The 144179-nt window shown below is 37.9% G+C and overlaps 2 protein-coding genes across 6 annotated transcripts; both read right to left on the bottom strand.

The window, feature by feature from the left end:
• Positions 1-45249: 45249 nt before the first annotated feature.
• Positions 45250-80469, bottom strand: KIAA0408 (KIAA0408 ortholog). Of its 4 annotated transcripts, none has more exons than XM_057528111.1 (6): positions 80343-80469; positions 61190-61444; positions 51326-51685; positions 51158-51237; positions 48017-49349; positions 45250-45874 (listed from the first exon to the last, which is right to left on the bottom strand). In XM_057528111.1, exons 2-6 carry the CDS (start codon positions 61322-61324, stop codon positions 45701-45703), a joined length of 2082 nt encoding a protein of 693 aa, XP_057384094.1. In that variant the 5' UTR covers positions 61325-61444; positions 80343-80469; the 3' UTR covers positions 45250-45700. The 4 variants fall into 4 exon arrangements, with proteins under 4 accessions (XP_057384094.1, XP_057384093.1, XP_057384092.1 ...); XM_057528110.1 differs by lacking the exon at positions 80343-80469 and adding an exon at positions 78604-78728; XM_057528109.1 differs by lacking the exon at positions 80343-80469 and adding an exon at positions 66552-78578.
• SOGA3 (SOGA family member 3) lies at positions 78773-121876 on the bottom strand. 2 transcript variants are annotated; one of them, XM_057528108.1, is made up of 7 exons: positions 121129-121876; positions 117999-119209; positions 117298-117522; positions 115327-115485; positions 86781-86852; positions 80352-81518; positions 78773-78909 (listed from the first exon to the last, which is right to left on the bottom strand). In XM_057528108.1, exons 2-7 carry the CDS (start codon positions 119112-119114, stop codon positions 78799-78801), a joined length of 2850 nt encoding a protein of 949 aa, XP_057384091.1. In that variant the 5' UTR covers positions 119115-119209; positions 121129-121876; the 3' UTR covers positions 78773-78798. The 2 variants fall into 2 exon arrangements, with proteins under 2 accessions (XP_057384091.1, XP_007190880.2); XM_007190818.3 differs by having other exon boundaries at positions 78799-78909; positions 80343-81518.
• Between the last annotated feature and the right edge of the window lie 22303 nt (positions 121877-144179).

Here is a 144179-nt window from a genome sequence, read left to right as displayed (position 1 = left end):
CTGCATTTGCTAATGTATCTTCAATAAGTTATTTAGAAAAGTAAATAAGTGATCCAGAGTGTTTACTACTATTCCACACTGTACAAAGATATACTATGCAAACTTACCCTGGGCAAAGAGAGCTGTGATATGTGGTCAAATTATCTCATTAGATCAAAAGTGAGTATTCATGAGACTGGCATGACTGGATAAACCTCATTCATTTATATCTTCAAGCAAATGTAAACCAACTCCTTATATTGCACAGAGTATCTTCACTTAAAAGTCCTCTTTTTAGAGAGAATGAAAAGACATCAGAAGTCAGTCTATAGACAGGGGAGTTGTTTTGAGTGACAGGTACCTTTTCTGTTAACCCTGAAGGAACATTGCCTAGGCAGCCACTGACTCTTCAGACAAGTAAGGGTGGCTTTGACATCATGGCCTCTTGACCTCATGGCTAGAACACATTTGGACACACAAGCCATATCCCACTGGAACTCATTTGCTCTTACAGTTGAGTTCAGTAATCAGTATGCTTTTTTTTTCTCTACTGCAGTCATCATTTATATTTTAGAAATGCTTCCTTTGAGATCTTTAAAAATTGAATTTCAGGAAAGAAAATATCACAACTGTAAAAAAGCCATACTTGTAGGGAAAAATATCTGTGCCATCTGTCTTTAAATTGATCACCAACTGTTTTTGTTTAGGTGAATGTAGCAATTTATATTTTAAAAGATGGCAAGACAAACAGAAAATACAACTACCACCCACTTTGAAATTTAATTAATTGAAATATTATCCTTTATGATCTTGCAGAAGTGCCAGCCTAAAGTTTAAGTCCTCTATTCATCAGCCTCCGAGACTCTATCTCAAGTTACATGGCTGTAGAACTGAGGCTATTACCCACTGTGCTGTGCCCCTGTCCACTCTGCCTCCCCCTTGCCTGGCTTATAATGGCCTGTGATTCCTTGTTCCCTGATATACTTCTCAGAAAGACTACTCTCCTTCTTCTCTCTCCCCTTTATATTCTCTGTTCATCCTGTTCTCCCAACCAGAGAAGTCTCCCATCTTTTTACTATCAATTAAAATGCTACACTGTCTGACTAATGCCAAGTTACCTATTAACATTTTACTTGATGTGTCCAGAAACATATCTCTCTATCTTGCTTATGTCATATAACTTCACCTTTAGAATTATATTCAGGTTGTTTATTTTTGTATACTTTTCATGTTTATTGTTTTGAACTTATCTATTTATTGCTTTATTAAATTTCATAATATCTAGTACAAATATGGATACAATAGGCCTTTAACAAATACTAGTGATCTAGAAATAAATAATTTTAGTTCATTCTAAAATATGTACATTTTGCAATGATCAAAGAGTTGAAATGTTATCAAGATAAAAGATTACAAATGGGATAATAATGACAACAACAAAAATCATAATTTTCTTTCTTGGCTTTTGGCAACATTTGAGAATATTTTTTCAACAAAGATTAAATAAAAGATGGTAATGCACACAATTTGGGTCTAATTTTTCAAGGATGGATACATATAAGTGTGGAAGTATAGGTGGGGATGGTAGGTGGTGAAAAGAAGGTTCCTTGCTACCTGTAGTGTTTAATGTATGAGCCTAAGAGAAACACAACAAGCCACACTTCTGTTGGGAAGTAAGTTGACCACATAAGTTGTCTGCAAACTCCTCAAAGACTGAGCTGCTGTTACAGTCAACTAAGGCTGACGATGGCTTCTGAAACAAAAAATAATAATTTTGACTGAACTAAACTGAACTTGCCATTAATGTTGAGGCAATGAATATTTCTCATACCTAGCACATTAATTTGAGTTTTTAAAGATATCTTGCCTGCATTATAAAAAATATTTGAAACTTTTTAAAAGTTAAAGGAAATATAAAAGTAAAAGAATTAAAACAGTGCCAAAAAAAAACAAAAGCAAATTGATATTTACTACCAGGCATCTGACTATAGATTATTATGGCAGGTAGATATTCTGTTTTACTTTGAGATTTCTGACAGATAAGATACAGAGAAAATCAGATGAGGTGTTATAATTCTAGTGATCTTATAGCAGAAAGCGTGTCCTTTGGGTTATAGTGGCAATCTTTTTCTTATGCTGCATTTAAAGAGAAATTTTCAAGTCAGTTCTTATGTAAGGGAAATTAGGTACTATTTTGATAAATAATTTCATGCTTTGTTCGAATGCTTTTGGAATTTGGAGTTGAGCAATCCTGAATTTGAATCCTGGGTCCTGCTAGTTGTGTAACTGTTACACACATTCTTTAAGTTTGAGTTTTTGCATATGTAAAATAAGAATAATACCAGCACCTATCTTGTAAAATAGTTTTGAATCAATACATAGGATGTAGAAAGTGATAAATAAATGATAGAAATATAACACTGTTATTGTTTCACTGAGGGCTAATTTATAATATAGATGCAGACTAGAGATATTAGAGGATTTGGAAAATGAGCAGGTCCACTACAATTCCTTTGTAGTTTCAGATATCCCAAATAATCTTGTGATAAGTGTCGAATCACAGTCAACTTGGGGTCATTTTTATGCTATACTTCAAGTGTTGGTATTTCACATTCCTCATCACAAATACAGCTATGAGAAATCACATTGATATCCTATTGTAAAATTTTAAGAACATAGCTTATTCTTACACAAGATAAGCAAGCAATAAAAATCTATCAAGAATAAATAATACTTGGAAAACAGAGGTAAGTGAAGCTTTCAGAAGTAAAAAAAGTATTTGTTAAAATAAAACCAAAATGGATAGTTAAACAGTAAATTAGAAGAGAATTACTTAAATGGAATTTATATCTGAAAAAATATTACAGACTATAGGATAAAGGGAAAACAAATATATTAAAGAGTACTTAAAAGAAATGCATGAAAATGTCTAACTTTCATCTAATTGAAGAGCTAGAAAAGATAGATTTGAGAGACTAGAGGAATAACAATGTTCAATGAGGTAATGACTGAAAACATTCCAGAACTATTGAAAAATATGAATCTACAGATCCTGGAAGCAAAAAACAATTAAAGATATACTGTAATTTATAAAAAATCAATGCATACATAGCAAACCATTGTGAAACTGCATAACACCAAAGTGGGGGGGGGAGTTCTTAAATTAGTTGAAGAGGAAGAACAGATACCTGTGTAAAATCACAGACTCAAACTGTTCAACAGACTCACACAAAACACTGAAGTGTATTCAACATCAATATCCAGGAGACCCCAAACTGTCAGACACCATTTTCAGAATCCCTTTCCCTCACCAGTATGTGGTTGCTTTTAGAGTGTTGAGAACTGAGTATGGGCCAAGTTAGCACAGGAAAGCCACTGTACACACCTTCCATTCTTCAGTGCAATGGCAGTATATAAATTGCAGGTTATTTACAATGACCAATCTGCATGGAACAGATCCACCATGCTAAAAGCATTCCTAGCTCTGTAATCAGCACATCGAAACCCCTGCATAGCCCTCATGTACTTCTTAGTCAGTAAATTCCACCAGTTAACATTTGCAAGGAGTTCTGCCCAGGGTCAAGCTTGCCTCTGGTATCCTTGTGGAGCAAGGAATGGCTTCCAGACCCATTGTTATTCTTTCCATTCCAAACTACAGAGGAGTAATAACAATAATAGGATTACAGCAAACTTTTCAACAGCAACAATGAAATCTAGAAGAGAGCGGAATAACATCTTCAAATTATTGAGAGAAAATAACTCTCAACTTAGAATTGCATGTTTAGCAAAACCTTTTAGAATGAAAGGAAAATAAAAATATTTACAAGTAAAAAACTGAGTTTACTACCTTCCCAGAGTCCACCATAAAGCAGTATTTAAAGACACATTTCAGAAGAAGTAAGATCATCTTAGATGGTCTGGAATGCAAAAGGCTTGCTGAACTAATAAAATGGTAAGTTTTATTATGTGAAAATTATGTAAATTAATATGACATTTTTCAAAAAGCAAAGCAAAGAAGAATGTCTGACAGAAAGATAGACAAAAGACTGTTCTAGTATGTTTCCTTTCAAAAAAGTTATATGGAAATATTCACTTGAATCCAGAAGAGGAAAGCCCAAGTTTCAGTGGCAGGAAACGGGCATTTTAAAGGAGTTTCAAGACGCTCAGTGAGAGCAGAGCATGGATTACACGGTATGTCGGAAATGAGTATAGAGAGACACCAAGGGGCCCTGTGACTGAGGTCTTGTGGGTTATACCAAGCTGTGTGGATCTTATGCTTTTTATATGCCATCACTGCTTCTAATATCCACTTCCATAATTGTACTTATACCAGATTATGATCATTTACTTACTTATCTTTCCTGCTATAATGTGAAGCCCTCTCTAGAAGTATCTAATTTGCCTTTGTATGATCAAATGCTTAGCGTTCTTGGTAATAATCATTGCTAAAAGCATGCTCACTAAATGACTAAATAGTTAATATTATGTTCCTTTGCCTCCTCACGTAGATTTAAGTACTTTCTTGTTTGTGGCCCCATATAGCCTGTACATACCTCTAATATTACCTGTTATTGTTAAAAAATTTGTCTCTGTTAGACTATTAACCCTTAGAGGGTAGAGTTAGTCTTTTTATCTCCCATTTCTGTCACAAGACACTTCATAAGTGTTAGTTTAGTAAATGAATATAAGTATGCATGTGTCAGTTAATGAAACCAAACACCATGATGGACTGAGGTGTGTGATAAACACCCTCCAAGGAAGAGGATCAGTGGTGTGTTGGAGTTTACCTATACCAGCTCATGAGAATCAACTGATAAATATTCAGGAATTTTGTGAGCTACTTGATATCACACTGGTACCTGGAAATTGGCCATGTTAGAAACAATGTACACCATGGAAATCAGCAAATGCTACAATCACCACATTTTTTGTTTATTATTCCCCCCCAGAAAACCAGTTGTAAAACATTTACCAGCACCCATATTCGGAACCCTAACTCTTAGGTCAGATGTTTATACATGTTATATCCTGGAAGAAAGGAAAATTTTGTAAATAGGCAAGTCAGGATCTAGTTGCTCCGCAGCTGTTTTAATCCAGACTCAGATTGCTCACCAGACAATAACCTCCCTCACTCCTTTCAGCTAAGCCCAGGATGTGAGGTTTCTGCTTCTAATGCTTTGCAAACTGCATTAGCTTCACTAGATACCCATCGGCCCACCAAGAGATGACTGACTTTCCACTGAACAGAGGATCAGATGGAGAGGTATCTCTCTTCTTTCTCACATGAATGAATGGATCAGAAAGAATAATCTGTTGGGTCAGCTGTTTGTAGTTCCTTGCAAGTACATTTTTGTTATTTTTTTGTTAGTTAACACTTCATTTTCATCAGTTTTCATGTTTGAAACTCAGTTTCTGAGTAAAGTCATGATCTTACGCTCATGAGTTCAGGATGAACATAGCTCTATAAAACAAAGGAATTGACCTAGGTTTAAGATTTAGTAGAAGAAGAAAACTGTATGCCAGTATAAACGGAAGCCCTGCAATAAATCAAAAGAACATAGTATTAACAATTATATGGTGATAATACAAAATGAACTTAGCCAATTTTGCCAAATGGACCACGGTAAGGATGATAAGGTGTCTAGCTCATTAACTGTTTCACTCAATAATATTGGCACAACTATGAAATGTCAGGCCCTGTGCTAAGTGCATGGGATTCATTAATGTGCAGATTACTAATGTTCCCTTCCTTTGTGAAGCTTACAGTCTAGTGGGGAATCTGACAGTGAAACAGACAATCCAAGTATAGTGTGTGGTTAGGTGCTCTGATGGGGCAGCACACAATCACTGGCACAAGATTCCACTGAAAACCAGAGAATGCCAATTCTTCCATGCAATCTCCTAGGAATGTGCCTTTCTTTAACTTCAAGTCATCTCTATTTTAAGAGCATTCATTACATTCTTTTGGTTGGGAGCAGTAGGAACGAATTCTGACTAGCATAAGCAAAAACAGGGAATTTGTTGGAAGATGGACATATCTCACAAAATCAAAAGAAAAATGAAGATGCAAGAAAGGAAGGAAGAAGGCAGATCCAGAAACCCAGTATCAGGAGACTGTAAACATTGTGGTCCAGATTCTCCCTGCCATTTAAAGAACTCAGCTCAACTAACTCCCAGGCTCTCTATTCTTTCTTCTGATTGACCAGTTGTTTTGTGCCAATCCCAGCCTGTCAATAACCAATGTTGTGGCTGGATCAGCCCTGTGGTTCTTATTATGATTGCAAGATGCCTTTCAGCAATAACCATCAGGAAACTTTGAAAAAAAAAAAAAACGGTTTATTACCCACAGGTCCTGGAAAGCACATGGCATACCTGGGGCCTAATGGTGAGGTTGTTTGGGGGCGGGGGGAGAGAGAGAGAGAGAACAGGCCTGGAGTTCTGCTTTTACTGGAGTCAAGGATGGGGGCCTAGAGTTTCAGGGGTGCACTCTACTCTTTCTTAGTGAATTTAAAGTATAGGAGCTGGAATTTAAAGTTTGGGAAGAGAAAAAACAAGTGGTCCAACTGGTCAGTTATTGAAATCAACAAAGGTCTCTAAAACAAAGGGGTCTCAGTGGGGGAAGGTGACCTGGCTCTTTATCTAGTCCTATGGCTGGCAATGTGTTTATTCTAGAAAGCCATCTTTGAAGTGGATGCCTCTTTGAAGTGGATGCCTCAGCAATCCAAACTTAACTCAGGCAGTTGTATTAAAAAAAAGGAAAAAAATTAAAAGTCAGGTTTTACAAGGCATTCCAGATGGCTCTGAAATCCATCCTTGGATCAAATAGCTATGGCTATGTTGACAATGATACTTTCCACAGATAAGGGTCCTTAGGAACCCTTACTTCCTGGTGTTAGGGTTGGTTCCCAGAGAAAGGTGGGTTTTATTTAACCACAGAAGGTGCCAAAAGTACCAGCGCTACTAGAAATGCATGTAGCAAAGAGGCAGATAAACCGATAAGCTAGTAGGGGTTGAAGCAGCAGAGTAAAAGTAAAGGGCTCCATGACCAGCACTCTCACTCCTAACTCCCCCAGAAGGATCTATTAATTAGCCACATTCAAGGACTTTGTTACTGAGGCTTTACTTTCTGATGCCATTTTTTTTGGAATCAGGAAGCAGCACAAGCTTGCAGAGTTTACTGTGTCTTCTCCTTAATAGCAGTTGTGTTCTTTAGAACAACTCAGTTCATTCAGTCAATTCTTTTTTTTTTTTTTTTTACAGGCTAGTGTAATTCACATCAAAAAAGAATACTTGAAGAGAAGAAAATAATAAAGACAACAACTTTGTGTAAAACACAGGACTCATGTCTGTTAATAGCATTAAACCCAAGTGGACCCTGGGGTGTGAATTCTTTGAATCTGCTGTAAAGACCTTTGCCTGTGCTGTCATTCTAGATAGTGCAGTGGGCCAGCTAGTGACCACTCAGCTAATACCCAGGTCCTTTCCTCTGCATCGTGTTGAGGGTCAGAAAAATTCCTCAGACAATCAGTGGTAGTGTGAAATTTTATCTCTTCTTCCTTTCAGAACTCCTTACTACCTAATATTCCCTATACTCTTCCAATGGAAGTTGGGTTCTATTCTCCCCATTGTGAAACTGTCCTTACTAATTGCTAAATTTCTTTTGGGTGCAAATCTTCCACAAGGGTCCATTACTAGTTCCCGCCACCTTCACCCTGCTCCCTTTTTTTTAAATACCATCTCTTTCTAGGCAGTTTTACCTGCAACATTTTATCTTCAACATTTGTAGATTATTTATAAATATTCTCACCTCTGTACTTGTAGTTCAGACATCTCACCTTAGCTCCAAAGAGCCTATTAAATATGTCTTCCTGTTTTTAAGAGCTGCCTTTTGAAGTCATCAGTGGCATAAATTAATAAAAATAAAGAAGAAAACTTCAACCAGTTATTTAAAGATGTTGAAGAAAGAGATATATGGCATCCTAATTTATTTAATATTTCCATTACATAAAAATGTCCTAATAACACTTCCCTTAGAATTTAATTCAGCATATCAGACAGATTTTGATATTCTATTCTCTACTAGAACTAATAAAATAAATGAACTCAAAGTACCTTTTGTGAGAAGAGGACAGAGGCAAGCCAGAAATTGTGTCTGGATGAGAACACACAGTTTATAAGGCCAAGAAATCTCTGGGCACTTTAACGTGACTGAATAAGATCAGACGGCACTAACTATAGTGTGGGGTAGAGAGTATCACGCATTTTTGCAATGCTGTAGCTATTTCCATGACTAAGAATACAATGTCTTGGAGTCATCGTGCACTTGGCAGGACAAGTGTGCACTGCATTGCAGTGACTGCCTGATGTAAGCTAAGTGAAAACTTCATAGCAATAGGGTATGTATAAACAATGCAACCAGCTCAGACAACCCATTCACCACCCTGTCTCCCAAAGCTCATAATTTTCTGAGTGGTTCACCTCTGACAAAGCCTGAGGCCACATCTGTGTAATGTCAAGAATGATCTGTGTGGATTTGTAACATTCCATCAAATTATAAGCTATTTTGCCTGTATAACATCACGCTGAGAGGCATTCATTCATTTTCCCATTCATTTATCACACAAAGATTGCTTTTCTTATTTGGATGCTTGATATCATTTAAATATGATCCAGGACTTATTCAGGAATTAAAAACATTCTTTTCTTATACAGCTAAAATGACCAACATGATATTACTGCCCGGCTATAAATAATGGGCATATCAATTATCCTGTTGCCTCCCTCAGGCCAGGTGGATGATAAACTCCTACCCCTTCTCTCCAGTGGAAGCATATGTTTTAGTATTTACAGTTTATTGTTTATAAAAGACCTAATACACAATGTTCTTCTATTTTTACATCTACAAAAACAGAGCCTAGGAGACCCAGGAGCTATTTAGGATTTTTAGCTCTGCTCGCCACGTGGACTCAAGGACATCTGAGAGGCTAGTCTTCTGTAGGTAAAGCTCAGCACACTGTTGGTGACGCGGCTGCCTACCTAGGCCAGGTGGCTCACTAGGAGGGTGGCTTCTCTCAGCTCAACCACTGCAAAAGTCTCCTTGAGTTATTATGTCACTCTCAACCTCAAAGCCTTCATCCATGGGATGGACTAGTGATTTTCAGCTGGCAACCTACCAGATAAGCTGTGTTACTAGTATAACCTGATATTATCATTAGAATCACACAATTTTAGACCTAGAAGGAAGCTTCTGGACTATTAGAGTTCCTCTCCCTTATTTGGATAGGAGGAAGCTGAGGCCAGGCCAGGTGTTGGTGAGTTACAAGGCTATCCCACGAAACAAGGTGAAGTCGTAGGGTTGTATACAGAACAAGGCCATGTAGTTCTTAGGTACATGACTCAGAGTAGTAGACAAAGAATGATAAAGACAAAGAGATGACTTGCACCGTAAAAATGCATGAAGACTAAGAATCGTCACAGGCCGAAAGACAGCTCACAGCGATTTGCTATGCAAGAGGGGTGTCATCTTTGAGCGGAAGGCCTTTCCTGCTCCTGCCCGGACATGATTGGCAGATTTCACCTTGTCGTGAACCAAGACTCTCAGCCCCTTTTTCTGCCATTGCTTTGAGTCATTTCCAAGTTTGATCTAAGGACTCTTCTTTTGGATCCCAGAGAACTTCCATTCAAAAAACTGCAATATACATATGACCAGACACATATGTATATTGATATTCTGTAAATTTCAAATGGCTGAACATTCCTAACTCTTTATTTCCTAAAAAGTCTTACCTCTTCCCTGCTTCCCCCAGAGATGTTAGCTTTTTAATTTCATTCTATTGTTATTCATCCATTTGTTTTTTATTTATTCTTACATTCATTCATTCTACATTTATTGAATACTTGCTTTTTATGATGCACATTCCACATCCTGAATGAGATATAAAGATGTATAAGAGATGTTCCTTATTCTGAAGGATTTCATAGTCTCTGGTGTCAGGCAGGCCTGTAAACAGATAAATTAAAATACCAGAATACCACAGAAATGATAGAATTGCTACTGGAGCACAGGGGAGGGTGTTGCTTAGTATGTTTGGGGACATTTGAGACAGACACGAAGGATGAGAAAAGTTGGCCAGACAGAAAGAACAATACTTCCTTGTAAGTAACAGCATGTACAAAAGCACAAAGTTCTAACAGGAACTTGTGATGTTTGGGAAATGATGAACAGTTTCATGTGGGCAGAATAAAGAGATACATCTGCTGTAACCAAGAGGTTTGACTGGATGGATGTTGGAAAAAGAAGCTCAAAGTTTTCTAGCTCAGGAAATAGAATAAATACTGCATATAGTAGAAATGCGTTAAACAAGTCTAAGAATATAGCATAGAGTTCAGTTTCGGACATCTGAGACTGTATAAAACCCTGAGGTCACTTGTAGAACAATTATTATTCTGCTTTTCCAGTAGTTAAAAAAAGTTTTCACTAGTATAGATGGTCTTGCTTTGTTCTCAATAATCAGGAAATAAAAGAATAGGTAAATATAGTGACAGCTACTAGCTTAAAAAAAAAGACTTTATTTCCTGCTATTGATAATAATACTGGAAAACTGGACCATATTTCTATGGCACTTATTTAATTAACCCAGGGGGCTTAAATAGAAGTGTGGTCCAGCTTTCTGGTATTATCCATTTTTTAATTAATTGAAACAGTAACACAGATAACTTGCAATGCTAGTTACTAAAATAATTGAAATTAGAATGGATACAGATGGATAGGGCCAGAACAAAGTTGTAACGCACATATTGAAAATGAATTAGACCCTCTTGCACTGTTGGTGGGAATGTAAATTGATACAGCCACTATGGAGAACAGTATGGAGGTTCCTTAAAAAACTAAAAATAGAACTACCATATGGCCCAGCAATCCCACTGCTGGGCATATACCCTGAGAAAACCATAATTCAAAGAGTCATGTACCACAATGTTCATCGCAGCTCTGTTTACAATAGCCAGGACATGGAAGCAACCTAAGTGTCCATCGACAGATGAATGGATAAAGAAGATGTGGCACATTATACAATGGAATATTAGCCATAAAAAGAAATGGAATCGAGTTATTTGTAATGAGGTGGATGGACCTAGAGTCTGTCATACAGAGTGAAGTAAGTCATAAAGAGAAAAACAAATACCGTATGCTAACACATATATATGGAATCTAAAAAAAAAAAAAAAAGGTTCTGAAGAATCTAGGGTCAGGACAGAAATAAAGACAGAGGTAGAGAATGGACTTGAGGACACGGGCAGTGGGAAGGGTAAGCTGGGACAAAGTGAGAGAGTGGCACGGACATATATACACTACCAAATGTAAAATAGATAGCTAATGGGAAGCAGCTGCATGGCACAGGGAGATCAGCTCGGTGCTTTGTGACCACCTAGAGGGGTGGGATAGGGAGGGTGGGAGGGAGATGCAAGAGGGAGGGGATATGGGTATATATGTATACATAGAGCTGATTCACTTTGTTATACAGCAGAAACTAACACACCATTGTAAAGCAATTATACTCCAATAAAGATGTTAAAAAAAATACATTAGATCATGATGGGGGAGATAAATCTATTATATATATTAAAAAGTTAACTGATTTACATCACCAATTTGGTTTTCTGCTAATTTGGTGTAAATATGTTTGTTTTATGTATGTATCTACATGAAGTAATCTATTATAAAGTACTATGAACTATTGGAATAGAATAATATAACACATTTCTTCTATGTTTTCTTTTTTTCCAAACTTTTTATTTTAAAGTAGTTTCAAATTATAGGAAAGTTACAAGAAAAATTTGAATAACTTATACTACCACAATATCGCACTCAGTAAGTTTAGCATTGATACAATAGCTTTAACAAATCAACAATTTATATTACCATTTGGACAATTTTCTCATAATGTTTATGTAGTCTTTTTTTTCAGTATAAGACTAGTCTAGGCTCACACATTGCAGGAAGTTGTCACGTTTCTGTATTCTATCATCTGAAATAGTTCACCAGCCTATGAGGTTGGTATTTTGGAGACTATGGTCAAGTTATTTCATAGCATATTCCTGAATGTTTATTTGTCTGATGTTTTTTTCATAGTTAGATACAGATAGTGCCTTCCTGGCCAGAATGCTACAAAAGTGATGTTGTGTTCTTTTTAGGGTGTCATATCTGGAGTCACATGATATCCACCAACCCCTTCTTGGTGATGTTAATTTTGATCACTGGTCAGTATGTTGCCTGGTTTCTCCACTGTATCCTTACTAACTTCCTCCTTGAAACTGATAAACAGTCTATGGGGTTGAAACAATTCTGCTATTCAACAAACTCATCGAACTTATCTCTAGCCCCTGCCTTCATATCCATCTATTGATTATTCTTGCCCAAATCAATATTTACTATAATGGAGGCAAAATAATTTCACAACTCCAGTGCTCGTTCCACGTGTATTAGTTGTCATTCTACTCTAAGGAAGGGCTTTTCCTCTCCTCTATTTATCTATCTCTAATGTGGACTCATGGATTCCTATTTTATTTGATGACATTACCATCTTTATGTATTTGAATAATTAAAATGTCTCAGATTGCCGAAGTGGAGACACTTCAGGCTGTCTTCTGTATTACTTATTTGTGCCTGCATTGTGGGTTTTTGTTGTTGTTTTTTTGTTTTGTTTTGTTTCCTTTCTCATGAGTACTTCCTTAATTTCTGGCACAACAATGGCTTCCAGGCTCATCTTGTACCTTCCTTGCCCCAACTCTGGAATCAGTCATCTTATTTTATCAGCTTTATGGAGCCATTTAAAACATTTTACTTTTTAACATTCAAAACATAAACCAAAGATTTACTCTGGCATTCTGGATCTATTCCTCATTATTGCTTGCTAGGAAAAATATTTAAAATGTTCTCTTTTTAATAAATGTACGGCTCATTTTTAAATATAATCACATTTCTGTGGATTAAAAATATCAACACTAAGAAATCTCTGATAGAACTTGTAAATCAGAGAATATCATGCTGGATTAGAATATTTTCCTTGGCCTCTAGGGCATGTTAACAAGGACTGAGGTACTAACCACACAATTAAGTATTGCTCAAATGATGGGAGCAACTGTGGAATCTATGTTTGTCTGCCCGACATCTGTTGCTTGTTTGCTCGGTACATCTATAAGTTCTGGTGATGCAGCTCTTTGCATTCTGCCAAAACTGTCAGCAGTAAAAATTTGCTTTCATGACTAATTTCTAAACAATTTGAAGCACCACCTGTTATTTTTCTTAATATGATCTTTTTATCACATGATCCAATAATGACTTTCTGCTTCTCAAAATGAAATACTGTATATTCATTGATCAAAAATATCTCAGTTAAGTAACATCAGAATACAAAGATGGGGTAAGTTTGGGAATAGAGTAATAGACCCTGATTCTAAGACAAGTTATTGCACAATGAAATGAAATTGCAATCTGACCCATTTCATTTCTTTAGTGCATTATGCAAGTTATAGAAATCATGCTGCAGTACTTTAAGTAATGCAACTTATATAATGTGGGATGCACATCTGAATAAAACCTTACAGCAGACAAAGGAAGAATTTTGAAATTAGTGTTCTTGGGCTTTTCTGTGAGTACTATTTTTCCTTCTAGAAGCTTTTTTATATTTCTGGACCTATGTGAGAGACAGCAAAGACAAAGAATTATCCTATTATTTTGGTTTGTTTGTTTTTAGTATTTTAGCCAATATTTCTAAAGGGAAGAATATGGTATGGTATGATATTGTATGATACGAGAAATATTTGATAACCTCTGAAGACTTTTTCTAAGATTTTGATGTGGCATCAGCAACTTTGGGGATAGAAGACCCAAAGCTTCTGTTTCATCAATTGAATTAAAAGTTGAGCAAGGCTTGACTGACTGCACATACAGTGGTTTTCAGCGTTGCCTTCCTGAAGATTACTCCCAACATGTGAGACACCTGTTCTGTGATAGCAGAGGGTATGCCAGCATGCAGTTGTCAGAAAGCATGAGACTGGGAGCCAAATGGGTCTCTATTTGAGTGGTGACCACTTCAAAGTTGTGTGAATTTACAAAGGACACTTATACTGACAGATTTCACTCTACAAATCTATTAAGTGGGTGATGATAATAACCATTTCATAGGATTATGTGAAGTTTAGGCGAGATAAACTAATAAAAGTGTTTTGAATATTTTGAATTGTTCCTTCTTCTTCATATTAACATTATAGGCTTGTCTTCATCTTCTCTGGATTGTCAATAAATAACTTTGGAAACAATGCACTTGGACAAATACTAAACATATGAAAACCGTAATAAAACACCTCTACTGAGAATTTTTATTACATCAAGCACTATCAAAATACTTTTATAAATACTCATTTATTCTGAACAATCCTATAAATTATAACTTACTCCCATTTTGCAAATGAGAAAAATGAAGAATGGAAATGTAAATAATGTGCCATAGGTCTTTAAGTGACAAAGGTGGTGTTTGAACTTAGATCTGCTGGACTTCTGTCTTCAATTTCTGTATTCAGTGTTAACTTTGTTATGTGTCTTGCTAATTTTCATTCACAATCAGAAGAAAGATGAGATGTTATAAGAGGAAAGAAATTTCCATGGGCTATAACGAACTGGGAGTGGAACTGGGAGTGCTCATCTGTGAAATTCATTGAAAACAACCAAGAATATCAGCAGAGAACATCACTATTAAAAGTGAAAGGCAAAGGAGAGCCAGAAAGAGAAAATTTGCTTTCTGTTTTTTCAGATGGTAGACTTCATCCAAGAAGGAACTGTGAGAAGAAGCTCTGGAAAATGTTGTTTCTTAAAGATCAACGAGGAAGAGAAGCTTCTTTTTTTTTTATTAATTTTGTAAATTAAAACAAAAGAGACACATCAACCAACAACAAAACCTAGAATCAAACAGGTACGAGTTACTCTGAGAACAAAAGAATCAGAGTACCTGAAATCTAAGGTATGGCTCCTACTAAGGGAATGAATCAAAAAAAGGAGATTAAGAGGTTAATTCAGAATTGGCTTACTTTCACATACTATCTTGTCTTAAAGAACACTTATCGGATCAGACGAGGAAGAGAGACAACATACATGGTTATGGTTGAATTTGCTCGACTTGCTTCTTTCATTTTTATTTCTTATGCTTATAATGTTAATTTACCGATTATATATGTTGGATTTCGCTTCACACCACACCAAAACTTAACTCCATGAAGCAAGAAACATTGATTTGGCTCATGAAATTTTGTTTGGGCTCCACTGGTCTGAGTCTGCAGGTCTTACTATGTGTCTGCAGTCAGCCCAGGTTGGCTGGCGGTTGGTCTGGGAGGCCTCAGCTGGTATGGCTTGTGTCTTCTCTATGCGATCTGTCATCCTTGTCTTGACTAGCCATGTGTGCTTGTTCATATGGTCAAGCTCCAGTGTGCAACTGCTTGTCAAGCTTCTGCTGCTCGTGTCTCCCTTGCTAATGTCCAAATTAAAGGTGAAAAGATTCCACCTATTAATGGGAGGACCTGTAAAGTCAAATTGTAAGGACATGGGTTCAGGGAAAGAAAGAGTTTGTGACCATTTTTAGAATTCATCACATTGGTCTACATTTTAATATGAATCATATAAAATTATAAATAAATTATTAATTATAAGTAATTATTCTTTTACATAAATACAGATAATAGTTCCATACTGTTCTAAGTTTTCAGGAACTGAAGCCTCTTTGTACCTATACCTTCTTGTCTATTATAGCATTTAATTAAAGGAAGAGACACTGCATCATGGTAAAGTGAACACAGTTGTTCTGCACTTTCTGTGGGGGATTGGTTCCAGGACCTACCACCCTCCTTCTCCACCCCACCCCTGGTCCACAGATACCAAAATTTGAGGATGCTCAAGTCCCCTATATAAAATGACATAGTATTTGCATATATCTCATGTACATTCTCCTGTACACGTTAAATCATCTCTAGATTACTTATAATACAATGCAAATGCTATTTAAATAGTTGCCAGCATGTGGGCAATTTCAAGTTTTGCTTTTGGAAATTTTCTGGAATTTTTTTCTGAATATTTTTGATCTGTGTTTGGTTGAATCAAAGGATGTGGAACCTGTGGATATGGAGGGTCAACTGTGTGTTGGACATCTGTTATTTATTGCAGATGTTCCCTTGTCAGCTGTTCTGGTGCCTGTTAATAGAACTTCACTTTTCCTTTTGGAAGTTGTCCCTCCCTCATCCCAGATTCAAAGGGGTAGAGGGCAAGCAATGCATGGATTCCAAACTGTGCTAATTGTCATCTCCTAAAAATCTCAATCTGAAGTGAAGTCACACAAACACAGAAGGCAAGGCCCTAAAAAGACCATCTGAGAGTTTCCATGGCTGAGATCCCCAGAGCTACCCTGATTCCTATATTTCTTGGAATCTGATTGTTCAGCATTTCCTTCAAATCTGTGAGTTTGTATCTTTAAAAATGTTTTGCTTTGCATAAATATATATTTAATACATATGTATAATTTACTATATTATATATAAACTATATGTGAAGCAGGACATTTATGAAGATATCAACATATATATCTTAAACAAATATGTATATTTGCTGCATTTTGACAGAATTTTTTTTTTCAGACAAAGTAGGCTTAATAATAAATTAATATAACAATTCCAAAACGACTATTACAAACCCTGAATCCCAAAACCTTACTGAGGGCAGTACATTCTTTCATTTAACAAATATTTACTGAGCACCAGCTATGGCCAGGTCCTATTTGATGTGATAGGGATAGATCAGTGAAGACAGCAGATAGTAACACCTGTCCTCCTGAAGCTAATGTTCTGACAGGGGATGACAAGGCTGCAATGGCTCTAAGAATTCACAAAATTGTAAATCACTGAGCCCTGAAATGCTCAAAGAAGGCTTCATGGAAGTAAAGGTGAGCTGTGCATTCAATGGTGTGGGATTTAGATAACCAGAAAGAAAAACCCAATAGTAATGTATTCTTGGAATTTAATATGCATTTTATGGGTTAAAGTAGTAGTGTTTTAGTTGGTGCTGGTAACAAAAAATCTGAAATCTACATTTAAAAACAATGCAAATAAGGCCAATCGATTTAAATCCTTCACTGGCTTTCCATTGCTCCCGCAGGATAAGATCATAGGATAAGACCAGGCTCCTCCAAGATCTGGTCCCAGCATACCTATGAAGCTCCTTCTCTACCCTTTCTTCTCCTTGGTCAATAAACTCTAGCCACACTGACCTACTTTCAATTTTCATAGCTTTCAAGTTTCATGCCAGGCTTTATGATCACTTTGCCTAAAAGGCCCTTTCCCCATCAGTTCGTTTAACTAACTCCTACTTATCCTCCATTTCTCAATTAACTGACATTTTCTCAGGAAAGGCTTTTCTAATGCCATAGTTTAGGTCCCCTGTTATATACTCTCAACATCCTGTATCTTTCCTTCAGAGCATTTAATAGAATATAATTAATTAATGATCGGTGTAATTACTGGCTTCATATGTTTCCTCCCTCTTGACTGTAAACATTTTTGAGGACATTCGATATTTGTTAAATAAATTAAGGAATAACATGAAGGTATTGTACCTATTGAGACCCTTTCCTGATCCAGTGACTGTTTACTGCAGGTACTACTCATGTCTGGGAACAGATGACCCTAGATTTCCTCACAGTTGGATTTGCTAACAGTGAACTTTCCAGCCGAGAGTATAACCTCTACCGTCTCCCTTGTCAAGAACAGGTTAGACACTGAAAGAGAGATTGTTTTTAGGGCACCAGGAGAAAGAGCCAACCTTTGAGAAGAGGAGGGAGTGATGGTGTGATGTAGAGAAAGGTAACACTGTTCTTGCAGAATGATTCCTATTTTTCTTTCTTTTTTTTTTTAAAGAAATATTTCTATGTTTACTAACTTTATTTTTTTATTTTTTTTATTTTTGGCTGTGTTGGGTCTTCGTTTCTGTGTGAAGGCTTTCTCTAGTTGTGGCAAGCGGGGGCCACTCTTCATCGCGGTGTGCAGGCCTCTCACTATCGCGGCCTCTCTTGTTGCGGAGCACAGGCTCCAGACGTGCAGGTTCAGTAGTTGTGGCTCACGGGCCTAGTTGCTCCGCGGCATGTGGGATCTTCCCAGACCAGGGCTCTAACCCGTGTCCCCTGCACTGGCAGGCAGATTCTCAACCACTGCGCCACCAGAGAAGCCCCTATTTTTCTTTTCTTTCAGTTAAAAATAAGATAAACTGTTGAAAACAAGGAGGGAATATGAAATAGAGGGTTTTGGGAAAATGTAGGACTGAAATACCCATAAGGCAGTAGGAGAGAGATGGCTTGGGAAAAATAAAAGAGTGGCAGACACTGAGGCCCTGATAAGCTTGACGGTTGCCCCTTGTGGCGACATATTAACTCTCAGAGGTGTAGGATTTCCTCTAGGTTGCTCAGTAGATGAGAGAAAAAAACCAACAGGTTGATATAAATCGGAGATTTTCCTACGTGAATGTCATGGCTAGGTGCAAGAACCTTCCCGTCCTCCTAATATGTGTTATTTAAATCATAGAAGAAAGTCTAAAATTTAGAAAGCAGAGGAATGAGGGAAGAACACACCTCATCACATGAACACACATACAGTAGCACTTTAGTATAATTATTTGCGCCCTTCGAATACATGGTTTTATTGTTTATATAACGAAAATCAATGAATCTATAAAAAGGTATATTTTTTTCACATGTAAGATAACCTTTACAATAATAAAACTATGTCTCAGGCATGTGGAAAATTTAGATTTACAATACTTTAGTGAAAATGATTGGTAGTGCCCCTGATCCCTTGCCTCCTTTTGATAATATGCAGAATGGCCTGTCTTCTTAATCTCATTCCTCTCTTGCAGCCAGTTTGATAATTATCAAGTATTTTGGCCCAGATATGATCTTGTAAGTAAATGCTTTTAGCACAGTTTTCAAAATTGCTCTGTTGGACTGGGAGAAAAAGCAGAGTAAATATTCTCCATGTTCAAAGCTTACAACGTGCTCATTCAAATATCACCTCTTTGAGAAATGTTTAATTAGAAGAATTATTTTTAAATTATACCGTAAAAAGATAGGAGTCAAAAAATTAGAAAGTTTCCTGTTTTCGTTTTTCACTGTGATCTAACCAGAAGAAAAAAACCAGTGAGTATTTGTCAAATAAATAATGAAAAAAGGTAAATATCAACATATATCTACGTATCTGCCGTCCAGAAAGAAGAGTCACAAACAGGCTACCTTTGGTGGTTACAGGCAGTAAAACATACATTTAAAAACATACACAATTTCAGGGAGGAAGTTTGCCATGCCTTTCTCTAAGTTAACATCCATCTGAGCTCTGATATCAATATTAATGTTTTTGTTACATTTAACCCCAGTTTGGATGAGATTCTTCTGTCCTTCCTGATCTAATCCTTTTCCTCTCACTTGTCTTTCTACCTACCTAAAGCCAGCTACACATCAAATTTAACAGCTCAGGAAGGGGAGACCTGTACCCCACTTGTTTCTTTGTCCGTACTGTTTCTTTGTCTCGCACCGGGACAAACAACGTTCTCTTATAACAGTTGGTTAGTCACTGATTGTCAACAGGCTCTTTTTTTCTCTCTCTGCCTATCTGCCACATCTTTGGCTGCTTGGCCTCCTGGCCTGTTGCTCTGCTCCGAGTCACGCCGAGTAGTGGACGCTGACCCTTACTCTCCCTTCCTCCCAGGCTGCCGCGTGGGAAGTGCCAACTTCGCGTGGATACCGTAACACCTTTCCCCGCAACTCTCCTCTTCTAGTGGGAAGGAATTTAATTCCCTGCCCCTGTGATCAAACTCCAAGCCCTATCCTATGCCCACACATCCTGAATGTGCCAAATCCCTGGGTTACTTCCACACCCAAAACTCCAGATTAAAAGGGAATGATATAAAAATTTTAAGCTAGATTTATCTGAATCTGCTTTTCTTTAAATTAGCTGGGTACTAATTCATACCAGTGACATGCTTAAAGATGCAAAACCCGTCTGACAGACTATAAGTCACTTACAACTACTTTTCAATTTCAAGGTTATTTCTGGGAACTCCTAAGTCCTTGATTTCACAGATACTCTTTGACTTACATAGAACATGAAATACAGTTTTATGGGAGGTAGTTTGGATGCTATCCCTTTCCTCCTGTGACTTTATAAAGAAATTCTTTCCAGGATGTCAAGTTTCGGTGAGGAAGGAGGTTTTTCTGGGTACAGTTTTCTGGGAGCTGCGAGATCATGCCGTCCTCCAGGCGCTGCAGATTCTTCCTGTTTACAGAGCCAATATTATTCAGTCCTCTCCACCTTCCCTCTGCACTAATAATCAGGCTCATAGTTACTCTCTTGTAACAGGGCATAGCATGGCCAAAGGTGGACTTGGGCTAAGTCAGGTTCTTGAGCTCCAGCCCTTGTTCCTGCCATGTTCTTCTTATGTCTGTTCAAGGAAAGGATTGAAGGAGCAATGATCACTATCATCTTCCCTGCCTCAGAAATAAAATGAAAGGGGACTTATCCCAAATTAACGTTAGACTGCTCAGTGCCTAGTTTTATCTAAAACATGTGAAAGTCAATACGTACTATATATATATATATTTTTAAATTTCAATAGTGTTTTACTTAATCCAATATTTACAAAATATTATATCAATATTTAATCAATACAAAAATTAATGAGATACTTTACATTCTTTTTCTGGGGTAGCAAGTCTTCAAATTCTGTGTGTATTTTATACTTCTAGCACAGCATTACTGGTCTTCTCAAAATGAAGACAAGAAAAATAAATTTAATAGAATGCATTAAATTATTCATTAATTATGCTTGCCTTTATTTTATTACTCATCACACCACCAGTCTATAAATAGAATCCTGGACATGTGTAACAGTAATTGAATTCAGCCAACTTTGGTGTTTCTCAGATTTTCAAGTTATATGAAAACCGTAGTTTTACAGGTATTTTGCAATTTTGTTGTTATGAAGGTACGTGACACGTAGAATATGGGTCTCCATTTTGTACAATTGGCCCAGGCCCCATGAGGGTTAGGGGTGGGACTGACTATTTTCTCTCCACCATATGACTAGGTGCAGTGGAGGAGAGCATCCTTAGGCAGCCATAGACCCCCTCTGTGACAGCACTCATCACTGAGCTTTCTTATTCCTGAATTCTTCCTACATTCCCTCTATTCTCTTCAATCTGTCCCCTTCAATGAAATAAATATTTATTGACTAAATAAATTCATGTGATGTTTTTATTTTGTAATCTATAAGGACTTTCACATATATCATCTAGTTGGCATATAACACACTATGTGAGGCAAATAAGGAAATGGGCTGAGGAAGTTTAAGAGACGGGGGTCAAAGTTTAATAGTCACCCAGGCTCCTCATTTTAAGTTTTTGCTCTTTCAACTTCATTTTGTAGCTTCATTTTGGATCAGGAGAAGTGGGAGTTAGGGAAGCTTTTCAGGCAGAGCAAATAACATGAGCAAAGGAGCAGAAAATGGCTGTTTGGTTTGGCTAACGCTCACTGTCTGTGTTCAGAAAAAATAGAAGATGGGAGGAAGAGCAGGGCTGTGGTGATGAGGCCTTGGATGTCAGGTTTGGGATTTTGCATTTTACCCTGAGGATTGCGTGCTGTATATATATTTTCCGAGAAAGTAATTGAAGTAAAGAAACCTTATTTTTATCAGTAAAAATGCTGTTTATTTGCTCTTGAGATTAAGCTGATTTTCATCTTAGTAGGAACAGGAGGAGAGAGAGAAGTCGTTCACTTTGCACTTGCCAATGATAAGCTCCCCAGGCCCACGCCTTCCTTCATTCCCTGTGTGGGAGGAAGCACCTAATCCTGGCCAGCTGGCTCCTCTGTGTGCGCTGGGCAGGAGCGTGACAGGGTTAGACAGGGTGGAGGCATCAGCTCCAACTTTACCACCATTTTTCTGCCAAATGCCCAAACGAAAGAGCCACATCTTTGTACAAAGGACAAGGCATTTCTTTTTTCGATTGATAGATACTACTTCTATGGACTCCTTGTTTTCAAGGCAAAGGAGAATTGTTTGTTTAGATTTTTCTTTTAAATTCTCAACACAACATCAGAGCCATGCCTTTAAAACATGTGTAAGATCATGTCGTTCCTTTGCTTAAAGCCCTGCCAGGACTTTCTGTTTTGCTTGGAGTGGAAGTGTAAGCCTTTAAAACATCTCAGCCGGCCTTACACAACCTGGCTTCCCATGACCCTTCCAGTCTCTTCTATTTTTCTCTCTCTTGCTCCCTCTTCTCCAGCCACACTGGCCTCTTTACTGGGTCTCTCACTCACCAGACACTCCACTGCCTCAGGACATTTGGTCTTGTTATTCCTTCTACCTAGAACACATTTCCCCCAGATACCTACAGAGTTCACTCCCTCATGTTCTTATGAGCCTGGCTCAAATATCCTCTTCCCAATGAGCCCTCATTAATCACTCTGTTTAAATTGAATCCCCATTCCAGCACATTCTGTCTTCTTTCTAGTTCATTTTCCAACATCCTACTTCCCACCTGGCGTCCAAAATCTTTTCTCTGTATGTTTTTTCTTGGTTTTTCTTCCTTCACTAAACTGTAAGAGCCAAGGGAAGGGATTTTATCAGCTTGTATTCACCCAGACCCACAACAATGCCTAATATGTAAAGGTGCTTGATAAATATTTGTTGAACGAAATAAATGAGATCTTTTATTCTCTGAATATCGTGCATAGCATTTCTTTGGGTCTTTTGGCTTATTAAATGACCGCTAATCTTCTTATGGATTTCTATGAATCTAGAGGAATTTCTTCATCCCCCTGCGTATTTTGGGTTACAGTGTTAGAAGCTTCATTTTTGTTTTATATTCAGGACTGGCAATGTCATCAGGTTTTTAATCAGATGGAACAAAGATGACCTATTTTGTGTAGGTCATAGAATGGGGCTTGGCAAATCCTGGGAACTTGAAAAAAAATCTCCATCTGCTGAGTGGGACAGAGGCACCATATGTGGTCAGAAATATTATTACTCAATCTGTCTAGTCTGTCAGAAATATTATTACTCAATCTGTCTAGTCTGTCATTTCCACATGTATGCATTTAATTTGTGCTATTACAGTATTGTTTTATGCTTACTGACTGCTAACTTTGGAAATGCTTCAAAGCATGTATGTTTTTCTCTATAACCATGTTTTAATACTTGAGGGCAAAGGCCCAGGTTACTATGATGTCTAAAATGGTGGTGTGTGCAGAGGCTCAATAAAATATAGGTTAACTCATATTTGTGGTTCAGTGATGACTGTCTTTTAATTCTGAGAGTCAAATAATGCCATAAAAATTATAATCATATTCCACGGGTATCAATTATACCAAGCTCTTCAAGATATACATAAGAACAAATAAATCTTGCATGTTTTTAAAATATCAAGATATGTGGAATCAGAGAATAGAAGAAAAGGAATAAGTGAAAGAATAACTTTCCATTATGTTGCTTCTACGTTTATCTCCAGTTATTTAAACGTTGAGAACATTTTCAGAATGCTAATTAATCTTATCCATCCTGGTGTGTCTTGTTTCCATATAGTGTTATAAAATTAACTGGCATAGTATTCATAAGAACAATTTTAGTGAATCCTTCAGACTCATAGATTCTCCCTATGCTTCACTGACAAAGAGTTTTAGAAGAGGGACAAAGTTGTGTTTGAGAAAGAACCAGTGCTATACACCTTTATTCTATCGCAAGATGGAAGCTAGTCAGCTCTGACCTGGAAAAGAAAGACAAAGAAGCAATGTCCCCTAACCCCAGACTGGAATCTATTGGCTGTCTTAAAGCCCCACCCAGTAGACTCCAAACCCATGTCCCTGTTGTGCCACTCACTTCCTCTCTGCCTTGTCTCTTCCCAGTTTCCTGGAATCTCAAGGATTGAGAAACAACACTGCCTCAGAATATGTTCAAAGTCCCTGAAAACAAAGTCTATTTATTAAGATAACAATGACCTAAGTTTCTTAACCAGAAAAATGGTCCTCAGAATTTTGGGGCATTTCTACAAAGAAACAGTTGACATGAATGGATATCCTTTAGCTACTATCAAATACAATAGGAGCATCTGGGAAGGGATTTTGACAGTTGGTACCTATAACATTTTTGCCAAGTTTAGTGGTCTGAAAATATATTCTGGCATAGTATGGCAGTCCTGAGTTCCTAGAAGTAATTTCTTAAAAATATAATGAACGTTTTTGACTCATTTACTTTATTGAAGCCTACTGTCATTTTCTTCAAAGATAAAATGTCACTTGCTTGTTTCAAAATTTTCATTAGTACCCATTGGTTTACGTAATCAAGTATAAACATTTTAGCCTTATCATTCCAGTCTCTCCTGAAGCCTCCCCTCCAGGCAACCTGGTCCACTCACTGTTCTCCAAATTCCAATGGAGGCCTCAGGAATTCCTATTTGTCATGCCTTTGCCAACAAAGTTGTCTTTCACTTAACATGACCTATGTGCCTAGGTCCAGTCAAATCCAGCATCTGTCATAAACACTTCCCTCCAATTTTGATTTTCTAGACATTTAATTGCCTACAATACTCAGAATCATGAATTTGATGTCAGACTTTATCTCTTACTAGAAGTGAAATCTTGGGCAAGTTCCTGTCTCCCTAAATCCCAATTTCTTCATCCATTGTATGGTGGTAATAATACCAAATTCAGAGTTTTAGTGAAGGCCAAACTTTGTACACTTTAATAAATTATAGAAATATTGAGTATATCATAATTATTGTTTAATACCATGTATTGTTTTAGTTACAATTTTATGTATTGTATTTTATTGTATTTTTTCTCCATCTACATCCCGAATTCTTGAGAATGCTGTATAGTTCTTATACTTTGTCTCCTCAATACGCCTGGCCAAGTACTTTTCTATTCTATATAAACAAAGATATTTGTCAACTAATGGGGTGGATTTGATACAGTGATAAAATGCTTCCAGAGTATCTCACGTTAAATATCTTATTAGTTGGTTAGCAATATGTGAAGATAGCGCTTAATTCTTTGTTGTTGTTAATTACAGGGGACGTGGGGTAATTTAAAACAGAATTGTGACAAAGAGGAGCTAAGTTCTGTATATTAATAAAAAAATTATATACCCCTCCATTTTATCTCTCTGCCTGAAAACGGATGCTGAACTTGATCAAATGTAACCTATTACTCACTGTTTTAGCTTTAAAAGCTAGAACACTGACTTGAATCTCTGACTACAGAATGACTTGTAATTCAACCTATTGGGCGCTGCCTGTGTATCAAAACACAGTGGCTTTAATTAGATCTTTCAAACAGCTGACAAAAGTGGATGGGGTAGGGAGAGAGAAAAGATGCTTTGTTTTAGGGACCTATTTTTTTTTTTAATTCATTGATCAAAGGACCTCAGTGGCTGCTTCAGTGACTCAAGTCAGTGGAGTCTCCAGGGTTTACTTTAGTCGGTCTCTAGGGTAAACAGGACAGCCTGCAGCAGAGCAAGAAAAATATGTACTGCAGCCAAATAGATTATTTCAAAGTCACCTTTCAGTTATTAATTTGAAGTTGAGCAATCTGTTTTTTCTATATGAGGATACAATTATCACAAGTGTTCATTAAGGCTTCAAAGCATGGTCAAAGGCAACGTGAGATTCATCCAGTATTCCTTCTCCTCTTATCTTTGGTAGCTGCTATTGACTTGTCAGTGATGGCTCACTGTCAAGTGATGGCTTCCAATGAGGGCAAAATGTGTGGGCTCTCCCTAAAAAGAGGGGAAAAAATAACAGAACTATTTTTTTCATGATTCCCAATAGTTCTAAATGCTTTAGAGGATTTAATTGGATTAAGGAGAAGGAATTGTTCAAGTCACTTTAAAAATCAAAGGAACTGTGCAGTTGCTTGAAGAATGAGGGAGAGAAAAACTACTGGATAAAACATACTGTGTTATTTAGAAAAGTAACTTTTAGCAGCTCAGCAACATCTATCAAAAGCTTTAAAAGGTTCATTCTTATTTACTTAGAAATCTTATTCCTGATAATCTTTCTTTTTAAAAAATATTTATTTACTTCTTTATTTATTTAGGCTGTACTGGGTGTTAGTTGTGGCACGCAGGATCTTCGTTGCAGCATGTGGGATCTTTTAGTTGCAGCATACAGACTTAGTTGGGGCATGCAGACTCTTAGTTGCGGCATGCATGCTGGATCTAGTTCTCCGACCAGGGATCGAACCCGGGCCCCCTGCATTGGGAGTGCAGAGTCTTACCCACTGGACCACCAGGGAAGTTCCTCTGATAATCTTTCAAAAGAAAATAATGTTAAATATGCAGGAATAAAAGCTTTATCCACCAAAATATTAGCTGCTGTATAAAATGAACCGTAATACAACAATTAAAATATTACCATTAAAAGCAATATTTGTAATAACATAGGATAACGTTAAGAGAAAAAAGTCAGACACAAAATTATGTCCATATTGTACAATTAAAGCTATAGAAACAAAGTGACATATAAAATATTATAAAAGAAAATATACCAGAACGCTAAAGGGATTATATCTACGTATAGGTAGTATCAAGATACCTCCTTAACTTTTCTTATAATATTTAAGGGAAAATACAATTTAAAAATAAGAGGCTTATTTCTTTTTGTTGAAAATAAGGGAAGAAATCTTCCTCTCTTCCTTTATTCTCAGAGCATTTACTTTAGAAAACTTGTAACTGTAATTTCTCCTCTTTTTGAAATATATGTAAATCCTTTTGGAGACTAGATAGTCCTTTGTCAGCTTTATGAACCAGGAACATTTTCTCTCAAAGATCTGGGGACCATCTCTTTGAAATGTAAACATCAAAATTTCTGCCCTTTGAGGACACAGTGAGCACAATGAACCTGGAAGTCTATGAACCAGGAAGGGTCCTCACGAGACACCAAATCTGTCCAATCTGTCGGCCGCCTTGATTTTGGACTTCCTAGCCTCCAGAGCTATGAGAAGTAAATGTTTAAGTCTTCCTGCCCCCTCCACCGCCCCCATCACACACAACAGGAAATGTAAACACTGAGGAAGACGGCATCCCTATCTCCCAGTCTCTGTGGATGGGCAGGAGCCTAACTTCAGTGGGCACCTGGCTCCAAGTTGCAAAACTACCTTCTGCCATAAGAACGTGAGAAGTTTGTTTTCCCTCTGGATAGGTCAGTTAGCTAACACAGATGGCCACCCCAATTACCAGGTGAATTTAGGATGAACTCTACGTGCCAGACGGTGCTGCCTGGTCCTCCCTTTGAGGATTAGTTATTATTACCTTGAAAATAGATGTTCTAGAGTCTGTCATACAGAGTGAAGTAAGTCAGAAAGAGAAAAACAAATACCGTATGCTAACACATACATATGGAATCTAAAAAAAAAATTGGTTCTGAAGAACCTAGGGGCAGGACAGGAATAAAGACGCAGACGTAGAGAATGGACTTGAGGACATGGGGAGGGGGAAGGGGAAGTTGGGACGATGTGAGAGAGTGGCATGGACATATATACACTACCAAATGTAAAATAGATAGCTAGTGGGAAGCAGCCGCATAGCACAGGGAGATCAGCTCGGTGCTTTGTGACGACCTAGAGGGGTGGGATAGGGAGGGTGGTAGGGAGACGCAAGAGGGAGGAGATATGGGGATATATGTACATGTATGGTTGATTCACTTTGTTATAAAGCAGAAACTAATACACCATTGTAAAGCAATTATACTCCAATAAAGATGTTAAAAAAAAAAAAAGAAAATAGGTGTGCAATGGAGTGTATCAGCTTGGCTATATAACAGGGTAAGACTCCTTTCTGTCTTCGCAATCTCTTAGCCGGTTACCTGTGATGTGCATTATAGTCTGGTTTAACACCTATTCAAAAATAAAAGTGCTGTCTTTCTCTATTACTTTTTTGGGTTGGGAAAACATAGTGTTTTTAATTATATTTCTCTAAAAATTTCAAATTTTATATAATAAGCATTATTATGAATACAATGGAAAAAATAGCTTATTTTGTAATTAGCTTCTATTTTGTAATTGATTTCTTAATCTTTTTGTTAACAGTTTATAACTACTTTATTAGTTTCTCCTACTCTAAGCTATAAACTCCTTTTAGCTCCAGACTGACTTTTCGAAGTCAAAAGAATTCTTTGATTGTTCCATTTTCTTCTGAGCTGCATGTTGTAGGGTTTTAAGCTTGAGAAATACATATCTTGCAGCAACTAGGAGCTCCACCGGTCTCCCACGGAGATCAACTTAAAACCTCCTCTGCTTTTCAAAGCAACCAGTTTATTGTTAGTCTGGTTAGCCCTTCCCTTGGTCTCTGCTTTCTGGTTTAAAAAACCAGAACGCTAATTCTTTTTTCTTTCTTTCTTTTTTCTTTCTTTTCCTCTATTTCTTTTTTCTTTCTTTCCTCTATTGAGAGGAAAACAACAAGAAATGCTTAGCATGTGTGTCCCAAATATTGTGTTCTATCTACCTACCTATCTATCTATCTATCTATCTACCTATCTATCTATCTACCTACCATCATCATCCATCATCTATTTATCTATCTTTGTGTTAACAATCGGTTCAGAGTAGAATAAACCAATAAGGTGACTATGAACCGATTGTTGTTTATCTGAAGTTCAAATTTAATTGGGCATTCTGTATTTATAATTGTTAAGTATAGCAACCCCACATGTATGGTCATCATAAATATGCTTATTGGAACAGTTTTCCTCAGGATGGTAATTTCTTAACCCAGGTCAGGGTCATTAGCTCAGTATTTTATAGTCTATTATTTAAAATAAGTTAATAGATTAAACACAATTAAGCTAACAGATAATGCTTATATAATTTAAATGAATAGAAAGTGATTTATTTATAAGATAAAAAGATTTTTTCTTATTCTTTAGAGGAAAATTAAGTTAATTTTCTAATTAGGACACTAGAAGATCAAAATCATTTGAAAGACTAAATAAAATAAATCATATTTTGTTTACATCTTTTAAAATTTGTTTTCTCTTTACACATATCTGTTTCTATAAAATTTTGAGTAGAAAATACAAAGGTATTTGCTATATATAAGTGAAATCCCATTACATTTTTCCATTCTACAGTATAACAACATTTTTTCCTACAGTCAAAAGATTAAGTGCCTATTTGCTACTAAGTCCTCTAAACTTCTCTAAATTCTTCTTTCTCTTTCCCTGGCTGCTACCGTTCACAAATATAAGGAGAGACACCTTGAGATGGCTGGTGTCAGTAGCTCATTTCCTCCCCCTTTTGGTAGCTAGCTAGACTCTGGTCTGAGTCAGCCTGATGAAAGAACAAGCTGACAGCAGTGCCTGAGCTCTGGGGCTCTCCCTTTCCAACAAGGCTGTTTTTAATGTCCCATGACATTATTAAAAGAAGCTCCCCTTGTTACACTGTCAAAATCAAGTGGCCATTTCCTGCCCCTCTTTCTCTATTAGTATGTAGAATAGTAGTATCTGGTGAGGTCTTTCTCCTAGAGCCCTTTCTATGATGAGAGAGTTCTGCTCTCCCCTCCTCAGCTTGCCTCTGTGACCTATGCCGGGCATGCAGGTCAGTGGGATGGAGTGTGCCTTGCTGTTGTTGAGTGTGCCTGACTGTATGTTTCCCCAGCACAACCACTTTACTTTTATACCTCTGGCCGCTAATGTTGTGTGTGTCTGTGCCCCCATTGCATGACATGCACTGCCTGAATTTGGAAACAGTAACAGTCATGTGATTTAGAACCAGATCTGTCTTTTCATTTAACTAATTATGGAAGTTTTGTTTAATAAGCCATGAACATTTTAGAGTGTAAATTACAGAGTTGGAGAAGAGATACCAAGTGAATGAATATATTTTCAGGTTTTGTAAATTAAATTAGGATGACCTGGGTAAGAGGTGCTTACTTAGGGCACACAGGTGAAGTGCAGTTTAAAGGATGATCCTCACTGATTTATTAATCTTCTCTTTTTTTGAATGGATTGAATACTTTTATGGTATTCAATACCATAAAAGAAGAGCAGACTTATTCCTTGCTCTTCTCCTTCACACAAACAAGTTAATATCCTGAGTACAATTTGGGAAAAAAAACCCCACAAACTTCTTTGTCCTCTTACTAGCAGTTTGAAATTTCTATGTAGTACTCTGTGCCAATTTAAGCCTATAAACCCTCTTTGTCACTTTTACTGAGATCTATAAGTAAATGATCCTGCTACATACTGGTGCTAATTTCATCTTGCTGTAAAATATTGGGGTAAAAAATAAAGTTTCCCAACAGGTGCCACGTACTATCATTTTTCCTGTTAAGGCATTTTAAATCAAATGTTTAATTTTATAATAAGTTCTGCAGAAGCATTTTGGATTTTCCCACTTGCCTTTGTAGACTCTGCTGTGTATGGTCAGGGCTGGGAGACTACACATCTTAAGCTCCTTTGATACTGGCAGGAGATCAGGATGATAAAGGAAAAGAGAAGCTTCTGGCTTCTAGCTCCCACCCAGTGGTAACTGCTGGTGTCGTCGTAATGGTAGTGGAGGTGAGGTGATTTCAGACTCGACAGTCCAAATGGAAGCTGCACTTTTCTATATGAAATGGTCCTTATTTCACATCCTAGAATCAGCCCTGTCAGAGCTTCCAACAGCGCAGCATAAAGTGTGTGCTCCAGGCCAGGAACATTAGCTGCTCCTAATCTCTAGGTATTACATCTTCTTCTTTCTTGCTCCTCTAGTCCCCAACATCAGTTTGTTCTTCCAGAAATGCCAGTACCTTTGTTATCAATTTCCTGTTCTTTTGTGTTTAGATTCCTACCATTGTTTCTGTTTTCCTGACTGGCCCCTGACTGATAAAGTACTGATACGAAGCCACTAGAAATCGTACACTACAAACAGGACATCTGTCTTTGACACCAGAATGAAGAGGCACCTTAAGAATTATGCTCTTTTTATAGCAAGGTATATGGTTTTACAAAAGAGTGATAAAGTACCTTCATGCTTTGGAAATGTAAATAGAAGTGGTTTTAATATTATAAACTCAACGCAGCTTACTGGAATGTATATTTACTTTGAGATTTGTGTTTAAAAAGACAATATTTTCTTCACGCTTAAAAGTTTTGGGCAGAAAATTTTATTACTGAATTCTACCAAACACTTGAAGAAAAATTAATACCAATCCTTCACAAACTCTCCAAAAAATAAAAGGAGGAGGAACACTTCACATCACATTCTATGAGGCCAGTATTACCAATATTACCCTCATACCAAAACAATGTATAAAGATATCACAAAAATTCTACAGACCAATATCCACTATGAATATAGATACAAAAACCCTCAATGACAAAATACTAGCAAACTGAAGCCAGTAACATATAAAAGGGATTATACACCATGACCAACTAGGACTTATTACAGGACTTCAAGTCTGGTTTAGCATATCAACTCAATCAATGTAGTCCACCATATCAAATGAATAAAAGACAAAAATCACATGATTATTTCAACAGATGCAGAAAAAACATTCAGCAAAAGCCAACCCCATTTCATGGTAAAAAAAAAAAAACACTCACCTAACAACAACAAAAAACCCCACTCAACTAAGAAATAAAAGGAAATTTTTTCAAACTGATCATGAAGAACTGTGAAAACCTATAGCTAACATCATACTTAATAATGAAAGACTGATGCTTTCCCCCTAAGATTAGAATAAGACAAGGCTGTCCACTCTTGCTGCTTCTATTTAACATTGTTCTGGATATTCTATCCCGGTCAATTGGTGAAGAAAAAGAAATGAAAGACTTCCTGATTAGAATGAAGGAAGTAGAACTATGTCTATTTGCAGATGCTATGATCTTGTATGTAGAAAATCCTAAGGAAACACCCCACCATATACACACAAATATTAGCACTAACAAATGAATTCAGCAAGATTGCCAGACACGGGATCAATATATAAAAATAAATTGTATTTCTATACACTCTTAATGAGCAATCTGAAAATAAAAAGAAACAATTCCATGTACAATAGCATCAGAAAGAATAAAATGATTAAAACTGTAACAAAAAAAGTGCAAAACTCATACACTGGAAACTACAAAACATTATGGAAAGAAATTAAAGAAGATAGAAATAAATGAAAAGATATCACATGTTTGTGGATCAGAAGACCTATAAAGATGGCAGTAGTCTCCATATTGATCTACAGATTGAATATAATCCCTACCCAAAACCCGGCTGCATTCTTCTTTTGCAGAAAGTGATAAGCTGATCCTAAAATTTATATGGGAATGTAAGGAGCCCAGAAACTTACTCTAAAGCTACAGTAATCAAGACAATGTTGTATTTGCATCAAGATAGACACACAGATTAGTGGAATAGAACTGAGAGTCCAGAAATAAATCATTTATTTTTATCAGTTATGCTGGGGAAATTGGGTATCCACATCCATAATAATATAGTTAGAGCCTTGCTTCATATCATATACAAAAATTGACTAAAAATGGATCATAAAACTAAAAGTAAGCTAAAAAGCAACATACTTATAGAAATATAGGAATGAATCTTTATAACCTTGCATTAGGCAATGGTTTTTTAGATATTACACGGAACATGCAAGTGACAAAAGAAAAAACAGATAAATTGGACTTCATCAAAATTAAGAATTTTGTGCTTCAAAGGATGCCATTAAGAAAATTAAAAAAAAAACAGATAATAGAAAATATTTGCAAATCATGTATCTGATAAGGAACTTGTGTCCAGAATATGTAAAAAATTCCTAAAAGTCAACAAGACAACAAAGTTAAACATTGGGAAAGAATTTGAATAGATAGTTCTCCAATGAAGACAAACACATAGCCAATAAGCACACATAAAGATGCTTAACATCATTCATCATTAGGGAGATGCAAATCAAACACACGGAGATACCACTTCACATTCAGCAGGACAGCTAAAATAAAAAATCCTGACAATATAAAGTGTTACCAAGGGTGTGAAGATACTGGAACCCTCATACATTGCTAGTGAGGTTGTAAAATGGAGAAGCCACTTTGGAAAAATATTTGGTAGCTCCTCAAAATGTTAAACGTAGACTTACCATGTGAGTCAGAAATTCCATACGTAGCTATCTGGTCAAGAGAAATGAAGCATATATTCTCACAAAAACCTGTACCTGAATGTTCTGAGCAGCATTATTTATAATAGCCCACAAACTGAAACAACCCAAAAAGTCTATCAACTAATGAATGGGAAAAAATGTGTTCTAACCATACAGTGGAATATTACTGGGAAACAAAAGAAGTGAAGTACTTACACATGCTACAATGTGAAGGAACCTTGAGCAAATTATGCTAGGTAAAAGAAACCAGTTATAAAAAGCCATATATCATATGATTCCATTTATATGAAATTTCCAGAAAGCCAAATCCATGAAGAAAGTAGATTAGTAGTTGCCATGGGCTTGTGTGGGGTGGGGGAGGGGAAAGGGGAGTGTAGGGGGTGAAATGGAGAGTAACTATTATTAGTGCAGGATTTCTTTTGGGGGTGATGAAAATGTCCTACAATCAGATGGTGGTGATGGTTGTATAATTCTGATAATAAACTAAAACCCACTGTATTATGCACATTAAAATCATGAACTTTATGGTTTATGAATTACATCTCAATAAAGGTTTTACAAAAAGATATTGCTTGGGGAAGACTTCTTGTTCTAGCCAATGTGAAGTAGCCCAATTTTTCCCAGGTTGTTTTTCTTTAAACACACTGGACATAACACAATAAACAAACATCAGAAGTCTCTGAAAGCTGGGATAAAGATGGAAGAGGGACCAGTTACCCCAGGATGTGAGGCACGGTGCGGGATTCAGTTCCTTGGTTTTTCTTTTGGCCTTTCATATAACTCAGACAGGGCACGGGGGAAGCCTGCAACCTGGACCAACAGGCACAGGCAAAACGAACTCCAAGCAAAGCCTATTTGTTCTGGTCAAAGGACCAGAAAAAGGCAGCCTAACAGAACATAAAAGCTTCTTGACAATACCCACTGTACTCCAGCAAAATACCACTACAATACAATACGCTGTCCACCTCACGGACCGCACACCCTCCGTGGTTTTGGCAAAGATAAGTGGGGAGCCAAATCTACCTCTTACTCAGTCGAGGAAGGTGGCAATGCTCTGGTATTTCTTCCTGGGTAGTAGTGGTAGTGGAGTCCAGCTGGAAGCTGAGCCTCCACCCCACCACGGCATCAATGAAGTAGAATGAGGAGGCGCAAGCTGCGCTAGTCTTTAGTCTGCATACCTGTTGTCTCCAGGGCCAAGTGGAGAGCCAAGTCTCCATCCTTGTCTGGCATCAAGGTGGACAGGTGGTATGCAGTGGGCTGGATGGCACTCTGGTTTCCTCCACTCTGGTGGAGGAAAATGCAAACAAAAACCACAGGGACATGCAAACAAAAACCACAATGAGATATTACTGCCTATTAGAACATCTAAAATAAAAATTATAATAATAACAAATATTGGGGAGGGTGAAGAGAAACTGGATTTCGAATACACTGTTTTTGGGAATGTAAAACGGTACATCCACTCTGGAAAATGGTTTTCCGGATTTTACAAAACTAAAAATACACTTAACATACTACCCAGCAATTATACTCTTTTTGGGCATTTACCCCAGTGAAATGAAAACTTATTTCACACAAAAACCTGTGAATGTTTAGAGCAGTTTATACAGTAAAATACTGAAAACTACTCAATGTCTTTAAGTGGATGTATGGTTGAACGAACTCTGGTACATCCATGCAATGGAATACTACTCAGCAATAAAAAGTAGTGAACTAATGATATATGCAACAAACCAAATGGACCCCCAAGGACATTACGTTTAGTGAAAGAAGTTAATTTCACAACATTTCATTGTATATGATTCCATTTGTATAGCATCTTTGAATTGATAAAACTAGAGGGGCTTCCCTGGTGGCGCAGTGGTTGAGAATCTGCCTGCCAATGCAGGGGACACGGGTTCGAGCCCTGGTCTGGGAAGATCCCACATGCCACGGAGCAACTGGGCCCGTGAGCCACAATTACTGAGCCAGCGCATCTGGAGCCTGTGCTCCGCAACAAGAGAGGCCGCGATAGTGAGAGGCCCGCGCACCGCGATGAAGAGTGGCCCCCGCTCGCCGCAATTAGAGAAAGCCCTCGCACAGAAACGAAGACCGAACACAGCAAAAATAAATAAATAAATAAAAATTTAAAAAAAAAAACTAGAGAGATGGAGAACAGGTTAGTGGCTGCCAGGGCACAAGGATTGGTGTAGTGCAGGAAGGAGGGAGACACAAACACGCAGAGGCAGCAAAGGATGTTCTTTTGTGATGATAGAACAAGCAATTATTTTGATTGTGGTGGTAATTATACAAATTTGTACATGAAAAAAAGTGCATAAAACTACACACTTACACACACACACACACAAATGAATGCAGGTTTTAAAACGGTAATATCCTGATGTCAATTTCCTGGTTTTGATTTTATACTAGAGCTTTATAAGATGTCATCATCAGGGGAGGCTGGGTAAAAAAGGATGCATGGGGTATTCTTTGTTCTATTTTCTCAACTTCCTATGAGTCTATTATTACTTCAAAATAAAAAGTGTAAAAAACTGTATTTAGTACATGCCAACTCAATGAAAAGTAGATAATCTGATTTTCTTTGTTGGTGAATATTTTGCTGCTTTTATGTAAGCCTAGAAAGCATAGCCTGCTTAGGCACGATTGTTGATTGGAAAATTTGGTACTCCCTTGCTGAGGGAATAAAGGGCTGACAACATTACCATCCCAAGAAATTAATCTGAACATGCTACTAGGGGAAGAACAGAGTGTGCTAAGGCTGCTCACGGCACTGGCTGCTAGAGTGGAAAAGCTGAAAAGCGAGATTTCGTCACGTGTCAGAGACTTGCACAGCCAGTCTTTAGAGAAATTAATTAGTTACTGCAAGAGTCAGTGTTTTCAAACTTTAGATTACATGCCATGTAAAGTCATTGATTCCAAAATGGAGTTTAAGAATTTCTAACAATTACTGTCATTGTGTATTTTGTTTACAAGTGCTTGATTCCTCCTAAGTTCTACTTCCTGCCAATAGCAAATATATATACTAAAAAAATCTGTACTGTGTGTGTTATCATTTTTTCACTTATACATTTAAAGTGTAGTAATTTAAAAATTGTATTCCCTACAGGAAATACACTTTGTGATTTAATACAGGAAGTCTGGATCACAAGCTGAATATTGAGTAAAATAAAACAGATGATTTAAAATTTTTAGTACATCCAGAAATCACCAAAGGTCAGAGAGATGAGTTTTTCCAGTGAAAATGATGGTGAAAAGGTCATAGACCATTCTCTTTACTGCTGAACTAGTACTAGGTAGCTGCCATCTAAAAATAGTAGGATGTACTTAGAGGCATATTTGAAATATGATCTATAATATCGTGGACCTGCCAAAGGTCTAGTCCTTTATATCTTTCAGTGGATAAAACCCTGAGAATAAATGCATAAACCATCACTGTTCTTGTGGTTAATATTAAAATGAACTGTTCAAACAACCAGAAAATGTCGCACCAACAGAGAAAAAAAAAATATTAGGTAGGAATGCCCTGTTTGGGGCTTAAAAAGAAACTGACAAGGTGAAAAAGATACAATTATTAAATGATGTTCAATAGTTCTAACACACCAGAAGTATATCCTGGAATGACTGATTGAGACATGAACGTTAACTTTGCTCGTTATTTTAACTGAAAAGCATGGACACTGATAATTTGGCAATTTAATTAATCCTTGCCCATTAACTTTGTATGGATGATTTAGAGTAAAATAACAGTAAAAATAAATTTTAAACTATATATGAGATTTATTTTTAATGAATGAAAATACACATTGGTGAGTGTATGCAGAGAAACGAATCTATGATGTTGACATTGATGGAGAAGGTCACTTTTTATATCCTGCATGAATCAGCAGCCCTGAAGCAGTGCATCAAAAATACCTCCTTTCAAAGAGTTTGTTTTTTGATTTTCTTTGTGTATTAGTGGGTTGGAAATAAATGCTGAATTTTGTTGAAAATTAGCAAAAATAATAATTTAGATGCTTATCTTTTAGATACATTTATAAGGAAATGGGAAATGAGTCTGAAAACTTGCTCTTTTATGTGCTGGTTTAGACAGAGAAAAATGCTGATCAGATTTTCAATTTAGTAGAATTACTCTTTTTTAAATGGAGAATTAAAAACTTGTAAAAATGGCTAAAATATGGGTTAAAATGATGAATCACTGCTTTCGCTAATGATAAACAGCAGTCCTCAGAGTTGGCTTATTTAGCAAAAACTTGTTAAGATTGAATTCTTTGTGAAAGTGAAATTGTGAAAGCTTTCACTGGGCGTGATAAGACAGCAGCAGAATTAAAGTGTGAGAGTTGTAAAGAGGTGACCTTATCGACAATGAAATGTTGGAAATTTTAATTCAATGACCTGTGATAAAAGTTAGTCCATATACTGTTATTTTTTTTCCTTCACAAAGGCCCTTCAACTGTTTTTCTCCTAAGACAATAAAAGAGACAGCCTTACAATATTTCATATAACATGTCAACTTTTCAGCTAAAAGATACTTAACAAAATTTCTACCAGCAGTCAATTCAAACACAGAGGAATACTATCTCTTTGGTAGTGATCTTGTATCTTGCCTCAGTGATTATGCTTATAAAGTTTACAAAAGAGTGAAAAAAATGATCTCAATTTGTATGCACATTTTAAGTGCTAAAAATATGGTGACACTATGACAAGAAGAGAAATGACTATACAATGTAAATTCAGGTGGCTCAATTTTAGGAAATAAATAAATTCAGTCCAGTGGTAATTAAATAAGGAAGCAGACAGGAAAACCTATTTTGAAGTTCCTGATAGGAGGTGATTAAAACATTTCATTCTGTTATTGTTAAACACCTAACAAAAACTTTTTGTTAATTTATTCAACAAACATTTTATTGAGCTTACTCTCTGCTGGCACCTTCCTAAGTGCTTGGCAAAGGCAGTGAACAAAGCAAACAAAATTCCTGTTTGTTTAAGGACTGTAAAAATTTTCAAGTTACAACCCTCCCAAATTAAAGAATTTTAGACAACATCAGAGACCTTTGGGTAGCGATTTCTTTTCTCTGCTCTTAGAGAAAAACTTCCTGGAAATAGTCAAAGAACACCAGTCTAGATGCTGTCTTACTTCTCTCAATATCTAGGTCGTTAATTTGAGAATCAGAAGGGTGCTTGAGTTAGTGTGGAAAAAGTGAGCTGATGGCATTGGGTGACCTTGTGGCACAGATCCGTGTGTGGGAACCTCTTCCTCCCGAGACAGAACCGAATAATCCTGTGGTCAGAAACTTCATGTTCTCAGACCCTGGCCTTTTTTTTTAACTGGACAACAGTGGATCAACACTGGATACTCTTGGTCTCAGATACCTTTTCCTCTGCTCCATGAAATCTACCTCCTTTCCATTCAGACAGAGCTCAGAGAAGTTGATTAAGTGTCACCTTCTTTAGTTATAATAACATTGCATTTCTTTTTCTCTAAGACTGTATTCTATTCTCAGATGAAATCTGGGTGTTACCTATGCTGATCCACTTCATATATACAGTAATTTTCTAAGTTCTTCTAAAAATGGTGTTACTCTTTGATGATGTGCCTATTTTTATTTTTTATTGAAGAAAAATGTCACTTTCAATCTCTGGGGTATCTAGTTTTGCTCTTATGGTCTATTATGTGAAGATACAGATGACTTATTTTATTTATGAGATTATCTAGATAAAATTTTAGATTCTGGCAGCAGAGTCACAGGAAAATGACAATAAAAGGAAGGTGAAAAGAAGAGAACATCAGTCCATACCTCATCGCCTTCACTTGTCTTTCAAAATCAGAGCTGAAGTTGCACTGATCCTCCATTTATTTTAGTTTCTGGTGGTTACACTCTTAATTCCCTACAAATGGGTCCTTCACTTGCTATGCAAGTCTTCTTGGCTCCCAACTTCGGTAAAGATCTGGTACGCTGGTGAAAACCTCTCCGTTCCTATTTCCAATGGAAATTTCCCTCCCAACCTCTAGTTTTATCTCTTAAATTTCCTACATGCTGGTTCCCAGGACTAGGTTTCTTCATCTAGTATCTTGCTCTTGCTATTTGCCTTCTCTGGACACTTCATTCCTACCCTGGCCCTGGATTCAGTGTCAGGTCTCTGATGCTTTATGAGGAATCTCCATGAAGATGAACACCTGTCTGACTCCTGAGCACATCCACCCTGGAGTCCTTGATATCGTACTTTTCCCAGGCCCTCAGTTTGCCTGGGAAAGCCTAGTGGTTGCTTTTGCTGTGTTGAAAATGTCATGAGTTCATTTAGCTTTGGCTCACTGGGCTACACCACCACCAGTTTCCGTCATTATGAAATGGTGACAAGCCTGGTCTCAGCTCCTCTCTCCTTGCCTGGGATTTCCCAGGAAGAAACTTTATTCTCAATGATTTACCTCCTGAATTTAAACATACAGAGATAGAATATTGTCCCCTTTTACTCCTTTATATAACTTCCTTTTAAAAATAAGTTTTTCTGGCTTTCATTGCAAATTAACTATTTCACTCTAGGTATCATTAACTCAGAGAATCCTTTACTGGGTTAATTTTAACACAAAAATTTCTTGCAAAGACTGAAATAAAAAATTTTATAGTTCAAGTTGTATAATTTGGTGCTACTTTGAGGCTGAATAACATTATGTGGAAAAAAATATGCAGATCTTGGGCTTCCCTGGTGGCGCAGTGGTTGAGAATCTGCCTGCCAATGCAGGGGACACGGGTTTGAGCCCTGGTCTGGGAAGATCCCACATGCCGCGGAGCGGCTGGGCCCGTAAGCCACAATTACTGAGCCTGCGTGTCTGCAGCCCGTGCTCCGCAACAGGAGAGCCTGCTATAGTGAGAGGCCCGCGCACCGCGATGAAGAGTGGCCCCCACTTGCCACAACTAGAGAAAGCCCTCGCACAGAAACGAAGACCCAACACAGCCATAAATAAATAAATAAATAAATAAATAAAGAGTTCTCATCACAAAGAAAAAAAAAAAAAAGACATTTGCATTGTTTAAAAAAAAAATGCAGATCCCAAATAGCTGGATTAAACTTGTTCAGTGATTTTTATAAAATTACATGAGTAAATAATTTAACTGGAGAATAAAGCCTCAAAAAGAAATTGATGGGACACAACTAATTTTAGAGTGAAATTATAAATTGGAAATAACTGCATGCTCCAAGGGAAATGTGTGCATTTATTCTGGAGTACACATAAGTCATATAGAGTGAACATTTTCTGTGATTCTTTTGAAGATTGAAGAGGTCAGGATTCAATTGCTGCTATAGATGAGAATTGCTTTGGATACTTATTGGGATACTTATTGGTTTTTACCTTTAACATTTTGACTTACATACAAAAGTTATACAATATCAGAGCATAAGCATCAAAAGTTAAATTATTTTCATAAAGTGAGACTTCATGACCTCTTGAATAATATCTCTTGGAAGAACTGAAATCATACATATCATGAATGATGAATTTTGGTTAAGATCACTGGAAGACAAAATTAAGAGAAATTCGTGGTCACCATTAAAATCCAAAAGGAGGGATTTCGGAGAGCTTCCAGATTGGTGACACAGAATGCCTCCACGGGCCACAGAATAAAGGCACAAACATAGAGAATGGACTTGAGGACACGGGGAGGGGGAAGGGTAAGCTGGGACAAAGTGAGAGAGGGGCATGGAAATATATACACTACCAAATATAAAATAGATAGCTAGTGGGAAGCAGCCGCATAGCACAGGGAGGTCAGCTCGGTGCTTTGTGACCATCTAGAGGGGTGGGATAGGGAGGGTGGGAGGGAAACGCAAGAAGGAGGAGATATGGGTATGTATGTATATGTATAGCTGATTCACTTTGTTATAAAGCCGAAACTAACAGACCCTTGTAAAGCAATTATACTCCGATAAAGATGTTAATAAAAAAATTAAGAGAAATTCTCAATGAAAGTAAAATAAACAATTCCATTGTCATGCATAAAACATAATTGAAAAGGAACTATTCACTCTTTGCCTTCCTCTTCTCTTCTTTGGGAAAAGAACCTGAACTAAGAGTCGAAGAGCCACTTATTTATTTCTAAACATTATCTTGGGAAATATTTATTCTATTATCTTGGCTATTTAATTTTTCCTTCTGTAATGAGAAATCACAATGGCTGCCTTGAAGCTTGTTGTTAACAAGTAAACAAGTCAAGGCATATGAATGTGCTTTGCAAACCATCAAGTCCCAGATGCACATGGGTGTACAAGGAGGCAAACCACTGGTGTTTGAATCTGGCTGGGTTCCTGGCCCTATAACCTTGGCAGCCATGCAGACCTCTCCAAGTTTTGGGTTTCTCTCCTCTAGATGAGATTGCTCTGGGTGGTTTCTAAGGTCCTTCCTATTCTAGATTCTTCTCTCATTTCTAGACTCCATCACAGCTTCATATAAGCAGAATTTTTTTTTTCAGAATTTGCCGGTCTTACCTGTTGGATTCACGAGATCATTGTAATATATGTCAGGTTTTAAGTCTTATGATTTTTTTCCCACTGAGACAAAGATTTAAAAATGTTGAGTAGACACTTGCCTTAAAACTCCTCCCCCAACTTTTTTTTCTTTGTTTTGATTTTTTTGCTTTATGAAGCTCATTTTTTGAAGGAGCATATTTTCTGAGCTATAGCAAAATGAGTAAGTTATGGTTCTAGATTCTGATAAAGGTACCTGTTATTTAAGAAGAAATGTGCAGAATTTGAAGTAAAATCGTACTATATTAGAAATTGTAATATGCCTAAAAATAATTTAACTAATTTCATCATGTAAAAGCAAATTTCAGAGGAGTACTCCTTTTTCAAACAAAACTTAATCGGACTCAATAAGTAGAAAAATGGGCACAAAATGGTGTCAGTACATGAGAAACTAGATGTGTTGGCATACGGCCGGGTGTAGGGATCAGGCAGGCTTGGTCTTTAGACTCTACTATCTAGAGACGTTTTAGGAGAAGCTAGGTTGAACTGTGTACATATTTGAGTTTAGACTTTAAAAAACTCTCAGCTGGGGCTTCCCTGGTGGCGCAGTGGTTGAGAATCTGCCTGCTAATGCAGGGGACACGGGTTCGAGCCCTGGTCTGGGAAGATCCCACATGCCACGGAGCAGCTGGGCCCGTGAGCCACAATTGCTGAGCCTGCGCGTCTGGAGCCTGTGCCCCGCGACGGGAGGGGCCGCGATAGAGAAAGGCCCACGCACCGCGATGAAGAGCGGTCCCCGCACCGCGATGAAGAGTGGCCCCCGCTTGCCGCAACTGGAGAAAGCCCTCGCACGAACCGAAGACCCAACACAGCCAAAAATAAATAAATAAATAAATAAAATCAAGTAAAAAAACTTTAAAAAAAAAAAAAAAAAAACTCTCAGCTGGAGTTTCACCAGAAAAGGAGGAAAATAAAAATGTTCCTCACGTATACCGATGCCACAGCAAGTGTTTCCCCACCTATTTTACTTGATAGCTTCCAATGACTGAAGAGATTTCATTATCAAGTTGTTGTTTGTCAGCAAGTGTGCCTAAAAATAATTTTAAAAATCTTTGTAGGAAAGCAGATTCTCCTTTTTAAGTCCAGATGTTTTCTCAGGATGATATGGAGTCTGGCTAAATCCTCTATGTAGAGGTAAATCATGTTTTGTGCATGTTAATATCTCGTCATCTTCATTGTCTATGTAAAAATAAATGAAAGTTATGGATAATTTTTGATAAAATGAATTATGCAACATCATTTATATTTGGCTTTGGGCATAAGGGAATATGGAGAACTCGGGCAAGGGTTGTGCACGTGTGTGCACACATGCACACCCACAGAAACTCAAGCACTCTTCTCTGCCTCATTCTTATTCCTTTCTGAGATCAACCCATAATATCAATAACCCTCTATTGAAATAATATAAGATTTCCCCTCCCAAAGTCTGACAGGGAAAACTTCTAATCAAGTGCTTCTGAAATGTTTACAAATCCCTTGAATCCAGCAATGATGGCATAATAAAGGGTATGTTGTTGGGAAGAAAATGCCCATCCAAAGTAGAAAAACTACTGGTTAAAAATCACGATACATCAAACATGTATTTTCAAGGATAATTTCCATTTAACTCGTAGGTTTTTCCATAAAAATTGTAAAATATTTAAAAAGAGAAAACAGAACATTCAAATAATCTTTGTTTTAGTTTTTCCGTCTTTACAATCAAGGAGTTGGACTAGATGCTAAGTTTTTTTTTCAGCTCTAATATTCTATGATTTTTGTCAAAATAAGATGTTAAAACGTGTCCCCCTGTTTCATTCAAATGGTTAGAACAAGTGGCATAAAATTGTGATGCCTGACAATATTATCCTTCTAATTTATAGATAACAAAGGCAAGTTCCAGAGAAGTAACATGATTACCCAATGGTGCCCATCCACTGGGGTATGAATCAATGTCACTGCTTCCAAATCTCCCTAATCAAATATTTTGCTTTGTTTCATTAAGGACTCAAGATTCCCTCCCCACCCTTGGAAATTCTGCTTTAGTAATTATGGGGTGAGGTCAGGAATCTAATTTAAAAAACAATCTTCAATATTCTGACTTGTAATTCAAGTTAGGAACCACAGATCCACATCAGACTACCTGGAATGCAGTGAAGGAGAGGAGCAGCTATGTCACACAGCCCTTGGGCAGGCTCTCCAGTGTTACACAGCAGAATCTTCCTACCAGGTCCATCATTTTATGCCATAGGCTACCACCTCCCCAGTGTTTTCTCCCTTCTAGATGAAAAGCATATTATATGAGTGACATCATTTGATGTCTAGGTTACTTTTCTCTGATAGTCTTCCTATGGAAAAGGATATTCCTGAAAGAAACAAGAATTAAAAGACTGGATCTATAGCCTTTACTTATCATCTGCTCCAACCTCACATTCTAGAAGTTTAATTCTGCTCAACTCCTGGAAGCTCTCCTATTGGTAAGTATGAATCTGTCCATCACCATGCAACAGTCTTGAGCCTTTAAGGCAGTCTGGGATTTGAAAATTAATTACTTTACCTCAAATCATGGTATAATGAAGTGAATTTCTCTAAATTGTTAGAATGTATCACAAGGAGAAGGTTCTTTGAATACTTTTGTCATAAGAATTCCTTAACCTTTTTGCTAGTAAAAGAAAAGCTTAAATAGAATTACTATCTAATAACGTAGCTGGTTTTATATAGAGACAATGGAGAGCAAAGTTGCTTCTAAGATCTTTCACGTAGAATTCCAAGCACCTCAACACTCATATTTCTGTCAGTTCTCAATATAGATATAATATGCTCACTGTTCATGAACTGTGGCCCAAAAAAGTTTCTGCCCCTTATGCTGCCCATGGATGCCAAAGGTTAGTTTAAGGCTTTTTTAATGTAGTACACTATAAGAAATATAATTCAGCTCTCAATGAAATATCATTCCTGATTTTCTTTGTTAATAAAAAAATTGAATTAGTCTCTTATCTACTAATTTTAGGGAAAAGGTTAGAAAAAGGAAAAAGTGAATAACTTACCTCTCAATATGTATGACTCCAAATAAAGTAGCTGAACAAAAATTTACTATAATTTTACCAAAGAGCAGAATTCAGCATAACTGAATTTCTTTTTATATCCTATTTAAGGTATTTTGTTACTGAAGTTGCCAAAATGAATTCATGGTTTAGTCACATCGTTTATAAAGCAGTCTTAGGATGCTGGCTCTGAGGATCAAGTATACAGGGAAAGCTGCAATAGACTGCTGAATGATATATCAAAGCTTTTGTGAACATTTTACGTTTGCTTTAGAAGGCTAATCTGTTTAAACCTGTGACACTTTAATTTATTTAAAAGAGTAAACAAGGAGATCAATGGTATTAGTCTATCTTTATATGGGTTAAAGAACTATGAGTTGTCTGTAGAAATCTACTAACGTTAGATATATGTATAATTAGTTTTGTATGTAGTTGGGACCAAGGAAGTGGTTAGTTAATATAGGTACCTCAAGAGCCTTAAGTGGATACCTATTAAAAGGTATAAAAAATATAAATAATACTGTATATTTTTAAAAATTTTAAATAAACACAAAGAATATATAGGTATACATGTTATAATTTCAAAGTCAACACTAGCACGTAAGTTTTTCTTATCTAAATACATACTGATACTTCCTATATCAACACATGCACCTACAAAACACACGGCCATGCAGATAACCTTGCTTTCTGCCACTTGCAAGAAAGTTGGAATATACAGTATAGTACATTGTTTCAACTTAAATCATATTGGCAAATTAATGAGGATGGCATTAAAAAATTCTGATCTAAAAAATCAAAATACAGGAAGATAATTGTTCCACAGATTAAAAACACTGAAGACTGATGGGAAGTTAAGATTTCAATTGTCCCAGTAATCTTGAAAGACACAGAAGAGACAGAATTGGTTGTAAACACTCAGAATACTCTGTTTGGCAATTGGGACTTTTGTAATCTAGCAATCCAGGCCAGAGACTCAGACCATCGATGCTTCTGATCGCAGAGAAATGGGAAAGTTGTGGACAGTTCTCCGCAAGGCAGGGGGTGCCGATGGAGATCTGGATGCCCACCTGGACGGGAGACGGCGATTTGCTGGTCTAGCAGGTCGGGAAAATCCTTTTCCATGTGAGGATTTCACTGCCATGGATTCCTTAAGACACAAATGAAGACATTCATCTCACTATTCAGGCACAAACAATGAGCTTAATATATTATGGATCCCAACTATACGATTAATGTATTGTATTACCACGTTTATAAGCAAGAAAAAGCATTGAAAATTTAAGAAGCTATTCCTGGTCTTGAATGTTTTAATCAAAACAATTCACTTTTAATATGAATATGGCATTTGATAATCTTGTAGATCTCCACACTGACAAGTTTTAATACAACTGATTTCTTTTTAGAACTAAATATGAGTTAATGTTATGTTAGAACTCAAAAGTTCATGTTAGATAAAATTGATATGATAGAACTAAAGATTTTTCTTAGTGGAGTGTTAGGATATTTTAGTGTTTTTTTTTTTAAAGATAATAATTTAAAGAAGAATTAATTTATGTCCAGTTATTTTATGTCAAGTTATTGACACTTTTAGAGATCATAAGCAAAAGGCACACAAACCACCAAATGATTTGTCTGATGCTATCTTTTCTTTTCCACTAAGAACCACTGTTACTATCTCTACAAAGTTTCAAAATTGTCATTAAAATACTTTAAAATATAACTTCATTCTATTTGCTAAGAAAGAGTTGCGATCTATCTTGGGTATCTTCCGAAGACTGAAAACCTTTCCCTTCTCTTTCTTTCATTTCTTCCTACTTCTCTTTCTTTTTATTTTAATGGAAGAAAAGCATTCTAGGACTCTTGCCATTAAGAAACAGTTAAAAAGCTTTCATGACACATTTTGTACCTTTGATTCTTATTGACCTTTTTAACAAAGCCTGTGCTCTTTCACCTGAGACAGGCAGTAAGGGCAGCCTTTATTTCTATGAGAGTAACCTGCATTTGCTTTTTCTCTCCTTGGAGTCTTATATTTTTAAACCTGTTCCTGGGGGGGAGGGATGGGGAACTACTCTTAACGATCGACAGCAGAGGACCCTTCCCAAACCTCCAATCAGTACAAAAATGGGAGATATTTAGTAATATTTGTTCATGAGAATTTTGGCTGATTATTGTATATGTGCTTTCATTTCCCATCTGAAGCCACAGGACCTTACAGGTATTTATGGGCTCAACTAAAAAAAACAAAAATAGAAAAGCAGGATAATTATTTGTACTTTGGGCAAACAGGCAAAGTTTCTGATAAACTACATGTAAACTGATACTTTTGTAGGGCTTGAAAGCCTCATAAAAATAATTTCTTACACCAGAAGGAGGCAACCTGCCTCGTTTAAAACAATGGTGCATATACATTGCACTATGTAAAACCAGGATTTTCAAAGCATTGGCTAATTATAACAATATGTCACCTTGTAACTTTTTATAAATTATGCATAAAAGGTGCTGATGGATAGCTCTTCATTGTAAATACAAATCTCCTCAACCTATTTTTATCCTCTAAGATTATACTCTTTTGCAAGCAAACTGGAATAAAGAAAGGGTAACAGTTTATTTAAATACCCATTTTTTTGGGGGGCGGGCAATTTCCACACAAAGAATTTATACAAATAATGATCTTAAATTTTTTTACGTTATACTATCATTTTTATTTTCATATACTGCCTTTTAGTTCCACAATAAGAGAACTGCACAAGGCACTATTTTAAATGATTTTTTTTCACCCAAACTCATATTCATGTGACTAATCCCCTGAGGAAGAACATGAATCAAATTCTGGGAATGACTGAACCAACCATAGCTAATAACCGAAAAGTGCAAGTTATTTATAAATACTTCCCATATACTTTAAAAAATATAAACACTTTAACAGGATAAGATTCTATAAATGAACAGATGCACATTCAGAATATTTTTTCAAGAAAGAAACACACCAAACATTTGATCTTTTTGAGGTTCTTAAGAATTTAATTTATTACATTGTGTTGTGCCATTTCAGAATTTAAATAAAAGTTATAATGTGCTAAACCCAGACTTAAAAACTATGCTTTTAAAAGTTCATGTTGAGTTACAATTCTAAGGTTTATATTTATTCACAAATGACGGGTCAAGGAACGAAGAAGATGTCAAAACATGTGCCTACATTCTATTTATATGAATGGGCAACTGACTGAACTCTGAGCCATTGCTAAATATGGATGCAGTTCTACCAAAACATGTTAAATTTCTTTCTCACCTCAGTTACCTCTTTCCGATCTGCTCCTTGCTTCACTTGCTGCGCTCCACACATAGCTGGCTTTTGCTGAAGCTCTTGTTCTATTTGGAACTTTTTAAAATGCTGACTTAATGTGGCTCCACCACTGACATCAGAATTACACTTGGTCCAATTAGCCTGGAAGCATTTAGAATTTTGCAATGCGGACCCCGCTGATGTCTCATAGGTTTTCAGCAACTTTTCCACCACACCATAATTTGACCTGGGATCAGCTGACCTTGGTCGGCCGGACAAATTACTTGGTCTCCAGTCATGCTCGTGGAGCATATTCCGGTAACTGCTAGGGCTTATGTGTTCCTGCATTTGTCTGAATAGGCCTGTTGTGGGTTTTTTGGTGGAATTATCATGCACATTTTCCCTGGGCACAGGTGTGGGGGCACTGGTTTTCAGAATGTCAGAAACACTGTCACTTTCTGAGATGTTACCTGTGCAAGAAATTAAAGGATCACAGGGCTGAAGATCTTCAGATGGTTCTGAGTAGCTTGGACTTTGCTGTACTGCATGACAATTTCTATTTGTTCTAAATACGATTCTGTTAAATTCATCAGTCTTTGCTGCCAGCTTTTCATTCTTAGTAGTCCTTTCAAAGCCACAACTGAAACTTCTCAGTGGGCCACTGCTCTGTGTCACCAAGGAGCTACAGACATTGCTTACGTGAAGATCAGGATGAGATTTAGCAGGATGATCTGGAATCACCTTTTCATATTTTGGCTTATTGGGAATAGAGCAGGTTTTCTGAAACCACGGTGTAGAGGGGCTATTTTTTGCACCAATCCCAGTGTCACATGACCACATGGTAAGTCCAACATTTTCATTACATGAAGGCTTTTTATCTATTTTGGTTTCTGGTGCCAAAGAAGAAAATGTGATACCATCTTTCAAAGTCTTCCCTTCATTTAGACACAGTATAGGCATCTCGTCTTGCCTCCAGAGGAAATGAGGGTTGCAGTTCTTTTCGCCTTGACCTTCTTGGGCCACCCAGCCGTTGTGGTCTGAACTTTCCTTCAAACTTTCATGGGCTTGTGCAGAACATGAGCTGGGAAAATTTCGAGATGTACTTCTTGGAGGAGGAACTGGTGGGGTTTCACTTCTTTGCAGATCAGTTGTCTCAATTCCACCTTTTTTCTTAGAATTGTTTTGGAAAACATCAGTACAGCTCAGATTCTTTCTATTTTTCTTTTTCTCTTTTTCTAAATTGGCTGAAGTAATGCACTGGTTGTTGTTGATCATGTGATCTCCATAAGGCATATTAATTACAACTGGTGTTTCCTGGAGAAAAGAATCTGACTTCATCCTAGACAATTATAAAACATGGTATATTAGTGATGACTTTATTTATGATAAGCTTTTAAAAGACACTGGGGCTAAAGCAATGGATTCTGTTATAGGAAAAGGAGTCACAACTTCCTTAAACATTATTTTTATATAAATCCCACAGTACAAAACTTCAAGTCCCTTTTACTGCAGGATGAAGGCCACCTCTCAGTGTTGTATTCAACTCCATATACATAGTCTGACCCAAACTATCTTTTTAACTGTGTCTCTCATTTTTTTCTATTACCTAAAACTTCACCTACGCTCAGACTCGACTGTGTGTAGTCTCTTGGGTGCCTGCTATTGGCATTCCCATTTCTATAGGTTTTCTCTTGCCATTTCCTTATATCCGCTTTGCCTACTGAATTCCGATTTATAACATCTTCTGAGCTCAAACTCCTCCCCTTGAATTTGAAATAACATTCTAAGTAGTGTGACAGAAATCTGAATCAAAGTGCAAACAGACGTGAGCAATACCAAATGGAAGGTGTTATTTGGGCATGAAAGAAAAGTGATCATCTTTTTTTTTTTTTATGAGTAAAGGACATATAAGCAAAAGAGAGCTGCAGTACAAATAGTGTGGCTATTCAAGGAACAGTGAGTACTTTGGTGTGGATGGAATATAAAAAAGTGGGAAGGATGACAGCAAATAAAAGAGAAATATTAGGTCAAACTGTAATGACTTTGAATTACATACTAAGGATTTTGAGCTTTTCTCGAAAGGCCATAAGTGGCAGTGAGAACTTTATACCAGGTGTGGTTTGTAAAAAAAAATTGGCAAGTAAGAATTATTGAAATAAAAACCTAAATATAGCAAGAATGTGGGTTCACAAATTAACATTAATTAATCATATTGATACATATAATCATATTTATATCTCTTCAACTTTTATTACGAGATAGCTTACAATAAAGTGCAGACAAATACCCATTAGCAGAGAGTAGTAGACAAAAGCTAAATGGAAAAGTGGAAGGCAAAATTATGTAAAAAACATGGCTGGGTAAGAAAATCTATTGTAAGTCAGTACAAAAATTCTCTCTGAGCTTCCAAAAAGCTAAAGAAAAATAAGGGTCCACATTCCTATAGCTTCTAAGAGAAGTATACTGCCCCATTAGGAGATAAATAATGATCCTAGAACAATCCATCTTTACTTAACTTGTAGAGAATTCCAATTTATTTTTCAATTTGGCTAAAACTTACCCTTATGGTTATAAGGGTGCTTCTGAACTGAAAGAGCATGTTTTACAGCACTGTATAAATATGTATGTGTGTACATATTTACAATATGTTATTCTGAAAATTATGAATGCTTCCATTATATATATAATAAATGTAGAAAAATAAATGGCTCAAAATGTTTCAGTAGAACATCATTATATAATTAAAACACCACATTGTTAAACTTGACATAGTTTAAAGATGTATTTAACTAGATTAACCCAGTATACTCTTCCACTGGCCAAATACTCAAAATAAAAAAGAACTCCATTGGAGTTTACTTGTTAATTTATTATTTATTATGGTTAGTATAACTTCACTAAACACCAAAAAAGTAAAGTACGCCTAAGAGTCAAACTACAAAGAGAACTAGAAGATTTGCTTTAAGAATTAGTGAACAGAGAAACATACAATTTAAGTTTTTATCTCCTAAGATAACATATTTTAACAGCATTATTAATTCTCACTAACAAAGTGTTAGATGCTAAAGGAAGTTTGGATTCATTAACTAAAAACAACTTTCTTTTTGATTTTCCAACATAAAAATCATCATAGATGTACCAGCCTACCTTCTGTGGTTAGAACGCTTTCGAATTTCCTCTTGAAAGCTGCATAATTCTTCACTAACTTTGGCAAGTTCTTCAAGAGCCTTTATACATATAAACAATAGTATGTTAGCCCTTTGAAATGTAAATATGTCTTTAGAAACAGTCCTAGGCCAATCCTGGCTTACTTACTGTGTTGAGGGCGCCAGAGCAGCTCTTGTTCTCTTCATCAGAAGTCCTCAGGTCAGGCGGGGTCTCACATTCCTTTTGGTTGTCTGTGGCCATAGAATCCATTAACCCTACTTTTGATTTTTTGATTGTTTTTTGTTCCTTACGCATTTGATTTCTTTCACTGAGTAAGCTCTGCTCTGTTTTACCTTTTTTTCCCAGACCATCCCTGTGATTCATCCCTGTAAATTCACATTGTCTTGAATTGGGACAATTTGGAGAAGATTCCATCATTTCGTCTTGAATGGCCTTTTCACGATCAAGATCAATGATCGCACGTTCACTCATGTTGATTTTCCTCCGAAGCTTTACTTCATGGCAGAGCTGTAAGGAAAACAAAGATAAAAATTTCCCCCTAATCCACTCTCTCAATATTTTTGATACTATGCATACTGTTCTGAGTTCTCTTTGCCATATTACTATATACTACCCCACGGTATTAACGCTTATGCTTCGAAATAACACTTCTGAAGTCTGGATTAGCTGGAACAACTTTGAGGAACCATAAAGACTACTTTTTAGTAGGTCAAAGCATGGATGGTAATTTCTATTCTTCTGAGTAGAAATCAACCCATTCAAAAATGAAACAAACCTGTGTTTATATATAGATAACATGATGATACAGAAGCACTGTTAACAAAATTGGAATGACTCGAATCAATTACTGGCAATGCTCTCTAACTGCTTTCAGAGAGAAGCAAGAGTTTAACTAACATTAAGGTCATATTTTAAAAATATATGATCCTATATGCCAACATTTAACTGTCTAAATAGTTGACAATCTCATATAGTAACTCAGCTAATTGTGTCCCTAAGTAGACATTTTGCAATCAAAATATGTTACTTTTGGAAGTTACATTGGTGAGGGATAGGTAATTCTGATACTTTTTTTTTTTTTTTTACTTCCAAGGCTACATACATTCAAAAAATGTTTCCTGTCCTAATTAAAACAAATGTGACCCTGTCTTAGGTAATATAATAGAACTCTAAGGCGTTGATCATCTATTAGTCTATGCTAAAGTGGGCCCCAAATTACTTCTTGAGAGTTCAGTTTAACCTGCAGGCTATTACTGGCTTTCTCTTCAGGCTTGTGTTCTGGGAAAGCTTGTCAAATTCCAAAGACAGTCAGAGAACTATTAAAGCAAATGACTCTACATTTTACAGTCACAACCTATATCTGCACTACATCTATTATTCAAAGAATAACAGAGAACTTCTGCTCCCAGATCCTTGCCCCAGCCGTGAGCCCCAGCCGTCCCCCGCCTCTGCAGGAGACCCTCCAGCACTAGCAGCCGAGTGGCTTACAGGGTCTTGGTGCTCTGGCCAGGTGTCAGGCCTGAACCTCTGAGGTGGGAGAGCTGAGTTCAGGGCATTGGTCCACCAGAGACCTCCCGGCTCCACGAAATATCAAACAGCGAAAGCTCTCCCAGAGACCTCCATCTCAACACTAAGACCCAGCTCCACTCAACAACCAGCAAGCTACTGTGCTGGACACTCCATTCCAAACAACTAGCAAGACAGGAACACAACCCCACCCATTAGCAGAGAGGCTGCCTAAAATCATACTAAGTTCACAGACACCCCAAAACACACCACCGGATGTGATTCTGCCCACCAGAAAGACAAGATCCAGCATCATCCACCAAAACACAGGCACCAGTCGCTTCCACCAGGAAGCCTACACAACCCACTGAACCAAACTTACCCACTGGGGGCAGACACAATACACAACGCAAACTACGAACCTGCAGCCTGTGAAAAGGAGACTCCAAACACAGTAAATTAAGCAAAATGAGAAGACAGAGAAATACACAGCAGATGAAGGAGCAAGGTAAAAACCCACCACAACAAACAAATGAAGAGGAAAGAGGCAGTCTACCTGAAAAAGAATTCAGAGTAATGATAGTAAAGATGATCCAAAATCTTGGAAATAGAATGGAGAAAATATAAGAAACGTTTAACAAGGGACTAGAAGAAATAAAGAGCAAACAAACAGTGATGAACAACACAATAAATGAAATTAAAAATTCTCTATAAGGAACCAATAGCAAAATAACTGAGGCAGAAGAACGGATAAGTGACCTGGAAGGTAAAATAGTGGAGATAACTACCACAGAGCAGAATAAAGAAAAAAGAATGAAAAGAATTGAGGACAGTCTCAGAGACCTCTGAGACAACATTAAATGCACCAACATAAGAATTGTAGAGGCCCCAGAAGAAAAAGAGAAAAAGAAAGGGACTGAGAAAATATTTGAAGAGATTATTTCCTATATTCCTTCCCTAATATAGGAAAGGAAATAGTCAGTCAAGTCCAGGAAGGGCAGAGGGTCCCATACAGGATAAATCCAAGGAGAAACATGCCAAGACACATATTAATCAAACTATCAAAAAAAAATTAAATACAAAGAAAAATTATTAAAAGCAGCAAGGGAAAAACAACAAATAACACACAAGGGAATCCCCATAAGGTTAACAGCTCATCTTTCAGCAGAAACACTGCAAGCCAGAAGGGAGTGGCAGGACATATTTAAAGTGATAAAAGGGAAAAACCTACAATCAAGATTACCCAGCAAGGATGTCATTCAGGTTCCACGGAGAAATTAAAACCTCTACAGACAAGCAAAAGCTAAGAGAATTCAGCACCACCAAACCAGCTTTACAACAAATGCTAAAGGAACTTCTTTAGGCAGGAAACACAAGAGAAGGAAAAGACCTACAATAACAAACCCAAAACAATTAAGAAAATGGTAATAGGAACATACATATCGATAACTACCTTAAATGTAAATGGATTAAATGCTCCCACGAAAAGACAAAGAATGGCAGAATGGATACAAAAACAAGACCCGTATATATGCTGTTTACAAGAGACTCACTTTAGACCTAGGGACACATACAGACTGAAAGTGAGGGGATGGAAAAAGATATTCCATGTAAATGGAAATCAAAAGATAGCTAGAGTGGCAATTCTCATATCAGACAAAATAGACTTTAAAATAAAGACTATTACAAGAGACAAAGAAGGACACTACATAATGATCAAAGGATCAATCCAAGAAGAAGATATAGCAATTGTAAATATTTATGCACCCAAAATAGGAGCACCTCAGTACATAAGGCAAATGTTAACAGCCATAAAAGGGGAAATCGACAGTAACACAATCATAGAAGGGGACTTTAACACCCCACTTTCACCAATGGACAGATCATCCAAAATGAAAATAAATAAGGAAACACAAGCTTTAAATGATACATTAAACAAGATGGACTTAATTGATATTTATAGGACATTCCATCCAAAAACAACAGAATACACTTTCTTCTTAAGTGCTCGAGGAACATTGTCCAGGATAGATTATATCTTGGGTCACAAATCAAGCCTTGGTAAATTTAAGAAAATTGAAATCGTATCAAGTATCTTTTCTGACAACAACACTATGAGCCTAGATATCAATTACAGGAAAAAATCTGGAAAAAATACAAACACAGGGAGGCTAAACAATACACTACTAAATAACCAAGAGATCACTGAAGAAATCAAAGAGAAAAATTTTAAATACCTAGAAACAAATGACAATGAAAACACGATGAAGTTTGTAGCAATACAATCCTACCTCAAGAAACAAGAGAAATCTCAAATAAAAAACCTAACCTTACACCTAAAGCAATTAGAGAAAGAAGAACAAAAAAACTCCAAAGTTAGCAGAAGGAAAGAAATCATAAAGATCAGATCAGAAATAGATGAAAAAGAAATGAAGGAAATGATAGAAAAGATCAATAAAACTAAAAGCTGGTTCTTTGAGAAGACAAACAAAATTGATAAACCATTAGCCAGACTCATCAAGAAAAAAAGGGGAAGACTCAAATCAATAGAATTAGAAATGAAAAAGGAGAAGTAACAACTGACACTGCAGAAATACAAAGGATCATGAGAGATTACTACAAGCAACTCTATGCCAATAAAATGGACAACCTGGAAGAAATGGACAAATTCTTAGAAAAGCACAACCTTCCGAGACTGAACCAGGAAGAAATAGAAAATATAAACAGACCAATCACAAGCACTGAAATTGAAACTGTGATTAAAAATCTTCCAACAAAAAAAAAAAAAAAAAAAAAAATCTTCCAACAAACAAAAGCCCAGGATCAGATGGCTTCACAGGTGAATTCTATCAAACATCTAGAGAAGAGCTAGCACCTATCCTTCTCAAACTCTTCCAAAATATAGCAGAGGCAGGAACACTCCCAAACTCATTCTACGAGGCCACCATCACCCTGATACCAAAACCAGACAAAGATGTCACACAGAAAGAAAACTACAGGTCAATATCACTGATGAAACAGATGCAAAAATCCTCAACAAAATACTAGCAAACAGAATCCAACAGCACATTAAAAGGATCATACACCATGATCAAGTGGGGTTTATCCCAGGAATGCAAGGATTCTTCAATATACACAAATCAATCAATGTGATACATCATATTAACAAACTGAAGAATAAAAACCATATGATCATCTCAATAGATGTAGAAAAAGCTTTCGACAAAATTCATCACCCATTTATGATAAAAACCCTCCAGAAAGTAGGCATAGAGGGAACTCACCTCAACATAATAAAGGCCATATATGACAAACCCACAGCCAACATTGTTCTCAATGGTAAGAAAATGAAACCATTTCCACTAAGATCAGGAACAAAACAAGGTTGCCCACTCTCACTACTATTATTCAACATAGTTTTGGAACTTTTAGCCACAGCAATCAGAGAAGAAAAAAAAAACAACAGGAGTCCAAGTCGGAAAAGAAGAGTAAAACTGTCACTGTTTGCAGATGACATGATACTATACATAGGGAGTCCTAAAGATGCTACCAGAAAACTACCAGAGCTCATCAATGAATTTGGTAGTGTAGCAGGATACAAAATTAATGCACAGAAATCTCTTGCATTCCTACACACTAATGATGAAAAATCTGAAAGAGAAATTAAGGAAACACTCCCATTTACCACTGCAACAAAAAGAATAAAATACCTAGAAATAAACCTACCTAAGGAGACAAAAGACTTGTATGCAGAAAACTATAAGACACTGATGAAAGAAATTAAAGACGATGCAAACAGATGGAGAGATATACCAGGTACTTGGATTGGAACAATCAACATTGTGAAAATGACTATACTACCCAAAGCAATCTACAGATTTAATGCAATCAAACTACTCTCAAACTACCAATGGTATTTTTCACGGAACTAGAACAAAAAATTTCACAATTTGTATGGAAACACAAAAGACCCCGAATAGCCAAAGCAATCTTGAGAAAGAAAAATGGAGCTGGAGGAATCAGGCTCCTGGACTTCACACTATACTACAAAGCTACAGTAATCAAGACAGCATGGCACTGGCACAAAAACAGAAACACAGATCAACGGAACAGGATAGAAAGCCCAGAGGTAAACCCACACACATATGGTCACGTTATGTTTGATAAAGGAGGCAAGAATGTACAATGGAGAAAAGACAGCCTCTTCAATAAGTGGTGCTGGGAAAACTGGACAGCTACATGTAAAAGGATGAAATTAGAACACTCCCTAACACCGTACACAAAAATAAACTCAAAATGGATTAAAGACCTAAGTGTAAGGCAAGACGCTATCAAACTCTTAGAGGAAAACATAGGCAGAACACTCTATGACATAAATCACAGCAAGATCCTTTTTGACCCACCTCCTAGAGAAATGGAAATAAAAACAAAAATAAACAAATGGGACCTAATGAAACTAAAATCTTTTGCACAGCAAAGGAAACCATAAAAGACACGAGAAGACAACCCTCAGAATGGTAGAAAATATTTGCAAACAAAGCACCTAGCAAAGGACTAATCTCCAAAATTTACAAGCAGCTCATGCAGCTCAATATCAAAAAAACAAACAACCCAATCCACAAACGGGCAGAAGACCTAAATAGACATTTCTCCAAAGAAGATATACAGATTGCCAACAAAGACATGAAAGGATGCTCAAAATCACTAATCATTAGAGAAATGCAAATGAAAACTACAATGAGGTTATCACCTCACACCAGTCAGAATGGCCGTCATCAAAAAATCTACAAACAATAAATGCTGGAGAGGGTGTGGAGAAAAGGGAACACTCTTGCACTGTTGGTGGGAATGTAAATTAATTCAGCCACTATGGAGAACAGTATGGAGTCTCCTTAAAAAACTAAAAATAGAAGTATCATACGACCCAGCAATCCCACTACTGCGCATATACCCTGAGAAAACCATAATTCAAAAAGAGTCATGCCCCACAATGTTCATTGCAGCTCTATTTACAATAGCCAGGACATGGACGCAACCTAAGTGTCCATCAACAGATGAATGGATAAAGAATATGTGGCACATATATACAATGGAATATTACTCAGCCATAAAAAGAAATGAAATGGAGTCTTTTGTAGTGAGGTGGATGGACCAAGAGACTGTCATACAGAGTGAAGTAAGTCAGAAAGAGAAAAACAAATACCGTAGGCTAACAGATATATATGGAATCTAAAAAAAAAAAAAAAATTGTTCTGGAGAACCTAGGGGCAGGACCAGAATAAAGACACAGACGTAGAGAATGGACTTGAGGACACAGGGAGGGGGAAGGGTAAGCTGGGACATAGTGATAGAGTGGCATGGACATATATACACTACCAAATGTAAAATAGATAGTTAGTGGGAAGCAGCTGCGTAGCATAGGGAGATCAGCTCGGTGCTTTGTGTCCACCTAGAGGGGTGGGATAGGGAGGGTGGGAGGGAGATACAAGAGGGAGGAGATATGGGGATATATGTATATGTATAGCTGATTCACTTTGTTATACAGGAGAAACTAACATACCATTGTGAAGCAATTATACTCCAGTAAAGACGTTAAAAAAAAAAAAAAGAATAACAGATTTACTGCTGCCCAATATTTACCCAAATCTCAGATGAGTGAAGCACTATAACATAGTTAATGCCTGAAGGATATGCCATGCATTTATGCCCTAAATACTTATAAATCTGTAGTTGGATGAAGTCAGGATAGCATCAAATTGCAGCCATGAATCAACTGTTTTGGCCCCTGTAAAATTATCTGTACTGAACAGTTGTGGCCATTATAGTTTTGGCTGACTTTGAGGGACATTATAAGAAGCAACCCTCAAAACACCATGCTAAATCTAAGGATGCTATTGGTAGCACTGTCCTCTTTTAGAGGAGTCATGGGTGGAAACAAAATTGCTTTAGTTGCAAAATCAGGGATGAAAGTACTATTCTTGGGAAATAGGTTTGCTTTTGTTTTCTGAATACTGAGAAATATGCATTTGATCATTTTTTGTTACTTACTAGTAAGATAGATTTGCTGCATGTATTTCACAAAGGATCCTTCCTCTTGTCTTCATCTCATCTTTCTCTTCTAGTTTTGGAATACTTTACCTTACATATAATTTTATTTGACATCTTAAATTCTCTTGGGGACTTAGGTGAAGTATGAATAAACAAATATCATTATATTATTGATGGAAAACCATTTATTTTGTAAAAGGAAATCTGTGTTACTTGGTACCCAGCTCTTTTCAATGGTTATCTGATCATTCAAACAAAGGAGACAATCAGGAAAGATGGCAATGTGATAAAAAAAAATGGCCAGGCATCTATTAACTCTATTAAGGGTATCTATCTGGATTAGTCCAGGTTTGAAAGATCCAAGTATGTACATCTTCGTTTTGTAATAGCAAATGCAATGATTGTGGATAGTCGCTGAACAAAGAATCATTAGCATCTTAATACCCAACACTGATCCTCTCACTAATGACATTTTTACTTGGAATCACAGAAGTTATATGCATGCACCGGGAAATGTATTATTTTCTAATATATGGCTTAATAAGTTGTGTCTGATTTAATACACAGAGCTTAGTGATAAATACGAAAGAAATACAGTCTATTATGCTTGTGGCATGTTACATTTTTTCCAAGTGTTGATTTTTAATTTTAGTTAAAAATATTGTCTTGATTTTCTGTGACATGTGAGGACAATTTCCTCCTGTTTTCTACTCCCAGCTTTGTAGCCTCTAAGAAGGTACATTCTTATAGGTACAAAGCTGGGAGTGGGAAAAAATACATACATACTATGCCATTTTATATAAGGAACTTGAGAGCATCCATGAATTTTGGTATCCACGGGGGCTCCTGGAACCAATCTCCCACGTATACTGAGGGACAACTATATTAGTATGAAAAGGGGAGCATGAATGTTAGTATTCAGTATCATCTCTGGGTGGGTAGTTTGGGTAAGCACATTATCTAAACATATTCCCAGGTATGGTGTTGTATACTGCAGGCAGAATGACATAAATAGCACCACGGCCACTGTCCAAGATAAAGAAAAAATATTCCAGCCCTTCTGTCAGTATTTTTATGGACTATCACCTATGTTTAAAGTATTTTTAATGCCTGCTAATTGATAAGGCTAATATTTTCCATAGATGGAATCTACAGAGCTGTCAGAATAATTATTTGACAATAACAAATTTAACCAGACAGCAGAATATCTTAGCTACATGGCTTAAACAACTGGCTAGACTAATCCTGATTCCCTTAATTATTTTGCTTGGATGCTAGAATTATCTGAGATTGTTACTAACTGGACCTTTCAAACCTTTGGAAGCCAATGAGTTCAGGTTTCGAATTGGAGTGGTGGATTTTGATTTGACCTAGCCATCTCCCTGTTGATCCAATCTGAGCCTCTGGGTGGAGAAGTTAAGAGAGCAAGCAAAACGCATTTTCCAAACTATAGAAGGATGAGAAGTAAATTCTCCTTTCAATCTGTAATCGTATACTACATGCCTGCCTTCTCAGCTCTATTTTAGAATAGTCACTTGGTTATTCTTTTTTATTTTTCCTTTTAGCATGCCAATTTGTATTTTATTCATAACCAATTATAGAGTTGTTAATAAGAAAAATATTTGCACTATAAACACATAAAGCACCAGCTTTGATTGTCTGTGAATAAAGGCCAAGGAGTCTGTTAAAATAACTGCCTTGGCAATGTGCACAAAACCATATAAGTCAACAGCAGGGAATGTTACAAGAAAGCAAGATAAGTATAAATAATTTTCAGTTGGAACAAGCTTGAATATACATCAATGCAGATACTTAAAGGAAATATTCTGGGCCAAACAGGGTGAAGGAATAAAATTATTATTTGTATCAGAGTCTCGGCATGTCATTTTTTATAAACTCTTTCCAAATAAATGTGCCAATAAATGGGCCACACCTTGCCAGGATAAATACCATGTCCACCTCCATTTTCTTTTTGATATATGACACTCTTTTTGATTATACTGAATTATCTAATACATAACTGCCTTTAGTAGACATTATTCATAAGTCATCTCAGAAAAAATCTGTATTTTAATGCCCAATTATAATTTTACTAAAATATGTTCCACTAATTATGTTTTTCTTCTGTTTTCATCCTGGGCCTGGAATTTGAAAACTCATGCAAAATACATACCTCACTTTTGATACCACGGCACTCTACTCAGAAAATAATAAATTGATACACTTTAGAAAGACATTTCAAGTTCTAATTTGCATGCAAAGCTATAAAATAAGCATAGTCTCTACGGTACCATTGGGTTAGGTTATGCTATTTTGGGTCTAGTAAATATCACTGAGACATGCATCTTTTAGGTGGAATTGGAAAGTAAAAATAGTTTTCAATACAAAACAAACCAAACCAGAATTTTCATTCTGAGTTTTAAGTTTCCAGTGCATTCAAAACAAATCAACTTGTACCTCTTCTATCTTCTTCTGCATGATCTTCCATTGACTTTCCCATTCCTTTCTTTCATTGTCAAACTGGTCCAGTAATTCCATCTTTTCCTTGCGCCAGTTAGTCTCTGTGTTCTCCCACTGCTTATGTAGGTCCATGGCAACCGTGTGAGTGTTCGTGAAGGGGTGTTCCTGCCCGTCTCTGCCTTCTCTTAACTGTTTCTTGGAAGCTTGGAGTTGTTTTATTTGAAGCAGTCTCACTTGCCTTTAAAATAAAGCCTAATATAAACATAACAAGAGAGAGTTCCAAATCCATGTGCTTTCTGGAAACATTTTATCAGTTTGTCAAGAGCCATTGACATAAACAAACTTTAGGAAAATTGGACTCAAAAGAAGAGATGACAAAAATATCTGCCTAAGGAGAAACTAACACAGTCAAAGAAAAAAGTATCATCCAAACTTTTTTTCTTCCCCTTTCTGAGACCAGACAGTAACATTACAGTGGATAGAATGGTTAAATGCATGTGTGAGATATAAGTATTCCTTTAACTAACCACCTAATCTAAACATAGAATTTTTCACGAATATCTAAGAGTGGAAGTATGAAATTCAACTGTGTGGTCACATCTACACAACTGTGGTAGATTCTGCTGCAATAGAATTACTCCTTCTGTTCTGATGCAACCAGATTATACATTTCTGTGACTTAAAGTCCTGAGATGGTATTGGGCTACAATCTTAATTTTACACTCAGAGTTCAAGCTTGTGGCAAACGTGATTACTGTATCAATAAGACCCCAATGTTGGTAGTAAGTCTGGGACTGATGTATCAGCAAGAAACCAAACCAAAGCATAAAAAAAATATTGTCATTATTTTATTTCATCAAGTAAAATGTAAAAGCAGCAAAATTATCCTGAAAGCCATATGTTAAAACTTATCCATGCTCTTTTTTCCTTCTAATAGACTATATATCAGAACCTATGTTCTGATACTGAATACAGAGAAATGAAAAAAATGTTTTCATCAGTTTGCAGGAAAATTCTTGATCATATTAAGGAGTGACTGAAATAAGTAGATTTCTAGCATTTAGGGCATGTGTATTCAGGATCTGAAGATGAACTTTAAAATACCTGATTGGTAACTCTGTTATAAACCACCTAAAATTTCTGAGATTTAGTTTATTTATATTAAAATGGGGGATATCCACAGGGTTATTACGAAGATTAAATGACATATGGACTGCAAATTGGTTTGAGAAATATAAAATTTCCCCTATTTTTTGCTTTAAAAAATCTTGTGCTGACTTCCACTGAGAATATTTTTATTACTAAAGTCAGATACATTTTTTAATGGGTAGAAAAGCACATTTAAAATGTTTGAATCTCCTTCTAAGATAATCACGCCTATAAGAAGTCTTAACTCTTCAGCTTTTAAAAAGCTAAAGAGTTGGCCAAAAAAAAGCTAATTTGGCCATGACCAAAATGCCTTAACTTACCAGGTGGCAGCTGATGCTAATTTTGAGCAAAGTTCTCGAGACTCAGTAGCTGCCTGGGTGCTGGCATTGTCTAATGAAGCCCACATAACCAGGAAGCAAGCCCCATTCTGCAGTCATAGAAGACGGCTGCATATTTTATATCCCAAATATAAGATAAACATTGAAGACATTCGATTTCTGTCAGACTGCTCTGAACATGCATATCCAAGTAGTAAACTGTTCCAAACATGTATTTTTGAGCTGCAATCTATTAATGAGTTATAATAGACTAATAAGGATTTTAAAATGTCAGTGCTATATGCAGGGCTCCACCCTCAAAAACACCCTAATAATATTGGGATCTATATAGTTACTCTTCTCTCAAAAATTTTGCTACAGATACTTTGATCATTCTTACCTATTTCTTTGGCACTCACAAAACTATGACTAATTCAGCCAAGAAAAACAAGTAATTTCAGATTTAGCCATTAAAAACACTATCACGTCTCATTTTATCCACTCAGCCATGCCCTTTTTCTAATCTCACTTTCCATCCTCTCTGTCATCCTTCCTTCCTTTTGCTACCCTCCAATCCTGTGAGACAGTGACCACAAGTACCTGCCACAGCAAATGCAAGTTGCCCCAAAATAAATCTGTCGATGGAGACATAACAAAATAAAGATAGTAAAGAATGTACAGAATTTTGTGTTTTGGTGAATCTGTTATTGATCTTGATTACCTATTAATTTCTAGGTTCATCTAATAACTATTCGCAGGAAATGCAGACAGTGCTAATTTTCAGAGACTGCAGACTGCTTTAAACTATATGTAATTAACTGTGAGCTGAAACTATCTTGCTGACTAGCAGGTATTTAACATTGAAACTTCTTAGGAAGAGTGAAGTGGTTTAAGACATCAAGAGGTAGTTGCAGATTTAACCAAGGGTGTTACAGAAAGAGAGCAGACTAATTTCAAGCTACCTGGAGAAGAGGTCCTATGATACTCCATGTTTCATTCCGTCTTTAAACACTGTAAATGTTCAGAAATCATCATGAAGTTTCTCCTACAATTATGTAGCAAATGGCTTCAATTTTTCTTTTTATTTCTAACTCTTCTTGAACCGCTTCCAGGTCAGGGTGAAAGGGCACCAGACCCCTTTCTTTTTTACCTACCTGAAGAAGATCATCCAGGAAAACCCTCAATCAGGCTTGCTCCTGGTAGCAGGACTATACATGAACCCAGGTAATGTTCCCGAAGCAGACAGAATCCTGCACTTAATTGCAAAGAGCCAAATTCATCACTTAATACGGAGAAGGGCCAATCTACAGAGCTTCCCCTTTCCAGGACCAGAGCAATATCTAGTGCCTTAAAATGTAATGGTTATGGATAAAAAACAAGCCTTGGAAAGAAAATTCCTGTAGGGCAATATCTGTGCCAATTTCTGTGGGAGGGTTTATTTCCCCTTCCTAGTATTTATGTCTTGTCATAAATGTCAAATGTAATACGGCTGACTATACCGCTTTCTCCTCTAAAAATAAAGTGGGGTCCATAGAGTTTTGGGAGAATTAAATGTGCATGAAAGAGAATGCATAATCAAAGTGACTAACACTGTTTTGGATCATAATGGACGCTCAATAAATGCCTGTTTCTTGGTTTCTTCCTTCTGTCCTTGTCTCCCTCCCGTTTTGTGTTCCCCCTACCCGCCTTCCTTTTATTTATCTTCCTCTAGAATAAAACTGATTTTGATTTTGATTTAATTAGAAAATTCATAGAAGCAAGTGTAATTGTGTGAACTCATATTTTTAACAGTTTTCCTTTGCCCTCAGTATTTTTCAAGTATTTTAAGAATACAAGGCAGGTTAAATATTTAGGAAATTTTTTTATTGTTAGCAAAAATTTGAATAGACAAATCTTATATGAAACTGCTTTTGTTATAATTCTCCCTAAATGTTAAAAAAAATCCAACTAATAGAGCAATTTTGTAGGGACATAACGTTCTGTAATGAAAAGTTATGGGGTAAAATGGCTCAGCCGATTCAAAAACTCAATTTCAGTGCTTTCTGCTGAGGCAAATATAAAAGTTCTCTTTGTTCCTAGTTGTCACTTGTTTTCGCCCACAGATATTGGTATCTCTGTGGGAGATAAGGAAGAATTTCTGCGATCTGCACCCTTCACTCTCCATTTCATTTCACTCCCTCCAGAATTTCATTCAGAATAAAATTTGATTAGAGCAAATGTAGAAGGACAGAGGGAGCTGCACTACTTAGTCATGCACACGTTCTTCCCCCAACAACTCTAAGCAAGCATTACATAATCCATTTTAACCTACTTCCCCCTCCCCAAGGCCGGAAGCCAGAATTGTGGAAGGGTTGTGAGTGGGTTGCATAAGTATGGTGATGGGAGGAAAATAGGTCTGCTAACCTTCCGGCCCTACTAGGAAGCAAAATTTAAGAGTAACACAGCAGTTTCACAAAAAATCATTTCTATTTCCCATGTTAGCCTCAAGTAGGTCATGGTAACACTTCTTCGTCTGAGGGGTGCTCCCTTCTTACTACACCTTGGTTGTTACCATTGCAACCTTCATCTCCCCTATTGAAAACTGGACTTTAGCCAAACAAATGAAACAGCGTTAGGGGAGTTGACTCGATTGCAACTTCTCTCTTCTGAGAGTTTTGTTCAGAGTGTTTGTTTCTTGCTCTCTGATTTCCTTTTGATAAACATACTGCTTTTCATATAATTGAAAAATTTTCATTTGTAGGAGGTTACCTATTCCAATAGGAATGCCACACACAGTAGGTACTGTCAATCTTACAATTTCTAGAACCATCATTTGCCTTGGAGATGCTTTGCTTCCTCTTAACTTTGAAGAATTAGGAATTCCCACATCTATAACCATCAAAGTTATGCACCATTTGCCTCCAAGATTCTCTAGCCCTTTCTCTAGGCTATCATGAATCACTTGCATCATTTCAACTGATTATAAGACCTTATTCCTCCCCTACTGTTCACTGGTGAATGCATTTTTCCAAAGAAAACTATGACTTGATTTTGTTACAAAGCAAAAGGGAATTTTAAAAAATTGCTATTTCTTGCTATTTCAGCATCGTTCCTCATGTTCCAATAGGGTCAAAGGGATACTACCACGTGCAATTCTGAAGAAATCAATTTTGCCTTTTCATTTTATTATCTTCTCCTTGTTTTCTCTCCAGTTATATATTCAAACTAGAAAATATCCAACATACAGGAGCACTGATTTTACTTCTCTTAGCTCATAAAAGCTTTGAAAGACGCATTTGGCTTGGATAAACAAACACCTAAACTTAACCAGCTTAAACAGTAGAAGCTGTAGTGGTAAGGTTCCCTCCTAATTGCAGATTAACCCATTATGAATGGCATGCACTTCAACTCAAATCACAGAAACACTTATCATGCAGTGAGCAAACCATCATCTTGGATGAAATTTCACTGATTTATTTTTCACTGCAATTTTCAAATACCAGCAATTTCAATGGTTGTGAACTTTACTCTGCAAATGTTAAAAAGTCTTCATCCTAATGAAAATAGTGTTCTAAAAAATAAATTTAGTGAAATCTTATGGTAGGGAAAGTGGTGTTCAAAGTACTGAGAAGCAGTGTTTCAAAAACACAGTCTCAGAGAGCAGATGGTACCATCAGTCCGGAGTCAGGAAATCCACTCACAGCAGCTGGACCTTCTCTTCCCTGGGAGTCAGTAAAATCCGTTACGCACCCTGCCCCACTGTTTTTAAGCCAAGGCACAGACACTGAATCAGGCAGATGTTGAAATCACCCTCCACTTAAACAGTATCTACAGTTTCAAATATGTCAAGAGCGGCCCCTCTATGTTTTACCACAATTAGTCACTTGCTTTCAAACTGCCAGAAAGAAACATACCTTTTTGCTCTGGGGAGAAATCCTATGGATGTCCGACCACTGGTCAATCTAGCAATGGGAAGACAGCCGGTTGTTTTAAAGAGAAAAGTCTCAGCACGGTGAATCTTGCTTCTTTGCACAAAATGGGAATGCAAAATAAGTCCAACCATTCAACAGAGAGATACTGACAAGTCCCTTTGAAACCTCCACCATTTCACAAATCAAAAAGCTGCTCCGCTCATGTCACAGCAGCAGCTGAGGCTAGTGTGATGTCAGTTTCTCGGAGGCGGCCTTCAAGCTATCTCTTCCAACCAGAGCTCTGTAACTTTAGAGCAGCTCCCACTCTGGGTAAACAACTCCAGGTCCAGGACATTTTTAACTTTTATAAGGGAGCCCAGTATTTCCAAACTTGCCAAAAGAGCTGGTGTTAATATCACACAATGACAATGGCCAATTTTACATTCCATTTATTTGGAAAAGTTAACTCCTTTTTTACAGCCAAGAATCATCTCTTTGCCTACCTCTCTCCCCTTTTCAAAATGTACTTTTTGGTGCCTTTGGAAGTTGGTGTCTGGATGTGGCAGAACAATATGTGCAGAAATTTTATGTATATAATCTCAAAAGATTTGTGAAAAGGTATCAAACTTCTGTCTTGAAATAAAGTAGAAATGGCATATATGAAGACCAGCCTTCTAGTTCTTTGTGATCCTATGGCAGCTTGCTGCTTATATCTATAGTGATGGTGATGTCTTTCTGCTAGAGGAAATCAGAGCCCATGGGAAAGGATGATACTTATTGTGGTAAGGAAAAAACCAATGAGATACCCATGTACTTGTTTTCAATGAAGGTGTGCTGCAGCCTAATTCAGCAAATAAGCTACATAAAAGTTTAAATAATAAGGGCTTATCCTCAAGTCTAAAGTCTGTGTGGTCATTAAAGCATTACATAATCCCTCTCACATTATTTTTGCCTGCTTCCAGATTCCAGATAAATATTTCATGGGGAGTTAAAAAGTTTACTAAGAATAACCTACTCATAGTAGGACTTTAGTACATGTAGGACAATTGAATGAAATCGTACTCTGTGTTTTGAAAGCCTGGCATCAAAATCTCAAAAGCCAAAAAAAAAAAAAAAAAAGCAACTCACCCCCTCCGCCCCCTAATCTCAAAAGCAATAACAACAACAATAATAATTAGAGTAATAATAGTGATGACTCATGGAGAGACTGCTCTCTGCAAGGCTCTGTGCTAAGTACTTCTAATATCTAATGTATCTTTATCTTAGCTCACTCTCACAGAAAATGTGTCTGTAGATATTAACCCAAGTTTACTGATAAAACCAAGGTTCAAAGAGGCAGAGTATCTTGCCAAAATTCACAGGAACTTGACCACGCAGAGAAGTAGGTCTTGGAACCGGTTTCTCTAACTGAAGACCCTGGAATTTTGTCACAGAGATATTGGTTTCAAATTACTGCCACTACTTATCTGTGTGAACTTCGAGTTTGTTACTTCTGTAAGGGGATAATTATATTTACTTTGTAAGGATGTTGTACGAGTATGAGGGGGTACTTACAGTGCCAGGCACTTAAGAAATGTTAGTTCATTCTGCCTTTGCCCTTATCAGGACACTCCGGACCTCTCTTCCACTCCAGACCTCTTAATTTCCACGTGTCATTGGTAAATCAAATTGAGACTGTTTTCTACACCCTATCAGAACTTCAGATAATCTGTAGCTAATTGCAGTAGGAATTATGTTGTGCTATCCTCTATATTATCCCTCAATAGCACCTGTTTCAATGCCCTTTTTCATGGATGTCCCAGTAATTGTTTATTGCAGGTGCTTCATCTGCTTCTTGTCATGGTAAACTTGACCTTAAATTATATCAAACATAGAATAAAAAACTAGGGACAAAAAACTTTGACAGAATTTCACCCAAGTCTACCATTAATTGTAGTACTTACCAACCCTTTCTGTTGAATAATTTTTTATGTATATTAGCTAAAATTTCCATGCTATATTTCATACCCCAGAGAAATAAAGCAATGCAATTAGATGACAGCATACAAAGGCAATAAATACTCAGCTCAGGTATTTCTGAACCTTTCCACTAAAAACTTCTAAGAAAGCTTTGTTTTAAGAAAAGTTCCTGCTGTTATGTACATAAAACGAATGGATTTTGAAAACAGATGCTGGTATACCCAGCCCTATAGTGATATTCAGACATCTTGAAGCGCCTGACATTTTCAAGCAGGTGTCAAATGGCTGAAAACCTTATGGAAAAAAATGCAATTTGTTGCACAATCCAGGTCACTTTTAATCCATTTAAATATTTAAACCTTCAAATATGAAAGTGACTTAAATTATTGCTCTATATATTAGAGAGAATTTGGAAGAATCATTCATATCTGATGTCATACTAATCCTATTTCAGTGTATAACAAATATGTAAAGAAATGCATGTAACAATTCTTAATGTAAAGTAAATGTAGAAACATGAGCTGCTATCAAGAAACAAAAAAAGAAAATCTTGGAAAGGGTTTGAAAAGATCTATATAAATGATGCTATCAAGCCACAAACTAAAACATTTTGGAAAGGGGGAAAGAGCAATGAGTGCATAAATGTCACTAGCAGGTGTTTCCAGACTTACAGAATTTTAGAGCCAGAAAGAACCCCTGAAATCATCTAGCCAAGCTTCTCATTTTACAGCTGAGGAAAGAGGCCCTGATGTTAAGCCATTTGCTCAAGGTCACAAAGGCACTAACTAGCAATGCCAGGAATAGAATCCAGGTCTTCTAATTCCTGAAGGAGTGCCTTAAAGTTTAAAATTCCAAGGGGCTCAAGGAAGGGAATAGAACCCAGGGATAAGAGTTTGGAGCGTGAGACATTTATTTCTGGCTTTATCAAATCTTAAATTCAGTTCTCTTCTAAGTCCCAAATGAGGGAGCTAATACTTCATCTTCCAAGTATAACATAGGAGTCATATAACAAGAGTATTTATCTTCATGGCTATTTATTTAAAGAGGTTTGTATCCTTCAATAATGTAAATCCTCAGTCAGAATACGAAGACAAAAGAATTTTAACTTAGTGATGGAAGAAAATCTAGGAATAAATGCACCAACTTTGCCTTTAGTATACCACTGCACATTTAATTTACAGTTTTCTGTCTGAAGGATGATCTTGAAGCACCACGAAGCAGTTACTTATTTAATCTCTTTATACTGGGTGGCTTCTGATTTCTTGCTTGTATAGTTTTTCAGCCCCTTCTTCTTTTACTCTTTAAACATATTTACCAGTTAAAGGAGTATCGTATTTCTATTTTCATTATAAACAATATGGAAAAAATTGGAAAAGAGGTGACTTTGAAAAACTGAACTCATTCTTATAGCATATTATAATTTAGAAGCTAGGGGACTTCGCTGGTGGCGCAGTGGTTAAGAATCGCCTGCCACTGCAGGGGACACGGGTTTGATCCCTGGTCCGGGAAGATCCCACATGCCGCGGAGCAACTAAGCCCGTGTGCCACAACTACTGAGCCTGCGCTCTAGAGCCCGCGAGCCACAACTACTGAGCCTGCACACAACTACTGAAGCCTGCGCGTTCTGCGGCCCGTGCTCCGCAACGAGAAGCCACTGCAGAGAAGCCCGCGCACCGCAACAAAGAGTAGCCCCTGCTCGCTGCAACTAGAGAAAGCCCGTGCAGCAACGAAGACCCAACACAGCCAAAAAAAAGAAGCTATTACATGTGGCATTTAAAATAATCCTTCCTTCTAGAATAATGTCTGCCCTTTACACTTTTCAAAGAGCTTTACGATACATCTCAGTTGTTTAGCAGAACTCTCTTGAGCATTAAACGATCTTCCATTCTTAGGGAGAGGTCTTGGGCATTCCAATTAACATTCCACTTAACAAATATTTGTGAGCACCCGCTCTGGGCCAGGTGTAGTGTTAGATCCTGAGGACTGGAAGAAAAAGACAAATCTTTGTCCTCAACAAGTTCCATCAACTCTGAAGATCCCTGAAATGTGACCTGCAGCATGACTGTCCACTTCCTGAGTATTCCTTGAAATAAATTTATAAACAAATGCGGAGTGCTTCTCCTGGTAGTCTCCATAGCGTTGCACCAAGGGGACCACAGTTCTGTGTTGTGTTACTCTCAGGCCTTGCTGCACACTGCAATCACTCAAAGAATTATTTAAAAGTTCCTAAAGCTGGGGCTTCCCTGGTGGCGCAGTGGTTGAGAATCTGCCTGCCAATGCGGGGGACACGGGTTCGAGCCCTGGTCTGGGAAGATCCCACATGCCGCGGAGCAACTAGGCCCGTGAGCCACAGCTACTGAGCCTGCGCGTCTGGAGCTTGTGCTCTGCAACGGGAGAGGCCGCGACAGTGAGAGGCCCGCGCACCGCGATGAAGAGTGGCCCCCGCTTGCCGCAACTAGAGAAAGCCCTTGCACAGAAACCCAACTTGCACAGAAGACCCAACACAGCCAAAAATAAATAAATAACTATTTAAAAAAAAAAAAGTTCCTAAAGCTGAAACTTTCTGAACTAGACCATCCAGTGGTGAGGCCCAGTTTTCTTAATTTTTATAAAGTTCTACAGCTGAGTCTGTCAAATTTGGTCCTGTGTTATTTGAGTCCTAGAATGACAGAGTTCGGCCTCTGTGTTAGTAAAAGAAATATGTTTACACTTATTAGAATCTGTTTTAGATTATAAAATTAAGAGAGTCACACAAAAAGTATTTATTATCCATGGAAGTTACATGCTTAGGTTGTTGTGTTTCAGCTAATGTGCTGTTTTCCCACTGCTGGATGTTTTTCCCTAGAATCATGGGATGCTGGCTGTCTCTTCTATTCTGAGGGATGGTGACATGTCAACAGATTTTTTAGCCAAGCAAATCTGTCATGGGGCTTATGTACAGGCATTTCCAGATGACAGAAATATTCAAAAGAAACAGTTTCAAACTATCTGTTTTATTTTATTTTTTAAAGTACTGGTCTATAGTTTGAAGAAACAAAACAATAAAACATTTTAAAAACGTGAGCTATTTAAGACTAGAGACAGATCTTCCCTACGGTTTTCAAATTTGTTTTTAGCATCTCACTATATTATTTCCAGATTCTTTACTTGGGAGATGTTGATAATGATGACAACAAAAGCTAAGTAATATAGGAACCATTCCAGGGCTACCTCTCATTTCATTCCAGAAAAGGGCCTTGGGAATGCCTGTCCACCACAAGAGGGCCACCCTGAGTCACTTCTGTTAGGAAGTTCTAGCAGGAAAGCAGGGCTAAGAGAGGCCATTTAGGGAGTATAATTTGAAGGACAAAGAAACTGATCTGTATTCTCCCCGTCCTGCCCCATCCCAGGGTGTTGCTACCCCACCTATATCTTCTACCAGAAATGTTAGATTTATCACCTTCAGGAGACAGCGTTATATTTTTAGTAACTGTCTAATCAAATGCCATTGACAAAGGAAGCGATTACTGGCTAGTCACAACTTTGCTCAGAAAAGGAGAGCTGCTACTCCCAATTAAAAGAACAAGAGAAATCCCCTGAAAGAACAAGCAATGAAACAGATCTCTCCAGACTACTAGACCCCTAGTTCAAAAAGGAGGTAATAAAAATGCTAAAGGAGTAAGAAAGATGATTGATAGAAGTGCAGAGCACTGTAACAAGGAACTAGAAACTCTAAAGAGGAACCAATTGAAGTTTAGATAACTCAATTGCTGTGATTACAAACCCATCTAAAAGAAAAAAAGGAACAGCTAACACACAAAAGGGCTGGAAGGAACAGTCAATATAGGTAAGCTTTGATCAGAGCCCGGGGAAAGTAGTCTTTTTCATTCGTGGGCCCTGGAGCAGGGAGAGAGACGGAAGATCAAAAAGAGGAACTGTATGAGTGGTGCTAGATTTTGAGGGGCTAATGTGAGAGGTCTTGGTGCCCAGGTGCAAAGAAATGTGGCATCATGATGTGAGAAGGCTACGGTAAAGGATCTGGAGATGAGGGTCCAGGAAGGGAGGCCCACATCCACACTTCAGTGTAGTCTTGGGTCCACTCCAATCAGAGGACTTCTGCAGAGACAGCTGGACCCACTCTCTACACCAAGATCTCTTAGTTAAGCCCACAGAGACTCTAACAATGCCTTGACGCCTATGCTTGGCCCTTACACTATATTCTTTTGTTGTCGTTGCCACTGAAATATTTTGCACAGTAAGATTCCTTCATTCTTTCTTTTCCAATTATTTTGCATCTACCCTACTATTTTTAATCCATCTACTTTCCACAAATATGAGTACTTCAAACAAATAGCTACTTGGGAATAAATCACATTCCCTCGAAAGTGACAAGTGTGACCAGAGGCATGAGTTTCACTTCCTGGAGAGCTTTCTCACTCCAAGATTTGAAGGTCCATTGCTGGGGGATCCTCATTTTCCTTCAACTACCTCCTCCGGCTGCTTTCCTGGGGCTTTTTCCACTACATGGAGTCTCAGCAGGTAGAATAATGCTAAGACCTTCCATACGGTGGTTCTGGTGCCTCTGCAGATACACATTTCCTTTCAGGTAAAGGAGCTCAGGTTCCAAAATCCAGAATAAATTAATTTTGCTGACTCATTATGTTAACCACCATCCCCTCACCCCTTCAAAGTTCTCAACGACTGATCTAGGCTGACACATAGGATGTCTATTTAAATAGTCTAAGTCTGTTTTATCTGTCCAGGAGTTAATAATACAGAGGGAATGACAAAGGGAATGGATTGTACAAAAATTGCACATGTTCATGAAAAAGAAAGGGAATTACAAACTAGATGCCAAACTGAGTTTTCTGACATTAACAAATAAAAGACACTATAAGGTATTTTTTTTAAAAAGCTCTTAAATTCTCTTTCCTTACTAAGCCATTTGAGGCAAGTGGACAAACTGATGAGCTTCTCTCTGCCCCTCAGACTCTTTAAATTTTCAAACACATTGGTTAAGGCAGGAACTTTCAACATGAACTCAAAGAGCTGACTTGCTGCCTTCACAGGTACATTATGTTGAACAATCTCAGAAAGGAACAAATGTTTGTCAGCCTTCGATGATCACTTATGCCTCTTGCTTGTTAACACAGATTTTATAAGCAGCTCAACTCAAAACACTCAGAAGAGACTACAGAAAATAAACATGTAAAGCACACTTTTTCAGAATCAATGATTTCCAGAGTTCCATCTTTGGAGTCGGCAGTATAACAAAGCTCCTGAAATAGTCGTATCATTCCTGAATACTTCAGGGTCCCTTCCCATTTTGTGAAATGAGTAACTCTTCTAAACGTTTCTGAAAGGCTCTAGTTTTTCAATTAGTGCAATCCTCCAACATACTGTTTATTTAATATCTATCTTGGTACAAGATAAAACTTTTAAATTATTTACCTAATCTGCCTAAAAATGTTCTGATAATTTAAAAGAAAAAGAATCAAAACAAAAGCAAAATATTATGAACTGAACTTGAAATACCCTAAACAGAAATTTTGGTTTAGACAACATACAAAGAAGCATTCTCATCCACAAGTCCAAACAGTTACATGAATATTTTTTGAAAGGCTGAAAAACTGCTAACCACCACTGATTATATGCTCTTATAGTAAATTTTATGAATTTATAAAATCTTACAATTTTATTTTCAGATGTTGGATTTTCATGGTATTTGATTTAGCTGTAGGAAAACTCAGATAACTATGAACTAAAAAAACCTTTTATAACTGTAACAATGAAATTGAATAATCAAGAAATGTCAATACATTTAAGCTTAGTAAACATAACCATCTGAGTCATAAGATAAGACGAGGTTCTTTGAGACATCACAGCCTGGTTTGACAGTGGGAAGTGTAAGGTGGAGATTTTTCCTTCTTTTTAACAGGCAAGTGTTGCCTTTGCTGCTCCTATTCTCTGATCAAGCGAGATTATAACAGCACTCTACTTGAAAGTGGTTCCTAAAAGTGCTGTCAACTTTTCCCACTATCTGATATTATCCTCTACCACTTTCTCTTCAATCCTTATATTGAATTAGGGCATCTCACCCAAAGCATGACTCTACCAGAGGAAAGTGGGCTGTGGTTCTATGAGAATATAGCCACCAACACCGCATGAATATTTAGAGTTAAGGCTTAGCTACCAAATTGACATTCCAAACTTCATTGGCAGCTGATGAAATAACCGTATCCCACTCTACCACACAGATTGAAATGAAGGCTGGAGAATGCAAGCCAATACACATTCCAGGCTGAGCACGGATTTTTCCCTTGTTTTATGAGTTTGAGCCTGTTCTGCTTAAAAGTAGCCAATTGAATTCTTTTTTTTCTTAAATCTAGGCCAAATTACCAAAGACACTCCTTCCTACACCCAAGAATGTGCACACAAAGGAATTTTTTGTTTGTTTGAACTTATTTTCAGCGTGATGTTTAAATAGCACAGATACAAAGGTGCAAACATGAGAAGATTCCTTGGCTCAATAATTGGAGGATTTTGTTTTCTTCACGAACAAAGAAGCCTGGGTGTTCCTCTTTTAGGGCTAGCTTTATACAACAAAGACAATGCAAGGAACAGGATCAAAGGGGAGGGGAAGGAGATACTGGGGACTCTCTTTCTGAGGTCTTGGGTGCCATCTTTGTTAACTTTTCTTCCCATGACTATGCCCTGTGGTGTAAGGGAGAGATGCACCCTAGATCCTTGGTGCTCATAGAACAGCCTGAAGTTCCAGGGAGAAGAAGGCAAGGGACAAGGTCACCTTGTGCCTGCTGGCAGTTTGCTGAGACCACCTTCCAACTACCGGCCCCCAGCAGTCCCCTAAGATAGATGCAGGTCTGAATTCTCTGACACTAGGTGCATTTCCTATTGCACACCACAGTGTGTAGAGGTGTGTGCATACACACAGGCACAAACTGAGAAGCCGGCTATGCAGTGGGTAGAGCACAGTTGGAAAGAGCCTCCAAGTCTGTCCTGTTTCCCCTCATCATTATCTTACTGCGGTTGCATATATCAAGAGCCTGGATGGAGTTCAAAATTGTCATGAAATTCTTCTATAAAGTCAATGCCTTAGGAAGCCATAGGTAAGATTAATACCCTTGCTGCCAGGATGACTTTAATTCCTCACAAGAGATCTGAGGGCAAGGCTGGTGTTTTGGTTACCCCAGCCATCCCTTGGTTAGCATCTCCTTTCTTGTTCAGGTCACAAGATATTGTTGAGGTATATGTACCACCCCTGCATTGATTTATGGTATTATTCCAACCAAGAATGCCTAGGGGTTTTATTGTGTTCTCTTAGGGAAATCTAACATGCTCTCAGGTACGCAATGAACAATAAGTTGCAACCACAAACCTTTTTTTGCACTTCAATAAGAGTACATGTCAGAGTTAGCTGTTTACATGTCTGTCCTGGTCAATCAATTAAAAGCTGTGAAAAAGTAGAAACTGAACCTCAATTTCCTCTATACCTAACATAGGGACACTTCAAAATGTTTGTTAAGTAGACAAAGGATCCATGCTCTATCTTTTTGCTCCATTCTCACATCTCTTTGTGTATGCTTTCTCATCTGGGTTTGAAGGGTAGACTCAGTTGGCATCCATCATTCTTGCTGGGACACCATATCCTCTCTGTGGATCACATGGGGAAGCTTTGTGGCAGAGATGACTGTATAATGACAAAGTGGTGGTTTGTTAGGGTGTGTGTGTGTGAGATCATCTTGAGGCTTTAATTCAGCATTCACATGTGTCTGTATCTCCAAGTGTGTGTGTGACCCTGCACACACACAATATTGACCTCAGTTCTCCTTTCTGTCATATATTATTCCTATTTGTCTTCTCTGATATTGTTTGCTTTAAACACCTGAATGAATGAAAGGGGAGTTTTCTAACACTATCATCAGTGTGGAAAGAGAACTGCTTTGTCATTAGAGGACTTGTGGCAAAGGCCGTATGACAAAGGTGGAAATGCCCTAGAGAGGATACAGATATCCACTGAATGCCTGGAACTTTAAGGTCTACTAAAACCTAGACAACTGATGATTCTATACAGCTATTATCACATGGTTTACTATAACCTTGGTATAAGCTGTATCTACATATTTTTGATAATTCAAACATCTGAAGAATTGGTTCTTGGGAGTTTAAAAAATTATATATATAAATGCCTGGGCTCACACATTCAGTTTCAATTAGTGTGAAGTAGGGTCTCAACTCTAAAAGCATGCCAGGAATTCTGATGCGTGGCTAAGGTTGAAAACCACTGATCTAGATATTTAGTTCTTGATTCTCCTTGTGGTAAAGAAAGTTTCAATTCTAAAGCCAGTTTCTTAAAGCCACACAGGGTACTGAATATCCACGATCCTTCTGAGGTGAACAAGCGCACTGCATGCCCTGCTTCCCCACAGGGATAATGTTAGGAATCTGGGCCGGACAGTTATTTGAAATTCTGACCCCTTTCCTCTAAATGCCAATGAGCTTCCAGTCATTGTGACTGGAACCGGCAACACCTCCATAAGCTACCAAATGCTCCATAGGTAGCTGAGAGTCATTGCTTAGCTGGCTGTATCTGGCTCCCAAGGCAATAAATATTTCAGATAAATTTCAGCCTCAAACATTTACCTTCAGTTCCACTTCCATTGCCAAAATGGTTCCTCTGAGATGGTGGTCTAGGGGTTGACCAAGGATCTAACAGACAAATTTTGATTTTTAAAGTGGTTGCTTTTCCTGAGATGAAAATTTTTTTAAAGTAACACTTGAATAATTAAGTATAGCATTTATGTTATTTCATTTGTTCTTGTCATGAAGTTCTATCTAGCCATTTGAATCGCTAAGACAAAAAGCCGCAAGTATGTAGTGACAGATTCGAACTGCTGGTCAACCACTCCTCACTCCCAGTCTCTCCTCCCCTCAAAACAAAACCAAATGAAAACCAAAATTAAATTGAAAACCATGGAGATTAAGAGCAGGTATTATAAACTAAATTTTAGACTATTATGTAGTTTTTCTTTTTATTAAATTAATACTCAAAGGGAAACTGACGTGCTGGGAGATGAGGACTCAAAAGACTCTTGCCAGTGCCAAATGTTGTATTAGAGCAAAGATTTTCCATATATTATTTTTTATGCTGAGGGCAAGATACTTCACTTTACTACAGATTTTCATATCCACCAACCAACATGCAAGTATCTCTACATCTGTGATGTCAACGAGTGCTAGTATTTCTGAATCTTGGTGGCAGAAGTGCAGTCCAGCTTTCCACTCTGTAAATTGCCAATGAGGTGGACAGAATAGGGCCTTTTGGGTACAGGAAACCTATCCAGGCCACCTTAGGTAGGAGGAGAAAGGGTAATGTTGAGGTTCACCAAAGTAAGTTTGTCTAGAGAGCAACTCCCACTGGAACTATGCTACTGGCTTTGGACTGTGATTTAATGAAATTCTACAGAATGACTATTCTTTTCCCTACTCAAAATATTTAATATACTGTATTTCTAGCATATTTCCTGCTCCAGAAGCAGTTCTGTGTGGTAACCTATTATAGAGAACAGGACTCCAGGCAAAAAACTTGATTAGCAATATATGGCTCCAAGTATAACAGGTAAATGCAGAAATGGTTGGTTTGGTTGGAATGGTTGAAGCTGGTCAAATCTAGTAAGATGAAGATAATTACTTTCTCAATGAACTAAGGCCTAATCCACTCTCATGCTTCCAAACACATCTTTTTAGACAGAACACCATCAGTATCACAATAAATAGTTTAGTTCCCATGATGGTCACATTTCATTTGTTCACCATAATTTTCATTGATATTTACTGGTTATCAAAATTATGTTGTTAGTCTGATGCAACCTAGCAAAAGTACTTTATAAATCTATATATTTTCTAAGATGTGACCAACTTGTGAATGTCCAGCTTTTGGATTATCATAATAGTCAAATACTGAGAAACAATTGAGAGATCTAGGCAATTTTTACAGTCATTCTTACAGTGATTTAAGAAGAGTGCAAATCAAGATGTAAAAGAAAGAAGTAAAAATTAAAATGATTTATAAAAAGAGAAGTCATACTTACTCCCTTACCTGAAACATTTAATGCTCAGGCTTCTTATTGAATTTAGTAGTGGTAAGATGTGTCTTTTTAAAGAAATAAGCAGTCTTCAGTGTTTTTATAGCATTGGTTACTACAGAAATTATACTTCTTTTACTTCTTGTCTTGAAGGGTGAACAAAACAAACAAACTGAAAATACTACAATGAATGGTAAATGATGAAAGATTTACAGTACAAAAAACAGTGTAAAAAGGAAGACAAGTTTAAATATTGTTGTGTAAGAAAGTGATGAAAATAATACAAGAATGAGAATAAGTAAAATGATAGGCTGGAACATCTGGGAAGGTAAATGCAAAGACAAAAAGAAGAATTCATTAATAATAATTTTTAAAACTTAAGTTTATATCAACTAATCTAAGCATTCATTCAACTTACGATAGAGAACCCTCCCTTATATATATTTACAAAGTCTGAAAACCTACTATTATGTACAGTACTTTCTCTCACTCTGATTTCTATCTCTTCACCCTGAGAGTATAATTGAAAAACCACATGCTCAAAGTATTCAAAAATCTGAAACTAGGAAATTAAAAACCAACTATGTGATATAATACATAGAGGGAAAAAATCTTTAACATTTCGAAATTCAACAAGTTTTATTATAAAAGTTTTTTTTTTTTTTTTAAATAGCAAAGCAAAGCAGCATGCAAGATAAATAAGCGATGGGATTGCAATTTTTCTAGTTGTGACTAACAGGCAGTTAATCTAATATCATGCTTCTGTGTATAAACTGATTTTTAAGTTTAACCCTCTTGCGTGTCTTAAAAGCCATGCATGCTGTTGTTCTTCCGTGGGGTCTCCAATGGATACAAGATACCAGCCTTGCTAGAGGAGTAGCACTGCCTGTTAAACTCTCTTCCGTGCTTAACCCTGACAAAATGCATCAGTCTTTGGCCACCATACCTGGCTAGAGCAGATCAGTCCAACTCATCGGGTGTGCCTCTACAATTAGGATGAAGGAAAAATGCTGGTTTTCCCTGTTCGGGAATAGTTATTACTATTTCTCTGAATTAGTGTTGCCTTAAAGCTAAGGTATAACACTGCTTCCCCAGTCCTGAGATTCTCCGTTATAGAGCCGACAGTGATTTTCTCTAGAAATAAAGATCATGTTACTTCGATGTGTGGCAGGTACGTCAGCGGCTCCTATTTGCTCCTCTTGGTAGGGATCCAGACACAATACCATCTCTCTTTACCTCTGGTTTCTACATTCTTTCCAGGAGTTATGCATCAATCCTGGTCATTTAGTGATTTGAAAATATTTTAAGCTTAATTTGAATCTCGGCTCGAAAACCACCGATCAGCAATTGAAGATTTCTATTCGGAATCTTCTTGCAGCTCAATCTATTAGAATCAGTAGAGTAATATTGAAAATGTCGACCTTCAATAATAATATATTTTAGAAATCCTTTCATCTTTACACAAAAACTGGGGGTGGGGGGATGGGGAGAGGGGGAGGCGGGTAAATTTCCCTTTTAAGCAAAACAGAGGGAGAATAGTTACTAAGTGATTGGATTACGAAAACCTCAGGCCTGAAGAAGGACAGTGTAAAAGAACAAGTGCGCCATGGGGCTTCCAAGCCCAGAGAGGCTCTGAGCTGGGACTTCCCTAAAGCGGGGCTTGGAGGTCGGTGCGCGGAGTCGCCCCTCCAGGGACCGCGGCTCCGCGGACCAGCCTCGCCATCGCCGTGGCTCGCAATAGGCAGAACTGTACCTGACTCACGGATATGGGCTCCTCGGCGCCGGCGTCGTCCGCGGACTTGGGCACCTCGAGGCGGTCGATGAAGGTCTGCAGCTCCTTGCGGAAGGCCTTCATCTGCGCGTTGATGCGGTAGAGCAGCTCGTGCTCGCGGATGCGGCTGCCATCGTCCTCCTCGTCCATCAGTCCGAACAGGTCCCCGTTGGCCACGTAGATGCGCGCCTCGGTGATGATGGTGCTGGTGTCGGCGATGAGCCGGTCAATGGTCTTGCCCAGGCGCTCGGCCTCCGAGCGGATGTCCTTCATCTGCTGCCGGTCAGAGAAGCTCTTGGGCCACGGCCCGGGCGCCGGGTAGAAGGAGCGGGTGGGCGTGAGGCAGCGGATGTTGCGCACCTCCTCTGAGTCGCTCTCGCCGCCGATGGGCCCTTCGCGCTTGCGGTGCGGCGGCCGCGAGTCGTCGTCGCTCTCCTTCTTGCCCGCATCGCTCTCGGCGTCGCTGTCGCGGGGGCTGCCACGGATGCCCAGGTGCGAGGCCAGGTCGTAGCGCTGCATGTTGGACATGAGCACGCGGTTCTCGTACTGCAGCTGCATGACCTTGCCGCTGAGCTCGTTGATCTGCAGGCGAGCCGCCTTCAGCTCCTCCTGCAGGGCCTCGGTCTTGGCGCTGTCGTGGTGCCGCGCGCTCTCGTGGCCGCCCGACTTGTACTTGTACTTGTTGAGCTCCGCCGTGATGCGCTTGTTCTGCTCCTCCAGGTCGGCCACGTTCCTCCGCAGCAGCTCCGTCTCGTCTTCCACCAGCTGCAGGTGCTGCCGCAGCTCCGACAGGGATTCGCTCTGCTCCCTCAGGAGGGGGTTGGCCGAGCCGTTAAAGTCGTCGCCCTTCAGGTCGTCCAGTTCCGCCTTCAGGCCTCTGTTCTCCACCTCCAGTTCGACGATTTTTCTGCCCAGGATGTTGGCTTCTTCCTCCACCAGCCTCAGCCGCAGCTTGAGCTCAGCCTCTCTGGTGCTGGGAGGCCCCCCGGCTTCTCCTTTAGGCAGAGGACTGTCCAGATCCCCATAAAAGGATCTGTACTTCTGGAGCTCGTGTTCGAATCTGTCCTTTTCCTTATCAATCTTGGCCATTTTCTTTCTCATCAAAGCAGCTTCTTCCTTCACGAACTGCAGCTGGCATTTCAGATCTTCTTTGTCCTCCTCATTTGGGGAAAAAAAAAAGGGAAGCGGACAGGAGATCATTTTTATGTAAATAAGACCACCAAAAAGGGACACCTGCAAAAATAATCCCTTTTTCTTGTAAATAAGATTTAATGAGACAGAGAGACAGAGAAGTAGATGCTGTACAATTTTTCCAAATCATTTAAATTCTTTGGCAGAGAAAAGATTAGGACAATATTACATCCTGGAAACAAAAAGAGAAGGGAATATAAAAAGAGAAAAACTGTGGTCATCACTATTCAGAGAATTATACGTTCTCACTGCAGACAACTGTTTGGCTGTCATTTTCAACAATGTTCATTTTGTTTGTTTTGTTTTTCTCATGCTTTGAGTTGCCCTGACTGTAGTAAATATGAAACCTCTTCCCTGGAAGGAGCATGTGCTTAATATGTACTCACTGCCATTTATTGAGCTCTGACTCTCAGCCAGATACTGTAAAGTTCTTCACATGTATGACCTAATTTAACGTGCAGAGTAAGCTTATGAGTAGGTATTAAAATTCCTGGTTTAAAGATGTTCAATAGCTTGTTCAAGGTTACATAGCTCATAAGTGGCAAAGGACAAAGATGAAATTGGAATTCGGTTCTGACACTAAAGCTTAATTTGGCACATGATCACTCGGCCATACAGCAAGTAATCTGTCCTCCATCTTTATTCAAGGGAGAATTGTTTTGAAAGGTCTTTAAAGTAGGGAAAGTTTAACACTGGAATGGTCCATCCAAGAAGAAATTGGTAAGTGTTCCATCTAGGTCACTTTTAAAATTGGATTTATTTCCATCAGTCTGAAATGGATAGAACTAGTTCTGCCTGGTAAAAGGATGATGGAGTAGACCCTGTAGAAGTTCTTCTCACACATTCTTAGGACAACCTTCAAACCCTAATCATTAACTAAATGGAAAACTGCAAACAGAAAAATGGAAATCAACTCTTTCTCAGAGAGCTAATATAAAAACACATTATTATGTCCAAGGACATATTTCCCAAGGACAATTACCCAAAACTCTCTTTTAAGTATGCACTTTGGGCATACCATGTAACTTCTGTGGACTTTGGCTTCCTCATTTTAAAAAATGGGAAGGAGTAAAAATGCCTTTCTTTTCCAGAACTGAGTCAGCTGTGTTTGAGATGAATTCTGGTAAAAAAGTAGCAACCACTGATGGTGAAGGTGAGGGGAATAATGAGCTCCTGCCAGAGATGCTCAATAAATATGGCCCAGAGCTTTTGCAAGAGAAGAGATGGAGAGCAGGGCACTGGGCTCCTATGCTCCCATCCACTAATAAGAATTAGTATGAGAGTTGCTGAGTGTGCAGAGCCTGAATAACACATTCCTTATATCATTATATCCTCACATCAGCCCCGCGAGGAAGATGATATATTATGTCTACTTTGCAGATAAGGCAGCTACATGGTACAGCGCAAATTGATGTGACAGAGCACATCTGTATTCAGACTGATTCCAAAAATCATATTTTTTCCACTGCACATGTTGCGTCTAGAAAAGATGCATGAGAGGAAAAAAGTAGGGCAATGAGGTAAAATAACAAAATCAGATGTGCTGGCTTGTATGCTTCCCTTTAGAAGGGGTTTAGAAGAAAAGAGAGACGCACAGAGAACTGATAGAACTCCAGGAGCATAGTGAAAAAGAAGGATAAGAATATATGTCACAGAAAGATTCGATGTGAGAATCCATTTCACAAGGGAAGAAAGAAGCTGCCCTGCAAGAGACTATGTGTTCGGGCCCCTGAACTAATTCAGTGAGGATGAAACCAAGGACGTATTACAATGTCTAACATCACATCAGCAGAAGAGTCAAAGATAACCCCAATGTTTTGAGCTTGGGTGTCTTGATGGACTGTGTTGCCAATAATAGGGACAGAGACTGAACAAAGAGGATCAAGTTTTATGGGAAGAATATGGACTTAAGTACATTAAAATGCTGCCTTTGAGGTGTGTCGGTGGAGGGATACCCAGTGGAAACATCTATCAACAGGCATGTGGAATCTCAGGCCCCAGATTACCAAGATTACAGCGCTGGACCTAGAGGACAGCTCAGGCCCAGAAGGGAGGACATGAGGATGAGATGCATAGAGGTGATGGTTGAAGCTATTGCAATGGCTTCAGAGACAATCAAAGAGGAGAAAAAAAGAAAGGGAGACTGAGAAGAAATGATTAAAAGTTGGAGCAGGGAGCAGGAGAGTCAAAGGTCATTAAAGCCAGAATTAGAAATAATGTTTGAATAGAAAGTTGACCAACAATATGCATATCAAACATGCTTTTATCTAGACTAGGCTCTGTGGGGAAGCAGAGCAGGTGAGATTGGGAAGCTAGCTGGGCTGCATGTTCTATCAAAGTCCTTGATTGCAAGGCAAGTCCTTTATTTGTTAGTAAGAAAAAAAAATGTTATAATACTGCACTTTGAATCTAACCAAAACAGCAATGGATGTGATATAAATCACAGACTGGAACAGAATAACACTTCGCTGGACTATGTAAAGCAAATATAAAAGAGGAGGATATTTGATTTGTGTACGTGTAAGCTCTCCTGCCCAAAGGGATGAAAACATGAAAAGTATTTTAAGAGTTGGACATATATTGCATGTAACAAAGTCATGATGAAGGAAGGAGAATGATGGGCATGATGATTATTTTATTTATTTTAAGAGAAGTCTTTTCAAGATACCAAGTATGGTAGTTTCTACAATGACAAAAGTTTAAGAATCCTGTATGCCAATGTGCCTTGCATCCTCATCCTATAACCTAACTATTGTAGGCTCTGTTTGGAACTGGGCAGGGAAATCCCATATATAAATGTGAAATCATTAAAATCAGAGATTGTATGGAAAGTGCCTGGTTGAAATGTAACTGATCAGAAACGCTTGCTCCTGTTTTTCACAGTGAATGCCAGCCAAGAAACATTACAATGCTTTGAGATGTGAAGCAAGCTGTCTCTTATTTTTGTGTATGTTAAAGACTCAGTCTGAAGAAGATACAGATGACATAAGAGGAAGGGGAACATAAAGATGATGAGGGCCCAAAGAAGTGAACTGAGCTTGGCTTTAACCTAGCCACTACTGGAAGCTAAGTTGCACTCTGATAAATTACATATATTAACTCATTTAATCTGTACAACTCTCTATTATGACCCCATTTTAAGGATGAGGAAACAACTTGTCTAAAGCCATGCAGCTGGTATGTGGCAGAGATTTCCATGTAGGCAACCTGACCCTAAAGTTACTGTTTTTAACTGCTATGCAATACCATTTCTCAGTATATAAAGTCACTGTGCTGCTGGAGGAACATGTGAGGAATACATAGAAGAAACTGAACAAAATGAAATAGAAAGCTATATAAATAATAGCAGGTTGAACCATATGAAATTGCCATTTGTGTAGGTCAGAACCAGCAGCATGTTGGCAATTTCATATGGCTCATCTAGAAAAGGGGGACATGGGAGTATTCAAAAGCGCATATTGATCCCGCTGCAGAGTGCCAGACACTAGACACTGATGAGTGCAAGCTGAATAAGATAGCCCCTGCCTACAATATGCCCTGGCTAAGTACAGGAGATGAATATGTAAATATGAATTACAACAATATGGGATGCTTGCCCTAACATAAGTATGTGACTCAATGGTCCTCAACCTTGACTGAGCAATAGAATCATCTATGGACTATTTTATAATTGAGATCTCCCATCTGAGACAGTCTGATCAATCTTCTGGGGTGGGTTTTTGAAAAAAGACAGGTAATAACCTCTGAAAATAAATGAATTGGAAATGATAGCAGGGACTTCAAAGGCCATAACAGCGTCCTTGTAAATTTCCAAGGACATTTATGTGCATGAAATAAAAACTGGTGGATTGCAACATGTCTTGACTGTTGTAAGGTCCCAGGTCCCACTGAGAAGTTGATGAAAGCTGCGTATGTCTTTTGCAGAAAAGTGCCCCTGTGCACATGGAGTGGGGGTCCACAGAGCCAGGAACAAACAGTTAAGAATTCCTGGATTAGAGAATGTTGTTGAAAAAAATAAATAAGCTTTACCATGGGAAGTATAAGAATAGGACAAACATGAGTTAAAAAAAAATAAACTGCTGATTAAAGCTGACTTAAGAGTTTTAGAACGGGGAGCATATAGCACCTCTCCCTCAGTGAGGTGGGGAAGAGAACTGATGCATAAAATTATGGCAAAGACACAGTGGGAGAGTTGCGGTGACAGAGCATATATCAACTTATTAAGGAGATGATGAGAAAGGTGCAAAAAGGAGATGATTTTGGTTGGAGACTCTGGGATTCTAGAACTGCTGAGGCCTATAAATGTTCATGTCCAGCACCAGGGGAAAAATTAACCAAGGACAGAGCAGGGAGAGTGAGGAAGAGGAAAATTAACAATTAATTAATATGTTATGCTTTTAAAAAAGTGAGATCAACTTTTTCAAATTTTGAATATTTAAGTATTGCTTTAGTTAAAATTATTATCTAATGAGAAAACCCCTTGTAAGAATAAAAAAAAAGTACATATGCTACAGTCCTATAGATCCCAACTTACACATTTAAAAATCAGTATCTAGCCAAGTATTTTTAACGAGCCATAATATCATAGCTGTCTCTAAATATTTCCTCTTCTGTTTTAAAATCTCCTTTATTACATCCACCAGCACCTCTGCTCACCCTAAAAGTAGACCTAGTCTTTACTGTGGCTGTGTTTCTAAGATTCTTAACAAGCCCACGTTGAAGACATGTTTTAAGTTTTATTTTTATTCCTTAATTTCCTTTCTTTTGCTTCCCCAGTCATTGGTAGAGAGAACTACTTCATTCTAAGACTCTCCATAGCCTTCAGGAGTCTCTCTCTCCCCTCTGCCACCCTTCCTACAACATTCCTTTCTTTACTCTCTCCTGATACTATAGGAATAGCTATTCTACTGTCCTTATTAATTATGAGTGAACAAGATTAGCACCATGGGTACAGTTCTTAAATGTAGCAACACATAAAGTACTAATGACATTCTGCTGTGTGCTTACAATGCAAAAGCAGTAATAACAGGGATGTTAGTGCTAGCTTTTAAAGAAAAGATACTGAATGCTTTATATTGTCTCCTGCATCTACAGCTACATAATTGATATGCATAATTTAACTGTTTTACACAAGTGTATCTGGTTACTATGTCTACTTATAGATGTAGCTTATTATTATATACATTTAGAGATGTTTGATGTACTAGCTGAAATTTTATTTCCACATACCTCTGTGGGAGTCTGTTGAGCCTTCTTTTCAGATTTTGGCAAATCTTTGCTTCCTCTTCTCTTCAAAGATAGCTGAAATAAAGCATGAATAGATTTAGTGTGGTAAACTAAAATTTTAATTCAATTTTATATTTTTAAGTGTCCTAATTTCCTATGATAAAACCAAGCCAAATGAAAAAACCAAGCCAAATGAAAAGTGTTAGTTTAATAGCCATAAGGGAGGGAAAAAAACCCAAACCAGATAGATTTAGATATATTTTACTCTGGAAGGAGATATATATCACAATAGAAGAGTAGCTGACAATTATCAAGTTGATTTGAGAAATACAGGAAACCTACTATAAAAATGCAGAAAAGCAATTTGGAGAAAATTTAGATCGATAACTCAATATATTATATTATTCAAATGAAAGAAATCCTTGTTAGCATTCTACATCATTAAAGAAAAAAAAAGGAATATGGTATTATTTGCAGTTGGACTTAGGTTGTTATAAGCTTATAAAGACAAACTTTCAGTGGATTTATGTAGAATTTGAAGAATTTCATTCTTTCCTCACCACACATGCATGTAGACAAACATAATACACATGTTTATATACAATCCTCCACACACATGTAATACAGTAGGGAATAGTAGGGGTTATAGTAAAATGGAGATGGCATGCTCCATCTAAAGGAGCCGGCTGAGAGGGAATCAGGAATGTAGGCTTTTTCAAAAGAAGCAGGAGATCTGGATTGTTATGTAAAATCTCCCCCATTTTATTGGCTGGCTCTAATTGAAATTCAAACAAATAACACTTTGTAGGTCAAAAAATACATATCTAGTGTCAAATCCTTTCATGGATGAGCAGTATTGATCTCTGGTGCTCAGTTCCATTTCTCACCACCATTAAAATAAAGTTCCTCTGTATGAATAGTAACTGTATGTATGAATATCTACCATGTACCAAATACTGAGCTGGATACACAATTAAATAATGTACCTACCATTAGTAAGCTCACAATTTAGCGTGGGAGACAGGGATGCAAACAAAGTACAAGTTGGCAAATGCCATGCTTTAGGTTCTGTAAAGAAGCGACTTTGTCCTAGTGTGGCATCACCACCATGAGAATAATAGTTGCCACACAGCAGATGTTGAAAAAAATATTTGCTGAACTAAGGAGTGAATATGAAATATGAGATTCTGAGGTCAAAGAGGAGGATGGCGGTACAGGCTGACAGTAAAAGGAGGCACGGTTTCTCTCAAGAGCAGGCTTCATGAATTTGCCAAGAACTGCAAATTAAATTCTTCACATGTTAATTTCTAACCCAGTTCCAGTGTTAAATGCTGGCATACGTTCATGCTGCAACTGCTTTCATTCAGTATAAAAAGGAAACTACAGAGCCAAATGAATAGTCTACGTGGTTATTTATTTCTAGTTCACAGACATTCTCCATGTTGCTTGTATAATTTTCTTAGAAACAGAAGCTGTGGGGACTGATTCACCATAACCAAAAGTGATTTAGGAACCAAGCAGCAAAAACAGTCTCAAGAAAACCAAGAATATAGTGAGCTGAACTAGGGAATCCTGGAACATTCTGTAGAGGGGCTACCTACAAAGAACCACCTGAGTTTATTTTGTTAAATATTTATGGAATGCTCTTACTTTGAATTTACTCCAATATGTTTACTTAGCACTTACTAATGCACTTCATAAGGTACCATAATAAAAACAGCACAGTCTCTGCTCATTATGAGGTTCTTGATTTACTTGGCAAATGGTCAGTTCAGTCTGCAATTTAATACAGTGCGATGAAAGCAATGATAATGCAGAAGCAATATTAACTGGCATTGACTGAGGACTAATTCAGGTCAAACACTTTATATCCATTACCCCAACTAATTCTTAAAACGCCCGTTTAGTCTCATTTTGCAGATGGTAACACTAAAGCTTAGAGAGGTTAACTAGATTATTTAAAGCAGTGGTTCTCAAAGTACGATCCCCAGAACAACATCATCAGTGTCACTTGGTAACTTGTGATAAATGCAAATTCTCGGGACCCATCCCAGAACTACTGAATCAGAAACTCTGGAGATGGGGCCCAGTGAGCCACAATTTAACCAGCTCTCCAGGTGATCCTGTGCATGATAAACTGTGAGAAGCACTGGTCTAAAGTCACTGCTTGGTAAGTAGCAAAATCAGATCTTGACCCAAGTCTTTCTGATCTTTTATTATTTACTAGAAAACAAAGAAGAAAGGCTTAATCCAGTCTAGGACTGGAGACGGTATGGGGAACTAGAGATGATTTCCAGAAAGAAGTAACAGCTTATCTTGAATCTGGTAGATGAGGACTAACACAGCTGAAGATGGAGAGGAGGGCGAAGGGAAGAACAAAGCATTCCATGGAGAAAGACCATTTCTGGAACACAAAGATATTTGGGATGGCTGTAACAAAGTGTGAGGAGAGGGGGACATGGGATTTACTATCAGATCTTGAAGGACATTGAATAAAGTTTGGATTTTACCTCATCAAGTCAAATTATTGTCCTAAGGTCAATTAGAAGTATTAAGAGGTTTAATTACTAAATTATTAATTTACTAAATTTAATTATCCAATTAATTAGATTAAATAATTAAATCATAATGACTAAATTACATTATTAGATTAGTTAAATTTAATTATTAAAGGAGTATCCATAATCATATTGTCATAGAAGAAATACAAAGACACAAAGGTGGCAGTCCAAATGACCATGAGGTAAAGGGATGACATGCAAGTGAAATGAGGGGAAGTATGCTCTGGTTCTGAGAACTTTTTGGGTGGGTTTTTGTTTTTCATTCATTCCATATATATTTGTTGAGTTCTGGCATATATACGGTACAGTACGGTTATACAAATATGAGAAATATTTTACTCTCCTCCCAAAGAGCTAACAGTTTATGATGGTAAAAAGAATGCAGATAATTAGTTAAAACAGTAGACAGAATTAACTGCATTTATGAATAAAGAACAAACAAACGATTGAGAGAGCAAAGAAACAGCTATGATTCCAGATGTGGGAAGATCAGAGAAAATCATCCAAGAGCGCTGACCTTTGAAGGATGTGCAACATTTCAACAGAAATAAAACCAAGTAAACAGCAAGGGCAAAGGTGTGGAGGAATAAGCATGCCTTACAGATGAATGGAGACAGAGACACTATAGAGACGAGGTAGAAGAAGACGCTTCAGGGACTGAGGTCAGCTTGTGGAGATGAGAAATTTAGATTTTCTCCTGTGGGCAATGTTAAAATGAGCCCTCTAAATTAATACAGGAGAAATGCTGAAACTAGGCCATCCTTTCTTAAGAGGCATTTTCTATTTTACTTTTATTTAAACATCACTCAAGTGGTATGTCAAACTCAAATAAAGCTCTGAGAGAAGGTTTCCCCCTAAATAAAAATATATTGCCTTTAAGGAACCCCCAGGACTACCTGTACCTTTAAGTATCACATTTAAATTTTCAATAAATATTTAATCATCTTTTCGTATTCCTGTAAGTTTTTATTAACTTTCTGACTCCAATGAAACAAAGATGAGAGATTCATTTGGGAAGAGAAAGCTGGAGAAATAAGGTAAGTCTAAACAGTCTCTTTCCCATGAGGATAAAATTTTGTCACCTCCCCCCAATCATCCCATCCCACGTTCATGCACTAAATCTAGGAACCTCCATAAGGGGACCAGTTTAGGAGGCTAGAACTAAATCTCATATTTTCATCTTTGTTCTCAAAGTAGGCACTTCAGGTGGCTCTCTAGATAAATATGTTGAAAACAAGACTTGTCCACATCTTAATCCTTTGCATTCCCATCCTCAGCTATCCAAAAGAGACTGCTGTTCTTTTTATCCAAGTGAAGGCCAGGAATTAGAGTTTTACCAAAAATTGTTTGCACAGCAATTATATAAATTGGATTTGTGTCCTAAAATGTTTTGAGACTGACTTTCTTCCTCGATTAAAATTTGGTACACTTCTTAATATGTGATCTCTTTGTGTTTTTAGCACTTAAACGACAGAGAAGAACCTGTCTAAAGTGTTATTTTTATACATATTATTTGTACAAAAATCTCCTATGTTTTTTTTTTGTTGTTGTTCAATATATCTATTTATTTATTTATTTATGGCTGTGTTGGGTCTTCGTTTCTGTGCGAGGGCTTTCTCCAGTTGCGGCGAGCGGGGGCCACTCTTCATCGCGGTGCGCGGGCCTCTCACTATCGCGGCCTCTCTTGTTGCGGAGCACAGGCTCCAGACGCGCAGGCTCAGTAGTTGTGGCTCACGGACCCAGTTGCTCTGCGGCATGTGGGATCTTCCCAGACCAGGGCTCGAACCCGTGTCCCCTGCATTGGCAGGCAGATTCTCAACCACTGTGCCACCAGGGAAGCCCCCTCCTAAGTTTTTAATAAAATTAAAGAGGGATCCATTTGTACAGTGATTAAATCAAGAAGGAAACTGTAACTGTATTAATATAGGATTTATGGAGCACTAAATGTGTGCCATGTACTTCCCTAAGTACTTAATATGTGTCCATTCATTTAATCTTACCAGTCTTAGGAGTTTGCCACCATTATCCAAAGCCCACAAAGGATAAACCACTTAGCTAGCAAGTGTTAGAGCCAGGATGTAAGTTATCCAGCTTCACAGCTTTTGCTCTGACAATTACATCCCACTGCTACTCCAAAAGAAGTAAAGTAGAGGGTTATATTATTTCTGGGCATATCCTTCTGTATGCTATTACATCACAGCTGCATGGGTTTGAGGCACTAGTTTACATATATTACACATGAGCAATGTATTTTTCTATTGTCAACACAGAAGTCAGCAGAAGTGACATATACACTCACTGCTTCTCATAGGCATCCTGTGAATGCTTGTGACTTCAGGGTGACATTGGAAGTGAGGCATGGGGATTTCTGACTGAAGGCTGGAGGAAAACTGAAAGAGCCAGGAACTCTGGCTCTGCTACCGTCTGAATGTTTGTGTCTCCTCAAAATTCATATGTCGAAATCCTAATGCCTAAGATGGTGGTAACAGGAGGTAGGACCTTTGGGAGGTGCTTAGATCATGAGAGTGGAGCCCTTAAGAATGGGATTAGCGCCCTTTTAAAAGAGACCCCACGGAGCTCTCGAGCCTCTTCTGCCATATGAGTATACAAGTTTGTGACCTGGAAGAGGGTTCTCACTTGGCCATGCTGGCATGCTGAGCTGAGACTTCCCAAACTGTGAGAAATAAATTCCTGTTGTTTATAAGCCAACCAGTGGGTGGGATTTTGTTATAGCAACCCATTTTGAAAGGGAACAGGAGAGGCTCTTCTCCCTAGAAGTCCTCCTCCTTGCCTTGTGTTACATCCTTGACACCTGGCAGAGGAGGGGCAGGTAAGAGCACCCAGAGATCTTGCACAGGACCACATTCTCCACCCTCTCCCCTAAACGTATGAGGCAGGGTCCCAAGCTTTACACAAGACATGATCTTGAGGAGCAAAGGGAACGTGGGTGAAGGAGGCATGCTCGGATGATCAGGTCTTGTTACTCTTCTCTGGCAAATCTTCCAGTGGCTTTCCACCTCGCTCAGTCAGAGCCATGCTTTACTAAGGCACAGGAGACCTTGACTACACACTGGATTTGTCCTGGTAACATTTTAAAAAGACATGACCAGGCTTCAACCCAGACAAATTTCAATAGATTCTGGGGTTGGGCTCAGGAATTTCTTCCAAGCTCCCACAGTGGGTAAAATGTACAGCTGGCTCTGATCCACAACCCTGCTCTATGTGGTCAGCCCTGCCCCCCACCCCAAACAAGCTCTCCAACCTCATCCCCACCTCACTCCTCCTCTGCTTTCCCGGCTCCAGTGTCACCAACATCCTTGTGGTTCCTCAAACATGCCAAGCATGCTCCAGATGAGGCCTTTCCTCTGCCTGCAACACTCTTCATTCATACACTCTCACCACCCACTCCCATAGCTCATTCAGCGTCCCTAATTAGAGAGACCTTCCCGGACCACTCCGTATAAAAAAACAGGCAAGTCCCTACAAAATACCTCCTCTACTCTCTTGCTCCACACACTCCTTGTCTTCCTAACCCCGCTTTATTTTTCTCCAGACCTCCTCTCACCCTCTGACTTGTGTATCTGTTTCATGTCTGTCTCATTCTGGAAAGTAAGCTCCACCCATGCAGGACCTTTGTAACGTTCTGTGATAGCTCTGGCTCTTAGAAATATACCTGGCACAAAGTAGTCGCTCTGACAATGTCAGTTGAATGAGAAAATAGCTACTTCAACCTTATTTTTTACCTAGATTTGTTTTTGAAGCATCCTAATCCAAGAAATTGGTAGGTTAAAACAAACAAGTCCATTTTAAAAGTTCCATTTAAAGCTTAGAAAAACAAAGTGTCTCAACCTTTTCAACAAAAAGACTAAAGAGTAAAAAATGTATGAGCTGAAAAGTATTTAAAATGCGACATATGATACACCTTTGTTCTGTTCTAATACTTTTTTTGATTTTTACCAATTCACCTTCCCAGCGTGATAAATTAAGATTCTAGGTCTCAAAACCATTTTGTAAAGGATATTTGGTACCAACACTCTTTGATGGCCTATCTGCCTTTGTGGCTTCTTCTCATCAGCACCTCTCCAACAGTTTCTCTTCTGTCCCTGGCCCTGGAAGTCTACAGAGTCTCTGCTTCTCTTCCTGCCCTCAAGCCCGGATCAAGACACTCTTCTCCAAAGTGCATTCTTAAGTGACCTCTTCTTAGCTCTCAGTCGTGGAAGGAACCAAGTCAATGACTCTCCATGCTCTTTCACTTTCCCTAGCCTTGGGGAAACATCAATGTGATAATTCTTATGTGAACTAAGTTACTTTCCATGTAATATAATTCACCAAGGATCTACAAAACATAATCTGGAAATTATGGGCATAAAGGAACCTAACCTTTGGGTTCCTACCAGTGTCTCTTATACATTAGACTTAAGACTTTATTAGTGATAAAGGCTTTCCACAGTGAAACCGTTTACAAAACTGGCTGTATTTTTCCCCTCCCAGTAAATAGTCCATTTACAATGTGCCCCATTAAGAGGCAGAGTCTTTTTCTGCACCTCTTCAAACTGGGCTGGCCTTGTGACCCGCTTTGACCAATAAAATACAGTAGGAGTAAAATGTGGTAGGAAAGATGACATGCTAGTTCTGACTCTACCCTCAAGAGATCGTGCACATTTCTGCTCATTCTCTCTTGGAAACATGCTGCCCCCCCCACCATGTGACAAGTCTGGGATAGCCTGCTGGATGAAAAGAGTCACATGGCCTAGTTATTCCCATTGTCCTAGCCAACAGCCAGCCAACTCCCAGAAGTAGAGCCTCCCAACTGACTGTCAGCTAACCACAAATATATTTGGGGACCCAAATGAGACCAGAATAATCCATACAGAGGGCAAAAGAATTAGGCAAATAAATGACTGTTTAATGCCACTAAGCTTTGTGATAGTTTGTTGCACATAAAAAGCTATTAGATTTACCAAATATTTTTCATCATTGAGTTTGAAAAATATTCAGTTGATATTTATTTTTAAAAATCCTTTATTCAAATCCCAGAAAAGCAAAAGACATACATAAAAGGCCGGGAAAAAGAGCTGAAGGGAGGATCAAAAAACATAGGAAAAAAAGAAAGAATGTACTTTCTTTGTTTTTATTTTTCCCCTACTTTTGTCAATATCTTGATTCCATAAAATATTTTTTTAGTAAAACTGAGCTTTAAATAAGTTATCATAAAAGCTTACCTTTCAGTTCTAAAATGCAGATGCTTCTCTTAAGGTGCTTCTTTTAATAGAAGAAGGTGTTTAATTAGCACCGAAGGTGTGATACAAGTTAAATGCTAATAAAGTTCATCCTAACAGTCAAGCTTAATACAGGGTCTGGCTCAGCACATTTTTGAAGTACTTCTTCTATTTGAACTTAGCTTTTATTCTTCCTTTTTCAGGAGAAGTGATGTACACATCTTTACAGTGCTTCCCTCAATCTAGGTTTCTAATTTATATCTGTCAATTTTATTTGTCCTTTTGTTTCTATAGTTTTCTTAGGCAAGGGGAGAAAAATAATTTTACAAAACTTCCTAATTAAGTCAATTTACAGAGTTGAAACATAAAAATTTCCAAGAAAGCTGTATTGAGAAAATTCACAATTGCGTTTTAAGGACTAGATTTCCCAAACTCCTACTGACTGTTAGTTTAAAAGGCCAGAATTTAGAAAAGAATAGAATAGAGAAGAGAGGAAAAGAAAGTTGTCATTAATAAATCTATTCCAAGAAACAACTTTGGAAGATTTGGGGAAGAAAATTAATCAACAGTTTAAATCTGGGATTTGTTCCCAGAAAATACTAATAAATAAAAACTGAATTTTTCATTCTTGGGTAAGATGAATATTATCTTCTGAATATTATCACAGAGGTACATGTCACACATGGAGAGGTGTATCTGGCATACAGAAGTGTGTGTCATGGAGGTGGAGGCCCACATCTGCAAGAATAAATCAACCGTCTTCTGCCAGAAGGTTATCTTTTCCTTCTGTCCCATAAGCCCAGGCCCCTTCTGAGTTATGAGGCTTCAAAACTTATTTTTTCTTACCTACAGTGAATGCCTAAGTAAACACTTTTAAAAGCTGGAAAAGCTAGTTTTCTGCTCTACTTCGAACCAATGCCAAATTGAAATAGCTGGGATCATGTTCTTTGTTATTTAAAGGGCTTTTTTAAAATAAAAGAATCCAATGAATTTTCCTTTTCTTGGCTCCTTCATCCTTCTCCCTTTGTGCTGATGTAGATATCCACAGCAGAGGTCAGACTGACTATAGAGTTGTATAAATTCTTTATTGCTAAAGAATATTAATGCGTGAATTTTGTAGAGCATGCTATCAAACAAAGCCACCAATGAAAGAGAAAACATTAGAACTTTTGCCTATGTGGGAGTCAGGATTATCTCCTCAGGGCCACATGGCTTTGAATGGCTCTAGAGTTGCATAGTGTCTTTCCTTTTTAAAAGTCATTCTTTGGTGCCAGTCATTATTTTAGATCTCTTCTGCTCTCTTCCTAGAATATTGCTTGTTACTAGTGCTTAAATGTTGTTAGATTGGAACTCACTTTCCATAATTAGTACAGTGAAATTTAGGTAAGCCAGAAACTTGAAAAGCAAAATATTGAACTTAACTCCAGAAAATCCAAAAGGTCTGAAGGACCATGTGATGTCAGAAGGGAAAAAAATGAAGGTTTCTCTCATTAATGGGATGTGGTTGCTATAGAACTAGAGGAAATGAAATTGGGAGGAAACTGGAGATAATACTATAGTAGTTGGGGCTTATAAAATCTTTGTAAAAAACAGCCCTTTTAAAAGTTAGGTTTGGACCCAATAATTGCCTGCCTTCCATTGTGTGTCTTATACTATATGACCAAACACCTCCGGTTCCTTACACAGAATTAGTCTCTGTATTCTCTAAGCTACTTGAAGATATTCAAAGGGTTCAAGGCTACTGGTGAGAGAGTTTCTGATACTAGAATCTCTTACATCATTTTAGAAATCCTCTATTGGAGTAGGGTGTAGGTTGTTAGAAGGTCTTCCAAATTATCAATAATAAACTGATCCCCAAACAAGACCACCTTGTTTTAAAAAAGCAAAGGCAACATGATAAGAGTGCTTCTCTGATATTCATATCACGTATTACACTTGGATAGGTATATCCTGAAAAGGCCTCAGAAAGTCCTGCACAAATGAATAGATACAGGACTGGAAGCTTTCTCATTTGAGACTATTTTTTTTAAACCTGAGAGCCTGGTTCATGACTTTTGAAGTAATAATCACTAAAAAATTATTTTATGTCTTAGATACTTGCTCCACAGTAAATGTATGCTTACTAAGCGATGAATGTCATCAGCAAATGCGGAGATTTATATTCCCTTCTAATTTGCTCTAGTTAATGAATTGAGTTCTAAGCACCACTGCATTTAGTAATTAAAATGCATTTAGAAAATTACGGCTGGGCAGTGAAGGCAGTTTCTTATGGCTTTTCTCTATAATAAGGCAAAGAAAAAAAATCGCGGCCAGCATTTGTACGTTCAAATAATGATTTGTCCAGTTTTTCTATTGTGTATCGACCAGCTTCTACTTAATTAATGCAGTGATATTAACATCATTTTTGTATCAACTTTAGAATCTTGTAAGAAATATGTTTGAAGTGCCAGTAAAGATGACAGGATGCTAAGGGGTGGGTATTACACAGGTGCTTTAAAATTATTCTTTGCACAATCACACATTTAGATATTTCGTGATAAAATTTCAAAGGTCAGAGTATTCAGTAATTCCCAAAATGCACTTCGGAGGCGGGGGAGTAGAAGCAAGTTTCTGGGATAATTCCTAAACTAAGTTAAAAAGTGATAGCCCGTAATTGTGCTTTAAAAATTTTGGAATTAGTTGCTAAATTTTAAAACGTGGACAGTTTACATTTTAAAAATTAAGATTTCTAGTTTCAGTTGAAAAATTGGAAGACTTGGTAAAGTTGGGTCCTGATTATGGCGTGGCAACCTTGGATTGGAACTGACTACTGAGACATACATACATACAGTATCCATTTAGCCCCATCACTCAGCACAGATAGCCTCACTCATTCATATCACCTGTCTGACCCCCGAGTGACAGCGGAATGATCAAACTCTGCTCTGGACTGCTAAGGTCACATATGTGGAAGGAGCCCAAGAAACTCAATCTTCCATTCAGTACCTTATAGGAATGCTTTCTATACCACCTAGACCCTGCCTGTGCTCTTCCAGGAGCTTGCTTCAATAGGCGACAGGCAATACAATCCCTTTACAAATGGCTCTAATGGATAAAATGTCTTTATTTTCATCTCAAATCCACTTAAAGTAGAAATCACTTAAAGTGATTCAAAGAATAAATCTACTTTATCTTCTATATTAAATCCTTTCATTTAGAAGGGAGTGATCACATCTCAAGTATTTTCTTCTCCAGTCTGTATATAATCCCCAGTACTTTTAAGCATTCATCATATGACATGGTTTCATGTCTAGCTTACAGTCAACTTAACTCCCTAAGCCTTTTTTGTGTAAATGGCTATGAATATATTTCTCTCCTTTTTGTATTGGTGTAAATTTTTAAAAATCAAATTGTAAGATATCACATTTATTCATATTAAATTTCATTATTAATTTGGGTTTACTGGTCTAGTACGTTAACAATTTTTTTTGTTCTGTCCTTGCCTGTATTTTTCTTGATTGCTACAAAAGAGGATTCTGCCTACATATTCTTTTATTAGAGTATAATAGGTATGTACTAGACATGTAGTTGAAATAAAACGAAAACATTTATAAATAAAGCATGCCAATCACAATCTCTGTAACCTCAATCCATGCACCAAGTAAAAATCATGAATAAAGTATAATCATAGAATATTTTCTCTACAAGTCTTAAATGGATTGGAAAAAAATCTTGTTTCCATGGTTTAATTCAATGATAATCAACTTATTCCTGGGAAATTGGCCTTTTACCATTTTTAAAGATAGAGAAAGTAGAGGCAGAAGTAATTGGTTTTAAAAAAATTCACAGAGTGTATTTAAAAGCAAAGAACCAAATCCAAACTTTTAAAAGCAAATAATACATCCACAGACTGTGTTTTGTTTGCATGTATACATGCACATTCATAGAGAAAGTGAGTATGAGTGTGTGTGTATATCTATGTGCATACATGCATATGTAAATATGTGTGTGTATGCATCGGACCATGTGAGAGTATGTGCACGTGTACACATGTATGTGTTTTAGGTCCTGGAAAGAATTTCAGCACATCTTAAAAATTGCTCAGTGAACTCTAAAACACAAAGATAGAATCTCTGTAACCTCTATCCATATACCAAACACATAGTTTGAAATCTATTAGAGATATGAGAACACACGCTCACTGAAATAAGTTATAATCTTATTTTACTTTATATTAAGGGATATCTTGATATCCTTTGGAAGTGTACTGTTTTTGATCAAATCAGCTCATTTCAAAGTTACTTTGGAATAAATGGAAAATCACTAAATTTCTGAAATTTTAATTTGAACAAAAACAAGTACCATATTTTAGGCTAAATAAATTTACCTAATTCCTTAATACAATGTTAAAGAATGAACACATATTCACACACATCTTCTTTAGACATGAGAGCAACTTAACAGCTACACATACATTAGTCCCTTTATAAATAATAAATAAGTACCTGGAAGATACATGCATGAACATAGAGCATGAGCTATCACCGGAATAGGAATAAAATATTCCATATATTAAGGAAGTTATGGAAAGTAATCACAGATGAACCAGATTCATTTCCTAACGTATTATTTTTTAAAGAATATTTACCCTGCTCACATTGTTACTTTAATTAAAAGAATTTGGGATAACATGACATGAAGCTATCTCTTTCTTCCTATTAAAATATACTTGAAGGCAAAGATTAAAATGTACATGCAGTAAGACTGGAAACTAAGATTAATGGTCAAGCATTTGTCAGAATCTGAGAAAATTTTCCTTCAACGATAGCATCAGTGGAATTCAACAAAGAAATACTGTATCTTATATGTAGCCTCTGAAACAAAAGAACTGGAGCTGCAAATCAATCAGGACTAGACATCCCTGTTGCTTAAAAGTTAAACACAAATTTGCCATATGACTCAGCAATTCCACTCTTAAGTATATACCCAAGAAAAATGAAAACTTATATTCACCAAGGACTTGCACAAGAATATTGTTAAGCATTATTCATAATAGCTCAAATGGGAACAACCTAAATGTCCACCTACTGATGAGTAGATACATAAAGTGTAGTATCCATGTAATAGAATACTATTCAGCAATAAAAAATGAACTAGTGATACATGATATGACACAGATGAGCCTCAAAAACATTATGTTAAGTGAAAGAAGCCAGGCAGAAATCATACATTGTATGATTTCATTTATATGAATGTCTAGAAAAGGGAAGTAAATAGATATAGGAAGTAGATTGGCGGTTGGGGATTAACAGTAAATGGGCATGAGGGATCTTACAGAGGTGATAAAACTGTTCTAACACCGATTTATTGTAATAATTGTACAACTTGGAAAATTTGCTGAAGAAAAAAACATTGAATCGTACAGCTGGAATGGGTTAACTATATCAGGGGTCCCCAATCCCCGGGCCACAGACTGATACAGGTCTGTAGCCTGTTAGGAACCGGGCTACACAGCAGGAGGTAAGCAGCGGACGAGTGAGCGAAGCTTCATCTGTATATACAGCCGCTCCCCCATCGCTCGCATTACCGCCTGAGCTCCACCTCCTGTCAGATCAGTGGCGGCATTAGATTCTCATAGGAGCGTGAACCCTACTGTGAACTGTGCATGCGAGGGATCTGGGTTGCGTGCTCCTTAAGAGAATCTAATGCCTGATGATCTGAGGTGGAGCTGAGGCAGTGATGCTAGCGCTGGGGAGCAGATGCAAATACAGGTTATCATTAGCAGAGAGGTGTCACTGCACAGAGACCATAATAAATCAGTTGTTTGCAGACTCATATCAAAGCCCTAACAGTGAGTGGCAAGTGACAATTAAGCTGCATCTTACGGAGTAGACTGGACATAAGCAACACACTTCGGGTGTCACTGTCTCCCATCACCCCCAGACGGGACCATCTAGTTTCAGGAAAACAAGCTCAGGGTTCCCACTGATTCTGCATTATGATGAGTTATATAATTATTTCATTATATATTACAAGGTAATAATAATAGAAATAAAGTGCACAATAAATGTAATGTGCTTGAATCATCCCGAAACCATACCCCCCTACCCTGGTCCATGGAAAAATTGTCCTCCACGAAACCGGTCCCTGGTGCCAAAAAGGTTGGGGACCGCTGAACTATATGATATATAAAACATACCTCAATAAAGTTATTAAAAAAAAACCCAAACAACTAGGCAGCCAACACTTCTACATCCCTACTTTCCCCAATACATGCAAAAATATTGCACAAGCTCTACTTTACCATGTATCTGGAGAAATGGCCTGGCCCCTTTGCGATCAGCAGCTCTCTGGTTATTAAAACTCCAAAGCAAGTAGGAACCAAGTAGGGAAGCAGCTAGATAATTAATTGTGCAATGAATCAAGAGAATCATGGGTAGAAGCACAGACAGAAAAGCCTTGGGGGTACCTATATTGGGGTTTATTGTTTTTCTTACACTAAAGTAGGCAAAGAACAACTACAAGCTGCTTCAAATGTTTCTAAGATTCAAATTTTCCTCATAGTCAGTGTGCCTGAGTGCTGCAGTAGTAGACTTTCCTATGTTCTTTCAGAATAGGCCAAAAAGATGAATGTCTACTAGCCAAGAGAAATTGGGCTGGAGTTGTGCATATCAAGTTGCACCGCAGCTTTGGATCTGAGAACTGGCACTGAGGGGGGACTAAGAAAAAGTTACACAGTGAGTGTCTTGAGCCAAGATTGAATTTAAAAAGAAAATCTGACATTCAATGATAACAGTTTCTAAAAAGAAACAAAAATTAGAAAGAGAGACGAAAGTGCATTGGACAAAGACACTTCAATAGGGAAAGGATAGTCTTTTTCACAAATGGTGCTGGGGCAACTGGAACTCCACATGCAAAAAGATGAATTTAGAAACCTAACTCACACCATACACATAAGTTAATTCAAAATTGATCACAGACCTGAGTGTAATTTCTAAAACTAGGAAACTCTTAGAAAAAAAAACCAAACAATAGAATGATTTCCCTGTGGGTTAGGTGAAGATGTCTTAGATGTGACACCAAAAGCACAAGTGATAAAAAAGAAAAAACATTTATAAATCGGACTTCATTAAAATTTAAAACTTTTGCATTTTAAAAAGCACCATTAAAAAAGTGAAGACAAGCCACAGAAGAAAACATTGCAAATCATACATCTGATAAAAGGCTTGTATCCAGAATATATAAAGAGCTTAAATTTGAACTCAAGAATATGTAGACTAATAATCCAATTCAAAATAAACAGAAAACTGAAAAGACATTGCACAAAAGATATATGAATGGAAAATAAGCACATGAAAAGATGTTCAGTATCATTGGGGAAACACAAATTTAAACCACAAAGGTATCCCACTTAACGTTCAATAAAATAGCTATAATAAAAAAGGTAGGTAATAAGTGTTGACAAGGATGTTGATAAATTGGAACCCTCCTCCATTGCTGGTGAGAATGTAAAGTGGTTGGTACAGCCATTTTGAAAAGAAGTTTGGCAGTTTCTTTAAAAAGTTAAACATAAATACATCATATGACCCATAAATTCTACTCTTAGGTATCTATTTAAAGATATTGAAACACAGGCCCACACAAAAACTTATATGTGAAGGCTCATAGCAGCATTATTAATAAAAATGGAAAAAAATCCAATGTCCATCAACTAATGAATGGGTAAACAATGTGATGTATACATACATATATATATATATATATATATATATATATATATATATACACACACACACACACACACACACACACACAATGGAGTATTATTTGGAAATAAAAAGGAATGAAGTATTGATACACGCTACAACAAGAATCAAGCTCAAAAACATTAGGCTAATTTGCAGCAACATGGATGGACCTAGAGATTAGCATACAATGTGAAGTAAGTCAGAAAGACAAAGACAAATGCCGTATGATATCACATATGTGGAATATAAAATATGACACAAATGAACTATTTAAGAAACAGAAACAGACTTAGGGTTACCAAAGAGAAAAGGGGTGGGGGAGGGATAAATTAGGAGTTTGGGATTAGCAGATACAAACTACTATAGATAAACAACAAGGTTCTACTGTATAGCACAGGGAACTATATTCAATATCCTGTAATAAACCAGAATGGAAAAGAATATGTATATATATGTATAACTGAATCACTTTGCTGTACAGCAGAAACTAACACATTGTAAATAAACTATACTTTAATAAAAAATAAAACAAAACAAATCAAAACATTAGGCTAAGTGAAAGGAGCCAGTTGCAAAGGCCATATATGGTATGATTACAATTATATGAAATATTCAGAAAATACAAAGCATAGATGTAGAAAACCTATTAGTGCTCGACTGAGGTCAGGGGTGAGAACAGAAGGTGACTGCAAATGGCCACTAGGAATCTCTGTGCAGTAACAGAAATGTTCAAAAATTGATTATGGAGATGGTTGCACAATTCTGCGCATTTACTAAAAAACATTAAATTGTACACTTAAAACAAGCGAATTTATGATATGTAAATTACACCTTAATAAAGCTGTTAAAATAAAATGTATTGGGTCAATTTTAAACAACTATTCAGGGAATTCCCTGGCGGTCCAGTGGTTAAGACTCAGTGCTTTCACTGCTGTGGGCCTGGGTTCCATCCCTGGTGGGGAGCTAAGATCCTGGAAGCCATGAGGCACGGCCAAAAATAAAGAAAGAAAGAAAGAAAGAAAAGAAAAGAAAAAGTTCAGATAAAAAGAAAGGAAAAAAACAAAAAAAAGTCTGAATATTATTTTGAAATAATTTTCAAAGTACAGAAAGCAGCTTTGAAAACTGCTTAATATGATAATAAATTCTTAATAATCTTACTCTTAATAAGATAATAAATATAGCCCCTATGAACTAAAAATAGAACGTCTAGAAGAGATTAATCTCTGAAATAGGGAGCTGTTGGGAATAAGAAAATTCACAAAGGACACTAAAATTCAATGCAAAAATTAAATTTTGCACTGGAATCTTTAAAGAGCATGACAGACACAGCAATTAACTCAGTGATATTAAGAACAAACTTGAGAAATCGTCCAACACAGGTGAAAAGGATAAAAAAGGTGAAAGGATGAGAAAAATAGGTATAAGAAGTACAAAGTGAAGAAAATCCTAGGGAAAAAATAGAGCATATGTGATTATCAAGCCTAGACTACAAGAAAGTTCCTCTGAGATAATTAATAAATAGATGTTAATTTTCCAATTAAAGGGTCTATACATTTTGGGTATATTACAAAGACCATCACCTAGATATGCCCTGGCAGTGTTTTTAAACTGGTTATTCTCCTTCAGCTGTCCAGATTCATTCTTGCCCCTTCTCTGCCCTGCTCTGTACTTTGAGAAGTTGACCTTTGCAGACCGTTTTATCCAGGCTCCCTCCCCTATTAATTACCTTCTACTTGGGTTTGGCCAATTGAAGGCACTGGCAGAAATGCTGTGGGATAGAGGGCAGGAAGAGAGAGAGTTCAGGGGGATTCTCCTTGCTCCCTCACTTTTTTCAACACCACATCTTAGTAGTAGCTAAGACCCCTCCAGATGACAGCTCCCACTAGGTGGATCCTCTCCACAGTTCCAGCTTTCACTGGCCCCTGTAACACGATTTCCTCAGCAATGTCCTCGTCTCTAGAGGTATTGATGGCTTCCAAGTGTTGTTGCTAGTCTTCTCTGAATGCCTCACCAGCTCAAATTAAGAGTTTGTTCCCTTAATCCTACCTACACCACTGTGAGTAATCCTATTCATTTCAGCCATCTAGGGTGAATTTTATTTCCTACTAAAGGACACTGATTTATACAAAGGGTAAAGAAAAATATCCATAAACATGCAGAGAGAAAATAATTTGATATACAAAGGAATCAAAGTCAGACCAATCACACGCTTCTCTACTGCAAAACAAATGCCAGAAGCTAATGGAAAAAAAATATATAATATGAGAAGAAAAAATTTTGACTCAAAAATTTCATTCTGCATTCCTATGGGAAGTCAACCAAATGCTAACTGGTTGTATTAAAGCTGTTTGCTATATATTAAAAAAAAAACAAAACTCAAAGTTAACACTAGTAGAATTAAAAATATCTTTAAAATATCTTTAGAACTTTTTAAAAATTTATCTTCTGAATCACTGTAGAACATAATTATTCTAATTTAGCCATATCTCTAAGTAAATGAATTTGATAATTGCATTTTATCCTTGAAGGACAATACTTTCCATATAACAGATCCTCCTAAATACAAACAGATGGCTACCGTTTCATAAAGTTCTATGAAAACCCTTTCATCCATGTGCAAGGAGGCAGTGGATATAATCACACACCAACATATTAGTCACTCATTATGCACTTGAATGCAATAATCAGTTGGGCTGTCTAATTATTTCTACTATTATTCAAGGCTCTTGGCCAATGTAAGAATGCTTACTTTGTGAAGGAAAGAAAAAATAATGTACTTAATTTTATTTACCACTATGATTGATTGGCTAGACAAATTAGAAATAACTGAGCTAGCCAGAAGATGAATATAGAACACTTTGAATTTTAATTTTAAGCGCTTCTGACTTGTCATGTTGAATATAGATGGCTCCATTAAGTAAAATATATAAGTATAAAATGGAAAATGTCAGGAGAGTAGCTAAATGACATATTTAAATGTCATCTTCAAATGTCATTTATCATCTGGATAAAGATCACTTTTAACTGACCCTGAAATGTAAAAATGGAATCAGAACAGACATCAAATAAGTGACTGTATTTCCATTAAAATGCAATCAAGTATAAAATATTCAATATATGACTGAATTTTAAATTTGGAAAATACTTCCTAATATACAGTGAAATTGCATGTTATATTTACTCAAACATAATACAAGTATTGGAAAACAGAGGAACCAAGTAAATTCTAATTTTAGGAGCTAAAGCTGGGCTCCTCTGACAGCAATCATGTCTTCTTAAACACTGCTTCTCTTGCCTGTGCATTTATTGATAGTTTTTGTATGTATTAACGGTGTGTGTGTGTGAATTAAATGAAATATGGTTCTTAAATTCAGAGAGCATAGAATTTAGCTGTGGAGTCAACAAAAGCTACAAAACAATCTAAAGTATCTCGTGCTTGAATACAAGAGCCCTCTTCTCCCTGCTAAGATGTTTCTTTTTAAGAAGCATGTTTATAGGGCAGCAAAGGTAGGAGAGAAACATTTATCCAGACAAATTAGCGCTGTTAGCGCTGTTGATGGATGCAGGGGCAGACAGCGCAGCCTCGTTGTAAGCATGTCCCCAAAACCATTGCAAATGTGAGCTAATGGATGGTGAAGCAGCAAGGACTAAGGACAGGCCCCATGCCTCATGCCTCAGGGCGGACAGAAGTTAGAATGGTTCCACAGTGAAGCTAGGTGTAAGGGCGAACTTCAGAAAGTAGCAGACATTCATGGGAAAAGAGAAAGCAAAAGTGTTTCAAAGGCCTGTATAAAAGAACAAGAGCCCTAGATAGATCTAAAGTTTCAATCTCATGGACTTAAAATTTCTTTCTAGGAGTTGTCTTAATCAGCTAATCTAGAGCTATGTGATAATAATAATATTATTACATATTATATTATTATACTAACAACAACAAAATCTGATGTCTATGTCATACCTTACAGTTTTTCAAGCACTTTTACCCATGTTACCTCCTGTTATCCTTGTGAATAGACTGGATAGGGAAAATATTTATTTTCCTTTAAGAGGTGATTAAATTGAGAATCAGCCATTAAATAACCTATCTGAAGTAACACAGGTATTAAATCTGTAAAACGAAGAGCCAGGATCAACAGACCTGAAAATATTTTTCTAGCTTTATGTTCTTAGTTGTTTTTGTTTTTGTTTTTTTTTCCTCCAAAGAGTCCCTTTTTGTGAGATAAAATAGATTTTTCCTGTAGACACACCTTGGAAGTATTCTCTCAAAGCCTGCCCAGAGCAGTCCCTAAATGTGTGCTAGAGGTATAGAACTTAAAGATTCTAGGAGTACTGAGGTCCCTACCGAGGGCAGGTCATGTGTGGGTCAGGAAGAAGACGGAAGGGGAAGCCTGAGTCCCTGCAGTGAGGCCAAGCTGGCTAGTGGAGACCGTGGGCTTGGAGGCAGATGGACTAGGGTGGACCTGGCCTGCTTTCTGAGCATTGAGTGTTCATCTCTAAGATGAAACTATTAACAACACAATGATACATAAAGTGACTGGCTTATAATTAGTACTCAACACTGGTAGCTATTGAACAACTGCAGCCCTGGGGTAATTTTCCACATCTCCCCAGCCAAATTAACTGCTGAATTGACTGTCCCAAACATTGAAAATTTAAAGCAAATTTAGATAGTTTTGGGGAGTGAAAGGATCTGCAGCCTTCTCCCATTCTCTAAACATGCAGTTCACACTTTCTCACCAAAGAACACAGAAGTTAAACTGCAGAACTGATACCCAGGATATCAGAGTTGTCCTCTTGTTTTTGAACTCCCGTCCTCATTCCCCCTCCCAAGAAGCCTATGAGATCTTGTTTCAGGGAAGAGTTGCTGCTTCTGGAGAATAACTGGGGTTTGCGAGAAGCAAGGTAGAAGCCTGGAAATTTCTAGGCGGTAGCAAAATCTCAAGGGACCTCTAATTCTGGAAGTGGGGTGAGGCTGGAGTTAGTCATCTGCTTCCTTCTCATCTTATTTGTATAGCCTCAGCACCATGGAAAGAGCCCTGATTCTGAGTCACGGTTTTTGTTCTCCCTGCAAAATAGGGCCTGAAACACCTCTCCTAATTTCCATTCACTCTGTCATTCAAAATTATTTATTGTTTGTCAAATTTTGTCAGCAACTTCCGGCTGTTGTGGATACAATGATGAATAAGACAGACTTAGTCCTTAACCTCAGGGAATTTACACTCTAGTGCAGGAAAAAGTTCTAGACAAATTAAATATGAAACAGAAGTTGTTATAATATTACAGAATATATGGTCTAACTGACTACAAGCCAGGCACTGAACTGGACGCTGAAGGTGCCACAGTGATCAAAATAGGTAGGGCCCTGTCTTCATAGTGTTCACCACACTGAGACAATGAACATCAAAGTATTCAGTACAGTAATGCAAATACTTTGCTGTCAAATACAACCTCTACAAGGTTGTCTTTTCTATCAGAAAGCAATTAACTTTCTGATAGGAAAGACTACTACTCTCATGGCGACATTAACTGTTACTCCCTTATACACACTCTACACATATTCAGTAAATGTTTGTTTAAAAATATTTGCTAAATTAAAGTCAGATCAAAGTCTTGGGATTTTAGCCTCATGGAAAAGGCTGAGACAGAGAGTAGATGCTGTTTTCTGCCACTGCTAGAGGCAGGGCCGTTCTCAGGCAGCCAAGGGTGGCCATGGGTAGAGGGCAGTGGTAGAGAACAGTGTTGATAATTACTGCCCCAAAGCCTAAAAGCACCACAGGGACAAGTTAGGTCATAACTACACCCCTGAGTAAGGAAGGGACTAGGTTGTTTAATGGGGGTTGGTTCTACACGAGGTTTTTGTCTGTCACACACACACAACAAAGGCCAAAGGACCTCAAAAAGATTCTTATTATGCTCTTGGAAACATAAAGACTTTCACCTTCAAAAAACATCAGAGAAGTCTCATATTATTTTAATAATAGCTAAAGACAAACGTTTGGATGTTTAACTGATGACCAGCACTTGTTAACTTGTGCCACACACCATAGGGTGAGAACCTGGCAGCCTTCCAGGGGCAGATTTCACTGCAGAGAATTATACGTTTAAAGAACTCACCTCAGAGACTTTCCGCACAACTCAGAATGTCTAGGTACCATCATTCAATACTCTGGTTTATTTCTTATTGGAAAAGATGGTGAATTCTTTGGTTACCATGATGTCTTATTGGCCTCCTGGGTTGGAGAACTAAGACTACATACAAAGTGGGGCTCAGATTACTCAGAAAGCTTCACTTATTCTCAGCCCTGCACATCGGGTCTTCAGGTCTGATTTCTACACTAAACCAGGTCCTTGAATGCTGAATAGTAGCAACAACCAGAGACAGTGTTGTAGGTCTTGGTCTCTGTGGTTGAAAACCCTTCAGCAGAGCCCTCAGTGAGTGCAAACTCTCAGTTTAATGCAACATTCTGATATCTGTGTGTGTGTGTGTGTGTGTGTGTGTGTGTACACTGCCCAGTGTATATATTCTGCCCAGTGTATATATTCCACTGCAGTGGAAGCGCAGAGTCTTAACCACTGGACCACCAGGGAAGTCCTCTGATATCTGTATATTTGTAGCCTCCATGGTATCCATATGGCCACATTCTAGCAGATAATACATTACTGTTCAATAAATACCTGTTGATTGACTATACAAAAAATTACAGTAATAAAATAATAGTAGTGATATGAAGTGGCATTCTGACTATGAAAAGAACTTTCAGGAAGCACAGAGATGGATAACTGATAATGTCGAAAATGACATTTTTATAGAGACCTTTGAGAGCATTTAGTTTCATTTCTGCATTTATGGATAAAGAAACTGAGGCCTAAAAATTTCAAATTATTTGCTCAACATAACAGGGAATGAGAGGTGAGACTTCAAAGCCAGTTTCTAGACTCCATGACCTATGTGATTTTTAATAAGTCACCCTCAAATTCACAGCTAATGACAAAATGTCTTAATTTTATCTTCTGCAAAATTTAAATCCCTAATTTATTAAGTGTATAGGTGAGAACTGACAATTTTTACAAAGGCTCATCCATCCATTGGTTGCCACCCGTCATCACATAAAGTCTGTTTATAATTGTCAACATTCTGCTGTACTATAATTGATTTTCTTCATGGTTATTCTGGAGACCTCTCATGAAACCTGGTGTTACCTCCACATTAGGTCACAGCTAGGTAAGAATTTCATTCAATATTTCTCTCCCTGACTTGACTGCTACTAAACTTAGATTAACAGTGTACATCCCCTGGACTAAGTTTTCCTTCATGTTCCCAGAATTCTTCTGTGACCAAAGTTTTAAACCCTTATTTCAATGGTTATGATTTACCAAGAACCATTTCAAACCCCTTTTTAAAGTAGGTTGGATAGAGAAGTCAGAGAAGTAAACAACTCTTCAATAACTACGTGGTAACATGCTTCCATGAAGATACTGAAACACAGGTCAGCTGCTCAGTTTTCAGGGGCAGATCACTCAAAGTTCAGCCTAAAGCCCCAGGTCCTCTGTTAAACTGGCAGAGTCCAGGGTGAGAGACTTAGCTCCCATGGATATGGTTTATCAACAAGTGCAACAACCATTTCAACATACATTTATCATTTATTAAACAATTTCTATGAAGCCATGGGAACTGCATGTGTACTCAATGGGAGGTGCTTAGTCCATTATTGTAAGAATTCATCATTTGTACAGTGCCTTACTGTTTCACGAATATAAAGTTTGAAATTCCAGCCAAGAAAAGAAGTGAAATCTGATCCACTGTACAGGGTGTGTAACGCTGATGTGTACTTTTATGTAAAAAAAACCCCAGAAATTTGAGGTTTATAATAAAAAATCAATATTTTTCACAAAATAAGCCACCAACAGGGATTTTCTGATCTGTGTACTACTTCACTTTTACTGGGAACTTGGCATCAGGGTAAAAGAAAAGTGCCATTTACTCAAATGAGTCTTGGGAATCACTTCAGAGTGCATATAGTTGCATATGTAATTTCGTTTAAAAAATCCAATAAGGTTTATAATTCCGAAATCAATATATCTTTAAAAATCCAACAATTGGTAACCTGGAAGACAAGCTTTTCTATGCTTACCTGGCACATTATTCTTTGCTTTTAATTTAGTTTCTTTTATTCCTGCCTATGTTATTCAACAAACTACTGCCTCAGAAGATGTGACTAAAGTCATAGTGTTTAATAGATGCATTTCAAAATATTTATGGTAATTTCATGAAAAATATCAATGATTACTGTTCCATTTTTCAAATTATAAGTTAACTACCAGAACCAGGGGAAAATACTTGAATGCAAAAGAAATTCCCCATTTAAACTGTCTTTTGGGCTGCTTCTTTGCTGATTTATCACTCCGTATTTCTTTTTGCACTTTACAACTTAAACATGCCCTATCAAAACCAAGTATGGTTACAATCAGTTCTTTATTTTATATAAGAAAATAAGTAGGTAGTTGTAAACAGTCAGGACAAGCATTTGTTTATTAAAGTGTTCTGCCTGTACAGAGAGTCTGAGTAAACAGATATATTCTCTATGTACTCCATAAAATTTTTTTAAAAAAACAGAGGCATTACTGTTGAAATTTATAGTACTAATTATTTTTGTGTTCTAGAATGAAAGTTCATTGTAATAGATAGGCTATATTAACCAAGTGCACAGAAAATATAAGTCCCAAGATAGATGGTGCTATTGCAATAGGCCAGTTAACAGCCCCCTAGAGCAAAGGCCAGTAAAAGCTAAGAAAATTATTTTCTTTTAAGATTCTTGGGTCGGGCTGAGGGATGAGACAACACAAAGAGATTCTGAACTGAAAAAGATCTAACAAACAGTTCTCATCATCATCATCTCAGTTACTGTTACTCTTTTTTCCTTTTCCATCTTTAAAGATCCTCTGTTGGTTCATTCTTTTCTCAAATATCTGTCAGCAGTGCTTCTCCAAGTACCAGACTTTAAAGGTGACATGAGAAGACGCCTTCCTCCTGAAGAGCACAGGGCTTTCAAAGCTTTGGAAATAAAGGTTGTTCCCACAGCGGTAGGACTTCAGAAAGGGCAGTGATCCTCAATTAACTGTAGCAGAGACTCACCCCGCATAGAACCTCCTCCATACTGTAGATAGCCTCTCAATATTCTCACTATGTGTGCATTAACCCATCCTGGCATTCAAAGAGCTAGTTGTAGTTTCCATAAAATAACTTTTACAAAAACCTCTGTCTCACTGACTGTTTGTGATGCTGAAAGATAGAAAAGCATTTTTCCCAGGTTACATAAAGGTAAAGGCATTTTTCTACTGCAAGAAAGCATAATGCCAGTAGTAATCAATGTTTTATAAGTGGGATGAGAATGCCATTAAGATTCTAAGGCAGCATCCTAAGAGATCCCTCTTGTTTACAGGTGGCAGAACATCAGCTGTTTCAACACAAGCAATGAGTAGCAGTAGAGTCAACTAATTACCTCCATCCTGCCTCTACTCAACTCTTCTTTCCCCCAGCACCGACTCCCTACTCTCAGGGGGAGAAGAGAAGCAGATGGATGTGAGCAGGTGCACAGGACCTTGTGCAGCCACCAGCCCTGAGAGCAACTGGTCAACACCCTTGAAGCCAGTTAAACTCTTAGAAAATGGTTTCCAAACTCCAGCAGATGGCCTACAGGTCCCAGTTGTGCTGTTCTACATCTATATGACTCCACATAACAAACTAAAATCTGCGAGTTGGAGGATTGCTTCTCTCTAGTATATTCTATTGGGCATTTTATGATTTTACTCCATAACTAGTGCATTTTCTTCAAAATGGAAAGCTTGGCCTGGTTCTGTTTTCTCCACTGGTAGAACGCCTCAAAGTGATAAAAGTTGTGTGGTTAACACTCACCAAGGACTTGAATATGTTTTCATTTTACAAACAAGAAAGCAGATGATTAACTGAAGTTGTTGCAGTTAGATGGGGACAAGTCAGGCTTCAAACTCACAACCTCTATCGTACAAAGTAAGCCAGTTATGACTGCAATTCAGTTTTTATATTTATTTTTTTGGAGGATAACAAAATCACCATTACAAAAATCTTAATTTTAATGAAACATTTCTGATTTCTAAACTATTTTTAAACTACTTTTTCTATTTCTGACACTTTTCTGAACACTATGAAGGTCAACCTCTAGTGAATGATTATGGAACTTTTCTGCCAGAATATATTTCATTTTCTCTTCATTGCACCATTTAGAACTCTTCAGATATTTAACTTCTGCTTTCTCTCCCTTCTTCTCTATTTCCATTTCTTTTCCCTATCACCACTCACCTACTCAAACTGTGAATGCTATTTTAGAGCCCATTTTAAAAATAAAAGGTTACTTTAAAAGCCGATGTCCTGCATACCTGCTCCTAAATTTTTTACACTTTTATTGTTGTAGTCTCTAATTAGGGATTGGAGTTTGGCTTTTAGAAGTTCAAGAAGGATGAGAATTTCTTCTTTGGCATGAACATATACCCACACTGCCTAATGCAGCAAGAGTATTTTCCTAATTCCGAGTTAGAACCCTCATGGAGGAAACAGTTATAAGAAAAAGTGTGGAGAACAATAGGAAATGCATTCTTACAATGATTCTCCTGAGGACATCCCCAGATTCCAGTCATTTTTTTCTGGTAGCCAGATTATCTTGGCTTTTATTTTAAGATGGGAAAAGTCTCATCTCTCTGGCTAATGGACAGCCAGTCTACAGGAATTTCCCCCTTTCCTGGACACAGGATGAAAATCAGAAAGCTCTTATGCCATTCTTAAATCCAACTTTCCAGATATCCACTTGAAAAACATTGATATAATGCCAAATCACGAGGCATTTCTTTTTTATCCCTTATGATCAGTGAAGTTTGTTTTGACTTGAATATTTTTAATTGGATAAACAAAGAGTATGGAAGAAGGCAAGTGAGGTCTGAATATGGAATGGAGCCTTATGGAACTGACAATGAGCTTTCTTTTTGCTTGTCCATAAGAAAGTATTTAAGAGCTTTTCTTAAAGGTTGAATTGTGTCCCTGCCCCAATTTACATGTTGAAGTCTTAACACCAAGCAAGTACCTCAGAATGTGACCTTATTTGGAGATAGGGTCTTTACTGAGACAATCAAGCTACAATAAAGCTATTACAGCGGGTCCTAATCTAATATGACTGGTGTCTTATAAGAAGGGGAAATTTGGTCATAGACAGCTACAGGGAGAATGCCATGTGAGTGTGAAGATGCATATATATAAGCCAAGGAGAGAGGCCTGGAATAGATTCTTCCTTCACAGCCCTCAGAAGAAACCAACCCTGCCAACAGCTTGATTTTGGACTTTTAGCCTCCAGAACTGTGAGAAAATAAACATCTATTGTTTAAGCCACTCAGTTTGTAGTACTTTCTTATGACAGCCCCACCAAATAACAGCTACCTACTTAATTTTTTCAAACTTTCCATTTTTCACAAACTTCAACTGTACATTATTATCAAAGAAACCTATCCTTATATTTATATTAATTTAATATTTGATCTCTCAATTTTAGAAAAAAATCTATGCTGTTCTTTAATGGTAATGTCCTGGACTTCACGATAAGAATCATGATAGCTGCAAGAGGTGCGGAGATTCACTGAAAATAACATTTTATGACTGAATACACTGAGGCAAGCAGAAGTTAGAGGACTTTTAAGTCACCCGATTAGTTACTGGTGAAGATGGTCCCAAGGTTCCCAGTCACCATGTTTTTCTGCTGTAGCACACAGCTAATACCTAAGAATCACATATCAGTACAATGATTTTGCCCTAATTTGTCATGTTAAAAATGTTTAAATTCAGGATAATATAAGTAGAAACTTAGACCACAAAACAGTTTACCCCACTGAAACAGTGTTCTACAAATTCCTGCCACACATTCTTAATTGACAACTGATATTTTCACTGTTACATGGTAGTTATATTTTTATACCATTTTGAGAAAAACACAGCAGTGGAACGTGCCAATATCTCAGTTAGTCTATGGGAAGATTAGGATTTTCATTTAAATTCTGCATATTTAAGCAGAGGAAATGTTCAGAGGACCATGTGTGTATTTGCTAATTCTCAATAATGGTTTTCACAAGTTGCACTGTACATTTTCAGGCAGTTTTCAAGGAAGAATATTATTTTAATTCAAACTGTTACTTATCACAAAGCTATTTTTTTTTAAACATCTTTATTGGAGTATAATTGCTCTACAATGGTGTGTTAGTTCTAATCATTTCTTGATACATCTGTTTTTTTTATTCTCGTTATTTTCTTTGATACTGATTTTGCTCTTTGAGAAGATTCAGGGGAAACATGGTAGGAATCTTCCAACAGCTGATGTGGAAGAGAACTCTGACTCTTGTACCCGAAAGGGTAGGACTGAGATGAATTTATTAAGGTTACAAGTAGATAGATTGCAACTGAAAACAAAGAAAACCTTAAACAGAGCTATGCTGTGATAAAATTGGCTGCTGGAGACGATCTTAAGGGCTAGTCACTGGTGAAGTTCTAAGTATTAGACCATTTGGGGGCTTTGTTATAAGGAGGAATCAAGCAATGATTAGATTAGACTGAATGGCCTCTATGGTCTTTTTCATCCTAAAAGTCTGTGGTTCTATGAACTCAGTAGTAATCTCACAGGATTAGTGCTTCCCCTCAACTAACAGAAGGCTTATTCCTTCATACTCTTGATATCCTTTGTGTTTGGTATAGCTGTGTAATTTATTTAATTAACATCCATTTAGATGTCACACACGAAGCATCTGTCACAGCTCATATATGTCAAGTCAGAGGTAGGGTGGAGGTCAGAATTTCTTCTTTGCTACTTATTTATTAGTATGAAATCATGTATTTGTTACTATATTGGGTGAGAAAAACAAACTGTCCTATAATCATAAAAAATGGAATTATTTTAACAGTCATATTAGTCTTTGGTACTCTCTATGAGGAGCTAAATATATATAGCACACCGTGAGATAATCGATTACTAACCTCCTTCATTTTTTCCAGTTCATTCTGCAGAGCTTGCTTTGCTATCTCAACTTCTATAAGCTGTTGCCTCAGTTTCTCATTTTCATCTTCTGTTGTTGTTCGCTTTTCTTCCACATTTTCCAATTCATGGTGAAGTCTCACAGATACATCCTTTGCTACCTAAATTAAAGTGTTTTTAACACTAAAATGTAATTAAAGACAATACAGTAAATGGGCTAAAGTTATATTAAAAGTACTAGAACCAATATGTATATAGTGTCTACCATATGCCAGGCATCATTCCAGATGCATTACATATAAGCCATTTCACATACATAAACCATTTAACTCTCTCAACAATCCCATGAAATAGATCCTATTATTATTCCTGTTTTATAGATGAGGAAAACTGAGTCTCATGGAGGTAAAATAATATGCTCAAGGTGACACAGCTAACAAGTGGCCAGGCAGTCTGGCTCTCCACTCTGTTCCCTTAATGTCTACGTGACATCATGGTTATAAATGTTCAGCTGTGTTTTATCATGTGTAGAGATTTCACAAATCTCTAATTCCACAACAAAACTATGAGGTAGATGCCTCCATTATCACTTATTTTAAAGACTAGAAAATAAAATATTCCCAGGTAGGGTCTGAGGCTTGAATTTTGATCCTATCATTCCAGGTGCTTAGTTTTAAGAAATATTTTAGTCTTTGAGACTTTGTTTGTTTAAATTAGTGCGCACATTTTTGCCTCCTGTTTTAAGATTGCCTCAGAAATTTTAGGGTTTGGAAGAAAAGTGGGGCAGTGTGGTGCTGTAACTCAGGACACAGGCTGTGGTTTTGGACTGAGTGGGGAGCCAGCCTGAACAACTACTAGCCAAGTTCCAGGGCTAGGGGCTGGGCACTTAACTTCCGTAAAAGGTTCATCATGGGCACCTGTAAAATGATGCTATTCATAATCCCTTCCTTACAGGCTTGTTTCCTTGAGAACTAAATGAAATACTAATATGAGTAACAATGGTTGCCACAGTGCCTGTTGCCTAGTCAACACTCGACAAATGTCAGAAAAAGGAAAAAAAGAGAAATGATACAACGGCTTTCATAAAATGTTTTCCCATGGCTTCCTTTTAAAAAAAATACAAGATAATTACACTCGGCTTTTAAATCTTCATGAAATTGATACAATTAAAATTATATTTCGTTTGTTGTCCCAGACCATGAAGATAACATCTGATTTGCGTTGTCAGTGAATCTGCCTACAGTGAAACCGAACGAACAGACCACACCTATCTAAAAAACGCACTTCAAAGTTGAAATTTATCCACTGGGTGAGAGTCTGAAGAAGCAACCTCACTAAGAACATGGTTCTTTCATTTAGCGCACTCTCCCTTTACTTTTCCGAAAGGGACCACAAGCTGGACAGTTTTCCTTTCTGGAAGTTATCTAAGTGGTAATTACAGAAAGGAAGGAGTTCGGGAAGAAGGCGTTGGGGACGGGGGGCGGCTTTCAGAGAGAAATCTTAACTCTAATATCTTCCCAGTGCTGTTCCTATTCTGGGCTCCAACTCCACTAAAGGGGTCTTCACCGCGCTGCTCCTGAGTGCCTGACTCCATCTGGCCTGCGCTTGGAGGACAGTCTCAGGAAGTCGGATCAAGGACTGCGCTCTGCCACGCCCTTGTTTCCGCCGCGGAAGGAGGCGCCCTCCTCCCACCACCTCTGTAATCCACCTCTCCTCTCCCAGGAGAGCCCACAGAGCTCGCTCTCTGCAAGACCCTCCCCCCCACCACCACCACACGATTCTTCAGACCCACCTGTCTGTTCTTCCTCTTCCCCTTTCGGGACCTTGATATTCTGTGATTGGCGCTGTGAAACTCCGTGTCCCTAGAGCTCTTTGCCAATCACCACTGAAGGCCTTTCAACGTAAAGCGCCCTTGACCGGAGTCCCCACCCACCGCCCCTGCCGCGCGCCCCCCGAGCCCGGGCGCCGCACACCTTGAGGTCCTGCTCCAGGCTGCGCAACAGCTCCCCGTCGATTTCGCCGGTCTGCGCGTAGCGGAGCCGTTTGCGCTCGGCTTTGCGGAGGCGGTACTGCAGGATCCGGCAGTTTTTGTTGGCTCTCTCCAACTCGTGGCGCATTTCCTGCAGTTGACAGGCATCCTCCTCGAAGAAAGTGTCCCTCATCTCGTCCATCTCGGTCCTCAGTTCATCGATCTCGTTCTGAGGCGGTGACAGGCCGCGGGTCAAAATTAGCTTCGCCTCCCACCCCTCGGACATACACCGTCTACACCCCATCCCAGCTCCAAATTCTCAGCTTTACTGCTCCCTCTCCATGAGACAGGAATGACCCGGAGCTGAATGAACGAGAAGAAACTAGAAAAAATGGGCCCTCTTTAGGCCTTCCCTCGCTCTCCTACTCCAGCTCTGTCCGTGAAAAAGTGACCCAAACCATAATGATCGGAGAAACGAAGGCCCAGATTTGGATCTAAATAAAAACCTAACGCTGCTGATCGCAAGCCCTTTTAGATCCGGAAAGGGCCTAGGGACCCCCTCCCCTCATTTCCTGTTCCCCTCCCTCTTGAAGGTTCCCTAACAGGTTAGCAGCCTCTCACTCCCGCCAGGACACGCCCTAATGCTCCGAGGCCCACACCTCCCCTCCTCCAACCCGTCGCCCCCCCCCCCCCCCACCTCCTCACCTTGAGAGTCTCGTTTTCCTCCCTCAGCTTCTCCATCTCCTCCTGCATTTCCTCCTGCTCCTGGAGCTGCTGCGGGTGCGGCTGCGACGAAGGGGGCGCCGCTGCCTGCATGCCGCCGCCGCCGCTCGCGCTGCCCTCTGCGCCCTGTTGGGGGCCCTCTGCTGCCGCCGCCATTGGGGAGGTGGGAGGGACTGCGAGGGGCTCAAAAATGGCAGGGGCGCCAGCGACCGGAGAGCTGCGGTTGCTGCCGCCGCCGCCGTTCTTAGTGTGCATCTGAGCCGCGGCCGCCGCCGCCGCCGCCCGCTCTTTCTTGAGATGGAACTGGATGAGCTCAGACTGCAGACATCCTTCCTTCCAGTAGCTCCCTCCGCCACCGCTGCCAGGCCCCACAACGCCAATCCCGGAGTTTCTACTGCCGGAGCCTGGGGTTTTGCCCGCAGAGGAGGTGGATGGCGAGGTGGAGGCCCCCTCCGCGCCACTGCCGCCCCTCGGCTGAGCGCGTACGCTTTTCCCTCGCCAGCCCCTGGGCGGCGGCGGCGGCGGCGGCGGCGGCTGCGGAGCGGCCCCCTCCCTTTCCCCAGAGCCGCTGCCGGCTCCTCCTCCTTCCCCACCCCCTCCTCCTCCTTCTCCGAGCGGAGGGGGTTCCCCGAGTTTAGAGGACGCGGGGTCTAGCTCCCGGGGCGGCTCCGCCGACGCGCCAGGCCTCCTGACACCCACCGGGGCCAGGGTCGCCACGGGGGCCGCTTCAGCACCAGCCAAGGACTGGACAGCTCCCGGCGCGGCCCCCTTGGGCGCCAGGGGCGCGGCCTTCTCCGCCCCTCCTCCGCTTCCTCGGGCGCTGGCCGGAGGCGCCGTGCGGCTCCCAGTCTTGTTGCCCTGCTGCTGCTGCTGCAGCTGCTGCTGTCGAATAGAATTGAGTTTAGTGCCAGCCCCTACCGGGGACCGGGTGGCCGCGGTGGTCTGTCGCACCGAATTGTCCCTCGGTCTAGCGGGTGACTGAGCACGCTGCTGCTTCCTGCTGCTGCCCTCCGGGTGCAGGCGAGCCTCAGTGGCAGCTGTGGCGGCAGAAGCTGCGGCTGTGGCAGGGGCAGCGCCCCCCGTCGGTGGCTGACTCATTGCGGTCTAGGAAGAATCTATCAGAGGCGATTTACAATAGTCCATCACCAGATCACTCTCTTCCCTCCTCACTGCCAGCAACCTTCCTTTCTAATCTGGGGCAGAAACAAAAGAAGGAAAGCACACAGCGTGTCTGCATTGTTACAGAGCAAAGAGTGATTTTCCGTAACAAGAGAAGCCCTAGAAAATGAGATTTGGATGGCGCTTAATAGAAGACCAGACTTTAGAACTAGGATGTAGAAGTGTCAATTCTCATTTTGCCCAGGGAGGCGCTATCTCCATCTCACGCCACCTCAGTAAAATGAAGATCTGAAAGCTGCTGAACCTCCCATTCTCACGGTAGCAGGTTATGGCAAGGATGGAGTCAGAAAGGAATTGATGGGAAGGGAGTTTGTTTGTTTGTTTCAGGAGATAAGGTCAAGAAGCTTCAGAAGGAAAAGAAGTCCATATGCTAGAACTGTCAATACCCTGATTTTTCAGCTTTGGTTTCCTCACTATCGCATCTGCGTTTCAAAGCCTAATTTCATGGAGAAAGTTTTAATTGATATTCCCAAGTGTCAATTAGATGAAAAGGGTTATGAAAGGGTTTTTCTTAGAGAACACTTGTTATGGATAAATGATACTCTTCTCAAACAGCTCTAACCCTTAATGTTGCACTTTGTGAGAGAAACACACCCAATTTCCTTTAGACTAGAACTAAAAGAAAATATAAATAATGAATGACTTTTAGCCGACTTCAGTTTCAAGAAAATATGGCATTAAAAATCATCTATGTGGTTTAGTCATTAGCAGCGCTGAAGGGATTTTTCTTTTTCTTTTAATTTATTTATGTTTTAGTTTTGAGAAATAAATTAAAAATCATTTGGAAAAACTTATTGGTGGCTCTGCACAATTTCTTAAATTACAGGTGATAACTTTTTCTACACTTATCTAAATTTCATTGTTCTTGTGAATTGCTTTAGTTTTAAGTGTAATTGCTAAACAGAAAGTATTTTCATTATTAAGCATCTTCTCAGATGGTACATAACAGGCAAAGGTGTACTTTTAAAGTGCCCAGTCCTTTCCATGAAGCCAAATTCTAAGACAGAATGACCCTGCACCTAAGAAGGCTGGTGCATCCTCACTCATGGTGGTAAGATCAACTTCTGTTTTGTATTTTTTCCATGATAAATCCATCATTGGCTTTTAAAATCTGGAAAATAGCAACTCAAAACCCACTGCCTCCTGGTTTCTTCTCCCTAGTGATCCAGCTGCTTAGTCAGCTACTCAGTCAGGTGCCTTTTCCTTAGAAATATAATTTCTCTCTAAAGCACTGAAAAGGGCATGACTAGGCAGAAAGTTCTGCTTAAAAAAAAAAATCCTCCTATTAGGGGAGGAGATACTTGCTAGTTACTTTAACTAGCATTATTCCTGTTACTGTCTAAGTATCATAGCTTAGTCAATGTGTAGTAATCCCTCATTTTATAAAGAAATATTACTGGAAGACTCCTCCACCTCCCTTTCTCTTTCTGGGATCTCCTTCCAACTCAATTTGGAAAATAATCGTGAACAAAGAAGACATGGGGTAGGGGAGGGAGGAGTCATCCATCAACTTATTTTCTACATGTTCTCCCAGAGCAACATGCTCCTAGAATATCTGGCTAGTTCATTGGCAGGTCACACTAACCAGGATCACCCAAACAAGTTATATTGCCAATGCAAACTTATTTTTGTTTTGAATTAGGCAGAACCACTCTGAAGCTGAGAGCCACCAGAGAACGCTTAATTCGGCCCCCATACAGCTCTACCGCAGGAGAAAGCTCGAGTTCCAGGAACTCGGCTCGCACAATCAAAGGTACCTGCCTGCTGTCACGTGGTTCTCACAAAGTGCCAGGATGCTGTGTCTCTTTGAGGCTTCTCCTGTGAAATTCGCCAACCAAGCAACCCCAGCACGGCCTAAACCAACACTTTTAATCTCAAGTTTTATCTGCCCACTCACCCTCCCCATCCCTTTAGAAAATCCAGAACTGCTCACTTCTTGGCAGAGGCGATGTTTTGAAGCTGAAGCAAATCAACAGCGCTTTCCTTCTGATCTTCCGGGGACCTCAGGGTTCTTACTGTGTCTCTTCGGAGACGAGGAAAGTTTAACTTCGTAGTATTATATATGCGACTATCTGGCTGAGCACTTTTGACTTTGGACCGGTTCGCCCCAGTTCCACACCCACTCTGTTTCTCCAGACAATGGCGTTAACGTGGAGGCTCAGCGGCCGGGAGAGCGCATTACTCTCTGGCGGCCCGCGGCTGGGCTGGAGCTGCGGCTCTAAGCAGGCGAACGCGCGAGGTACCAAGCCGTGCCAGACGCTCCCCGGGAAGTGCACTGATATTCGTGAGCTGGCCTCACCGGACTGGGCAGGGGAGGGGGCGGGATTGCAAGGGAGGACGGCGTAGAAGTAACCAAAGAGAGGCTACTTTCAAAAGGGAAGAGAAGGCGGAGTGCGGAGGCGGAGGGGCGGGTGGCAAGAAGACAAAAAGGCCAGAGCCACGCCCGCGATGGAAGACCCGTAGCCAAGCTCACAGTCCTCGCGGCACTTCCAGACCCCTTACTCGGCAGAAGATTCCCAAACCGCTCGAAATCGGATGCACTGGCTTTCCTCAAAGCTTTGTCCTGGACCGCATCAATCGCCACCAATTATTTACTTGAGCTTTTCTCAGGGAGGCGGATTCCAACAGCCTTCCGGGCTTGACTGATGTCTCCTGATGCAGCGGCAAGGCGCTAGCGGGCGGCTGCTGGGAGTTCTCTTTGTTCGCTCACTTTAACTCTCAGTCGAGCTCTCCACGCGGTGCGCCTTCCCCACCCCCAGCACGGGCGGAGTCTTCAGACGTCTTTTCCACGGATAGATAATGGTTGCCAGACCAACGGTCCCACAGACAAAGGGTTCTTGTCATGCCACGACTAATTTAGTACAAACTGAATAAATACCCGTTTACAGCGATCCTTCACAGATGGGTTTGCCTTCGGTACATTTTCTTCTCTCCTTTATTAAGTTCCAGTTTCCACTGTGAATACAAGGAGCAATTACTAGGATCCATAATCTTTATAGTAGTGCATGCGGGTAACAGGAATCATCTAATGTATTTATTATAAGATAGGCATTTAAAGGAAATTCAGGGAAAAAAGGGAATTCAGAATATTTGCCTTTACGATGTACAATAATCCATACTGCTTCACAGTAATACTATTTTGAAATGACCGGAAAATTCTCTTTTCCCTTCTAGTTTTGTTTATTTTTATTTTTTGGTGGTGATGGGAGGGGGAGTGGTGTGGAGGGAAGTATGAAGTTCTCCTTACCTTTAAGAATTCCTTGGTGAACTTGAAGATCGGAATGAAAATAAACACTGCTTTAGAAAGGGTATTTTATTTATTTTAAATTTCTCTTACGTTAATATTGTGGTTTTGTATGTAAAATGAGGTCAATATCTTGAATAATTTTTATATTCATATGAATTTTAGTGTAACAGATTTTATTTTCCAAGTGTAATACCTTGCATTAAAAATGAAATAACACAATTTAGGAGTGTTTTGCACACAAACAATATCATTACAGCAAAATAAAAAGATGTTCAAGCCCTGGTGATTAGTATCTCCAGCAATATATAAGACAAATATAGCAGCAGGACAAAATCATTCATGTACTCATCTGCTCCAAAACAGATAAATGCCTAGTTTATGCCTGGCACTGTCCAAGGTCCTGGGTATGCAAAGATAAGAAATAGTTCCTGTCTGGGAAGGCTTAAGCATATTGATGAGAATTGGGATAATTTCCATATAATCCTTTAAATACTTTTGGAAGGTGGAAATGTGATGTCTGTGACATCTATAATGAATAGCTCAGACTTTGACTAGCATACCAAAAATACAGAGAAAAAGGCAAAGTAAAATGTAATCACAGTTTACTTGGAATTTATGCTAAATAATAAATTGTCATTATGTACTCAAATTTGAGTTGTGATTTCCTTAAGAGATACTAAGATTCATTTAACCAAAATGGATAAAATATTTTTCAGGTTAATCTTTACAAATCAAATAATATTATAAACGTAGTCTGTGGACAGAAAACCTACCTGGTCCTGCTTCTTTAAGAACTTGTACTCTGTTCAGGCATCTATGTTTCAGTTTTTCCTAAGGCAGTATTATTTATTTCAATGCAATTAGTAACTTTAAGTCTAATAAAAATCAAGAATTCATTATCATGCATCTTAAACAGTCAATGTGCTTAAGTGTGTCATTTTATAACATAGTATTATGCAATTTCAAGGTTGAAAACTTTTTAATAATAAAGATTAAGTATGAGCAATATTTAGGATGCTTCTTTACTCATGTAAATATGCCATAAGAAGAACTTTTGAATTGGAAATTTATCTGATTTATTTTATTTGCTAGTTAAAATTATATTTCTCCTTAATTAAGCAAGCACCAAAGATGATTATTCAAAGATTTTGTCAGAATTTAGAAAGGCTTAGGTATTATTTTTACTGTGTTTCAAAAGCAGACTGGCCAAGTGACCTTTTAATGTGTGTAATAATAAATCATACACTCTATAGCACAGTAATGTGGATCTTTGATCAGGGGAAGGCTGAGGTCTCAACTTCAAAGCCCTTAAAAAATACATAGCTTAAAATATCTACCCTTTGATTCTCATGACTTTAACTTTATAACAGCTCTTTACCTACATAGCTTTACAGTTTGCAAGGGCCTTTCACTTTGTATGCTCAAAATACTGTGAAGTAAATACTATTTTCTCCATTTAAAACATAGAGTAGCTGAGTTTCAGTGATGTTAAGTGACTTACTCAAGTTCAGTTTCACAATCAGACTTGAACTTAGGTCCTCTTTTCCATTTCGTCTCCTTTTTAATATTTTTCCCACATGTTTTTCATGCCATAACTTAAAAATCTTAATCTCTAAGCCTGATTTTTCACCGGTATCCTAGTCTGATCTTTTCACATATGCACACAGGCTCTCTACATGTGGAAATAATACTATCACCTCAAATGCCATGTGAATTTTTCCTCTTTCCTCTAACTAGCATCGATTTCTATTCTATTTTTCTTTTAGTTGAGAAAAAACTGTATTCTATATCTTTTTTTCTTTTAGTGAAATCATCATTTTATATACTTTCCCACTAAACACTGGGTTCTTCATTGCTTAATACTTTTCCTTTGCTTCTATATCCATTTTTTTCTTTCAAAATATTTCCTAGGCTTATCTTTTTTTTAAAATTTCCTGTGCAATCACTATCAAAACCCAGATCCTAAACTACTGCAAACACTTTCTATATTAGATAGATTCTTTCTGCTAAATCCACACTGTCCAATGCTGCCAGTTTACACCTTTATTAAACAAAATTTTCCTCATGTCACTCTTACAGTCACTGAATCACGTTCAAACTCTTCTTCCTAGACTTTAAGGAGCTGCACTGTCCCCATCCTATGCCAAAATGTATTCCCTAATACATATTCTCTGTCTTCTTAGACTTACTGTCTCTTTTCCCCATAAGTATGTGGTATTGTTTTGCTTGTGTACTTTTCCTCTTGTCATTTTCCATACTTGGTACGTCTGTCTTCCTTTCTTGTCCAAAAGCTACCCATATTTTAAGGTTTAGTTTAAGTTTCAAATTCTTCTGTCACATGAATTTAGGCAAGTTATTTAAAATTTCTGAACCTCAGCTTTTCTCACACTAATTCATTCATCTATTTATAAATTTAACATATATTATTGAATTTATGTTAATAGTACCTAATTTATGTGATAATTATTATACAATGGTGAAAGTAATTCATATCGCAGTGCATGAAACGTGCACTAATTATAACTAATGATCAGTGATAATTACTATGTGCCTGGCACTGTAAGCTTTCAATAAATGTTAGCTATTATTGTCAATTAATACTTTAGGAATATAATTATATTACACCAAATTCTACTATTCTTGAATTTCCACAGAACTAATAAACAATGTGACACTGTTAGAAACGCTTGGTTAATCTTGGGTTATTTTATAATTGTCCACTCAGATAGTAAATATCTTAAAATAATACTCTTGTTTCCCTCATTGTCTTCAGCAGAGAGCTGGGCACATTGAGGCTGGTAAGTATAGAGATTGGATTGGTTGGTAAATTGGTTGGTTAGTGACAGAGAAAAGCTGATATTTTCAGAGCCATCCTCTGTTTTTGGAGAGTAATTTAGCTTGGATATGTGCCATTGTCTTGACCTTTACTGACATAGGTATGCAGTCACCTACCACATTTGTTATCTGGATTACATTTTAGATAATAATTTAAGAATCATAGACTCTTTGGGTTGTAAACACCATGATTTATCTTTTTATCTCTAATCAGGCTACCCAAACCATATAATACTTTGGGTTTAGCCTAATTTCAGCCCTCTCAATAAAGTCTATTACACAATCTCTTGGACTAAATGTACACATATTTTAATTTAACATTGGGACCAAAAACCTATGGTTTAATTCATATACTGGATTAAGATTGCTACTAGTGAATGGCAGAAATTGCTACTCTACCACAGATATTTTATTCACTCTTGCTTTTGCTGTTGTGGAAGTTTGCAACTGGGTATTGTGTAGCCAAACTTCTGTTGCATTACTTCTATAAATGTTCATGAATATCAATGCTTGATAATTCAATTTAATGTCTAGCCACTCATTATAGCCAAAATATTATCAGGCATCTGATTTCAATCCCATTCCATATTCAATCTTAATCTTAGTGGAGATTTTTAACAAGTCTAGTAGTTATTATGTAAATGTTATACACATTTAAGTTTGTTATTAAATTTCCCCTAATTCTAGTTTAATAGCTCAGAATTGTCAAATTTCATATAGCAGTGCTTTAATAATTTTTTATCTTCTTACCCTAAATCCTCCTGCATCAATAATTAAATTTCCCTAATATGAGTATCGTAGGCATCCTAAGTTACTCCATACTTCACTGGGAAATCTTAGTACAACTTTTTCTATATTCTATTTGTAAATATTGTCTGCAGAATGTCTTTTGCCTTTTGACTTTATGGTGTTTTGCACAAAAATTTTAATTAATATGTGGATACATTTTTCAATCATTATATTTATAGCTGTTAGTCTTTTTTTTTAATTTATTTATTTATTTGGCTGTGTTGGGTCTTCGTTTCTGTGCGAGGGCTTCCTCTAGCTGCGGCAAGCAGGGGCCACTCTTCAACGCGGTGCGCGGGCCTCTCACTATCGTGGCCTCTCTTGTTTCGTGGCCTCTCTTGTTTCGTGGCCACTATCGTGGCCTCTCTTGTTTCGTGGAGCACAGGCTCCAGACGCGCAGACTCAGTAGTTGTGGCTCACGGGCCTAGTTGCTCCGCGGCATGTGGTATCTTCCCAGACCAGGGCTCGAACCCGTGTGCCCCGCATTGGTAGGCAGATTCTCAACCACTGCGCCACCAGGGAAGCCCAGCTGTCAGCCTTTATATCTAGCTTAGAAAGGTCTTCCCATTACAAAATTATAATTATATTTTCATGCATAGCTTTAATTCAGATATAATTTTTAAAATTTAAAAATTAGTTGTTTCAAATAAATCTGGAAATTATTTTTGTGAATGATGTGATATAGTAATTTAAGTCTGGTTTAAGTAAACGAATAATCAGTTATCCTTTCTCCTCTGATAATCGTAGTAGTTGTTGTTGTTCTTTGTCTTACTGTGATGATGAATGTTATAAATAACATCATTTGATTGCTGATGAAGGTAGTCCAACCTTTCAAGTATTTTATATGATTTATAAATTTAATCCTAAAAATAGGTAGGTACTGTTACTACTCCCATTTTATACATTAGGATATCAAGGTTCAGCGAGATTAAATAATTTTCCCAAGGTGACAGTTTAGTGTCAGACTCAGACTTGAAACGAGCCATGCTAGCTCCAGAATGCATGCTGTTAATTATCATACTATTTTTATAATATTCTATATTCCGATAATAATGTTGTCTTTTCTGCATACCCAGTCTGTTCACTGATCTATTCCTATGCTGATATATGCTACTTTAATTATAATAAATTCATAAACCATGTCGCTTTCTGGTAGGGCTTGTCCCCTCATATTCGTTTAAATCTTTTCTTGTTTCCTTATTTCCATTTTCTCTCTCGTGTGAACTTTAGAATTAGCTTATCAAGTTTTATGGAAATTCTGCTGTGATTATCTAGCTTTATACATTTACTTGGGAAAATTCATGTCTTTATAATATTAGATTATTTTTGCTAGGAACATAATCTACCTGTTGATTTTGATTATTTTAAATGGTCCTTAATAATGTTTCTTTTTTGTCGTCGTTATAGTCTTGCACTTATGTTTTGGCCTTATTTTCAGGTATTTCAAAATATCTGTTTCAATTGTAAACAGCATATTTCTCAACTATATTTTCCAATTATTTGTTGCTATGTATGAAAACTATAATTAGTTGATTTTTGTCTCTGCCATGTAGCTGAATGATGTTGTAAATTTCATTTTTCATTCACTATTTTAAATTTTTTGTAGAAATGAAGAATATGAAAACCTTTTGAATTGCCTTTATAAATGAAGAATATAAAATCGTTACACAAATGAATAAACATTCCCTGAATCTACCCACTAAAAGTAAATTTTATGGATTTTGAGCTAGTTGATGTGTGTGTGAACAAATTTTCTTCACTTAAATGATTTTTTCTTTGCTGTCTTTTTTTTTCACTTTTTCTTTTTCTTTTGCATAAAGAAGTCTAAGAAAAAATGATATGCCTGTTTACATTATTATGATAATCTCAAATCTTGCTTAACCAACTACAGAGTGCCTGACAAAGTGAAAGGATCAGTATTGTGCAGTGATTTTTTTCACTACGTTTTGTCAATCTCAGCACTTTTAAAAGGCAAAAACTTCATACTATGAATGTCATTGATGGTCTGAGACAATCTGAAGAATATTTTGTTTAAAGAACACACACACACACACACACCACATAAAAGTATACAACTCTGAAGTGTAAAAAAATCATCAACGCAACAAACTAGTGTCAACCATTCTAGATGAAACTACCCATTTTGACCAAAAGCATCTTGCCCAGGATGGACAGAACTAGCATAAGAGCAGGTTTTAGTAGTTTAGAAAAATATGCTACTTTTACAGAAAGCTTCAAACTCTATAGTGTTTCCATACATTATTTCTTTTAATCTTTATCACAGAGTAATAGTGCTTTAAATCAGAAATATTTCAGAGGAAGTTAAAGTAACATGCAATGCCTGATGAAAGGAACCTTTAAATCACACATCTCATGATTGATAGCAATTGTACGGAATATGTGGAAATAGTACAGTTGCTTGATTTAAAATCTAAGAACTAAAATTAGGGAACAAGCATTGTACTAAGTCTTTCAACATTTAGTGGATTCCTTTTTGGGATGATATATATACATATATATATATCTCATATATATATGTATATATAGACAAATATATATATATATATTCAAAAGGTGGAAGTTTTCTGGACTTTTGGGAAGACTCTCCTACCCTTCCACACTCCATTTCCAAAAGCATTTTAAAGCAATGTAAGACATTTTATAATATTCAGGTATATTTTGTAATGTTTTTACAATATTTAGTGTTTACAAAGTTCAAAGGAAACTAAATAAGATAAAGTTCCTGCTTTCATGTTTACATTCTAGAGTATAACTTATGGATACTTCTAAGAAAATATAAACCTAAGCAAAAATCAGATGAGTGCTGATTTTATGTAGGTGTTAAGGAAACTTACTGGAGAGACATTTAGTTAGGGAAAACCTCATGGAAGGATAAAACTCAAGCTGGCCTTGAGAGAACTGAAGGTTTGACCCATTTATTGAATTCCCCTGGCTGACAGTGATCTATTTCTGCCTTAATTCTGTTTCATTCTTTCCATATTTTTCATTGAACTTTCACTGAACTTTCAGCATATGTTATAAGCTTCTTGAGAACAGGGGCCATGTCTTGCTCAGTTACATCCCTACAGCATATGTACCAATTCACTGTTCTTTGCTCAAAAAAGTTTATTTATCCATAAAGATGTGCATATTTGAATTATATTGCTGTATTATCACAAATGCATGTAATATTCCTCTCATACAGATTGGGATGTGTGAGGCCACATCTTGCATATTTTATATCCTTCCCAGCTTTTAGAACAAGGTTTTGCCAATTATGAGTGCGTCATAAATATTCTCAATTGAATGGGAATATTGTGAAAGGGAAGAGGAACCTAAGCAAAGGAAATGAAAGATATAGACTAAGGCAAGGAAGGAGGCCAAGGTGAAAGATGTAGAATCTTTCTGTTAATGACTACTCAGGTATCCTCAGCAGTTTTCCAACATCTGTAATAACTCCACCTTTCCAGTTATTTAATTCAAAATTCTTGACTCCTTTCTTCTTCCCTACACACCCCCTTAAGCAATCAGGTAGTCTCGTCAGCTGTAAATGCAAAATAATTTCCATATAGACTCATTTCTCACTACTCTCACTGCTACCACCACGGTCCAAAGGAAAATGATCATTTCCCTGAGAGCATCTCCCTGCTTCTACACTTGCTCTCTTTCCTATGTAAGTAATGTCCACAGGGTGACCAGAGTGATATTTTCAACTGCAAGTCAGAACATGTTGCTCTCCTGCTCAAACATTAAAACGGCTTGCCATCTCTCCCAGGCCAAAACCCACGGTACACGTATGGCTCACGGAGGCCAGGGGGTCTGGCTCCCTCACTCTCTCTGCCCTGCTCCTGTCCCACTCTCCCCTTTCACACTGGACTCCTTGCTTTTTCCTCAAACACTACACGCACACTCATGACTCAGGATTTTTGAAGCATTGTTTCCCTTCCGTTAAGAATGCTCTTCTCTAAAATAGTCACTTGCCTCACCTCCACACCTCCTCTGGTCTTTTTTCAAATGTCACCTTCTCTGACTGTCCCAATATCTTAATTTCTTTGTACAAATTTGTGCCCATTCAGCAATCTCTATCCTCCTTACCATGCTTTTTCCCCCTTCATAGCACTTATCTCCATTTAACATACTCATTTAACATATTTAACATAGTAATTGATTTTTCCTGTCTAAAATGGGAGCTACAAGATGGTAGAGCTTTGGGTTTTTTCACTGCTCTATCTCTAGGGCCCAAAACACAGGACCTTAGTAAGCACTCAAAAATGTTTTTATTTATTTGAACAAATGAACGAATAAATACAAAGTCAGTGCATAAGTAAATAAGAATTCATGGAGGTTTCAAATGTCAAAACAGAGTTTTGCTTTGATATACAAAGAAACAGAGATATACTATGGATACTAGAAGAAAAGATTAAAGATTACTTGCAGTCAGAGAGAGAATAACTCTCAGGAAGACAAAGAGAGTAAGGAAGAGATTACTGTAATCCAATCTGAGATCACCGGAATCTGGTTTAGGAATGGTTATAGAACTGGAGCAAAAGTAATGAATTCAAAAGGGACAAAAAGTGAATTGGCTGAAATAACTACAATGGGTGGAGGGAAGTGGCATTTCACAGATATTCTTAATAATACTGTGATCTTCAAGAGCTGGAAACTGTTGGGCCACTTTCAACAAGAAAGAAGGTGGGAAGGTTTGGAAGAACGACACTGCTGTTACGGAGGAAGAGTGATGGTTTATTGAGTTTTTTGGTTTTTTTTTAATTGTTTCGAACCCACAGTATTCTTTATTGCAATGATGTAGAGGATGAATGAAAACAAAATTTTTACAGTCATAGAACACTTTTTTAAAGCATGTTTTTACTTCTTATGTTTTATATTGCTCTTCCACACATCGGACAGCTGTATTTGACCTGCATACTAATCAACAGAGGAGCGATTCTGTACTGCTCCAAGTTAATTTAGGGTATGTTCCTGCTGGGTCTGAAAAAGTCATGAAACAATAGATGAGTCCCCAGGTTCTTTCTGATCCTGTCCCCCAGCAGTGTCCCCATCTTAAGACTCTGCTTTCAAAGTCATTAATAGATTGCAAGATACTACATTTTTCTGCTGAGACAGAGAGAGCTGGAGAAAAAGGGAGAGGGAGAGGAAAGAGAGAGAGAAAGAGAGAGAGATCTACATTGGTTTATTGCTTTGAGGTTCTGCACCAGAACCCTAGTATCTTCTACTATTTCCTTTAGTCTTGAATTTCTGAGAATGTAAGTACTGTGACATATATATTTATCCCATTAGTTTTTAAGAGTAGAATCAGGACCACTCTAAGTTAACAGAATAAAGTTATGCCACTTACCTACCCTCCAAAACTATTGATCTTCCCAGTAGCAGAATATTTGGGAAAGCTGAGCCATCCAGACTTTTAGGACTGAAGTGATGGTTGTAAGAGGCAACATCCATTTGCAAAGTGCTTGGCATTTCCGGGGAGGCACTTCCTTTCAAGGTTCTACTCATATCTAATGGGTCACAAGCTTGGAACTTATTCTCCTTATTTTGCCTTTTGCCGTCTTTGCACTTTTTCTCTTTTGGTATTATTAAATACGATGGGAGTTAGACTTGAACAGATTATGGGGTAAGGACTTAAACTGCTCGCTATACTTTTGAATGAACAGAATGAGTGACCACCTGGATTAGTAAGAATTCCTCTGGCTAAAGTGATGATAATCCAAGTCAAACTGGGGCAGAAAGGGATATTTATTGGAGGGACACCCTGTTTTCAAATGTGATAAAACAAGTGTGACTAATCAACCCTTGGGACCTGAACACTGCCAGGACTCTCTTGGCCTCTTGTCTCTGTGTCTCTACATTTCAGCTTCATTTTTTTTCTACTCAAGGCCAGTTCCTGCCCTGCTTCCCCAGCACCTGCCTCCCATATCTTGGTGATCCCACTTCCAAGGAGGCACTGGCTGGCTTTTCCTAATTCTAGTTTGAAAAAAACCCAGGGAAGGATTCTGAGTCACTCTTTTTAGGTCATAGGCTCACCCTTGGTGTATTCTGCCAAGACCAAGAGGCCATGACGTGGGGTCCTGCACGAGGAAAGACTTCTGCTCATTTCATGGATGAGGAAACAGAGGCACAGGGAGGATAACTGACTTGTCCAAGGTCATTCAACTAGTACAGTGCCATTTGATCACTACCTATAGAAGTCGTTAAATAAATATTAGTTAAAATTGGACTTGCAATCATTAAAAAGCCATCTGGAAGGAGCCTGAAACAGAGGGCGGTGAAAACAAGGTGGTAGGCTATATTTAATAGGTTATATAGCACCATCTAGTGGTTATCTACAGAATTTCATCATTCATATTTCACTGTAATAACTGAGGAAGTTTTGTTTACTGTCATCTTTAAAAAGGGATCATAAATTAGAAATATATTTATGTTCACAAATTTACATATTTTATGGGCCTAGTCATAAAACAGTGCACATTTAAAGGATCATTCCAATTAATATTTAAGAAACCAGTCTTGTAAGGCTGATGTTAACAATAACTTTGAATTGAAAAAAAAAATTAGAATGAATTCTCTTGCAGAAAATAGTCATTTGTTATCAAATGCGGTATAAAATGAGTCAGATTTCAAGGTTGGCAACAACCGTCTAGTAAAACAGATAGTCTTCTTTCTGGGAAACAAACAGTTGCTACTACGAATGAAGTTAAAAAGTAAGTGCTAGAGGCCTTTCCGGAGATGTGCTTGCTTACCCTAGAGGCGAGCACTGGCCCTGCTCTGCAGTTTGCTGCTAGGATAGGAGAGAAGGAGCTGCAGGGTGCAGAGCTGGCCAATCAGCCTGGTTCTGAATCCACGTATCCACTCTGGTGCTACCAAATGTGTGATTTACAACAGCAGGATTCTAGCATTTATCATTTCTACATAGTACAGCACAATTTTTAGGTAAGGGAAAAGTGATTTCCTTACACAAAAATACTGACCACTTGACTATTTTTAAGGTTATATTTAATTCAACATCATTTGATAATTTTTTAGTATAAACTTACATTTCTATTGCAGAAATGATATTTCATAGTGTTGCCGAAATACTGGCTTCCCTGTGCACCAAGACTGAACAGAAATACGGAGACAGGGATTTTGGAGGGAGAGAGAGATGGCTTTATTTTTCTGCCTGGCAGAAGGGAAGACACAGCAGGCTAGCGCCTCAAGAACTGTGCCCTCCCATCTTGGGAATCAGGGAAGATTTTACATGTGAGGATCACAATCCGGGTGGGGTATATGATAATGATCAAAGCAGTGAAGGTCTTGCATTCTTCCTTTCCTTTGTATTATTTCAAAACAGTCATCGCTGGCGTCAGGCCACCCGGTAATTGGGGTCCAGCAGTCTGGTTAATTGCATCCGTTTGCCTCTGGTTTATCAGCCGGTGACCTTGTTTCTGAAATGCAAAACTATAGGGGGTGATTTGTTACGAGGGGCTTATAGAATGTAAGTGCAGGGACATAATAAGGTTAGGGAGTGAGAGACACGGGATGTAACTCACACAGAGTTAGGGGTGATAGGTGCCGAATGTAAATTACATAGTGTCAGGGAGTGAGGTTAACTTTGTAAAGGACAAATCTAGTTACTACAAATTAGTGACAGTTAAAGTAAAACAAGGAGTGATTAACTCTTTCAGGCCAGGTTATGTTTCTTCTCTAGCCTGTTTGCTGTTCCCTTTGTTTTCCTTGCTCTCAGGAGAAGAAAGAAAACTCTCACTTCTATTTACATTGCCACATGATTAACTCTTTCAGGCCAGGTTATGTTTCCTCTCTAGCCTGTTTGCTGTTCCCTTTGTTTTCCTTGCTCTCAGGAGAAGAAAGAAAACTCTCACTTCTATTTACATTGCCACATGATTAACTCTTTCAGGCCAGGTTATGTTTCCTCTCTAGCCTGTTCACTGTTCCCTTTATTTTCCTTGTTCTCAGGGGAGGAAAAACTTCATTTCTATTTTTGCTGCAACAGTAGTACATGTGATCAATAAATTTGTTCCTGGAGCACTAGATGTGTAATAAGAGATTTTATGTATCTTTAGAGGATTCACCATACCATGCTCTATAAGACTGGAATCAGGCTAATATTTATAACCCTCCAGTTATTTTATGAGGTCATTCAAATTATGATATGATCCACAAAGGGAAAAGAAAAAATCATGAGTAAGAGGTAACTTGAACGTGATATTTTCTTCCCTTGAGGCAACTAGATTTCATGATGTGTGGAAATATCATTCCATCCTTCCCTTAGGTAAAAAAAGAGCTGCTATTCCAGCTTGTTAATTAGTCTAATTTTCAATTTCTGTATCTACTGCCATCATGGGAGCAGTTTCCAGGGCCCTGGTATACTAAGGTTCGGGCAAATGCAAGGAATTGAGGAGTAAGATATAAAACTAGATACATTTTGCATATAGATCTCTTTTATGTGGAAGCAAAGTTGTCTTTCCTTTTTAATGGAGTCTTACAATAATAAAATATATATCTGTAGTCATTACTATATTTTATTTGGAATTAATGAGTGGGGAATATATTTTACTAAGTATATCTGGAATATTTATTGAAACCATCTGGATTCCTAGTAGTTATTTTAAGTATCATGTTAACCACAATTTAAAAAAGGTTTTACAAGGCTATAGAAAGCAGCATGTCTCACAGTATCTCCCCCTCTACCTCATTCCTTCCTTGTAGAGAAATTTGGGGGTGACATAAGAATTGCCTGGGATTCCTCTCGAATCAACACTGGTATACACACTCAGGGCTCAGAATCTCGGGGATCGGCATTCGGTCATGTTCCCCAGACTGGGAAAGTGTACTGGAGAGCACTTCTGTATCCAAGCAGGATGCAGGATTCCTGGCCATCCTCTAGGCATGGTCCACAGCCTTGCACATTAAAACGAAGCGAACGCTATTAATCACCACTTCTCCATGATAAGACATAGCTTAGCCTGTCCTTGGCAGTGACCAGGAACAGTTTTGCAAATTATTCAGTGACACTAAGAGACAAGTCAGCAATGGGATCCAGGCAGGTGTGTTTAAGGGCTAGGGAGTGTCTGTGCGTCTTCAGCACACTGTCGGAGGTCCTTCTCCAAGGCCTAGTGCAGTGGACTTGTCCTTGCCTGGGTCAGCTGTGCCTGGCCCTGCCTCTAACCTGACCTAAGGATTTAGAAGCACAACTGCCTCCATGACTCTTCCTAAGGTCCGTCTCTAAAAGGAGAGGTTCGTTGGGCCCATCACTAATGCTGACAGGACTCCAGGCTTTAGCTGAGTTGGTTTATGATGGAAACCAGATGAAACAAGAAGTCTCTTCCCTGGAGCCTCTGAAGGATAATTCAAAGAGGGGGAATGGGGCTCCAAAGAAGGTGTGCTTTAATCGATTTTGTGACCAAGTCTCTGGTTCCATGTGATCTTTTTAGACCCTCCAGGTAGCACCATCCCAAGTGAGTTGATTCTCAAAATGGGTCCCTTCCAATGAGGGTCCTAATATTGATGAAATCCTTCCCCTTCCTTCCATGGGCCTTGAATGAGAATCAACTCCAAATTGCTATGTTCTCTACAAATATTTCCCACATTTTCCTCAGTCCTCAGTTTCCTGCTGGAAACTCACAGGTCCAAAACCCCCAGGAGAACTTGCAAATATTCTTTTGCCTACCTCCGCCATGTTTCCTGCAGGCCCACAATTTTCTATCCCACCTCACTACTCCTTTCCCCTCTTCCCTCATATTAGGCACCTGGGTGCCTTTCTAAGCGTACCATTTACCAAGGGGTGGGAGACGTTTCCTCACCCAGGGGGTGTGCAATAGGGTGACCAGCCTCTCTACTAGACTGTTGTTCTCACTCCCTGAGCCTGAGATTGGGGCTTTTGCAACCGTTGGCGACCATGGTTCCTATACCTACCCTTCTTTCCAGGACCAAGTATGAGGCAAATCTTGGATACAAAGTCACCTTTCGGATATGCAATGTAAAGTAAGGGAAGGGGCAGAGACAAATTTAGCAAAATAACCCTAAGGAGACATGCAAGGAAGGGGCCCTTCTTGGTTCTTAAATGCTTCCCACTGCTCCACTCATTACTCCAGGTCCTTAGAAATGGATGAAACGGAGCACATGACAACTGTACCAGGGCAGGACGAAGAGAAGAGGCATGAACCTGGGTGAGAGCAAAAGGATCCTCCCTTCTCCCTTCTTCCTTCTTTTATTTCCTTCTTCCTTCTTTTCTGTCCTTCCTTTCTTTCTCCCTTCCTCCTTCCTTCCTTCCTTCCCCCTTTCCTTTGTTGGTTGGAACTTTCTAAACAATGCTGAACAACAGTAAGCAATGGTACAGTCTCATTTTTATTACATTCTTCTTGATTTTAATGTGAATAGTTAGATTTGTTTTTGCTTTGTTTTTCAATCAAGTATAACCTTTCTGTTGGATTCACTTACAGGTATACCATCCGCACCAGGTGCAAGGCAGGAGTGATAGCCTATGAACCAGCTTCCATGTGTTTCCATGAGGGTGTGTAGGGTAAGGTTGAGAACTCCCTTTCCCCTTCCTCACTCATCATCGGCCCTGCTTCAGGCTAGACTTGCCTAAATTCCCTGCTCCCTGGAGCTTGATTGTGTCTTCAGATCTTTCTGAAAACTGTCCATCAACTCTCCAGGTAGGCTAGAGAACTGCTGGGTGGTTTGTCTTCACCAAATTCAATCTCACTGTAATCATGTCTTCCAGAAATTGCTGGAAGTTATTTTTCTCTGATTGCTCTTAATTTTAAAAAAATATTTCTTTACAGTGTCCATGGGTATAATGTAAAAAAATCAGCTCAGCCAATAAACTTGAAATGGTAAATGGCTCTTTCAAAAGTAAAATCTACTATTTTCAATTCTTAAGTGTCAAAATGTAAGTGAATCTTCCTTTAAGTATTAAAGACGGATGGAAATAATATATTAAAACTCAGCTCCAACCATACACCAGTGGTGGTAGCTCTCTAAAAAGTGTTATCCTGATTAACTTAATTAACACTGGATTAAGAACTGTGGTTCCAAAGTGAAAATATGAATATAAATAGGTGTCTCTTTCCAAAAGAAGTGAAAACTAAGCACATGTGTTGAAAAAATGTTTTTTATTTAAATTATTCTATGAAATATTTTCCTATTTTATATTGGCAAAGAAACTTCATAGGAAATAATGTTGAATTTTAGATCAACACTGTGTACTAATTAGGGAAACAAAAACTCTCTCTTATTATTCTCTCTGAATAACAAGTATTTTTCCAGTGGGGCCACGATAGGTTTGAGCATATCAATGCCTGATTTTTCAAAAGACTTAACTACTCCGATCGGTTGATCGATGTTTCTTGCAGTGGTAGGTTTTATTGCGTCTTTCACAGTGAAATGTCGTCATTGTTTGAATCACACTTTTCGGCAGGATGGTGTTCTGTTAACGGTCCATGGGAACCAGGGGAGGCTGAGAAAGGAGGGAGACAAATCTTCTTATCTATAGAACGTATGCTTGAATTTTTGTTTTGGTGTATGGAAATTTGCCCCTGTGTATGACAGGGACATAAAAAAAAAACTTCTGTGGTATATATATATATATATATATATATATATAAAATGGAAGATAACTCAGCCATAAAAAAAGAATGAAAGAATGCCATTTGCAGCAACATTGATGGACCTAGAGGTTATCATACTAAGGGAAGTAAGTCAGAAGGAGAAAGACAAATACCATAGGATATCACTTATGTGTGGAATCTAAACTACAACCCAAATGAACCTATCTACAAAACGGAAATGGACTCACAGACGTAGAGAACAGAATTGTGGTTGTCAAGGGGGAGGGGGGTGGGGGAGGGAAAGACTGGAAGTTTGGGATTAGCAGATGCAAACTATTATATAGAGGATGGATAGAAAACAAGGTCCTACTGTATAGCATAGGGAACTATATTCAATACCCTGGGATAAACCACAATGGAAAAAAATATGATAAAGAGTATATATGTGTAACTGAACCACTTTGCTGTACAGCAGAAATTAACACAACATTGTAAATCACCTATACTTCAATTTTAAAAAAAAACACTTCTGTAATGCTTGATTTAAAAAATTAGTTTCTTGCAACAAAGGGATGCCACTTAACACCAAAGCTCTAAAGTCTCAGTTGTTTGTATGCTTTTAAACTTAGTTCACAATTTAAAATGAATGTTAGTGCTGCCTCCAGTCTATGCCACTGTGCCTCACCTTCATTCTCATACCCAGACATCTTCAGACAATTTACATCCTCATTTTATTTCTTCAGTGGAAAACAGCAGTTTGGCCCCAAATCAAACCTGTTCTCTCTGTCCGCACTCCATGCTTGGAATCTCTTCTGTTTCTTTATTTAACTCAACTAGATCTCTGACGTCTATAATCCAGTTCACTGGCTGATCTGTCAAACTAATTCTAAATCTAGCCGTAGTTGTCTTCATTTTCTCTAAGATGTAATCTCATATTAACTCATTATTGTGACTCTATTAAAGATACCATAGGATCAAGGGCTTGTGTTATTTTTCAGGGACTGAATACTTGGTTTGACAACTCTCTGCCCTCAGCCTGGATGTTTACAATAATTCCCATGCTTTCAATCATACTGAAGCTGATCCATAACTAAGGTGTCCTTAAAAAAAATGTCATCTCCCTCTTCTATAGCTGTCAAATTGAAGTAAGTTAACATCTCAAAGTTCTACAAAGTCCCGAAACAAGTTGTCTTCAATGACACAAACTGTGGATGGTAAGATTTATCTTCTTGGTAACTTCTTAGGATGATTGAAATTTTTTTCAAGAAGGTAGCTGTGCGCCCCCTGCTGGCAGGCTGTCTCATTGGTATGGTAACCCTGCGGAAACGCTCCCCTGTTCCCTAGAACTGTTTGTTCTTCCATGTGGCCAGAATCATCTCCAGCTCACTCTCTTGACTGGTCCATTGCTACAGCCTTCTAAATGTAGGGCACATCTCTTGCAAATAAATGTGCCAGATGGAAGAACCGTTATAGCGGGGTTGTAGGCCTGTTTCTATTCCTGGTGCAATATGTGATTTGGGACAAATCAATGTCTCTGGACTGGACCTCAGTTCCTTAGGACATGAAAGGAGTGTTTTGGATTATATGATTTTTCATGTTTCTTCCCGTTCTAAAGTTTAAAACTCTCACTCATCTCAAGGTGCCGTCCCTATTTATTTATTACTTACTATCATGGTCCACTGGCTCCTGAGAGGGGGAATGAGGCAGGTATGGTAATTGTTAACTCAAAATTGCTAGGAAATTAAATCCTAGCCCATATATATGTTTTATTTTTCTCTTCTGTAGACCTTATAATTTATCGCCACATGGTAGTTAAAAGTGAAAATAGAGATCCATCCTTCCTTCAAGAGGATTTTATTAATCAAACCCAAATGATAAATTTCCTTAAGAGAAACGATACACAATCTATGCCTTGTTTCCTAACATCAGATTCTGGATGGTGGTTAGCATGTTTGAACCGCAGGACCATCCTCTTCTCATTGATCCTGCATGGGAACAAGGCCTGGAGTTACCAGTGAACCTGTTGGCTTTCCTTCATCTAGATCAGGGTTTCTCAACCTTGGCATTAATTTACATTTCTGGCCACATAATTATTGAAGTGGCTGGCATGTGCGTTGTGGGATTCATAGCAGCATGTCTGGCCTCTGCCCACTAGATGTCAGTAGCATGCTCTCTTCCAGGTATGACAACCAAAAATGTTTCCAGACTGTGCCAAATGTCCCCCAGTTGGCAAAATTGCCCCTAGTTGAGAACCACTGGCTTAGATCAACACAGGGCCTGAAGTGCTCGTGGTCGGATCTCTTGAGTCTATGTTCCTGGGGAACACAGTGGTGAGTAACTATGACAGCAGAGTATTTAATGCTCTTACTGATTTTTGGTTTGTGTCCTGGCCAGCAATCTTCTGTGAGTGGCACATAATGCCACTATGCTGTGACTTTAGAGTTTGTTGATGGAACACCCATCGTTGGTTTATGGTCTGTTTGTCCATTAAATTTCTACAAGGAGAAGTGTTTGTCACCAGGATTTGGAATACATCATTAGTGCCTCGTCTATTTGCTCTTTGTATTTTCTCCCTATCTCCTTCACCATATAGACCATCATTAGCCAAAACATCGACCATAACTCTGTTGCTCTGTATCATTCCTTGTATATTACCTTTGTTATATTTTGCTACTCTCCTCTTGATTCTGTTAAACAGGGGTTCCCTGAGTTTGAGAGTCAACAGTCCCTTGAAGGAAATCCTAGTTCCTAACAGCAATATGTATTGTAATTTTAATTTCTGTGCTGATTGATACATAATGACTAAGGCATTGCTAAAATCATTTTGAAAAAAAGGGCAATTGAAGGATTTCTAGAGAAAATATTATTCCCAATTTTAAAATGTCGATTCCTTAAGAAAAAGCTTTTCTGCTAAAATTTATCATACAAATAAAAGGACTTTAACTTTGAATCAAGTTAATGACCATGCTTACAGTGTTACTATGTAAGAATTTATATCACAAATTGATATATAACAGAACTATAGGTCTTTAAACAATGTAAAAGTAAATGGGATAAAATGTAAAAATAGTTCAAGTAATATTCTAAAATTTGATAAATACTTAGAACCTTAGACTGGGTTGATACTATCTTCTGGATTTTATCATAGTTTTACAATAACGTTAACATAATACTATTCTTTTTAGGTTACAGTTTTACAGACATAAAGTTATAGTTTTATAGACAGCTGACCATCAAAGGCTAACGTTACTTCAACAAAATCTTAGGATTACAAACATATAAACATATACGTTCAAGGAAATTGAATTGTAATAGCTGGGGTTGATTCTTGCAATTTTTGTTAATATGTTAAAAATAGCAATTATTCTGTTATCTTCTGACCGTCTTAATTCTAAAGGAACTCTTTATACACTCAACTCATATATTAGATCCAATAAAGACATAATTGACAAAATTGATAATCTTTGTATTTTTTTAAGCCAACATAATCAGAGTTGGAATATATGCCTCACATTACAGAAAAAAAATTAATATCCAGTCCATATTATATAATTAGATTATATAAATCATTAAGAAAAAGAAATATCCCAACACAAAAATAGATAAGAAAGTGAAGAGGCAATTAATTCAAGAGGGAGGAATTGGTTAAAAATTATTTGCAGAAGTTCTTGATCTTACAAAAAGAAAAAGAAAAAGAATTAAAATTTTATTTTATCAGTTATATTGGCAAAAATTACAGCAATTTATAATAGCATTGCTGAGAGTTGTTGGGATGTGCACATTAATAAGATTCATAGTGTAAATTAATATTATATATCCTTCCTGAAGTTCCATATGATAACATCTTTCAAAATTTAAATTTATGTATATTTTGACCTACAGGAAAAGGTTTCCTACTGCAGGTATACTTTAAAAATATTTTTTTATTGAAATATAGTTGATTTACAATGTTGTGTTAGTTTCAGGTGTACAGCAAAGTGATTCAGTTGTACATATACATATATATATTGTTTTTTAGATTCTTTTCCATTATAGGTTATTACAAGATATTGTAAGTATAGTTCCCTGTGCTATACAGTAGGTCCTTGTTGGTTATCTACGTTATATATAGTAGTGTGTATATATTAATCCCAAACTCCTAATTTATCCCTCCCACATTCCCTTTCCCCTTTGGTAACCATAAGTTTGTTTCCTATGTCTGTGAGTCTATTTCTGTTTTTTAAATAAGTTCATATATATCATTGTTTTAGATTCCACATATAAGTGATATCATATAATATTTGTCTTTGTCTGACTTACTTCTCTTAGTATGATAATCTCTAAGTCCATCCACGTTGCTGCAAATGTCATTATTCCATTCTTTTTTATGGCTGAGTAATATTCCATTGTGTATATACACCACATCTTCTTTATTCATTCACCTGTTGATGGACACTTAGGTTACTTCCATGTCTTGACTATTGTAAGTAGTGCTTCCATAAACATTGAGGTGCATGTACCTTTTTGAACTATAGTTTTCTCTGGATATATGCCCAGGAGTGGGATCGCTGGACCATATGGTACTCTATTTTTAGCTTTTTAAGGACCCTCCACACAGTTCTCCATAATGGTTGTACCAATTTACATTCCCACCAAGAGTGTAGGAGGGCTCCTTTTTCTCCACACCCTTTACAGCATTTATTATTTGTAGACTTTTTGAAGATGGCCATTCTGACTGGTATGAGGTGATACCTCAATGTAGTTTTGATTTGCATTTCTCTAATAATTAGCGATGTTGAGCATCTTTTCATGTGCCCGTTGGCCATCTGTATGCTTCTTTGGAGAAATATCTATTTAGATCTTCTGCCCATTTTTTTTTTAATTTGTTGTTTTTTTTTTGATGTTGAGCTGTATGTGCTGTTTGTGTATTTTGGAAATTAATCCCTTGTTGGTAGCATTGTTTGCAAATATTTTCTCCCATTCTGTAGGCTGTCTTTTCATTTTGTTTATGGTTTCCTTTGCTGTGCAAAATCTTTTAAGTTTAATTAGGTTCCATTTGTTTATTTTTATTTTTATTTCCATTACTCTAGGAGACAGATCTAAAACATTTCTGCTGCAATTTATGTCAAAGAGTGTTCAGCCTATGTTTTCCTCTAGGAGTTTAATAGTATCTGGTTTTACATTTAGGTCTTCAATCCATTTTGAATTTAGTTTTGTATATGGTGTTAGAGAATGTTCTAATTTCATTCTTTTACATGTGTCCAGTTTTCCCAGCACCACTTGTTGAAGAGACTATCTTTTCTCCATTGCGTACTCTTGCGTCCTTTGCCTGGATCATATGGTAAGTCTATTGTAACATTTTGAAGAAACTCCATATTGTTTTCCATAGTGGCTGCACCACTTACATTCTGGTGGGTGTCTCATATGGAAGTGAGTTTACTGCCTCTCTCCAGCAGCAGTGGTCCTTTCCTTGGTATCAGTACAGCATCTTGGATATGAGGAGGCTTCTGCCCCTTGTAGTAGCAGATGTCCTTTACTTCTATTTCTCCCTCAGCAGCAAGTAACCTTTTCCTGGGACCAGGAAACAATAGGGTTTTCTGTCCTCCTGAAGCATCAGAGAGCTTTTTGTTTCATATGAGAGAATGGTCCAAATATTGCACCTGTCTCTTAGCAGCAATCATCTACGGAGGGAACTCCTGCAGGTCTCCTGACCCGTACCAAATCTTTTTCATGAGCCATATGATGCAGCTCAGGAAAAAGAGCTGCTGAGTAAATCTGTATTCCTATTATGTCTTGGGATCCCAGGGATTCTAAACTGTCATATTAGCCCACACACAGCTTTTAAGAATTTGTTAGAATTTCAGTTGCTTTCCTCTTACCCATATTATGGCTGCCACCCCTTTCCCTATGCTCTGCCAAAAGCAAAACTTCTTAGGTCTCATCTCTCTTGGAAGGGCTTGATGTTCTCTAGAATTCAGCTCACCTTTTTGCCTTTGATTGCATTTCTCCAATGGACTGAAATAAATTTATGATTTTGAATATTACATGATTTTTTTTCTCAGTATGAGAGTGATATTCTCCCATGGCTTCTACTTAAGCAGAACTCCTTCATTTTTATATACGAAGTGCCTTGATCACCTCTGTTCATTGAGTTGCTAAGTAGTGTAAAAAGGACACCTCCTTTGCCATGTTATCTAGGATATAACAGCACACAATATAGAAAAAGTAAAAATCCTGTAGCCTTTTTTTTACTTACCCCAATGTGTGTTTGGAAAAGAAAAGGATAGCAATAGGAAGTCACATGCCATAATTCTTGTTTTCCCTAACTTTTATGTTTTTAAGGTCTATCGAAACATTCAGATAGACCTGGACAACCAAAGAAACTCAGAAGGAGAGCCCTCTCTAACACTTCAGGAAAACTGACTGCAAGTTCTGGAGGAAACCTCATCAAGGGCCCTTCCAACATGGTGTGGTGTGAACGAGGCTAAAGAGATGAGCCTGAGGCAGCAGTCATGCTTCTCACTGGGAACAGAAAGAATGATTACTTTCTGGATGAGGAGACATCCAGCA

This window comes from Balaenoptera acutorostrata, chromosome 14 (genome assembly GCF_949987535.1).
Source record: "Balaenoptera acutorostrata chromosome 14, mBalAcu1.1, whole genome shotgun sequence".
NCBI classification, from domain to species: Eukaryota; Metazoa; Chordata; class Mammalia; order Artiodactyla; family Balaenopteridae; genus Balaenoptera; species Balaenoptera acutorostrata.
Note: the sequence above shows the minus strand (reverse complement) of the source record. Positions and strands in the feature narration are given on the sequence as shown.

Bases quoted from the DNA above. Each gene is read 5' to 3' on its own strand.
- KIAA0408 (XM_057528111.1), bottom strand. From the start codon at position 61,324: ATGGACCTACATAAGCAGTGGGAGAACACAGAGACTAACTGGCGCAAG. The intron at 51,238-51,325 runs GTAAGTAAGCCA...ATATGTATAAAG, and splicing joins GCTCTGGCGCCCTCAACACA to GCTCTTGAAGAACTTGCCAA. The intron at 45,875-48,016 runs GTGAGAAAGAAA...TTGTGTCTTAAG, and splicing joins ATCGGAAAGAGGTAACTGAG to GAATCCATGGCAGTGAAATC.
- SOGA3 (XM_007190818.3), bottom strand. From the start codon at position 119,114: ATGAGTCAGCCACCGACGGGGGGCGCTGCCCCTGCCACAGCCGCAGCT. The intron at 117,523-117,998 runs GTGAGGAGGTGG...TCACCGCCTCAG, and splicing joins AGGAAAACGAGACTCTCAAG to AACGAGATCGATGAACTGAG. The intron at 81,519-86,780 runs GTATGTGGAAAT...TCCCCAAATGAG, and splicing joins CTCAACAGACTCCCACAGAG to GAGGACAAAGAAGATCTGAA.